The sequence below is a fragment of the Cryptomeria japonica genome, chromosome 8 (assembly GCF_030272615.1).
Source record: "Cryptomeria japonica chromosome 8, Sugi_1.0, whole genome shotgun sequence".
Taxonomy (NCBI): Eukaryota; Viridiplantae; Streptophyta; class Pinopsida; order Cupressales; family Cupressaceae; genus Cryptomeria; species Cryptomeria japonica.
The window spans coordinates 587,668,575-587,812,753 of NC_081412.1; the positions used below are offsets into that span (position 1 = coordinate 587,668,575).

Consider the following 144,179-nt stretch of genomic DNA (forward strand, 5'->3'; position numbering starts at 1 on the left):
GGTATGCGAGAGTTCCCATGTTGTTACACAACGCCTGTCACCTAAAGAAATTAAATTTTGTTTTATGCATGGCAGTGGTAGTATATGATGATCATCACTTGTCAAACAACTTGGAATGGTACATACCCATGAAAGAAATCAAGTGTATAATTCCTACAGTCACAATCGAGATCAGTCTTATAACCTTGCAAATTTAATAGCATCATATATGTAGCGTCGTAAATTGTACGCACTTGCTAGGGTGGTACAATTTCACACCTAGTTTAGCACCCGCCTTGGCGCATTTTGCATTTTGCATTGCATTTCCCCTTTAGCACTTAATTAATTAAATTAATTAGGTCTAGGGTTCTATTTTATCATCTCCCATATCATAAAGTTGGGCCCTTTTCATTAAAGCGTGCCCCTTTCATTTTATTCTTCCAATACATCATTTAATCTAAAACCCTAATTAGGTCCTATTTTGAACTTGGGGGCTTGATTTCGGGGGTCAAAACATCTCGAAATCAGTTGTAACTTCGAGATTGTCTCTAAAATCATCATATCCGACGGCCCTGAAAATTTGGTGAAAAGTTGTCGGGACCATGGCGCCCGGAGTGCACATGGTCCCTGACATTTTTCCCGAAATTTTAGGAGCGCGATCCAATCATAAAATAAAGCTTAACCCCAAGAAATTGGCGGGAGATTCAATCTCTAGGTCGGCCAAAAGTTGAAATTAAGACCTAGGGTTTCATATATAAGAGCTCTCTTTCTTCATTTGAAAGGATCGGAATTTTGGCTTTGGAGGACCTTCTATGCAGCGAAAGAGCAGATCTTTGAAGACTTCAATAACATTCAACATCCATCCATCAAGCATTCATCAATTTCATTCATTTAGGGCTTGGGAGACATTGAAGAACAATAGGAGATTACCGACTGAAGATTGGCTTGTACTCCTCCCTTGAGGGTTGGGTATGATTTCATGTTGTTTTCATGTCTTTGCATAAGCTTCAATATATCCTTTATTCATGCTTTAGATCACTTTGCATCTTGATTTAGAGCATTTACATTATCATTTACAAGCAATTAGGGTTCACTTTCTAGGTTGCTCTAGTTTGCTTTCTTGCATTTAAGGACCTTGCACACACACTAGGTCTGCACACACAATACATTTTACAATACAAATTGGCTATTCGTGGAGGTGGAAATCACCGAAGCGGGGGTTTGACTAAGGCAAAACCCTATATAGCTGCCCATACCCTTTTCAGATATAAGTGCAGGTTTCGGGACTCGGACGACGTCGCAGGTGACAGATCCGGGAAAAGCAGGTCAAGATAGCACTCCACACCAAATTGCAGAGCAAAAGACCAGGATAGGGGTGTGGGGCGCCCTGGTCCTACCAGGACAGGGGCGCTGGGCACCCTGGTCCCTGGGACAATGGTGCTGGGAACCCTGGTCCTCCTGACAGACAGCATTTTCAGCATTTTTGACAGCTTTTCCAAAGTGCAAAACAGCAATTTCCGGAGCAGTTTCAGGGGCAGAATTAGGACAGTGGTGCCCGCGCCCCCGTCCCGAACATTTTCACTCAGATTTTGACTCTGGGTACGCATTTACATTCTTGTCTTGTCCTTGTGTTTATAGCTTTCCATTGTTTAAGTTCAATTCTGCAATCTTGTCATTAGTTCATACTTGCATTTTGGGGTTAGGAATTGAACTTGCATCATTCTATCTTTCAATTACAACAAAGGAATAGAAATCCTAATAGGTAGCCCGTGGCTCTCTCTTCCACAAAAAGAAGTAGCCAATTGTGTGATACCTCTAGGCTCTTTCGTATTCCACAAGTGTGTGGTTGAAAGTGAGATTAGGGCATGTTTGCTTAGTGTCACTTTTTCTCCTACACATTTTGGTGAACCCGACGTGAATCTATCATTGCTTCCTCTTGCATTGCATTTGTTAGATCTAGATCTAGATTTAGTGTGTTTTCATTTCATTTTCATTAAAAAGAAAAAAAAAAAAAGTGTGTTTCTTTGCATTGTGTGTTTAAAATTTTATGCAATTTCAAAATGTCAGATTTTTATTTGCAAGATGTTCATATTTGTGATGATTACGAGTTAGAGGAAGCTTTAGATGAATTTTTGAAACCTAAATATACCAAACCTTCATTTTACCAAAAACTCATAAACATTGTTACTATGCCATTTCGTTGTGATGAGAAAGATAAGTCGAATGATTCCTCTCAAGGGTACATTCCTATCAGCTCTTCCACTAAATCTAGTAACATGATTGTTTTCAATGATCCCCTCTATGAAGAGATATCTCCTTTTGAATCAAAAGATAAACCTTTTAATAGATATGATCATGCTTTTGTAGCGTCCTAAAATTGCGACACTTGCAATTTCGACTGCATTTCGGTCTTCACGATGGCGACGCAACACGCAACCTGAATGGAGACCCCGAAACCTGATTATGACACTGAAAACTGCATTTTCTTGCACCCTGGCCTGAACCTCCTTTGCACCCTGCTGTCCCGGGAGGTGGGACCAGAGCGCCCAGTGCCCTGGTCCTTCAGGACCAGGGCGCCCAGCGCCCTGGTCCCCGGGCCCATTTTGGGCCCGGTCTCCTAAGGGGTCTCGGGTCTTTTTGTTTGCAAATTGGAAAATTGTATTTCCTGGTCGGCCTAAGGTCGGGAAAATTAGTCTATCAGCCCTAAATGACAAGTATATAAACTACATATTCCTCTTTCATTTGATATGATGGAAAAAGCGTGGAAATTATACTCAAGCATTCAAGCATTCAAGCATTCCTTCAAGCAATTGATCCTTCTAAGTCTCCATTCAAGGCTAAGTGTTGCATTCAAGACAAGGATTCAACCATTGAAGAGGAGATCACTTACAACATACTACTACAACATACAACATACAACATCTATACCTTCGCATATAAGGATACAAACATCCTTACAACAAGGTATTAGTACTTGTTTTACATTACAGACATTTACATTTACAGCATTGCTCATTTCTTGGTTAATTCCAAAACCGGGGTTTGACCTAAAGGCAAACCCCTAATCCCTAACACCCCTATCATCTTCGCTTTTCTGTGTGTAGGTTGCAGGTACGCGGCTGAAATTGAAGATCTGGAATCCTTGTGCAGAGACGAACAGATCCCCCTTCGTTTCGTGGATTTTTCGAAGGACCGTGGTGCTCGGGCGCCATCGTCCCGACAACTTTTGCTCAAATTTGCAGGACAGCGCCGTATCGACATTTTACTGCTAATTCCAGGTCCGCAGCTTCATCCTATATCCCTATCTCAGTTTATAAGCGAATCTTTGTCACTTTCTATGCATTCCTAGCTTAATTCTTCTATGCACATTCTTTACAAAAGAGGGTAGCCTTGTTGTCATAACCCTTGAAACACATTCAACATCCAATCTTGCATTGTGTGGGATTGGATCTTGTGGGTTTCAACCCCTCTTTTGAATGTAAAGTCTCTCCTCTAAGTGAAAACCATCAACCCTAGTGAATCTCCCTTCTCTCTCCTTGGAGTTGGAAGAGGGGAGAGCAACTAGGGTTCGATCGTGATTTTCCGCTTTACAGCTTTGTTGAATGATGCCCTTGATGCCTTTGTGTCTCCTAAAAAACACTCCCTTCATGAGGATCATTTTGTGCAAGAAGATGACATTATCCCTACATTTCCTAGTGATGGCCTTTCCTTTTCCAACAAAATTCCCACTAGAGATGATGAATTAATGATAAATTCCTACCCTTCTCCTAAAGTTGGTCTTACCCATAAGCATCCCTTAGAGAAAGAAGATGAAATAATAAGCAATTTCCTTAATTCTCTCTCCCCTAAAGATCATATTGAACATATTTTGAGGAAAGAGGATGAGTTTAACACATCTATTGATGCTCTCCCTCCTAAGGATGAGGAATTAATAAACAATGTTATCTCCTCTCCCGAAATTGACAATACTTCAAACATTCCTTTCAACAACCTCACTATTTGGGATGAACCATTAGAAGAAGGTATAGATTATTCTCTACCCCTAGCCAAAGGGGATGAAATCAAGATTGGAAACTCCCTTGATAGTTTCTCCCCTTCCTTGAATCTCAATCATTCTCCCTCTAAAAATAAAGCATCTCCCTCTCCTCAACTTGGTTCTACTCATAAGGAAACCCTAGTTCAAAGCAAAATGGTTAACATCTCTTTCAAAGATCTCCCTCTCAAAAGTGAGACTTTAGAGAGTAATGTTGATCCTTCTCCTAGAGAGTTTATTCCCCATGTAGATCCTTTGATGATAGAGGATGATATGACCTTTCCTAGTATTACTCTTCCTACTAGAACATCAATGCCTACCCCTTGTCTCTCTCCTAAAATTGATTTAATCTGTGATAAGATTTTAGTGCAAGAGAAGACTATCAATAATTCTTCCAACACTTTTGTTCATTCCTCTAAACCATCCTCAATCAATTTGATACATGTGAATGAAACACCTAACAAACCTCTCTTCACTGTCCAAGGTGCTTGTCCTTCTCAAAATTCTCAACCTTTAAATAAGCCTATCTTAGTGGTTCAAGGTGGTTATGCTAATGATTCTTTTTGCACTCCTAAGAAACCTGTTATTACTGTGCAAGGAGGTTATTCCTCTAAGAGCCCTTATGAGTATGCTAAGCAATTGACTAGAGAGAGTTATCACGCGGTTGCCCATACTTATAATACTAGAAACAATAGGCAACCTAATCCTCCTCCAGTTACCCCAACTTCACTTCCTCCTTCCCAACCTATTCTTCCCCAAGCTCCACGTATTTCACAAGTTCTTGGTAAGGAATATGATCTCATAGAACAACTTAAAGCTACCCCTGCTAAGATATCCCTTTGGGATTTGATCCAAACTTCTTCCGCTCATCATAGAATGTTACAAGATGCCTTGAAAGATTTGAATGTTCCTCCACCTAATACATCTAGTAATATAGTGTCTTTTGTTAACTCTGTGATGAATCCTAAAGCTCAAATTGTGTTTACCCAAGATGAGTTGCCTACTAGTGAAATTCAACAACAATATGATCCCTTGATGATTGTGGTTATCATAAATGACACTGCTATAAGACGAACACTGGTAGATAATGGCTCTGGCCTTAATGTGTGTAGCATTAATCTATTGCATAAGATGAATGTGGATACATCCCTTATTGAGCCTGACTCTCGTCCCATTCGAGGCATTGATAATGTGGCTAAGTCTTCATTAGGTATTATCACCTTACCCATCACAGTGGGACCTGTTACTTTGCCTACTCCTATCCATGTTATGTCAGGAAATCTAACATACAACTTGTTATTAGGGAGACCTTGGATTCACGGTATGCAAGTTGTCCCCTCTACATTGCATAGACAAGTTAAATTCATTTATAACAATAAGACATATACCTTGATAGGTGATACTAATTCTCAAGCTTGTTTGCAAACATCTACTTCCAAAGGGAGTTCTTCTAAGCCTTCCTCTTCTAGTGATGACTCGTTAAACAAGATACCTATGGATGAATCATTACCCTCTGATAATCAAAATTCTTTGGATGAGTCTGAAGTTCCTGAAGAAGATTCTTCTCAACTTGAATCTACACATGAAAAGGCTTTTGATCCTGAGAAGGTTCTCGCAGATGACGATTGGGGATCTCTTGACTTTAATCCCACCTTTGTAGGTGAGTATAGGGTTCCTCCTAGAGATTTTAAAGTTAAAAAGAAGGAAGAAACTAAAAATCAATCAATCTTACCTGAACCTATGAGAAATAATTTTGTGGCCGCTTCTCAAACTTCTTCTCCTCACACCTCTAATTATGAAGAGTTTGATTCTTTGTCTTATGAAAAACTACCTTCTCTTCCTGAAATGGTTGATCGTTATGGTCATGGTTTTCGCATTTTTGCTAAGCATGGGTATCATGGAAATGGTTGTGGCGCTCATGAACAAGGGATAAAAGTTCCTCTAGAGACTAATTTTCACAATTATGCCTTTGGACTCGGCTATAATCCCTGCAAACGTACCAAAGCATCTAAAACACCATCTCTAAATGCAAATGTGAATGCTATATTTAGTAGTGATGATGATCTCACTTCAACTAAATCATCTTCTACTTCTATCAACTCTCATTCCCCTCATAAGGAAATCTTGGCAATAAACAAATCTCTTTATGAACTCCCCTCAAATTTCTAAATCCACTTATGAATCTTTATCTCCTATTCATCATAAAGTCCTTTCCTCTAGGGATAAGGCTCTAATAAATTACACTCATCCCTCTTCTAAGATTTCTTGTGACTTTTCTTCTTCAATTTTTATCACTTTATACATGTTTTTGATCTCACTTATAGTTGAGCATTTAGCATGTCATATTCAAATACCTCATTCAATCTATCATGTCTTTAAATAACATTAATGGCTGTTATGTTGCTCATCATTATGTGACATTGGTAGCTCATTTACTGGGGGCTCATTGTCATTCATGATGGTACAATTTCAAGTGCAATCATATTTTTGAAGCAACATAATAGCCTAATTTTCTTGTTCCTAGGGGGACAAGAGTGATTTCATACATCTCTTCTTTTTATGGTTAAAATTTCCCTTTGGGGTAATAATGTGGAAATATTGATCATCTTTTCTTTAGAATCCTCTTTTCCTAGATATGGGAGAAGATGTGTATTCTCTTTCTTATCCTACCCACTTCTTATGAGGAGCATTTTACATACACTAATGTCTTGCTTGCATGAACTCATGTGAGTATGTAGTACATTTTGTTCATGTCTAAATCTCTCCCTGGAAGATTAAGTAAGTCCTTCTCATTGACCTTATCCTTGGGAGGCAATGATCTTTCCTTATTTTTATCTAAGGATCCACTTTTTTCCTATTTCGTGGATGGTGTGAACTTTATTACTTGATGTTATTCCTTGTATGCATTTGTTGTTGTTTGTTCAAGGATTCTCTCTTACAAGAGGTGTAAGTCCTTGACTACAACCTCTTTTGCACTTGGTAAAATACATCCATAATGAATTCACTCTCCCGATTGGGTTAAAAAGAGCGTCATCCTTCATTAAGAATCACTTTCACCTCGCAAAAGAAGGAAGTATTGCATTCTTATTCTCTTCTTTGTCTTATTCTAGAAGATGTTATATTTGTCTAAGATAATTCCTCTCGGGGATAGGTGTCTTTTGTACAAAGATCTCTTCTCCTCTAAGGATCTCCTTTACACATACTACAAGATATCCCTTTTCAACTATCTTATCCTTTCTTAAAGAGTGTAAAACTCTCTTGCTTGGATCTATGACATTGTTGCATTTTTGGGGTATCTTCTTTTGTGATGAAGGTAGGTATCCTTGTTCTACTTTGCTTATGACATAAACATTACACTTTTTGAGCAATGGGTCATTCTTGGAACCAGAGCACAGACTCTTAGAGTGAGATGTCTCCATTTTTCTTTTATGCAAGGTGATTATTCTCGGAACCAGAGCACAGACTCTTAGAGTGAGATGTCACGCTTTTGTACTATACATATATGGGTTGTAACATACTCGGGCATAGACTCCTATGAGGTGCTTCTAACCTCCCTTACACACACATGCACGAGGTTGAGTGGAACTAGCGGCATAAGGCTAGACTTTCTCACTCTCCTCCCTTACATGGATCACCTAGACAGACTCTAGGGGCTAGTTTTCCATGTCCTTTTTCCCATGGATCACCTAGACAAGATCTAGGGGCGAGAAGTCCATGATTTCTCTCTCATTATTCTTTTCATGGATCACCAATGTGTGTATTCATGCTTTTCTCCTTTCTTTTCTTCTCTTTGCATTTTGTTTCCATTTACATCCTTCATCTTGTGTTAGAGAACTCTCAAATCCTCACACTCTTTGTTGTGTTGGAATTGAGATTTAGTCCTCTTTCTTACCAAATGATTCTCCATTAGTTTTTGATCTCATATCAAATCTTCTTGTGAGCATTTGTCATCAATTTTCTTTAACAATTCGAAGTGGTAAACATGATACCTTGTTTCAACTCACTAAAATTAGCAAGCCGAAACAGGGGGGGGCATATAGCTACCCTCGAATTTTCATCACCTTCCTTAGTAAGCATTAGGTGATTTTGTGATCTAACGTGTGTTTTGTAGGGTGCGGTTCCTAACTGTGTACTGTAGATACCGCTGGGGGCTTCGTTCGACAGACTTATGGATATATCCTTTTTCAAATAATGTTTACTTTTCTGTACTTTAGCTTGCATATGCACGTAGTGTTCATATGACCGCTAAAGTGGGGGCTAAATGTAGCGTCGTAAATTGTACGCACTTGCTAGGGTGGTACAATTTCACACCTAGTTTAGCACCTGCCTTGGCGCATTTTGCATTTTGCATTTCATTTCCCCTTTAGCACTCAATTAATTAAATTAATTAGGTCTAGGGTTCTATTTTATCATCTCCCATATCATAAAGTTGGGCCCTTTTCATTAAAGTGTGCCCCTTTCATTTTATTCTTCCAATACATCATTTAATCTAAAACCCTAATTAGGTCCTATTTTGAACTTGGGGGCTTGATTTCGGGGGTCAAAACATCTCGAAATCAGTTGTAACTTCGAGATTGTCTCTAAAATCATCATATCCGACGGCCCTGAAAATTTGGTGAAAAGTTGTCGGGACCATGGCGCCCGGAGTGCACATGGTCCCGGACATTTTTCCCGAAATTTTAGGAGCGCGATCCAATCATAAAATAAAGCTTAACCCCAAGAAATTGGCGGGAGATTCAATCTCTAGGTCGGCCAAAAGTTGAAATTAAGACCTAGGGTTTCATATATAAGAGCTCTCTTTCTTCATTTGAAAGGATCGGAATTTTGGCTTTGGAGGACCTTCTATGCAGCGAAAGAGCAGATCTTTGAAGACTTCAATAACATTCAACATCCATCCATCAAGCATTCATCAATTTCATTCATTTAGGGCTTGGGAGACATTGAAGAACAATAGGAGATTACCGACTGAAGATTGGCTTGTACTCCTCCCTTGAGGGTTGGGTATGATTTCATGTTGTTTTCATGTCTTTGCATAAGCTTCAATATATCCTTTATTCATGCTTTAGATCACTTTGCATCTTGATTTAGAGCATTTACATTATCATTTACAAGCAATTAGGGTTTACTTTCTAGGTTGCTCTAGTTTGCTTTCTTGCATTTAAGGACCTTGCACACACACTAGGTCCGCACACACAATACATTTTACAATACAAATTGGCTATTCATGGAGGTGGAAATCACCGAAGCGGGGGTTTGACTAAGGCAAAACCCTATATAGCCGCCCATACCCTTTTCAGATATAAGTGCAGGTTTCGGGACTCGGACGACGTCGCAGGTGACAGATCCGGGAAAAGCAGGTCAAGATAGCACTCCACACCAAATTGCAGAGCAAAAGACCAAGACAGGGGCGTGGGGTGCCCTGGTCCTGCCAGGACAGGGGCGCTGGGTGCCCTGGTCCTCCTGACAGACAACATTTTCAGCATTTTTGACAGCTTTTCCAGAGTGCAAAACAGCAATTTCCGGAGCAGTTTCAGGGGCAGAATTAGGACAGTGGCGCCCGCGCCCCCGTCCCGAACATTTTCACTCAGATTTTGACTTCGGGTACACATTTACATTCTTGTCTTGTCCTTGTGTTTATAGCTTTCCATTGTTTAAGTTCAATTCTGTAATCTTGTCATTAGTTCATACTTGCATTTTGGGGTTAGGAATTGAACTTGCATCATTCTATCTTTCAATTACAACAAAGGAATAGAAATCCTAATAGGTAGCCCGTGGCTCTCTCTTCCACAAAAATAAGTAGCCAATTGTGTGATACCTCTAGGCTCTTTCGTATTCCACAAGTGTGTGGTTGAAAGTGAGATTAGGGCATGTTTGCTTAGTGTCACTTTTTCTCCTACACAATATGTTTTAGAACTTAGACAGTACTCTTAGGGTTAGGTCAAGCTCTTACACTTGCTTTTTAGCGAAGCCCCATTGTTTGTTCACTTGGAGTCTCGATGACTGATGGATTTATGTGTGTATATTGAATAGGAGGAATAGGGTTTCAAATTGAACCACAGGTGTATTACTATGACAAAAAAGGAAACATGTAGCAATATTCTTCTTGAATGTGTTTTTAATGAGCTGAGCAGATGTGGAAAATAGTATCAACAAAGCAACATGATGAGTCAAAGTACCTGCAATATGTTTTTCAAAAGGAAACAACTGGTAGGAAGAGAAAGAGGGAGAGTAACACAGATGATGTCATGTAGAATGATAGTGGTGGGTATGCAAGAGTTCCCATGTTGTTACACAACGCCTGTCACCTAAAGAAATTAAAGTTTGTTGTATGCATGGCAGTGGTAGTATATGATGATCATCACTTGTCAAACAACTTGGAATGGTACATACCCAAGAAAGAAATCAAGTGTGTAATTCCTATAGTCACAATCGAGATCATTCTTATAACCTTGAAAATTTAATAGCATCATATGTTTTAGAACTTAGGCAGTACTCTTAGGGTTAGGTCAAGCTCTTACACTTGCTTTTTAGTGAAGCCTCATTATTTGTTCGCTTGGAGTCTCATTGTATGATGTTCTATTCATAAATTTAAATTTAATATATCATTTTATTAGCCCACCATATGACCCCTTAGGTGTCATTAGAGGTCGTATTGTTTCCTAACAGCTCATATGGTGTCCTGTGACCCCTTAAGACCCCTCCTATTTCCCTCCCCCCTACTCCCCTCTCTCTCTCTCTCTCTCTCTCTCTCTCTCTCTCTCTCTCTCTCTCTCTCTCTCTCTCTCTCTCTCCCTCCCTCTACCTCTCTCCCTCTCTCTCTCTCTCTCTCTCTCTCTCTCTCTCTCTCTCTCTCTCTCCCTCCCTCTCTCCCTCTCCCTCTCCCTCTCCCTCCTTCCTTCTCTCCCTCTCTCTTCCTCCATACCCCTTCTTCTCTCCCACCCCCCTCTTCTCTCTTTATCTCTCCCTCCCTCTACCTCTCTCCCTCTCTCTCCCTCCCCCCTCTTCTCTCCCTCTCTCCCTCCCTCTACCTCTCCCTTCCCCCTCTCTTCTCTCCCTCTCTTCCTCTCTCTCCCTCTCCCCTCTCCTCTCCCTCCCTCTCCCTCTCCCCCTCTCTCTCTCCCTCTCCTCTCTCCTCTCCCTCCCTCCCCCTGTTACTACTTACTAAGTTGCCATTAGTTTTATGTCCAAAGTCATTCTATATACTCTAGTTAGTTACTACTACCGAAATATTCAGTCGGTAAGCACAGAGCAGTCAGTTATAGAAGAAAGTAGTCACAGAGCCTAGTATACACTGAGTTGTCTACTGAGTATCACTAATGTGTCTACCGAGCAGCAAAAAGGATACACTGAGTGAAACGTGTTACCAGATTCATTGAACCTAGACACACATGGGAAACGTGTTACAAGATCGAGGAACAAAGAACCGTTATCACATTGGAAATTGCACTTATAGATTTTGTATGATTTTGAGGTCATCTATCCAATGAAATATCTTGTATGGTTATTCATTTGATAAATTATGTTTGTAAGATCAAAGCAATGAACCAGATCACCGACATAAGAGATCTATTTATGAAGCATGAATTAAGGATCATATATAGGGATATATGAAGCAAGACATGTGTGATACATAAGGAAGCACTGTGTATTGTGACTGTCAGAGACACAAAGGTCACCGAGAAGGATTTCAGAGAACAGTCAAGGAACAGAGTAAACATAAGGGTTTACCCAGTTAATCTATGGGTTACCAAGGTATGCTATAAGCAAGGTAATCTCATTTTGAGCACATAGAATCTGCTATAACATTTCCAATGTGAAGTTGTAGATATTTGTAAAGATTTTATTGTAATATTTTGAGTTGTAAGAGAAACCTTTAACAGGGTAAAAGACTCTAACAAAGTCTATAAATTGAAAAGCGTTTAACAATGTGCAGCATTTAGAATAAGTGTTGTAAAATCCTTTAACAAGGTAGGTCTAATGATCTTGATACTCCTAATAGGATAAGCTATCAGAAATAGCTAAAGATGTAGCTCTAATCGAGCAACCTTTATTATTGTAGTAGTGAAGTTGTGGGTGCCATCCCCACCACAGTTTTTCCCTCTAACCAAGAGTTTTTGCGTAACCAAAATATATGTTATGGAGTGAATCATGTATGATTGTTATTTATTTGTTTTAGCATTATATTATGTTTCAGCAATATTCAATTTATGCATAACAGTAAAGTTATTGTTGAAGAAAGGATTTGAAGTACTGATTCACTCCTCCCCTCTCAATACATTAGCTTTCCATATTGGGCCTAACAATTGGTATCAGAGGTTCAATCTTGGAAAAGGGTTCAACAACCTAAGAAAAAGATCTTATCAATGGAAGGGTATAAAAAATCTTGGAGAATTGTGTATCTGCAAGAAGAGTTGGATCATGCTAATCAAGTGATTGCAGACATGCAAAGACAAATGCAAAAATCATTGAAAGTTAGAAGAAGATTATTTGATGATTTGCAGGACTCTCAAGAGCTGGTGGAACAGATTGAGACATCATCTGAGAACAGTATATCTGAAGAGATGATTGGAGAACTGAAAGAAAAAAATAAAGCACTAACTGATCAGCTAAAAGCAATGAAAAGAGGACATGACCATTTCAGCACACAGATGACTAAAAATCTTGATGCATTGAGGACAACCGAGGATAAAGTAAGAGATCTAGAAAGAGAAAAACAACAGCTTGAAGCATTAGTATCTGAAAAGAATGATGAAATCACAAGTTTGACTGGGATTCAACAAAATCTGTCAGATCAATTGGGTTATGCACATCATGAAGCAAATCTAAAAGATGATGAGAATCAAGAATTGAAACTTGAAGTATCAAGGTTGACCGATGAACTTGAAGCAGAAAAGAAATCCAAAGAAACACTGAAGAAGAGTTATGAAGCATCAAAGATGTTGGATGAGCAACTGAATACAAGAAGACCCAACAAAGATGCAGGACTCGGTTACAAAGGAAAAGACTCTACCAAGAAGGGAATCCACACTACCGAGAGAGGAGAATCATCAAAGCAAGCTAGAAACAAGAAGAACATCAAAGGAAAGAAGCCTATTTGCAACTACTATGGAAATCAAGGTCATACTGCCAACTTGTACCAAATCAGAAAAGGTAAGCAACCGAATGTCATTAGGTCTAATGGTTATTGTAACAATTGCAATAAATATGGTCACACATCTAACCAATGTAGGACAAAGTCTGCTAGTAATTATCAGAAGGCAAAATTCAAAGGGTTTTGTAAAAATTGCAATAGATATGGACATAGTACCGAGAAGTGTTGGTTTAAGAAAAAGAACTATATGTGGTCTGCACACTGAGCAAATACTAGAGGCTGCCGAACTCACATAGATCCTAACCAACAGTATTCTGCAGTACCATGGGATTACAATACAAGGATATGGTGTGAATGTTGTAGAAGATATGGACATATAAGTGTCAACTGCTTTATAAGGTTTGGAATGAACAACCGAAGATCATGGAGAAATCCTGGTATGACATGTTTTCATTGTCATAAAGTTGGACACTTGGCTAGAGATTGCAGAGATCAACCTAGAGGAGACACTAAAGAAATAAAAGGCAAATTACAGATGATTTGGAAAAAGAAGGAAATTGTGTCAAATGAAGAAAGCACCTTATCTACCGAGTTAGGTGCACCTATTCCAAATTAATCAGTGAAGGTATGAAGGGACTACATTCTCTCAAAAGTTAAATCTTAACAGTTCCTATTTTATCATGTACTTAATCCAAAATCTGCATAACTAAAGATGCATTAGGAAATTTGAAATTTTATCAAGTCTTTTGGAAGCCTGTCTAGTCAGTAAATGCAGGAAGACTGGCTACTCGGTAAAAGCACAAAAAGAAAGGTAAATTGGTTTAGTGTACCAAGTGCATTTAATATTTTCTGACCTAACTGCACGAAGCCCAACAAGGTATAATGTGTACTTAATGCACTTTGCACTGTCATTTTACACTTACCAAGTTTTCAAAGAATAGAGCAAAGTGATTCAAAGGCGATCAAACCTCCTCTGAAGAGAAATTTAAGGTATTTACATCAATCACAATGCATTGTCAAGCTAGTTTACCGATCATATCAGTTGTGAATATCTGTTTTACATTTGCTAAGTGGGAAGCGTCTATTGTTTAAAAGTTTTCAAACCCTAAGGATCTTTTGTTAGTATTTATCTGAAATCTGCAATGACACCTAAGACCCAGAAGCCCATTGTTGTTGAGAACATTGAAAAGCCCTCACTGAAATACTCTCTAACTCCCAAAGTAGCATCTGAACCGGATGATAAAATTGCATTTTCACTCATTCTGGATGGGGTTTTACTATTTGAGGATGTCAGATTCTTCACTAAGTGTCATGTTGAGGAACTAGGTCATGTTGAAATCAAGGACACATATGATGAATTGTGTACCAATGGGAAATTGGATAGCAAGTATGAACACATTAAAATCAAGGGATTGATCGAAACCCTAACCTACCCGTGAGTCTTCAAACCCCAGTGGGTCAAGTTTGTTCTAAGCAGAGTTCATGATGATTTCATGTGGTTAGAGGAGAAACCATTCAAAATCACAAGGGAAATCATTCATTTGATCACCGGTTACCCTATTTTTTATCATGCCCGAGCTCAGAAGATGATATCACAAAAGGAATTGATCACTTTAACCAGAGTTGAATCTAATTGCAGAGGACTGAAATTGAACAATGTGACAGATGCAGAGCTGAAGTTTGCAATTAGAGTCATAGGTTATTATTTCTTTCAATCGGCAAGGGAAAATAGTGTACCCTGTGTAGTAGTCGATTTAGCATATAAAATTGTGAAGAAGGGAATGAAGATTGATCTTTGTGAAGTATTGTTGAAAAACTTGTTTGAGAATCTAAACACCATAAGGAAGCCGAAGAAGAACAACTCGGCGAACACACTGAAGTTTCAATCACTTTTGGTATGCATGTTTTTCTATTTTGAGAAATTCTTTCCATCAGTCGGTAATGTAGTTTGGGAGCTACACCGACCAATCACCCATCAAATCAATGACTTCATCAAATGGCTAGGTGATAACTTTAATGATATTATGGATTATTACTTTAGCAAGTTTCAAGAAAAGATGCATAACAGGTATAGAATTCCACCCCAGTTAGTAGAGAAATACAAGGATGACATATGCTTTGAAGTAGACACCGACTACTGCTATGTTAATGTTGTGGAACCGAGAACTCAATCTTTTCCACCTATGGGTTATGAGATTGATTTTGACATCACACAACAGTAGATAGATGATTTTCGTACATTACCAAGGCATGCTACTGAGCTGAGATACGATACATATGAAGAAGTTAAAGAGAAAGTTAAGATGAGTATTGTAGTACCCAAGGCTACAAGGAAAGCAACAAAAATGATCAAGGCATTAACGGAGAAATTTGGAGAAGGCTCTTCCACCACATCTATCAAGAGCACTCTAGTCATCACTGAGGAGGAATCTGAAGCCCAAGAGGCAGCTATTACATTGAGCACCGAATTGCCTAGAGGGAAAGTTTTGAAAAGAAAGAAACAGGATACATCAAAGGTATCACCGACTCCTTCAGCAAAGCACCCAAACACAAGAGCATCTGCAGCATCACCGAATAAGAAACCAAAGAATGTTGCCACACCAAAGGTAACAAAAACTTATAAGAAATCTACTCGGAGACTCATTTTGACTAAAGAGTCTAGTGACACCGAATCTGAAGACAAAAGTAAATTTCAGATTGTTAAGAGCAAAAAGGAAGAAGTACATAGTGTTGATAACTTTTGTGCTAATTTGAAGCTATATGGTGGATTTAGAACATTTAGATATGTAAAATATGACTCCAGATCTGATGCAGAAAAGAGACAAATTGAAGAAGCCGTAATCCGCACTCTTCTGAAATTCCGATTGGTCCCATTGGAAGTAACTAATTCTCTTCCAAAAGAATTGTATTTGCATATTGATAATAAGTGGAAATATGCTATGGACTTAGAGAAACAGATGAGAGAAAGAAGTCTGGTACATCTCTTCTCAGACATGTCGGTAGATGAAATTAGTGAACATATGAAAAACTACCACACAAACTTTCTAGTCAAGCAAAGAGCCTTGAAACTAATGAATGGTCTTTATCTGGATGTAGAGAATGAGAAAAAGGAAAAATGGCAGGAAATCTTTCGAATCAAGATTACTGATGAGCAAGTTGAAGTTGAAACAGTTGATGTCACCAAGCAAGATCTTGATATCACCGAGCAAGACCCTACTGACACTATACAAATTGATGAGGATATCATGGACACCGAGGCACAAGAATAGGAAATGATAGAAGGGAATGCATATGCCAAACTGGTATCCAGTGAGTAAGTTTTGGAACAAGTTTAGCCCTATCCTCCGGTCACTCAGCCTGTTTCAACCGAGGCCCCTCAGGATACTGAACAAGGAACAGAGAATCACAAGTCTACAGAAGGAGAAGCTACTTCTCAGGCCACCAGGGAACAAACTTCTTGGTGCAGGAGAACCCTTCCAAGCTCTTCCTCCTTCTTTGTTTTGTTGGTGTTATGCTTCTTTTGAAGCCATTGTATATAAAATAAAGAGCCATGTGCTCATTGGTCATAGTTAAGATCCTAGTTGTGGTCTTAGGGTCATAAGTCAAGATTGAGATTTTCTTGAAAATAGAGGGTATGTGTGCCTTTGAGGTGTTTAGAGGTCCTTCATAGCATGTTAGTGTCCTTAGGTTGGCCCAATGTGGGTCTAGGAGTCAAGAAAAGCAACATTGGGAAAGTTGCTCAAAAGTTGCAAAAGTTGCATGACAACTTTTAAAAGTTGTCAAGCAACTTTTCCACCATGAGGTCAAAATCTTTAGGTTAGCATGGAAAACCCTAGTATGGGCACACAGACTGAGGAGAGGGTAGTATAAGTATTTACAAACCCTAAATTAATGGGTTGGATGTCAGACATTGTACGGCCCAAGCAAAGTGACCTGACTGAGATTGCAATTTTGTTGCCAGTCGGCACAAATGGAGTAAAGGAAGATTGTTAATGGATTGATTTACATGCCAAACTATGTGGAGTTTCTTCTATGGTGTAAATAATTTCATTTTGAGCAATTAGTTTAGGTTTTGTTTTGTAAGTGTGGTGTGCTTATAAATATTTTGTAAGTTGTCTTCTCACTGTCCAGTTTTGGACTGGTTTGTGCAAATAGAATCATGACTCCATTCCCCATTGTGGAACAACTATGAAACCATGGGGAATGAGAGTTCAAACCTTTTACTATACTGCAAAGCAAGCAGGGCCCTTGAAAATGTAGGGAGGCCATCAAAAGACCCAATTCTAGGCGAGACTGAACAGTGCCCGACTAGGAAGGGTTAAGTTGCAGAGGTCTTGGAGAGCAAGGTTGGTCAGAGGAGAGTGCACCCTTTGGAGGAGGTGTAGAGGAGTGTGTGAAGCACCACTAGTATGAAGAAGGAGCCTTCACCAATCCAGACAAGGTGGCTGAAACACAAACATTCACTGTGACCTAGGCAGACCCTAAAAACCCTCACAAAACCGTTAAAAACCCCAAAATTCGCCCAAGGCATTGTATGACCACCTGGAGGCCCAAAACTAGAGAAATCCTTGAGCCCTTTCCAAATGAATGGTATTCCATTTTGGGAGTTTGGGTTGTTTGTGCATCATTTTTGAGAGGGAGCCCTAAAGGATCGGGTAGGAGGCCTAATTGGTCAAAATCCTTGTAGCCCTATTTTGTAGGCAAAAACACTAAACAGTGAAATCGGTAAGGGGTTGAAGGTTGCAACTTCTTGGGGGCATATGGATGGATGTAAAACATGGTTTAAGACTTTTCCTAACCTTTTTGGGACCTAGGAAGTAGTAGGACAAGCCAAGCCCTTATCAGCCATAGTAAGGGGTTTTGAGTCTCATGAGTAGGTGAGACCTTTGGAGTAGCATTGCAACTCATTGGTGGGTGGATTGGGCAAGGTTAGGGGATTCCTCAGGCAAGGGAAGCCCTAAAGACCCTAGGGTGTGAAGAGAACACCAGGTGATCCAAGGGAAGGATCCAAGAGCATAGACTAGGCTAGTCTATCCCAAACCCCATCCCATCAAATTGGTATCAGAGCAAGTTAAAGATTTGTTGGACCGTGTATGTCTCTATATACTGGTGAATCAGTAGGGGAAAGCACAATGGTCACTAATGCAGAGCTAGATAGGGAGGTAGAAGAATAGAAGGAGAAGAATAGACTCCTTGAAGAAGCTATGAGTGAGATAAGGGATAAACTGCAGGAAGTGGTGGATCAGAGGACACAAGGACCTTGGGGAGAAGACACCAAAGATAAAGGCAAGAAAACCACAGACATAGATGACATTATACCTGAACCAGATCCCTTGTTCAATGAAGAACCATTTGTAAAAGCTATTAAGGCTTTGAACACCAAAGCTTTTGAAGGATTGCCATATTTCAGTGGAAGGATGGACATTGATACTGTCATGGAATGGATTGAGGGCATGGAAAACCACTTTGAGTGTGAGGGAGTGATATAGGCTCAAAAGGTTAAGGTTGCCAAATCAAGATTAAGGGGAGCAGCTTTGACATGGTGGAAGTACCTGCAAGAAGAGAGAGTTAGCATGGGGAAGCTACTTATTGCCAATTGGAAGGCCATGGTGAGTAAGACCAAAGAGAACTACTTACCAGAGGATTATGAAGTCCAACTTCATAAGAAGAGATAGGGATTGAAGCAAAAAGACCTTGATGTGACCTCCTACACCGAAGAATTTCAAAAGCTATGTCTTAGATCCAAAGTCCAAGAAGATGAATCTATTAAGGTGGCTAGGTATCTAAGCAACCTAAAGTGGAACATTCAAGAAGAGATAAGCCTATGGACTCCTACTACTATTCAAAAATGTCATCAGCTTGCTGTCAAGGTGGAAGAGAGGAACAAACGGAAAGGAGAGTCCAATAACAGGGGTAGAGGTAGAGGTAGAGAACAAGTGAATCGTCGAGGTGGCTACCAAAGCAAGGCAAATGAGCAGAGGAACCAAGGAGAAGCCAAGTTGACTGAACATGGAAGTGAAACCAATCTTAGAGGGGGCCATTCTAGAGGAAGAGGTGCACAAGGTGGTCCAAGTAGGGGTAGAGGTACCGGCAGAGGTAACTCCTACTTTGTAACTATGAAGTGTTACAATTGTGGATGATTGGGACACCCGGCATATAGATGCCCTGACAAGCCTACCTCATCAAACAGTGGAAAGAGGGTTGCTTATGCACATGAAGACTCTTCAAGTAGTAAGACACCTGAGGTGGACCATATTGAATCAGAGACTGGAGAAAATCTGATGTTCAATAGGGTCTTGATAAGACAACTATTCAAGAATGAACCTAAGCATAGGAGAGCATTATTTAGGGTGAGATGCAAAGTTCTTGGTAAAGTGTGCAAGGTGATAGTTGATTCAGGCTCAACTGACAACATCATATCAGAAGAGGCAGTTAAGAAATTGAAACTTACAAGGATACCCCACACTAACCCATACAAGGTGACATGGTTGAATCATGAGCAGAGTGTGCTTGTCAATGAACAGACTTGGGTAGAGTTTTCTATTGGAGGATACAAGGATAAGATCCTTTGTGATGTGTTACCTATGGATGCAAGAGCATAGACTAGGCTAGTCTATCCCAAACCCCATCCCATCACTTCTCAAGCTCCTTCTAGCACTGAAAATGTTACAACTGAGACCCCAAGCAAGGATTCACCAAAGGCTACATCAGAGGTTCAATAATTTGACAAAAGTGTTGCCTCTACCGAGAAACCTACCGAGGGTCAACAAGCCATTGTATTAATTCAACCGGTGAAAGCTAAAGAAAAGAAAATGAAAAAGCATAGTTTCAAATTAGATTTGTCAAAACCAATAGTGTTGCCGAATGTAGACATATCCAAATTAAAAGAGCAAGCACTCATTGAATTCAATGAACTATGCAAAGCCAAAGAAGAACAAGAAAAACAAATGGCTATTCAAAAGAAAAACAAATTACTTCAGAAGGTGAAAGCACTATTAATAGATATGCTACCTGAAGCTACCGTGACAACAGATGCAGCCATCCATATTCAACTAGATGAACTCCTCAATTAGATAAAGACATCTAGAGTAGACACATCTGAATATTTGAGCAAATTGAAGGACAAAGAGCTCACTGCTAAAATGATTGAAGAGGTACAGAAAGCCATTGCTATTGGCAAAGTAAAACTTGTCAAATTTATTGCTGAGTTGTCCCCTCAACTCAAGCACATTCTTTATTTATTTCAAAAACTCTATACATTCTCTTTATTCATTAAAGATATCAAAAATAAAACAGAAGTGATTGAGAAAGAGATCACCGATCTCTCAAATAAGTTGACCATTGAGCCAAATTCTATTCAGCATTTCTATACAAAGTTACAAAAGCTCATGGCTCAACAATTGGAATTTAGGAATGAAGAGCACAAAATAAGGATGGACATTATGACTCTTCAAACCTTATTCATTCCACACTTGTCCTCCGTCCAAGAGCAGATCAACAAGGCTACCACCCTATCCACTTAGCCAGAGGGAAGCACCTTAGATGGACTAATTTCACTGTTAGCTGACATTGCAACTCAGAATTCACTCATGGATAGTGTCAAGGATGCCCTCTCTGCTGCTCTCACCGATGCAAGGACAAAGTACAAATCCATTTTTGACTAGTTGCCTCCACCCAATGGTAACTAAGTTTTGATGTTTATCAAAAAGGGGGAGTATAGTATCAAAGTATCAAAGGGGGAGTGTAGTATATAGGGGGAGTATATCGAGCAAAACAAAGTATCCAAATGCACAGTTAATTTTGACAGGGGAGCAATAACCATGGAGTAGTAATCGAAGAGCAAAGAACAAGTGCAGTAAACACAGAACATTGATCACTGAGCATGCAAAATCAGAGTTTTGTATAGTATATTAATAAGGGGAGTATATCTAAATATACTATTTTATTGACAAATGTATATACTGTCTGTTTAGTCAAATTTTGTAAGTATATAGATTTTGAGTTATGACTTTGAAAGAAGTTTTGTCAAACATCTCAACTAATGTCAAATGGGGAGATTGTTACTACTTACTAAGTTGCCATTAGTTTTATGTCCAAAGTCATTCTATATACTCTAGTCGGTTACTACTACCGAAATATTCAGTCGGTAAGCACAAAGTAGTCGGTTATAGAAGAAAGTAGTCACAGAGCCTAGTATACACTGAGTTATCTACTGAGTATCACTAATGTGTCTACCAAGCAGCAAAAAGGATACACCGAGTTGATATACATCGAGTGAAACATGTTACCAGATTCATTGAACCTAGACACACATGGGAAATGTGTTACAAGATCGAGGAACAAAGAACCATTATCACATTGGAAATTGCACTTATAGATTTTGTATGATTTTGAGGTCATCTATCCAATGAAATATCTTGTATGGTTATTCATTTGATAAATCATGTTTGTAAGATTGAAGCAATGAACCAGATCACTGAGATAAGAGATCTATTTATACAACATGAATTAAGCATCAGATATAGGGATATATGAAGCAAGACATGTGTGATACATAAGGAAGCACTGTGTATTGTGACTGTTAGAGACACAGAGGTCACCAAGAAATATTTCAGAGAACAGTCAAGGAACAAAGTAAACAGAAGGGTTTATCGAGTTAATATATGGGTTACCAAGGTATGCTATAAGCAAGGTAATCTCATTTTGAGCACATAGAATCTACTATAACATTTCAAATGTGAAGTTACAGATATTTGTAAAGATTTTATTGTAATATTTTGAGTTGTAAGAGAAACCTTTAACAGGGTAAAAGACTCTAACAAAGTCTATAAATTGTAAAGCCTTTAACCAGGTGCAACATTTAGAATAAGTGTTGTAAAATCATTTAGCAAGGTAGATCTAACGATCTTGATACTCCTAATAGGGTAAGCTATCAGAAATAGCTAAACATGTAGCTCTAACCGAGCAACCTTTATTATTGCAGTAGTGAAGTTGTGGGTGCCATCCCCACCACAGTTTTTCTCTCTAACCAAGAGTTTCTGCGTAACCAAAATATATGTGTTATGGAGTGAATCATGTATGATTGTTATTTATTTGTTTTAGCATTATATTATGTTTCAGCAATATTCAGTTTATGCATAACAGTAAAGTTATTGTTGAAGAAAGGATTTGAAGTATTGATTCACCCCTCCCCTCTCAGTACATTATCTCTCTCTCTCTCTCTCTCTCTCTCTCTCTCTCTCTCTCTCTCTCTCTCTCTCTCTCTCTCTCTCTCTCTCTCTCTCTACCTTTCTCCCTCTCTCTACCTTCCCTCCCCCCTCTTCTCTCCCTCTCTCCCTCCCTCTACCTCTCCCTTCCCCCCCTCTTCTCTCCCTCTCTCCCTCTCTCTCTCTCCCTCTCCCTCCTTCCCTCTCTCCCTCTCACTTCCTCCATACCCCTTCTTCTCTCCCACCCCCCCTCTCTCTCTCTCTCTCTCTCTCTCTCTCTCTCTCTCTCTCTCTCTCTCTCTCTCTCTCTCTCTCTCTCTCTCTCTACCTTCCCTCCCCCTCTCTCTCCCTCTCCCTCTCCCTCCCTCCATACCCCTTCTTCTCTCCCACCCCCCCTCTTCTCTCCCTCTCTCCCTCCCTCTACCTCTCTCCCTCTCTCCCTCCCTCTACCTCTCTCCCTCTCTCCCTCCCTCTACCTATCTCCCTCCCCCCCCCCTCTCTCTCTCTCTCTCTCTCTCTCTCTCTCTCTCTCTCCTCTTCCTTCCTCCATACCCCTTCTTCTATCCCACCGTCCCCCCTCCTCTCTCTCTCTCTCTCTCTCTCTCTCTCTCTCTCTCTCTCTCTCTCTCTCTCTCTCTCTCTCTCTCTCTCTCTCTCTCTCTCTCTCTCTCTCTCTCTCTCTCCCTCCCTTTTCATTCACATCTTTTCTACTACCAATAGCGCGTACGAGGTACTGAAACTATTAGTTCACTACCCTACCATAACTTTTTTAAGGCAAAGGAGCGCATACACGATACTTATTACTCATAAGCACGTACGAGGTACTATTCCCATTATTCATTACCTTGCGATAACATTTTTTAGGCTTAGTAGCACGTACGCGTTCTTATCAGTCCATAATGGGAAAAAAGAATACTGTTGGGCTTGTCAACATTTTATGGTCTAATAGTGTGTATGCAGTTATTAATGTAGCGCATATGCAGTTTATAGACATAGTTTTAGTTTCCCAAGAGCCTCAACGACCTCAAAAGAAGTTTTTGAGGTCGTTGAAGGCCCCACTGGAACTGTGTCTACACTTCTATCACTATTGTATACATAGAAGTAAGTGAATTTTTTGTTTTTTCATGATTTCAAATGATTGAATTGTGATTGTTTAATAGTTTGATTCCAAAAAATAGTGATAAGATGCATATTTATGGTTATTTGTTTGTTTATGAACTTTTCTTTACATATATATCTAATATGATTCTATTTAGGTCAACTGATATCAACCATGGGAAAGAACAAGCGAGGAATGATGGAACAACGAGAGGCTCAAAAGGAAAGACAAAGGCATCGTATGAAGAAATTGCGTGACATAAGAACAATGGGAGAAGATCGCACCGGTACGGTATGACTCTCAATGTTTTGGTGCTTTGGGATGCACGACAGGGGCATTCTTAGCGTAAACCTACCCACCTGGACACGCTCATGATGTCGGTTTGTGCACACAACAAACCGAATCAATTCTAGCCAATCTTGCAACTTTTCATTGCATGCAACTGACAGTTTTTGGGGCCGGCAAAAAAATGCTACTAATTGAAAATGGCTCTGAGTCATCAAAAACTGAGATAGGCCATTGTAGAGGAGCCTCATATGACCCCACGAGATCAAACGGATCGACCATATGTGTCCTGGATTTGAAGAAATAGTCCGTCAAATTTTGACAATTTTTTGGACTCAAGGCACTTGAGAGATCCCACCAGTACGGAATGACTCTTGACGTTCTGGTGCTTTCGGATGCACGACAGGGGCATGCCTAGCATAAACCTACCCACTCGGACGCGCTCGCAATGTCAGTTTGTGCACACGATGAACCGAATCAATTCTAGCCAATCTTGCAACTTTTCATTGCATGCAACTGACAGTTTTTGGAGCAGGCAAAAAAATGCTAATAATTGAAAATGGTTTCGAGTCGTCAAAAACTGAGATAGGCCATTGTAGAGGAGCCCCACACGACCCCATGAGATCAAACAGATTGACCATATATATCATGGATTTGAAGAAACAGTCCGTCAAATTTTGACAATTTTTTGGACTCAAGGCAATTGAGAGATTGCACCGGTATGGTATGACTCTCGACATTCCGGCGCTTTGGGATGCACGACAGGGGCATGCCTAGCATAAACCTTCCCACTCGGACGCGCTCGTGATGTTGGTTTGTGCACACAATGAACAAAATTTGACCATTGCGAGAGTGTGAGGGTGCTCTCACACCAAACACATTGTTGTTTATATTCATATTGTTGATTACATATGCAAATATTCATTTAAATTTATAAAAGGGAAGCCACCAAATATAGCAAATACACAACAATGAACTAAATACAAGGAGTTTTGTAGGGTTAATTCAACATTTTAGAAATTTTATCAAATCACATTCCACGATTGCAATGTTTTATATCATATATTTTTGTTGTTTATATTCATATTGTTGATTACATATGCAAATATTCATTTAAACTTATAAAACGACAACCACAAAATACAACGAATACAAAATAATGAACTCATTACACATTTATTGGATCGAATATCAATATTTATATGTATAAAAAAAGGCATGTCTGTCAAGTCAATACAAGTATTACAAAAATGTGGCATATGCCATGTCCAAATCGATATACAATAAAAATGTAGAATATATCTACATGTATTGGTCATTCTATGACCAAAAATAACACTATATGATCCTAAACTTGTGGTGGATCATCAAAATCAAGCCTCTTCGATGCAGTACACGGCTCTGTAGATGGCTACAAAACCACAATTCAAAAGCCAAGTTAGAATTCTTTTGTAGAAAATAGTTCACAATTAACAACATAACTATGCATTTAACTTTAATTCCTTTACAATTGAAATGTAGATTACATCATCTGCTGATCTAGGAGCTAATGTCTTCGCTCTCCTCTCCTTGTCACTCTTAGGAGTTTTCTTGAAGACATACTTCAATGGATCCACATTATGGCCGTACCGCAAAGGGGTCTATTGTAAATTAAATGTACAATTAATACAATGTACTAACATAAATATATCAAAAACACTTAAAAGCTATAATATAGAGAACAATGGCGTACATGTGCCTGAGATGCTTCTCCAATGGACTGAGGATGGCTCACCATCGATGTAGAAACTGTCGCTATTACATATACAAAAAATCTTCAAAGATTAAATACAATTAATATAATGATAAGTATTGAAGGTTAAAAACAATTAATTTTACATATCAAACAAAAGTGTACCGGATCCTGAGATGCTTCTCTAGTGCAAGGAGGAGGGTTCGCCATTAACAAAATAGGTATGGATATTTCCTGTATGAAAAAAATATAAGATTATAATATATCACAAGTTCACATGTACACGTGAATATAATCATGAAATCAAGAAAATAAAGTAGAGATACATACCTCCGCCCTCTCTTGATCCGAGGGCAAATCAGGTGCATTCAACAAATCCACAAAGCTCAATGGTTGATGTACATGTAAAATGGACAAAAAACGCTAATCAATCTACAAACCCCAACTAATACTTGATTTCAACATTTTCAAACAATTGTACAACTAAAATTGTGTTCAATTACCTTCTTCCCACGTTTTGGCGTCTTCGAGGAATTCTTTTTCTTAGGACGAGCCCTAGATGCAGAGGGGATACCCTAAAAAAACAAAATTAACATGAGATATTAGTACAGATAATAAATTAAACATAATTTTAAAAATCTAAAATGAAATGACTTGCATATTCCATCAAAACAATACATAAAAATAGTTGTACAAAATATGATACCGTATAGCCTTGTAGGCCAAAATCGATCGTTGAGAGCGTAATGTCATCAATCTAGGACATTTCGTCCCTTGTCAAAACCTACAAACCAGAAATTGGACCAAGCATTAAAGATAGTTAGTATATCTTGTTTTTTTTTGAATTCAAAGTGTACTATTCTATTTTAACATGTTACAAAATTTATACCTCAGGCATCGAAGTTGCAGCTATAGTAATTGGGGGAGGTGTATGGGATACCATTGCTGCATCCTGAAATGCATATTATTTGTCTCAATTTAAGTCGATCTATAAATGAAAATTCATTTATGTAATTACAAATTTAAAGTGATTGATAAATAAAATGTTATGAATTCAAATCAACACACCTGTGTCTATGGCTCGTGGGCAAACACCATGTCCATCAACTCATCTGTCAGTGTGACATCCTCAACCATGTGAGCCTGACATCTACAACCGCAAATCGTGCACAGATGATATGAGGATCCATCTGCACCGGCTGCATCATCTATCCCTGAGCATATCCCCGAGCAACTGACACACATATGCTGGATGGGCTCTTTATCACCCTCTAATGGCTCATCATCCAATACAATAGGGTGTGCTAATGATGTCCCATGCTTAATGATGGCACCAGTCAATGTTGTGGCTGCCTGAAGAGTCTGTAGCTCCATCGACTCTTTTAGCTCTAATGGGACAGCCTGATGCACCTTGGGTTTAGGTGCTAGGGGGCGGCGACTCTCCGCGGGTAATTGCCTACAGGCTCCAGGTCTATCTTGGGCAGAGCCACCACCTCTACCATGAAACTCTCTCATGTCAAAATAGTTTGGCCGCACATTGAGCACAAACTCACAATATATTTTTCTCAAAAAATATAATGGCACCTTATAATTTTTACAAGGTGGATCATCAAAGACCATCCACCACCTCTACCAAAAAAGATTCTTCATCTGCACATTGGTACACCAATGTATGGGAAACCTCTTTGCATTAAGAGATAATGACTGACCAGTTTTGGGATCAACAAAAAGGGCACATATTTGTTGTTTAATAATATTTTTGTTTTTTACTCCATCGTATGATAGCCCATTGGCATAGAATTGATGACACCTATCCCTAAAGCTTCCCCATTTGGTAATTTCTGTGGAAACAACTATGGCACCACTAGCTAATGTTTCTAGGCTAGTGGTGAGGGATTGATGATGGTCAAGTTAAAAAGTTTTCAATTTAACAATCAGTCTATTGATTTTATACGTATTTTGTCCTAATTGATTAATTAATTCTTCCTGTGTTTCGGGTGTGCGGTCAAAAGGAGGAATTGGGGGTTGTTCTTGTGTGTTTTTAGGAGGTACATTTGGTTGTTCTTGCGGGTTTTCAGGAGGTGCATTTGGTTGTTCTTGTTCTGGATTAGAAGAATCTAGTTTTTGAAACAAAAAATGAAAAAACCTAATGAAAATTAATGAAAATAAATTCAAAATGTAAAACAAATTGCATAAACCAGAAAGAAAGACAAAAATAAACAAAAACTAACCTTGATCCATAGCTTGGAGGACAAATCTAGCACCCCATTCACGGTTTAGGAGAGGAAATGGGGAAAAAACAAAGTTAAAAACGCGCTATTCACTAGTAAATGAGACCCATATTTTTTTTAAAAACTTTTTTTACCAAGCACCGCGTACGCGGTTTTATTTGGATTATTAGCGCGTTGCGCTCATTTTCCTATGAGCAGCGCATACACACTCATTTTCCTAGGCGTAGTGCATACACACTCATTTTCCTAAAAGTAACGCGTATGTGCTACCTTTTATAGGCTCGGGAAGAACAAACCTAAGCACGTACGCGAGAATTTCAAATTATAAAACCGCATACGTGCTGCTTGTTTTTTCATGTTTTTTTTGGGTGGTGTCCACTTTTCTGACCACCATCTTTGTGCACACGCCCCCCAAAAGAATGTGGTATGTCAATTCTAGGCTATCTTTGCATAGCACACATCTCCCTAGACCCTGTATTCCAAATCTATCTGACTGATCTTCAGTGAGGATCTTCTTCTATATTGTCAACCATGTAAAGACCCCAGATTTTGGCAAGCAATGTTTGTCCCATAAAAGTTTGGTAGGCCAATCTTGTTTATCCATAGCTACCTCCTTGACTTTATACCCAGATTTTACTTTGTATGTCCCTATCTTGGACTTGCACCATTTGATAATGTCCTCTTGATCAAATGGGATTATAGTTCTACTCCTTAAAATGTAGAAAGCTCCTCCTTATGGTCTTGCAGAGCATTAATGTTCTAGAGGGAGTGATATTCCCATACAACCACACCATTCTGTATAGTTGTAGCATCATAATTGCATACCTTACTTCCACATATATGAGTGGTTTCCTCCTTGATTACCTCCAAGTTGGGGTGACTATCAATAGCCTCCATATCACCCTAGTAATCACTCTAGAATGACACACTTTGCCCATTCCTTACTTCCCAGGTGACATGTTTTGTTATGATATCCCTACATTCCAAAATATAGTTCCAAATTGTTGATACTCTCAGGGGTTCTAAGGTTGTTAGTATTTGGGTGGGATCATATGAGTCCAGATATTTGGACTTCTGAGAATTTTGACCCACCTTTGATTCCCATCAATGTATAGCTCCCATACTAGTTTAGCACCCATGGCCAAGTTCATGATGACCAATTGTCTAATTCTTGCCTGCCCAACCTCCTTAGGGAGGCAAATCTTATCCCATTTATCCAAGAGTAGCTTATGTTGTTCTCCTGTGCCACTCTAGAAGAATCTTCTTAGAATCTAAATCAACTCATCCTCAACAGCCTTAGGGAGTTTGAGACACTCCATTGAGTAAATTGGGATAGCTAAGAGCACTACCTTGATCATGAGCAATCTTTTAGTAGAAGATAACCACTTTCCTTTCCATGCCTCCATCTTGTTCTTGCAACTATTTATTAGGTTCTCCCAATATCTTATCTTGTTCATCCCCACAAATAAAGGCATCCCTAAAAAGTGGCCTGGAAAATTAGCTACCCTTAGATTCAAAATCCTTGACAAGGCTCTTTGCAAACTGGGTTGTGTATTGAGATATAATCATTTTGATTTTCTCCAATTTATGTTCTACCTTGATGCCATGCAATAATCATCTTGAAAAGTCTTTATAAATGGTTATGGCTTCCCTCCTACATGATTCTCCAAATAGGATAGTGTCATCCACAAATTGCAAATGAGTGGTAGTCTCAATCCCATTTGCAAGTGTGACTCCCTACCACCTACCTTCCCTTCTCGGAGTGGTTTTGATTTTGCCTAAGGCCTCTACCATGATGATGAATAGAAAAGGGGAGAGTGGGTGTCCCTTCTTGATGCCCCTGGTCAAGGAGAAGAAACCATTAGCCACACCATTCACTAGTATTGATAATTTGGGGGTAGAAATACAACTTCTAATCCAATTAATCTATTTCTTGTTGAGGCCAAACCTCTCTGGAACTACAATTAGAAACTACCTAGATCATCTAGGTCATAGGCTTCAAGGATATCTAATTTGAGGATCATATATGCATCTTTGGCCTTTCTCGTTGAATGAATTGTCTCGTGAGAAATTATGATACCCTCCACAATTGACCTCCCTAGCACAAAACCACTCTGCTCATCTGATATAATGGCTTTGAGAACCTTCTTTAGTCTGTTCGCAATGATTTTTGGTGACAATTTTATACACTATGTTACATAGGGCAATTGTCTTGAAATCACCCATTTCCTGGGGGGACTTCTTCTTGGGGATGAGGGCCAAGAAAACATGATTCAAAGATCCTAACATAACCATCCTTCTCCTTGATTCTTCTACAACCAAGGTCAACTCATCCCCTACTATGTCCCAAAATTTCTAAAAAAAACTAGCCAGAAACCCATCTGGGCTTGGGGCCTTGTCTAGGTTTAATTGGAAAGTGACCACCTTAACTTCTTCCTTCCCAATTTTCTATTAGAGAGCCTCATTTTTTTCAACAGTTATTATTGTGAGGATCAAATTGAGGATTCTTTCTCTCTTTTCTCTATTCTTCTGCACTTCCTTATTTAGAATGGATTCAAAAAACCTGACAGCTTAAGAACTCACCTCCTCTAAAGTTTATGTCATCATTCCATCCTCTCTTTGAATATCTACAATTTTGTTTATGCTTTGATTGGCCACCATTATCCTGTGAAAATATTTAGTATTCCTACCCTCTCCCTTAACCATGTCACCCTGGATTTTTGTCTCTAAAAGCATTCTTCCTTTTTTAACAATTCACCTAACTCCTTTAAAACTTTCTCTACTTCATAGACGTTAGTCCTCTTCCCTTCCATTATGATTTTCTCATTTAAAGTTGCCAACTAGACTTTTCAACTATTCCTTTTTCAGAGAATATGTTTTTGAAATGGGTCATGTTCCAATCTTTCAACTTAGACTTAGTATAACTCAACTTCTTGCTTATCTTGAAAAGGTTGGATTGATTGTCAAACCTAATTTCATTCCACCACTTGGCCACCAAATTTGCTAATTTGTCATCGCTTAACCACATGTTCTCAAATTTGAATGGGTTCCCTTTTGGAGGCTCATCTATTTTAATAATGAGCTACACAAGATAATGGTCAAAGCCTGTGAGTGGCAGTATTGAGGCTTCATGTATGATTGCCTATTCCTCCCAATCACTGAATAGAAGAAACCTATCAAGCCTTTCTACTATGCTCATGAAGCCACGTCTTTTATTTGTCCAAGTGAAAATCCCATTCTTGGTTATCATGTGCTTCAATTGATTATCATCAACAAAGATTTGAAAGTCACACTAAACATTTGTGATTCTCTGTAAGCCCCCTATTTTTCATGGTTATTTAGTGTTGCATTGAAATCCCCTACCACTATTCCTCTTTCTCCCCTTAGATTACCAAACCTTGTGGTAATCTTCTCCCATAGTTCCCTCTTGTCAATTGTGGGAATCGATCCTTAGATGTTTATTACAAAAAAAAGAGCATTTGTTTGCAACAGTCTGAGTCTCAAGATGATCTAATTTCTCCCATCTTCAACCACTTCTCCCTTTACTATCAAAGGATTCCACATAACTCCTAGACAACCCGAAGTACGTTTTGCTTGAACAAAATGCCCCTTCCACTACCTCCAATAATTTAGTCTCCTATCACTTTCGTCCCTACTCCATTTTGTTTCTTATAACAACCAAATATCAGTTTTTATTTTATCTACTTGGTGTCTAATTAGATGCCATTTGCTAGGGGAATTTAAGCCCATAATATTCCATGGTATGGCCTTCATTGCCCTTGGAGAAGGATAATATCCTTCCTTGATCTAAGCTTCCTTTAACCTATTACATTAGTGACCATCACCAACTTTGCCTTATTGGGTTTTTGTCCTCTTTTTTTTTTCATTTTGATATTTGGTTTTGTGATTTTTGAATGTGATCTTGCTCTAGCCCTCTTTCTTCCCCTAGTTCTCCCTCTTCCTCATCTGCAAGTTCTTCCTCTTTTGAGTCTGCCTCAATTTCACTTTCCACACCCCTAGTCGAGTCATCCTCTTCAATCGGTGTGTTGGAATCATCCTTCATCTAATCCTTTTCCACATCTCCTATCGGGTTGCTAGGATTGGTTTTTTCTTCCACTTCAAGCAAGCCCTAGTTTCCCACAGGTTCTTGATGTTGAGCTTGGTTATTGTCACCCTCAAAATTAAATGAATTTTGTGCCATTTGATCCTATGTTGTGCTCCAACCACATAATTCAGACAATGTTAGATTATGTTGAAACTCCATCATCTCTCCTATTGAATCAAACAAAGCCTATGCCTAGAAATATATCCTTGTGGCCATTACCTCTAGCTCCAATCGCTTTTGTTCACCCAATACCTCTTCTTTCCCTTGATTGGGATTTGTATTCTTTCTATCTCCTTCACTTGGGATTTGCTCATACTCATTGGCTCATTCACGTTGGTATAGAATCCACACTTTATCCTTCCATGTTCCTTGGATTTAAATTTGGGGCATAGTTTAAATTGATCCTCTCTTTTTATCTTTTGCACCCAGATTCCTATATCCGATTGGATCTCAATCTCTTGTGGTGGGGTTTGCTATAGAGTCATTCCTGCATAGATCCTAAAATAAGTCCCCCCATATCTATCGTCAAGATTCTTATTTACTGAAATGTAATTGCCCAAACTCTCTCCAATTTCCACTAGTATTTTTTCATCCCAAAATTCTGCAGGGAGATTATACAATCTAATCCACACCAGATCCTCTGGAATATCATGCTTCCAAGGATCAAAACTTGGATACCAATCGAACAAGTGCATCCCAGTTTTATCTAGATAATGAGGCCCACCATTTAGGGCATCCCATTTGTCTGAATTAGATTTAAATTCAACCAAGAAATACTCATTTGCCAATGTCCTAATCAGGATTTGATTTCGACACCAATTTTTGATAGTATGTTTTCCTCCATCCACCCCCCCATTCGATAAGAACCCCTATGTCCTCCAATCTTGCTATTGAATTTCTAATTTGACTCATATCAATTGAAACAAAGAGTTTTGGTAGATTAGGGTTATGTTCCTTACCATTCAAATCTGCATATCCATGTGATGACCCTTCATCGCTCATCAAATTATTTATTTCCCTTTCCATGGCTTGCTCGAGCAATTTTCCTCCCCTAGCTTCATGTTGAGATGCCTTTTGCTTCGTGAAATGTCAATTATGTCCACACCCTTGGAAATTTTCTTGCCGAAATCTCCCATACCTTCATTGATTATTTTCGTTATTGCTTGCTAGATTTATGTCCTAACCAAACTTCCCCTTCTTTTGATTCTCCCATTTTCGATCCTGAGCAAATTTCACATTTTTGGTCCTCCTTTCGTCTGACGTAATCACTGACTCAAATCCTTTTCCCCAATTATTCTTGGCTCCTTGTTGCCATCCCTAAGGGCCTAGCATTTGGCCATTGTTCCTTGTCGATACATGATCAACCAACCGCTGCTTTGGAGTGCACTTGTCCACCCATTGTGGGTTGTGCACCCATTACTGAGGTTGTCTGAGCCTTTCCATGTCCGACTTTGCCCGAGCTCGCAAATCTTCCAAAGGGATTTCCCGTTCCGCTTCATCTCCCCATCCATCACCAACAAGAGGAAATTTCTTATAGTTTCGGCCACCTTGCCATTTGCCATGGTGATTTTCCTTGCCTCACCTCTGCTTCTTGCCACATATTTGCTCCTTGTTGCGCCTTCCCTCCATTCCCCCCTGCTATATGATTATTATTATTCATATTAAAAAAATAATATTAGATTGAGCTATCTATTATTTATAAATAATATACATATAGTATAATAAATAAATATTTAAATATTAAATATTATAAGAATAAATATATAATAAAGGGGTTCTTTCCATAGTGTGTTGGTTAAGTGGTGATGTCGTTGTGTCTTCCTTATTTACTATGCTTGTGGTTAATATGAAAAAAGATCTCCTCTCTAATTGATTAAAACAAAAAAAAATTAATAACCAAAAGTTGACCTATAAATTCTATGACAAAAAATAATAATAGTTCCATTAGATTTTGAACTAAATATTTTATTATTATTTTAATTTATTTTTTAAATATTTATTTTAATAAATAATTATATATAAAAAATACTTATATTTACTATTTATATATAAGAATACTTACATTTACCATTTACTATATATATAGTACTACTTAGATCTACTATTTATTTACTCTTAGATATTTAGGAATATATCTAGATCTGATTTGAATGCTACACCATATTATTTTATTATTTTGAAAGAAAATCTTTTTCCTTGTTCAGATCTCAATAATGGTGAGTTAGAAAAGCTAAGTAACAAAGATCAAAGAAAACCCTTTACGTGAATAATTGAGCGCCAGGAAATGTCCGCTGCTGACTCGATGGAAACAAATGCCTCGATGTCCATAAAACAATTACAAGAAGCCACCTTAGAGGCGTTGGGGATCTCTCATGGGAGACCTGTTGCGGACGTTAGCCGTTAGCTTTCTTATGTAGCCATTGTAAGGCTACAAAAAAACATCTAGTATAAAAGCAAATCCCCCTATAATTGGGGTTGCAAGTGACCGTTCCATTTTAAATAAATAAAAAGAAGGTTTTAAGTTATAATATACTTTAATACTATATTATTTAGATGGAAATAATTAAATTTAGAATTAATAATATAATTTAAATTTGTAGGAATTTTTAATTAAATCAATAATTGGAAGTAAATTAATAGTAGTAGATGACATTTTTTAAAATGAAAGAAAATTAAAATAATAAAATAGTTAGAGGTTAAATTTTTTTTTTATTGATTATTATAGTGGTATTCATCTTTATTGATTTCTCATTCATTATGGAGGGTGTTTTTTAGGACCATATTGGGTTAGATTAAGAGAAATGATTCAAAAATTGAATATGTTTTGATAATTGTAATAACATTTTGATTTAATTAATGTTAGTAGATTTCTATAATCTATGTGATTGATATGAGTTGTTTCTGGATTCGATTGTGTGAGTGTTCTTTCATCAACGTTTTAGATCACATTCTATGATCCATAATCAATATGAGAAAGAGATCATAAGGAGAAAAAATGATATGATACAAGCTGCAGACCAACACCTCCTTATGATCTCTTTCTCATCGTGATGATGGGTCATGGAGTGTGATCCAAAACGTTGATGAAAAAACACTCACACAATTGAATCTAGAAACAACTCATATCAATTTTGATTTAATGTTCTAATATATCACTAATATTAACAATTGTGACTATAAAGTTGTTAGTGTTGATTATGAGTATTCATATTTAAATGAAACACATTTCTTATACTTAAAAAACAATAAATCACACCAATAAAACATAACTTAGTGCACAACTAAGGTTAATTTTTTTTGGAGGATCTTTGGACACCTCAACTAAAAGTATGTTGATGCGACATCATATTTGATGGTGTGACCCTAAAACCTTAGTTATAAGTAGTCGACCTCTCAAATAAAGTGTATAAAATTGAAAGTGATTTGAAATTGCCACTAAGAATTTTGAAAGGTGCAAAAGTGCTCAATTAGTGGGTCCCCTCTCTTAATGAACAACTTAAAGAAACAACAAGAATCTAGAATTTCCTTTCAAAAGATTCTTGAATAAAAATTAGAGTACAAAATAAGATTAGAAAATGTAATTAAATTTTAATTTTTTATTTGAATAACAATTTTGAATGAAAGCTACAATTTATGACTTTATAATATAATAACTTGTTGGAAGACATCATTATAAAAAATAAGAATAGAATTACGTAGATTTCCAAGTGATGGGACTATGTAAAACTAAAAAATAGATTTCTAAAACCACTTGTCTACAAATTTATTAGTTAGTAACAACATCACTTTTGTTTACCATTTTCATATACTTAAAAATATACTCCCCATATTTCCTATTTGAGCCTCCATGGGACCAGTACGTCATGATATTTAGTCAGTTTTTTTTCTTTTACAATAGCACCAAATTTGTTTTTATCTGAGATGCATAGTATATTATAATATTCTTAGAAGTAGAATGCTATGATATTTTTAACCGTACACGTGGCAAGTTTATGAAGGGTGGCTCAATCCTCCAACGCCATAACCCTCGTGATAGGCACGGTCGACTCACAGAGCTCCACCTGTCCACGTCACAAAGATATCTGCATTCTTACCCGAGAAGTCCGCTTTGACACGCTACGTAAGTAATTCAATTATTTTAATTTTTCACCTCAGTAAATCTTCTAGTTAAACCCGTCCCCAATCTACTTGCTCCGCTCGTTTCTGGTTTTTAATTATCAAATCGGCGCTGTTACAGTTTGGTTTTTACTCTTTCTTGCCACTGATTTTGCACTTCTGTCACGCCCGATCATCTGTTTTCTATGGCTGCTTTTGGACTTTTGTAGATATTTCCTGGTTTTGTCTTGTCTTTCAGTACAACAAATCTCAGCTTCGAATCGTGTGGAGTACACTTGTGTAGCGTGGTATGACTCTACGTTCTTTTCCTAATTCGAATGTCAATAAATATTTGATTCTCAGAACTCTGTTGCTGAAAATTGTTTTTGCTTTGTTATTGGCAGATTTTTTTTTGAAGAGATTTGTAGCATTTGAGCTGAAAGACACACAGTGCGCCGAATTGGAGAGAAATATTAAGCTTATTTCACTGGCAATTTCGCAAAGGTTAGAAAGGGCTTTAAGTTGCCTTACTTCGATTTTTAACGTTTTTCTGAGTGAAGATCAGGCTGCTTTTTAGTTTGATATGTTCTGTATATAGTGAATTCACTAACCGTTTTACATCATGTTTCCTTTTAGTTTGGCTTTCTTCTCCGTCTTTACTGGAATTAGCTGTTGAATTTATTTTGGATTCATTCATAATGTTTTATGGATATTACGTGTATTCCTAATTAGTTGATGTAGGATAATAAAATATTTAATCCTTTTTTTAATGTATTGGAATTATTCTCCAGTATTTGTTGAATCAGCATCGAGTATAATGCATTGAATATTTGTGCTCTGCAATGGTGGACTGGCGTGAGGATCTGGCAGTTTGTTTAGTAGAGTTACTACTTGATTTGCTGTATATGTGGGTTTATGTTGTGGTGCTGGATTTTCATTTTTTTCTAGGGATCTGAACCAGTGGGTATTGGTTTATTAAAACAAAATTCAAACTGAGTTTTTGATGGCTTGTTATACGACGTTTTCAGTCCTATAGTTTAGAGTTCTATTTTGGACCACCTTCAGGAGATAATTGTCTAAGGGCAACCAATACAGTTTTTCCCTCATTAAAACGGGTCCATAAATAGGACTCTGAACCGTAGGGCTAAAACGCTCCACAGAGTTATTCTTAAAGCGGGCCATTAAAATGTTATGAAACATTTAGCCAGTTTTGTTATTTTCAGATTGCATTATATCATGAAATCTGTTAAGGTTAACATGAAATGGCTCTTAATTTTTGATAAAATGTACAGTTCTGCAAAATATATTAAAAATCTCAGTGATCTATTTAGGGAAGTTTGTTTTGCTTCACTGCACATATTTTGCAAAAGTTATACACATCAAACAGTAAGAAAAAAAATTACTTACACTGGTGTTAATTTTTGGTCAAGTCTAAATCAAGGGCTCCATGTTAGTTCGTCATGCTCATTGTTGCTGGTAAAAAGCATGTGTTCATTGATCTGGTAAGATAGAATCGGATAATATATCTAATTTAAAATTTCTGATTATTTACTGGTTTGTGATTACGATGCAATTGGAGGATTTTTGTTTTATTGTTTATTTTTTATTAGTTGTTTGGTTGATATTAAAAATAATTCTTCATGTTCTACAGAAAATCTGCAGAGTGCAGTCTTTTTGGAGCCAGTCTGGTAGAAGTTGCATAGAACAAGGCAATGAAATCTGTTACTGAAATCAGTGGGGTTCCAAAGGAAGATCTTTCTAGCATTCCAGCTTCAGCTCATCCCACTGCTGAAGGTCCTGCAGAGGTGGCAGCTAACATAAAATATCATGCTCAGTACACCCCTCATTTTTCGCCTTTAAAATTTGAGCCCGAACAAGCATTTTATGCTACTGCTGATAGTGTTCGAGACTCTCTGATTCAGGTACAATCCTTATTCCTATTTTAGAAACATAATTTTTTTTTTTACTTTTTTTGAGTGAAATATCTACTAGCAGTCAAGTTTGAGCCATAGACTTTATTATAGTGAAAGTTATGATATGTAAATATTTGGCGTTCTTTCTATTTTATTTTATTTTCACAGTAACATGTTCTTTTCCATTTCACTCTGTAATCCATAGGTTGATTCTGCTTATATTTTTCCAGTAATAGCAATTCTACATTCCCTTAAGGCGAGTTTGCTGATCTGCACATTAAGGGTGCAGTCCCAAGGAGGACCTTCAGTAACTATTTTTATGAAACAAAGGTTCTCATGAGACAAAATGCTACAGGATTTGTTAGAAACTTTTTCTGATAAATAGGAGCGGTACTTTTTAGTTTTTAATTCTAAGGGGGCACATTTGGAGTGGGGCTACAAATTTTCCCCACCAGCTTAGAAAATTTACTGCCACCTGTCAATCATCTGGAGTTTTTAAGTTCCTGCCAATTATTTTTTTTATCATTTTATATTTATATGCTCCATTGAATTGAAGATGCAAAATAATAAAATTCATGAGACCATTGGCTTTTGTAAATTTTGGAGCTCAAACTTCTAAGCCTAAGTTACACTACCAATTTCATTGGACCACCCACTATAAAATAGTAATACTCTTAAAAATCTCAGCAGCATTCACTCAATTTTTTTAGGAAGCCCCCCTTGCAATGGACTGTATCCTAAGTGTAGTGCATATGGCGATTTCTTAATTTCATGCAGCATGAATGTCAAATATAATGTTTTTTGAGAGTAAATTCATACTAGAAACCAATGTCTATCAAGAGGTGGAATTGGTGGTGTATTTTGTTCCATTTAATTTTGTGACTAAAGTTTGTCTATCATGAATTTTTAAACCTTTCATATGGCTGTGCCATGACACAGGAATTTTCATACCTAGTACAAGCTAGACAGCTCATGTGTAGCCAAAATATGTGCCTCACCTGCATTTGCTGAGGGTCATGTTTTTCAAAATTGGTTCTTTCTGGCTTCTTGTAGATTAATAGATAGGTATATACATAGATAATAGACAGATGGTGGAGTTATTGATGTGGAACAGAGTCTCACTAAGGGAAAGGGAAGGCATGTAGATTGATAACTTGTGATTAAGAAAGCATCGCATTTTTGAGGACCAATTACTATTGTGCCGGTAACTTTGTCTTGACACCACATATACAGATTTCCTGTCCAACATTTATCCCTACTCATGGTTTCCCTTTCTAGTACTAATTCTCCCTCTGTAAATGCTTCTATAACCTAATTCAACTTTTTGAATTTAAGCTCTGTAACCTTGACATGTTTGTCAACCAAACACATCCATGGCAGCCTTTTGTTTCAATTACAAGGATTTCATGTGAAGGCTTACATTTCCTAGAGATTCTATTTTGAAGGTTTCCGTTCAAGTGTTTGATTATGTTCACAAGAAAGGTTAGGTTTTCTGATTTTTATTCTTTTAGGGAGGGCTGAAATCATCACTGTACGTGTTGTGGTCTGTGACCCATTTCTTGTGTTATTTTAAACTGATAATCATCTTTCATAGTTTACAAAGTTAAGCAATATTCTACAAACCCAAGGAATCTATCTACAGAAGCTGGTTCCTGTTTTGATTTTTCGGGTCGCTAATTTCCTTGTGACCTCTGAAGACACTTTTCTGATATTTTCTAATTCTGTTTTAAAGACAACATAAACAAAGTTAATGAAAGATCAAATCACAAAGGAGTTTTGCAGCAACAATAAAACACCTTTGACAAGCTAAGATTATTCTTCTAGAGGACAATTCCTTCACAAAGTAAAACAATGATGCTTTCAAAGCCTTGCTAATGTAGTAGTTTATTCTTTTCTATCCGGTGCATCTATTTTAAACAAATTACCCAGATTTGAATGATGTATGGATTAGAAAGGAGACAAATTCTTTAGAGGATTGGTTATCCGTGCCTAGAGAAACATCTTTGCAATCAGCTAGGCCTTTTAAGCATGGTGAGTACATCACTTAAACAATTTTGCTTTCTATGGCTGAGGACACCACCAGGAACCAGGAATCATTTACTTCATGCAAGTTTATGAGCAAGTTATGCAATGCAAGCCTACATAGACCTGGAGTTGGTAATGAATTCAGAATTTTCCTCCACACGTACCCTAGTAATAAAAGCCTTACTCCTATGGAATTGCCACTGCATTTTGTAATGCTGCATCTTTAGCAATGACTTAAATGGTGATAGTACTAAACTAAGCATGGGCTTATCTCTCATCTTGAGTTGTATTAGTCATTACTTCTTACCTGTGTGATTCCTCTATACCTGCCACAAACACATCAGTCCATGCATTAACCATGCACATAATTATACACACAACATTGGAGAGAATCATATGCACAGCAATTTACATAATCACGCATAAAGTGTTTGTGCAAGATCTAATTGTCAAATATGTACACATCTATGCCAAACTCATAATTAATAAATTAGGATTTTTTGAAAGGGGTGTTCTTGTGAGTGACATGCAAGGGTCTTAACTACATGTCAAAGGAACTGGTCATCATTTGGGACAATTTTCTGATAACACCTTGCTGGGGCATAAATTTGCAACCATAGCTCAAAATGACATGTCAAAAACTGTTGGAAGCTTAGAATGCGTAAAACAGGATGAAAGGATGCTGAATTCTGTTCATTGAAAATTGACTCCCAAAACCACTCTGAATGTCCTGAAAATTGCAAAATACAATTCTGACCCAAATTTGCTTTTAACTTTCAATGTTTTTGATCCATTTCTGCCAACCTGGCTTGCCCTCTTAATGAATTACTGCTTGGATTCCCAAGGAGGGATGCATCATCTTCCTTTGTGGGTATTTTCATTTCTTGATGCCCTTGGTTGTTTTTTATATAGGTGATTCACATGAAGGCAGAGTACTTCCATGGCAATAAATCGCTACGCACGCGTTGCTGTGTTTCTGTAAATAACACTCAATTGTAATTAATCTCTCCCTCACAGTGCAGCATATGATATATAGTGTCTTTGTTTATTATATGTCTTTTCCTTTGTTGTGATTCACTGATTTATAACACTATATGTTTCCCCCAATTTAACGTGATTCCGAGGTACAGTAGACAATGCTGAAATTGAAGTTGGTAAGGCAACTTAATTGGCCTTTTATGGATAATTAAGTGCTACTAGCTATAGTGGATAACAGTTCCTTGCTCTTCTCAGCATATCACTTTATAAGGCTGGTGTATTGAATTCATAACAAAATTAAACTAATAGATAGTGCTTTATTGTAAGTTGTAAACCACGCTTTCGTTGTTGAGTGTTAACTAAGCAGAGCAAGTTTACAATCAACTGTTGATGATTTTTTTGATCCACACAATCACTTGATGGAACCTGAACTTAATTTTTTCTTTAGTGAGTACAATCAATTTTGAAATTGAATGGAACAGAGCAACCTAATTGACCTATTAGACTGTTATGAATACCTTACTTTTTCTAGCTTTAATGGCAAGAATTCTTTTCTCTGGTTAGTAGATTGCTTTGTAAGGTTTGCCTCATTTCTTTATCAACTAATAGCTACTGTCTCTTGTACTTTGTTCAGCCAAAACACCCAATTGCACCATGACATCTGAAATTATATGGATGCTTGCCTACCTTAAGTTGAATCCAAATGTCCAGATCTTCCTTTCCTTACTCCAATACAAAGGGAATTGCAATATCACAAAGTGCAACCCATTCCTTTCCTTCGTCACATAATCAGAAGGTCCAAAGATTCAAGAACTTGGTTTTCAATGACTACTGAGAAAAGAGGATACCAAACTTAACTTTTTTGACCTTGATCTTATCAAATACAAGAATTGGGATTTTTTCTTGCTATTTGTTTCAACTTCAAGATATATGGCCACTCTCACCATGACCCTAATTAGTTGAAATAAAGGTTTTCTTAGACAAGTATCCTCATATTGAAATTAATGTTGCCTCTCTTAGACTGGTCTAAACAAGCATACTACTTTAATGATGAAAATGAGGCTTTCACACTCCATGAGTTAGAGCACTACTATTATGCTTCTGTTAAAACCATGTCTATATGATTTTTCATCAATGTTTGAGATCATAATTGGTTATTCATTAGCAGGATGAAGATAGAAAATGTGATCATGGAGTGTTATTTGAAAATTTGATGAAACATCAGATGTATGCAGTTTTTTCATTTTCCTACAAGCTTAGTATTCAAAGAACTTTAATTTTGATGGGTAGACAGCTGTAATATTTACTTTATGAATTTATTTTAAGACAAGTCTGCAATCACCATCTAATTAAGAATGAGAAAGAGAGAGTGGACAGGATCACGTGTTGCCATCAGTTCCTATAATAGCCTTAAGCACCTTGTTTGAATGTTATGCATTTGCAAACTGTAAACAGATTCCTTCTCCAATCAATGTCATCCATAAACTCGCATAAATTGCTTTATTCTCTCTCAAGTAAATAGTTGTAGAGGAGTAGTAGAAAACATAATCCTACCCACTGGTGATCTTTCCCACCACCTGGTTCTTACTTCTTATGAATAGTTTTGAACCCAGAAGTAGCTTCACTTATTTACTTTTTTTAGATGAGGACTTTATATTTGTTATCTTTTCTTTGTTAGATAAAATATGAAGTTGCTCATATGCATAGCCTATCTTGTACTGAAAAAGTGGAGTATCTACGTCCTACCATATTTCTCTCAACTCTTTTGAATGGCCTGGTCGATTAATCGTATTCAAAATAGCACCAGTCATTGTCTCTTGAATCTCTACATAAGTATGCATATCTGAAACGGTTAGCTTATAAATTTTATGTAATCCTGTCTTGGGAGACAGCTTTTGAGAAACTATTGAAAATAGATTCTTGAAAGTTCTAATATGACAGCTTTTGAGAAACTATTGAAAATAGATTCTTGAAAGTTCTAATATCTGCACAAAAAACTTCAAGCCTTTAATCCATGACAGTTTAGAAAAGGCACAACAAGAGGGGTAAATGTAGGAGATCACTGCAAGGAATAGCTATTAAAGGAGAGACCTATTCTAAGTTCATCTACCACTTATTTCAAGGGACATATAACTCTTTGGCCAATCTTTCTACGTGCTTTTGATATCTTAATGAAAGTGCCTTTTTGTGTGATTTATTTTAGACATTGTCAACTTTGTATGAGAATGAGTTGAAAATCAATGGTCTATATGCCCTTGCAATTTGATACTTTCATCATAATTTCACCTTCCCTACAATGTGAAACTCAATGGTCTATAGTACATATTCTATTGCACATGTCAGAATTTCTTTGCATGCTGATATGGCCTATGTATTGATAAGCAATAATTATAATCACAAATAAATTGATTATTCATTATAGTCTTTAGGGGAGATCCTTCATTTCATAGGCCCCCCTTCGAAGTTCAGTGGTCTTTTAGATGCCACTGAATCCTTTTTATTGTTTTTCCCATATCAAACATTTGGCGCATCAAATCTTCTAATTCTGAAAATCACGAATCTTTTTTTGTTAAGAATTCCAGAAATCTGCAAAAGGATTATTAACTTGTAATGTTTATGTCGTATGGATTTATGATTGTGATCATTAAGGATTTTGATTGTGATACTTCATTTTGTAGATATAAAAGTTATTGTTTGTACCATATGAATAAACAAATGCCATTTAGATATTGGAAATAATTAGTGATTGTTTAAATTCTTTTGCCTTCTCATTTCTTTTTGTTTGCTTTTCGTGTATGTAACTTTGTATTGTAATTAATGGAATCTACACTATAATTTGTATTCCCAAGAGGCTAGAAACAAAAAATATTGATTTAAGTTTTCAGAATGCAACTAGCAGGTCATGTTTATTGATAGATTCCATTTAATGCATGCAGAGGTGGAATGAAACCTATCTCCATTTTCACAGAGAAAACCCAAAGCAAACATATTATCTTTCTATGGAATATCTTCAAGGACGTGCACTGACAAATGCAATTGGAAACCTTGGCATTACTGATGCATATGCTGCTGCTCTCAACAAGTTGGGTCATGACCTTGAGAATATAGTAGAGCAGGTATAGTTATCTGTTAGATTTGCGATTTCAGTTTACTTGTGTCAGAAAAACATATTATGCCTAACTAGAGCATAACGACTTCAAAAGTTAATCATTTTGACATCAATTTGCAAGTGCAACACATATCGTTAATCAAGAATTAACTTTTTTGAGTTTATTGCATATTTTACACATAATTGTTTGTTAAATCTATAAATTCCTTTACCATGGACAAATACCAAACTTTTAATTCCTTCAATATGATAATCATGGCACTAAATCTTATCTTCATTTGCCATATACATTCACAGCCATTATTTGCGATGAAAGTTGAACTTCCAAGGATAACCACCAGGGTGTTTTTGCCTTCCAGACGTACTTCTAGAGTTTCTCATTTCTTATTCTAGTACTTGATCACACTTATGGTGTATACTTACTATGTGTTCTCCATATTAATGGTCCCCTCTTAAGTAGACAGCACCAGGAAACATGTAATGATAGTTTATTAATATAAAGAAATTATTCAATTGTACCCAAGTTTTAGGAAATGCAATGTACTTGTTATATGTGAATCACTTCAAGTGCATTGATAGGGAAGGACAAGAAGACCATCGGTTAAACCTAGCATGTCATAGTGCAATTGACAGATTGTGGCCTCTTCATGAGTAGCTCACTTTATGCTTTCACATTCCATTTCCAATCACATAAGGCACATAATGGCATCACTTGCATCTTGAAGCCTTGAGCAAGAGTGGAGCTTAGGCTTGACATGCAATGGTTTTTTGTGGCACATCCCTCTAGTCGTCTCTTAAGCCAAAGAGTTTGCTTGTGATTTACAAATAAACAGCATACAACCCACACGGAACAACGAAGCCATATTACTCACAAAGCCACATATACAAAGAGAAATAACTTTTTAAGTCTGTTTCCAATGAATAGACACGTAGACAAGCATGCAAGTGAGACCCTATTATTTATAACTAAAAATTGAGTGACTAAAGAGGTCAGATTTAGGGTGACATCTATACATATACATAAGATAAAAAAGCTGCACTTGAATTATACAACAGTTCAACACTATACTTCCAAGGTCTTAGGGGTACATATGATTGGGTGTATACACCAATGAAGAAGATTCATACCATCAGCATATTTCATATAATAACCTTTGACGTTATAAAAGGATTTTGAAACTGTATCTCATTGCTGCCATATCCATAAGTTTCATGGCCGTCTCCCTGGACAGGTTTATTGCTCAGATTCGTCATGCTTGTCATGTATTCGTGGACGTACCATTGTTGTGTAATCATTTTTTGTTGGGAACTATATTTAAGAAACACATCCTAGGGGAATAACCTGCAGATCACGAACATTCATTAACTCGGATGCCAAGTTTGAGGAGTATATATTTCATCAAATTCACCTATTAATTTTGATCTGATCTTAACACTTTTTGTTTTCATGACATTTGAGTGAAGTAGACCACAGCTGCAATTGCTATGGAACCCAGGAAGCTGCTTGAAATTTCATATTGATCAACCTTGTGAGTAAACCACGGCTCCGTTGGGTTTGTCATAACAATTTCAGCACCATCCATGATTAGTCCATCATCTTTCATGATTAACAGTAGCGAACTTATCCAATGTCACATAATACCATGCAATGAAACTTAAGACATAACTCATTATTCTTCTGTATGAGATTTTTTAACCAAGATTATCATATTTCAGCTTGTGTGATAAGTTTTGGCATGGGAATCAACTAATAGACAACATAGATATTTATCATCAACCTCCTTTTTTTTCACCAAAGGGAGGGGCGGCCAGCAGCTCAACAAAGAACATCAAAGCATTGCACTTCCCTATCTTCAGCAACTAACTACTCCAGCATGTGAGACTACTCCAAAGATAATTGTCCCCTATCCACAATGTTCCATCGTATTCATACTATTAGTATTTGAATCATTTACAATTGTGGTGCACACATTTGAGCAACTCATGCCTATCTAATCTCCATTTGCATAACCTAAGAAGGTAGATACAACTAAATAATTTTGAAAGAATTGCATATGAAGGGCACTATTAGAAAAGAACTTATGTATCATGCTAGTCTATGTAGCTACTACTAATTATTGCATAGAAATAGATACATGTGTTAGAATGTACTCAATAGCATCTTTGGTGAAGAATTGTTGACGTCCTTTCCCATAGGTCGAAATTAATTTCAAGAAAGACAAAATAATCTCAAATTTGAGAGACATTACTTTTCTCTGATGTTGCCGATGAACTCGTAGGACAAATTTTCAAGTTTATGCTCTTATTGGATGCTTCTTGCCACACATCATCTCAATCTGGATGCAAATTAACTAGCATGGTTCATGTTGTTTGCTCAAGTTCAATAGCAAATTAAGTGATAAATAAAAAGGCACCATTGTTATTTATTACACTCAAATACAAGCATATCTGATTATAAAAAAGTCCTTAGAGTAAAAGGGTGTCTCATTATGTCCACAATGCATTTCATATTAGACTTGGGTGTAAAAGGGTGTTCTCATTATGTCCACAATGTATTTTATATTACACTTGGGCATGTTGTATAGTGTTGAAGAACTCGTGGTATAAAAATTAAAATGATATACTATTCAAACTTCATCAATTGCTATCAAGCTTCTTGAACTATAACAAATCTGTCCCTTTTGGAGACTTTTCACCCTTAGGTAGGTTGAAATTATTTTCTTAATGAGAAAAATTGTTGGAGTCACATATTTGAACCCCATAGCCTATTAGATCATGTAAGACAACGATAAGCCTTCTGCAAGAGATTTCAGTAGATCCAAAAATACAATAATATTCATATGATATGTGTTTACCCAAAAAAAGCTTACAATTACATGTGAACTCCTTGATTAGATAGAAAAGGGGTCAGATGAGAATATATATAACCACCTTGCATTTGTGTATAGGATATGTTTCTTTGATGTGTCATGTGCACAAGACAACTATGATAAAGGTGTCACATGCACATAAGTTAGGTGTCTGAAAAGGTGAGTGCATGTGTCTGAACGACATGAGCTGAGATAAAAAAGAAAAAAGTCCTTAAGTGTGGACTTAACAAATATCAATAGGACTCTCCTAGATAGGCTAAAAGCTAATTGGTCGTATAATGTCATTATTTACAATAAAATCCTCCCTTATGTGCAATTTAGGGAGAATAGATGAATTCACTAGTACAATGATAATGGGTCTTGATCACGAGGCCATGCTAGGTACCCACATACAAATTTTTCATAAACCAACTAAAGGTGAAAACCTAATAGGATAGATCTCATATTCAAAAGAGAAAAGATCCATAAAAAAATGAACAAGTGAAGAAAGGAGGGCTTAACATGGCCCCCAAATGGCTACTTCTAGCACAAAGTACAATAAATGTTCCCTCCCATATGAAATAAAGGAGAGATCTAGGCAGCCCCCCTGCCACCACGCCCCTGCACCCACACAATAGAAAAGATGAGAAGAAAAGAACTCCATGCAAGGAAATGCTCCCTCTCAAAATTGAGATGAGAAGATAAACCATAGCCTCCCTTCAAATTACCTCCTATAGTGTTGGAAGCTATTGTCAAATTGTGACAACAGAAGACGAGGATGAAGAACAATCCAATCAAAGAAGATGATGTTGATGCAACTCCATCAAAGTTGACATCAAATATGCAGAGTAGCCAGATACTCCTCTGTCTCTCCTTGGGCGCATGTATCCCTATATCCAAAATGGATATGTATCCTTTAAGGCTTGGATACACATCAAATACTTTACCCATGCGTGCCCAAAAAACCTTGATTTTCCATTCCTGCCAAAACTATGTGATTTGATTTTTAAAAAATTTGACGTAAATCTTCAGGAATTTAATTAAAAAAAATTCATTCATACAATTTAAAAAAAAAATTGGTATAAAGAAAACCTACACCAAATGAGAAAGATATATCAAATGTTTTTCTATTTTAGCAACACAGTTTTTTGTGTTATCTTCCAATGCAACTTTACTATTTTTGCATATTGTAAATTGTTAAATCAACTTGATAATTATTTATGTAGCAATTATGTGTCTATATTGCTTTTGAAGTAATGAAAACCTTCTCTAATAACTTAGAAAATTGTGTTTTATATATGTGTATGTGTTTTTTAAGAATGTCATTTCCAGCTGTGTTCATATTGGGATCTTAAAAATTTGTCGAATCCATATCCGATACCATATACATATTTGTATCCATATGTGTGTCCATGCAAATTTGCAAATATGTAATAACCACACTATTTTGTTTTTTAGAATTTTACAACTGAAATGAACTGTAATGCAATGTCCTTACCACTTTCTAATCACCCAATTCCTGAGATGGGCAAGGTGAGAGCACACGGTGTATAGGATCACAATAACTATATAGAATGTAGCAACTTGTAAGGAAACACAGTGGCAATGCTGGCTAAACTTCACTTTGTGCTATGCCAGAACTGAAAAGAAAGCACTTCAATGCATATTCAGCAAAATTTTCAATTACAATAAGTACATACACTTCTTTCTTATTCAAGTAAGTGTGCAATTACATAACACAATCACTTCCACTTATTCAATGGTGAGTGCAATTACAGTAGCCATATCAATTTTTTTCACTTATTTGGTGGGATGAGAAAATACAACACCTATACTCATTCAGTGGTGAGCAAATACAACACTTTCACTTATTCAGTGGGGTGAGCAATACAAAACTTTCACTCATTCAATGGGATGAGCATCAGCAAATACATTAAAATGCAGGGAAGAAATCACTGGTGGTACTACCATTAGGGTATTACAAAATATCCCTGCATTACAAACCAACGAAGAGAATTTAATTATTTATGCAAGCCCCATAAATTTATTATTTGTTTTCAAATCTCAATAAATTTACCTTGTAGCTCAACATCCAACTTTAGAGAATAAATCTTCTATTTCCACATCAAATCACAAACTAAAATCTTTCAGCACAAAGGCAATTCCTGTATGAAATTGTACCAGTAAAATCATCCCCAAATCCCAAATCTTCAGCTCACCGTTGATCCCTGTTTGGAACCACTTGCCTTCTGGTAAGAATTTGGCCACATGCAGAAAATCTCAGAAAGAGAAATAATCAAAATTTAGAATGAATCCTTTTTCTCCTCAGCCTTTTTATAACCCATGCAAAACATTCTGGAATTATAAAATCACCTTTGAAATAATAAACCTTTTAATTCCCTTTAAGTGACTTATATTATTTAAATTTTATTTTTGGCCTTAGAAATTTCATTTTTAAAAATATTCAGCTTAAAAACATTAACAATTAAATTATTTTCTTTTAAAAAGGTCTGGGCTGAGAAATGGGGACAATACAATTGAACACACATTGAGATCACATTGAAAATTGCTGATTACTAAATTTGACTAAGCTTGAGAAATAATGAGATCCTCCAAAAAATAGAATTTGAATTATAATTCCTAAAGATCTGAAACCCATCTCAAACATCTTTGAACTATATACATGAAATATAACTTAAATTATAAGTAAATGCCCATATGTAAATGTCACCTAATACTTGAATGTTTATATCATGTATTGCCTGCCAATATGGTGCAGCCCCTTAAGGGAAGCATAAAAGTTTTCCTAGAAATGTAGTGTGCCATCTCTTTACTGCACACCCCCCATGTGCATGGTACAACCTAGTAGTGAAAGGCATGACTCAAAATAAGGCCCTCAGAACTTCCTTAGACTGTTCAAGCTGTAGAAAACCCTGGAAAACTCAATCCAAACAACAAGAAATCAAGATTTGGTCAGTACCAAATACAATGACCCCAATTGCTACGGCCCAAGCTGAATGTATGACTAGCATAGGAGGTTACACAAAAACTCTTCGAAACGAGCACTCATAACCTAAGTCACCAGGTTCGACCGAATTTCAACCTTGAAGTTCAAAATTCGCCGAACTTGAAACATTCTACAAAAACCCTAAAAAATCCGATTAAATTCGAATAAAAGTTTAGGGTAGCTGAAAAGCATTTTTTCCGCTTGCGTTTTAGGGTTTCGTCGAGGTTTTAATAAATAGGGCGGCCACACGGGAGTTGCTTGTCACAGGAGTTGAGGTTGCCGACCACCACGGGAGTTGCAGTCACGCCCACGGGAGTCGCCATTGCCCATGGTTGCTACCAGTCCGCCACGCCCACGGGAGTTGCCATTTCCCAGTCTGCCCACGGGAGTTGCCATTGCCCAGTCTGCCATTGCCCACGGTTGCTACCAGTTTGCCACGGCGCGACCATTGCCCGACTTGCATAGGTAGGCTTCCATGGTCCGCTTCTCATTTTTTATTTTTTTAAATTTTAGGTTGAATAATTATAATGTTTATATTTTATAATGTTTATTTATAATGTTTATTTTATAATGTTTATATTTTATAATGTTTATATTTTATAATGTTGTTTAATATTATAATTATATAATTTTTAATTTTATATTAATAGTTTTTTATTATATTGTTTAATATTATATATTTTTATTATATATTTTTAAGAGGTCATTTGTGAAATTGTTAAAACTTAAAACTTAAAAGTATTTCTATTTTGAAAGGTTGAAATAAATGTAGTGTGTTTTTTAATTTTTCTTTCCAAACATGTAGATTTTCATTTAATGGCTCCTCCCAAATCAACTTCCGAGGCATGGAAGCATGTGACCCAAAATGGAACTCACATTAAATGTAACCTATGTCAGGGAACTATAATTGGAACTTTAACAAGGCTTAGGGACCACTTCCTTGCTAATACAGGGGCTCCAAGTGGAGGTGTTCAAGCATGCATAGGTGTGACTCCAGAACTTAAAGCTATTCTAGAGAAAGAGTTGGTTGCTTCAATGGTAGGCAAAGTGAAGAAGGCACAAAAGAAACAGAGAATTGAAGGAGATATATCTAGATTCACATCTGTCATGTCTTCCTTTTCTGTGCAATCCAAACCGGTGACTGTATCAAAACAGAGTGGAACACTAAACAACTTTTGGAAACCAGTAGAGAAACAACAGGTGGATGATGCAGTTGCTGATTTGTTTTACACAAGTTCTATTCCATTCAATGTTGTGAGAAATCCTCATTTCCGTAATGCAGTTCAGAAAATTGCAGAGTTTGGCAAAGGGTACACACCCCCAGGTTCAGAGGCTATTAGGACAACTCTTGTGCAGAGGTCAAAAGATAGAGTAACTGAAAAATTAGCTGATGTCAAAGCCACTTGAAAGGAAACAGGTTGCACTATATTGAGTGATGGATGGTCAGATATGTGTCAAAGGCCATTGATTAATGTTTTGGTGTCTTGTCCTGAAGGTGTTGTGTTTTTGAAAGTCATTGACACCATGAACCACAAGAAAACTTTAGAGTATATTTTTCAAATATTAGAGGAAGCCATTCTTGAAGTAGGGGTGGAAAATGTGGTTCAAGTGGTAACTGATAGTGCAACAAATTGTGTGGGAGCTGGGAGGCTGATTGTAGAGAAGTACCCACAGATATATTGGAGCCCATGTGCAGCCCATTACCTCAATTTGTTGCTTCATGACTTGGCTAAATTCCCATAGGTAAATGAAACTATTCATAGAGGGAGAGCAATTGCAAATTTCATACAGAATCATTGTCTCACATTGAGTATTTATAGGCAGCATGCATCAAAGGAATTGTTGAGGCCTTGTGAAACAAGATTTGCTTCATATTATATCACTTTGAAAAGAGTGGTTGAAGAAAAAGAAGCTTTGAGATCTGTTATTTGTTCCAATCAGTGGGAAAGTTCAGTGCTTTCTAAAGGCCCTAAGAGGAAGAACATAGAGCAAATCATCCTAAATAGCCATTTCTGGTAAAGTGCAGCAAAAGTTTTGCTTGAATGTGAACTAATTGTTGATGTGCTTCGTATGGTTGATGGTGACACTCCTTGCCTTGGCATGCTTTATGAAAGCATGGACCGGTGTAAGGAATCTATTCAAAAAGCACTAAATAATGAAGAAGCAAAATATATGCAGATATGGAGACAGTTGATTGCAGATGGAAAATGATGCACACACCTTTACATGCAGCAGCTTGCTTTTTGGAGCCTAAGTTGTTTTCTATTGATAGAAGGGGTGATAATGAAATCATGGCAGGGCTTTACCAAGCCATTAGCAGGTATGTACCAGATCCAAAAATTGCAGCACTAATCAGAGATCAAAGTTGGCAATACAAGAGAGGAGAAGGGATGTTTGGAGGGGCAGAAGCCAAATATGACTCGCCACGTATGCCTGGATATAGATGGTGGATCGCTTATGGATCATCAGCTCCTGAACTGCAAGAGTTTTCTATTCGAATTTTGAGTCAAGGAGCAAGTTCATCAGCTTGTGAGAGGAAATGGAGTTGCTTTGACCACATCCATTCCAAAAAGAGGAACAAACTGCTGATTGGAAAATTGGGAGATCTTGTCTATGTTCGCAGCAATTTGAAATTGCTGATGAACAAATCAGAAAAGAACACTTCTTTAGAACAAACTCTTGAAGGCATAGAAATGCCAAATGCAGATGAGCCTGACTTTGCAGATGATGAACTGAGTAGTGATACAGATGATGATGATTTGGCATCCCAACCAAGTGCTCTTGATGACTTAGAGTTATTTTAAAGTTATAAAGTTTTTGACTGTTATTGTACCTTTTTGACAAAAGAACATCTTTGCAATTGTGAAAGCATATGTTTCCTATGGTTTATATTTTATAAATGTGTCATCTTTTTGTAATGATTTCAAATCTATTTATCAATGTTAAACTATTTAGGCAATTTAATAGATATATTACATATATTTATTAAAAATTTTAAAAAATTACATATGGTGAATTTAATTCGAATTTTATACATTTCAAATTTTTTCCGCATCGAACTTCATTCGAATTTCAAAGCTGTCGAACTTCGAATTCGAATTTGAACCTGGTGACTTAGCTCATAACCACAATGTTAGGAAGCCAGAATATGAATTTCAAAATACATCAGATGTATCCATCATGCACAACTCAAAACTTCAATTGTAGGCATAGTTGTGGCTTTTGTATCAAACCACCGAAACTCGCTTGGGGGTTTTTGTCCCCGAAATCAGTATTTTCAAGAGGGCTTTTGTCCTCAAGAAAATTAGAGATACATGTTCTCTCAAACGCAGAAGCAAAAATCATATCAAGTCATTAGCTCTCGAACTCCATTTATAAGAATCTGGAGGGAAAATAATAATAATCTTCCTTTTTCCTCCATAAACTCTTTTTTCAAATTAAATAATTCATTATGTGCAAAAGACCCTCTTGTGCCTAGGAACCCCCCTATAGGCACAACGTAGAACACTTTTAAATAAATAATTATACTTGGTTGCCTTTTTAATATTCTAAAAGAATAATCTTTCTTTTTCCTCTACAAACTCTTTTTTCAAATTAAATAATTCTTTATGTGCAAAAGACCACCTTGTGCCTAGGAACCCCCCTATAGGCACAACTTAAAACACTTTTAAATAAATAATTATACTTAGTTGCCTTTTTAATATTTCCTCTTGATGACAATTTAAATAACAATTACTTAATTAATTAAATAAATCAAACAAATTGCGGAAAGTATCAAAATGAGACATGAAATTTTAATCATACCAGTATGTCATTGAGGACTTAGGATGATGAACTAAAGGCAATTTGGTGACTGTCTAGAATAGCATACTTCTCCAAGTAGTTTGGAGAGCTCCCAAAAGGCTGAAATCACATTTTGAAAGCACCATGAGGCTCGACAAGATCATCTTAACTCACTGCCATGAACAATTCCACTACTTAAATAATCCTATGCTCTTTGAGAACTTAGGAGTTCTCCCTTTCTCATCAATTAGCCTACAAGAAAACTTGGAAAATAGACTAATTGTTCACAAACCAATTATGCTTGAAAAGTGGACATTACAAAATAGCATAAAAATGTCCTCAATTGTGTCTTCCAAATCTGCAATGTGGGATTCTACAAACAAGAATGATATTTATGGTAAAACTGTGTCCCAATGTGGTGAGTTTGGAAAACTGATAACAATAACCTTCTCCAAAGAATCATTGGAAGCATGAATGAATCAACATTGAATTCAAATGTAGCAACAAGTGATGAGAAAGGAGATGAGATCTCAATGCAAGTCATTGGATTACATTGTTCATCCCCAAATGATGTTGTCTCACAAAATGTTTGAGTGAAACAATATGATGATTTCGTATATGTTGGATTATAATGATCAGGTAAAGCAATACCATTATCAATGAGAAGTATTTCATTTCATTAGTTTGTCTATGAATACAATTTTCTTCTGTTTTCTTTCTTTTCACACATAAACAACATTTGCTCTTCTTCCATTTATTAGGAGGATCATGAAGAATAATCAAATGGAATGAATTTACTGTGAGGGACATGATCACATGAACAAGAGAATCAAAAGCAAAAGCACCATATTACCTCCTTGATTCAATCAAGGAGCACCCCCAAGCAAGTACAATGATTTGGAACTTTATATTTTTATATTTAGTGTATTACTAGGTGGTTATGATGTATAGTGATTACAAAGTCTCAAAATGGAGGCAAATGTTGAAAGTCCAATTTTAAAACACTATTAAGAAAAACTAACACCACCTCTACTAGTGTTTGAAAAATTGGGTAGTATAAAAAAATGTGACCCAAAAAGGAGTTTGTATGTGCTCAAACAATTTTCTGAACTTTCAAAAATGGGAACTACTTAGGGTGACCTTTGAGAACTCGTGATTTGTAAAAAAGCTGTAAACCAAAATTACAAAATGATTAAAGCATAAGGTAGGGCATGAAAAATTATTCCAAATAAAAAATTGCTTGAAAGAATCAAATTATATTATTGGGAAATAGGTTCTTGAAGTTGAGCCAAAAACATAGAATGGCCAATTGTGAGGGTTCAAATTTTAAGGATGAAAATCAATGACCTTAGCTGATGGAACATTTTATGGATGAAATGTTCCTTGACTTCAGTGACTATACCATCAACCACAAAGTAATAAATTTTTAATGATCATGTTTTTTGGAAAAACAGTATTTTCACCTCGAAAATCCAGCCTATTAGAGCCAAGAATATGCTTGATTTGTATTGAATGTTCATATAGGTAGCAATGGCAGTTGACTGACAAGTTCATGTGGAATTTTATATAATTTTAGGGTGCAATTTGCCTCAAAATTTGTACCTTAAGAAATTAATTTTGAATTTTCAGATCAAATATATTATATTTCATAATTTGCCTCTCGGACCTTTTGAGTGCATTGGTGATGTTTGCTTGGCTCAAAAATGCATTGTATGAAAGTTGTTGGCCAAAATCTCCTATTTTGAGAAGGTGCTTGCAAATTGAAGGCTTTGATATCATGTTGGGATCCCATATTTGACTCTCATAGCCCATTAGATCTTGTAAAACAATGATAAGCCTTCTATAAGAGATTTCAATAGAGCCAAAGATGCAATAATATTCATACAATATGTGTGTGCCGAGAGAAACTTACAATAACATGTTAAATCCTTGATTATATAGAAAGGGGTGAGATGAGAAGGTAGTTGTAGTCTCTAACCATCTTGTATGTGTATAGGATACATTTCCCTGATTTGTCATGTGCATAGGACAACTATGATAAAGGTGTCATGTGCACATGATTTAGTGTCACGTTTCCTTGATTTGTCATGCACATGTGTCTCAACCACATGATGTGAAACAAAATGATTTTTTTTTGGTAAATGTGGACTTAACAATTGTAAATAGGACTCTCCTAGATAGGTTAAAAGCTATCTAGTTGTATAATATCCTTATTTACACTAACAAAGTTGTTAGTGGGCTTATCATATCCCTATAAATCAAGGTATGTTGATACATGCACTTCTCAATACTATAATATGTCGTTGATTTCAACATAATGTGGGGTTGAATTGTCAATAAGAATCTCTTTTCGAAATTGGCATGTATATCAATGTCTATTTGATATGCAATGGTAATGTTTTACTTTGTGAGTTTTCTCACTTGCATTAATGTTTGTGAATAATCTGCTAACTTAGGGAAATTTTATGAGTGCCATTTGGTGTATCACAAGGATTTTTAGAGAACTAGTTAATCAACCTGTGAATAAGATCATAGAGGTTAGAATTACCAAGCAGCTCTACTCCATTATATCATAGTAAAACAATATGTAAGAGAGGGAGGGAGGTTTCAGAATACCAAAGAGAGGTAGAGGAGGGAAGAAGATAGATTTTGCAAATTATTTCAAATATATTCAAGATATTTGCGTGTAATTACCATTCCCTTGAAAATTTTATTTATAATTGAGCTAAAGAGGAAATTCTAATAGAATTTTTATAATGTGTTAATTAGTGATCAATACAAACTAATGTTTATGGGAAAAGATTATTTCAAAGAACGGTTCTCATTTAGCCAAAACCAAGAAGTGAGAACAAGAGGGGTATTATAAAGATCTCAAATAGGATGGTAAGCCTCAAGAGGATAAGTGAGAAGGAAAGAAGTCAAAAAATCCATGCACTTTTTGTCGCTACCTACTAACAAAAGTGCTAATAGTAGAGTGATTTTTCCAAGAAATTTAATAGAAAGATTCTTCCTATCAATCACAATGATTGCTTCGTTGTGGCATACATTGCTTTGCATTCTCTTACATCTAACCATAGATAGATTGTGGATTTTGGTACTTTAAAAATCCATATATCCAATAAATAGAAAAGTATGCTCAGTTAATGTGCTGTCATTTTCAATATACTCATAAATAAAAATAAAAGTACCCTTTTGGTAGGGTTACACCATATAATGTTCTTTAAAGAAGAAACCACCCCAAGGTATTATTGACGGGTGTTTTGTGACACTCTCCAACACAAAATAAAATACGCTAAGTATTATATCCTCTCTTGGATAAGAAAACTTTAAATGCTAAAGATATGATCAAATAAGGTTACCCCAAGGTTCCTATTGTCAGGTCTTGACGATGCGAGGGATAAACACAGTGAAAAATGATGTGATTTGTTGTTTACACAAAGGGACTTACACAATTGTTCAAGATTTTATCAATTCTTTCCTAAAGAAAACTTTAGCAAATTTTTGACCTCGAGACCTTCAATGACATCAGATTTTGCAATAATGATTGATGCTCTTTCAAACTAATCCTAAGAATGATTTCAAATAAAATGCAAAAGAGAGAAAAGGTTTAGAAATCTAATCTATTCTTAAGGACAATGATGATAATGGATAATGGTTTAGATAAACATGTTGGAGTTATCTTTTATTAGCTAATAATTATTTATTTAATTATTAGTCTATTATACTCCATGCTTAAGCTAAACTTAGGAATCTTAAAATTCTTTAGGGTTTTCTCCTTTAGGGTTTCGAGTATCCTCTTATAAAGATTCTCTCTTTGTACTTTCATATCAACTGTAATTATTGAATTGCATTCTTGTTGCACAATCAATATGACTCCTCTTTTTTGGATCTTTGAGTTCTGGCTTCCATAGCTTTTTTGCTTCTCTCCTTCTGTGATAGGTTTGCATGCAGGTGATCTTTGGAAGCTGTAGAGTTGATTTTTCCTCAACTCCAATATAGTATCAGAGCTCTAGATCTGCATGCCCCTGTTATTTTCATGAGAGATTTTGGGTCTTGTTCTTCAGATCTATGTTTTTGGGGGTTTGTTCAGTTGTTTTTTTCCATTTCTGGGGGTAGCTGATTTTTTTGGTATGTTTTGGTGCCAAAAGGACCTCACAGTTGGATTCAAAAGGCTGATCACATGAATTTTGATATATAATTTGCCTATTTTCGGTGACATGGGCATCTAGGACATTTTTTTTGGCACGTTTTTTCAAGGCACGGAAATCCGTACAGCTATACCTACAAATGTGTCAGAAAATTTTCGTCAAAAAAATAAAAATAAATAAATAAATAATTTTTTTTAACCCTCTATGTCCTACAAGAGGGGTTTTTTCTTTTGGCCGTAACTTGGTCATACAGAGGCACTTTTTCAAAAACTTTATATTGTCGGAAAGCTCTTTTCGAGCTCTCTTTAGATCTCGAGGTTTGAATTTTTGATTTTTCTTTTTTGATAGCGTTTTTTCTTGTCAAAGCCAGAGGTTCTTTTTTGCACTCCAGGAGACATAACTTGAGCATCCTAACTCCATTTTTTCGAAAACTTTATATCGTTGGAAAGCTTGTTCAATGTTCTTTCCATTCATATGAGTTTTTTTTCCAGATTCTTCTCCAGGTATATTTTATTCAATTTTTTGCTTTTCAGCACTCTGGTGAATATCTTGGATGTTTCAGGTCCTGGAATCTCTTTCTTTGAGTAGGATGTCTTGTCTTTGGCTGTTCTTTTTGTTTCCAGTCTTGTCTCTTCTGATCATTGTAGCATTTTATTTGTGCAAACACACTGAGATAAAGTGCCACCATGCATTGTATACTTCGGATCTTGCACATCTTGTGTCTTATTGTACATGCACTACTTATAAAGTGCCATGGGGGGGTTGATGTTTGCCCTTGTTTGCCATCTAGCTTTGTCACGTGAGTGTTCCTTTCATGACATTATCCTCATGATGCGTGTCAAGTGAGTGTTCCTTCCACGACACTGTACTTTTTTTGCACCTTCGATGTTCCTGGTTCTTCGTCATGCAGTTCTTGTTGGCCGTTCTTTTCAGTGTACCTGTCTCTCTCCCTTTTCAACATTATGGGGAGGTTTGTCCTGTTGTTCTAATGCTTCCTTGGTTCGATTGATCAACTTTTCAGGCTTTGGTGTTTCATGCCATCTGTATCTTCGAGTTCAGTTGTTTGCCTTCGTTTGCCATCTGATTCGAGTAGTGTCATTTGAGGGCACTTATGTAGATTACAGTCTTCTCTACCTAGTCATGTTCTATTTCAGTGGAGGTTCTTCAGATCAGCAGTTACTCTTCGACAGTGTTTGCAGCTATTTCATGCTTCAGTGGTGTTCTTCATTCTCTTTTTTTTGTTCTTATCTTCTGGAACACTCTTGTTTGGAGGCTTCTTAATTCTTTACTTGAGCTTTCATCTCTTCTTGGAGAGGAGTTTTGTTCCCACAAGGTTTTCTCTTTTTTCTCCATTTTACAGAGATTTTATTGTACTTGGGTACCTCATCAGGCCTAGTTGTCGAGACCCATTGTTAATTTCATGCATTTTTTACATGCTTTTTTAGTCCTTAGTTGTTTTTTAGCTACTCCTTAAGTTCATCTTAACGGGGGGTGTTGGAGTTATCTTTTATTAGCTAATAATTATTTATTTAATTATTAGTCTATTATACTCCATGCTTAAGCTAAACTTAGGAATCTTATAATTCTTTAGGGTTTTCTCCTTTAGGGTTTCGAGTATCCTCTTGTAAGGATTCTCTCTTTGTATTTTCATAACAACTGTAATTATTGAATTGCATTCTTGTTTCACAATCAATGTGACTCCTCTTTTCTAGATCAATGAATTTTGGCCTCCATAGCTATTTTGCTTCTCTCTTTTTGTGATAGGTTTGTATGTAGGTGATCTTTGGGAGCTGTAGAGTTGATTTTTCCTCAACTCCAATAAAACAAATTCCTTATGGAACTACTTTCTACTTGACCAAAGATAGCTCACAACGCCATAGAAAGAGTGCAAGCTTCAAAGGTAGTAAAAGATTTTTATATTGTAAACATCCATTCAAATACCCAATACTAGTGCAATCAAAATGAACACCCACAATGGAATTGTTGCTAAAATAAGGTTCAAACTAACCATGCAAAATAATTTTCAATCAACAAACCACAAATGATATGAACCATCAAATGTCTTATCATTTCACCATCAACTCACTACATTGTACTGCAGGAGGAAAACCAACAACTTGTACAATTCCATTTTGCATCATCTTCCTAGCTATCTTTAATGAATTGTGTCCATCGTGCCCATACAATCGTTCTTTGAACTTCTCCATATCTATATGTCCAAGGTTTGTGTCTCCAATCTTCCTCCATTGTGAAATGATCTTTGACTTTGGAAGCACCCCTTTGAAATCATTCTTCATTTGGGATTGCTTTGACATACCTCTAGTCTTACTCCTGACATCTACTCCTAAAAGAAAAAAAAACTTTGAATTACAATTGTGAATAGATTGCTAGGTTTTTAAGTGAAATGCAAGAAGATCATGATAAAAAAAATTAAAGTTCAAGACCATGCATTCCTAATTCATCTTGAAGAACTTAAAAAGAAACTTCATGTAATTCATTCTTCAAAGAAAAGTTGTGAAACACATTTTATCCTAAAACAACATCAACAATTCACAAAAAAATGCTTCACAAACCCTTCCAAACTCTGAATTTTTCTGGAAATGATGTTTCCTATAGTTTTAAAATCTGGAAATACTGAATTTGTGAAGAGATCCGCTCAAATTTGAATGTAAATCACCTTGTATTTCCTCCAAGAAATCACTTCTCCTTAAGGTTTTCAATGACAGATCATGTACTTCCTTCCTCTTTCTTTCACTACTTGCTTCAGACCTGATTTTCTTGCACAAATCCATCTCTATCTGCTGTAATTCTTTCTTTATTCTGATCCTTATTCACTGACTTCTGCTCTCAATCAGACTTGTTCTGCTTTTAAATTGTTTTGAGTGATGTGAAAATGACTCCCTTGATCTTGCATATATAGGCGCCCAAAGGCAGTTACATCTTCTTTACAAGGGTCGGCTAGGTAAGGATTTTATTCTTTTTTTATTCAAATTGCAATTTTTTTCTATTTCAATTTGGCCTTCTTCTCATGGATTATTGCATTTTAAAATTGAATTTTGGAGGGAATTTTATGCTCTTCATTTCAGGTTGCCCACCTTGCATTGTCTTTGCACTTTATCTTGGCATTTTGGAGAGAACTTATTCATTTTTCACTTCAGGTCAGTCTTGGTTTGATTTCAAATTGTTTTCACACTTCTTGTCATAGGAAAGTCAACCCTTTCATGCATAACTAACCACACTTAGCGGAAATGTCAATAATACATGCACAAACCTCTTGGCGGAAATTTTCCTTGTTCTAGAACAAAAATACTTAGTGCTTGGCAGAAATTTAGGTGTGCAAGGAACTCTTGGGCAGAAATTCTCCTTGTGCAAGAACAAAATCCAAATCCCAACTTAGTTCCGGAATAATCTTTCATTGCAAAATCGGATTTTCACTTTGAATGTTCATTCATTATTTCACCTTCTCCCTACAACCTCGTCCATTCACATTCATATTCCTTCATTTTCAAACCTCAAGTTTTGAGTTGTCGCTTTACCAAATTGGAATTCCATGATTTCCACCCTAGATGTCACTTCTACACGAGCTCATTTCATAATATTGCTGCTTAACCAAGTTCGTCTGACATTTCCGACCTTCCTTTGAACAATTACTCTTGCAGTTTTGTTCATCATGAAAGACAACTCAACTTCTTACATTTTTTCCAAGGTTGCCTTCCTTTCCTTTACTTGGAGTGCTTCTCTTCAATTTTGACCTCCTTTCGTAATTTTCATGTTTTGACCATTACCTCCATGTTTTTGCTCCTCTCATGGATTTGTCATGCTTTCCTTGGAACTATTTCACTCTCATCCTAGAATTAGTTTATTGCTCCTTGTCCTAACCTTATATTTTCCAGATTTGCTTGAGGATTATTCACTCATTCTCTCCCAAGACTTTAACTTTGTTTTGCATTGGAACACTTGCACATTCCTAATCCTAAGCAAGGAATTTCCTTAAGTTGGATGGTGAATTGCATGTTCACTCCTTATCCTAGACTTGGATTTCCTAACTCAACCTACCCATTCTTGACTCGATCATACCAACCTTTGCACTCTTACTCATTTCATGGATTGACCAATGTTTTCTTCCAGATTGTCAAGACATTGCTACCTTCTCCCAACAACTAGGAGACCAAAACTACTGACAATCTAAGCAAAACAACTAAGCTAACAATCAAAAAGAGGGGTCCCCATTGGCAATGAGGCGATGTGAAAAGGTCACAACAGGTATCTCCTTAACGTAGGTAAAATTGACTCTGATTCAACTTTTAATGATGGTTTCTGCTCCATAGATGCTTTATAATAATTGTTGTTGCTTCTCTAATTCCATTTTGGTCCATTGTCATTTGTCTTCCGATGCCATGCGCATCCATAATTTTTACTTTTCTGACTGCAAGTATACCCATAATCATCAATACTTTGGTACTACGGCACTTTACCATGCCTCTGTTAATGATTAAGTTTGATCTGGTTCATGGATTATTCTGTTTCCCAAAATATGGTGTTTGTGAAGCCTGAGTACTTGCCAAGCACACTAAGGAGAAGTTTGAGAAGGGAAAAGCATGAAGAGAAAAGTCTCATTTTCTAATTGTACATAGTGAATTTAGTTATAATCACATACAAAGCTGTATTTCAATTATCATTAAATACTTTGCAATGGTAGAATAGAATAGGAACCAAAAATCAGCTGAATCTTACAGAAATCCTTGCCTGCACATGGAGAGACAACACCACATAATGATAGACATTCTATTATATGCTTTCAGGGACTAGTGAATGTTTACATCTTCAAATTTACTAAACTTATTATCAACAGAATCACCTTTAGAGAATGCTTACTGGCATCTGAGTTTAGGTTAGTAGTTTAATGATGAATTTATGCCGTTACCAATTGCTACTAAGTGGGCTATGAATATAGTATATACTGATTCAAGTGCAATCAGAAAATAGCTCTTAAATAGTGTAAGAGACTATTACATACGTAAAACTTAAAAGTACTACCATATATGCTTAATTCAGAGCAACAGAAGAAGTTTGCATTTAAAGTTTGTTAGCATCAATTTTTGCATAATTTCTTTCTTTCTTTCTGATGCTGGTAGTGGTGCCCAAAAATTCCTCTCTTCTTTTATAAATGCCCAGCAAAGTGCAGATTTTGGAAAGAGTGAGGTTATATCCCAGGTGAAAGTCAGGTCTGTTCACATCTTCTTTATGGGCAGTGTGGTCCTCTATCTCTGCCGATGCATCTCTGCCCTATTATAACTATTATAATAGATGGGTGGGGGAGGGGGACCTGAAATCAATCCTCCCTTTGATCTACCGATGCACTGAGATCAATCCTTCCTCTGATCCATTGATGCACTTCAATCTGATGCTCTCTAATCTGGCATAGGTCATGATTCATTTTCACAAATGTGAACCAGTTCTCTATTCAACTACACTTGGTGAAAACTTATTAAATTTCCCATCTTTTTGTAATAAGGCACAAGACTTTATGTTTCTGGAATAATATTAAAGCTACAAATTATGCTTTAGATTCATTGTGATTGAGAGATTCTTTGTAATATGCTTGCCAAACTGATTTCTAACATATGAAATTTAGTGTATTAAGTTATTAAAAACTGAGGAAAAGTTTGGCTTATAAAGACTTTATAGCTATGTTTGTTGGGTCCTTAACTCTTACATATTGATTTTGTATGGTTTCTAATTAGTTTAGTTTCAATAACTGGGACCTTAAGGAACTCTGTGCCTAAATGTATCAGGGTTCTTTATTCTTGTACAAAACCCATGTTAAATTACTAATGATAGAGATTCTTCAGTGCTGCTTGTTATCGTGATAATTCAGTTGTATGATATCAAAATGCATCACATGTATGCAGGAACCAGATGCAGCATTAGGTAATGGAGGTTTGGGTAGGCTTGCATCTTGTTTTCTTGATTCAATGGCAACCTTAAACCTTCCAGCATGGGGTTATGGGTTGCGCTACAGATATGGTTTATTCAAACAAAGTATCACAGAGAAGGGCCAGCAAGAATCTGCAGAAAATTGGCTTGAGGTTTGATTTTTTATTGTTAAATTTATATTATCTAATTTTTCAGGATGCTGGCTTATGGTGTTGGAAAGTTATAATAATTTTTCTCTTTTGGCTGCATTGGAAACAGAAATTCAGTCCATGGGAGATCGTCAGGCATGATGTCGTCTATCCTGTAAGATTCTATGGCAAAGTGGAGGTTTGTGCAAGTGGAGTGTAAGTTTATATCTGTGCAACTTTTACTGTTGAAAAGTCAAATTGCTTTGTAAATTATGTAAAATCCGTAGACAGTTCCAAATTTGAGTGGAATAGCTACATCTGTTCAATTTTAAGTCAGAGTTGTACCTAAGTAAGATTATTTTTGTTTCCAACGAGAAAAAATCCAGACATTTCCTTAATTCTTACCAGTGCATACAATATTTGAGTTAATGCTCTCTATTAATGACTTTCCAAAGCCTCAAATAGAGTTCTTATCATTTTATGCACAACTCTCTTGCCTATTAAATACACCACAGATAAGGCTTGCTGTGTTCATATAAAGTTACTGGACAATTGATAGTGAGTCATTTTACTGCTGAAAAGATCACCGTATCTTTGTATTTTCAACAAATTGTTTGGCATTTGCTTTCAAGTTTGATTTGATTTGGTGCTAGATGCAGTCAATGTTATCTATGTATGCTCATTACTCCCAATATCCCAACAGGATTACTAATTTCCTACATTTTTTCTGTTGAGTCTATCATGAAAGGATCTTATTTCTTCTATTTTAATTTTTTGAGCATATGTGGTAACTAATTCTCACAATCTATTTATGATTATACAATGTGAGAAATGTGTTGGATATGAAAGCAAATAATTTATTATCTGGTCCACACATGTGTGAGCTCTGTTGTTGTGTGATATATCATGCAGAATCTTATTTAAAGAAAACTCTAATTAGGTGAGGAAGAGAAATTAAGTAGGAAGGATATTACATTGTGTTTAATTACTGTAACATGACTTCTTTAGTTCTTTGTAAATGATACCCATTAAATGACCCAGGCCCAGCATAATGAGAGCATGCATTCTTTTTTATGAACCCTGTTATGGAAACCATGCAAAAAAATATGGACACAAGCTAAGATGCCCGGTTGCATGAACTACAAAGAACCCTTTATTTGGCTGAAGCCCGAAAACTTGTGCAAGAAACTTTGGAAGATTATAAAAATAAAAAGATTCTTTCTTGCAATTTTGTAAATTAATTCTTCAACGAGGTCCCTTAACATCTGCAACATTTTACCATTAAAAAGAAAGAAAAATGGAAATTATATTGATGTACATACATGACCAAAAGTAGTTCAATGGGACTCGAGTGCAGCAGTTTACAATAGAAAGTTCTAGGAAGAGAAATCTAGAAAGGCCCCACAAAGGGGAAGAACAAAAGAAAAAAAATAGAAATTAAGGCACTACCACAAGAAACTAGTACATATACCTAAGAAGGGGGACAAGAACCCCAACGTGCAAATGTTGAGGAAAAATGAAGATCATCGAGTATCACTATCTAGACTAGAAATGGTGAAGTCACTGGTGCCATCATTGATCATTGGGAAGGGACTGATAAAAGATCTGATAATGCTCATTGAGTAGTGCCGAGGGTGGGGACGCTTAAGCAAGATACTCCTCCTAGGATCACATCTAAAATCCAAGGCTGAAATAACCCCTATTTTAGTGAAAAAGCTTGTAATATGCATCTACTCTTGTGACTAGGAGATTGGCCAAAGACAAGTAGATGTTGTTCGATGAGGAGAAGCTAAACCATGCAATTAGGAAGAAACAAGACCAGATGCATAGGAGGAACATGTTAACGCAGAAGCTGTGAGAGATGGCGTCTGACTTATGCTATCGACATCTATAAGAGAAGTAGCAATATCCAAAGGTCATTTAGGGTTGTTGGGCTCTTGGATATGTTGGAAGATGGAGGCTATCAACTTGGGGACTATGGAATCCCAAGAAACCTCATGTAAGGATTTTTGCTGAAGGGTGATGGCCTCCCAAAGATAAAGAGCCAAACATTGCTGATCTAGATCTTCTAAAGAAAGTAGACAAATTAATGTCCGAATCCTTGTAGAGATAATAATATCTCCCTTGGATCTCATAGCAATGGGTAATTTAAAGATAAAATGCTCCTCGATCTTTGCCTCTTAGAGGGAGCAAAGATGGTAGTCTACTTCGGGCAAGGAATATGATGATCTGTTCAAGGTGCAATCAATCTTGATCTGGTAGTGTTTTAAGGCAAAATTGATTCCAAGGTATTATTGGGAACCTTTGCAACTCTGAAGATGACTAATCTAATAATTTGCTGATGGAAGTCCTTTAGTGGAAAGAAAGAGAGCGTATTTGAATCTATTGACACACAAGGTTAATGAGCACTACACATGCTTGAATCTCTAAACAACAAACTTGCACAAAGTATTGAAGAACACTATTACTTCATTATTATTGTCTAAGTTGCCGATTATATATATATATATCAAGTACTTGTAATATTGTGGAATGGGGCTCAGTAGTCTACTCAGGAAACTAGGAATCAAATCCAATCCCATCAATTACATTGGAGAACAACCACACCAGCTTCCTATCCTAGCATATTTCTTTGCCTTTTTCCAAAAAGGAGAGCTTTCTATGTGAATCTGCTTTCACATCATTTGCATACACTTCTCATCAATTCACACACAATCCATACATACAACTTCTTCAACCACACTCCTTAAATATGAGATGAGAGGGAGGAGATAGGAGGACTATAGGTTTCGGGGTTCGAGGAGATGGGATACCTTGTTGTGGGCGATTTGCCCTTAGGACTAGGGTGTTGTGGGCGCCCATAGAGAATCCTTTAGCAAACAAACAATTTCACACAAGGAATAATATCGAATCATAAGCAAATATCACTTCATCAAAGGAAAAGTAGATAAAAATTGAAATGATTTCTCCTTTGCCCAAACCCTTATTTTGTAGGAACCTTTGACAAAACAAAATATTTTTTTAGATAAATTACTGATTAGGCCGACCTCCAATGGTCAAGTGTAGTCATGGGGATTAAATTCCATCGGGGAGGGGGAGTACCTGCCCCATTTCAAATTGGGGCCTGATTTTGGAGGACTAGGGAATTTTGGGGTGCCCTCCTTTTTGGGGCTATAGGCACCTATCCGACAGCAAAGCTCTACCCTAGTTTACTATGAGGGACAAACCAATTATGGTATGGTGGGCGCCCTTTTGTATTTTTATGTGGACAAAGCATGCCATTGTTGAGTGATATATATATATACACACACACATATATATGTTCAAAATTATAAACTATAAGAAGAGTGATACTCAAATCTGCAATTGCCTATAAATAGAATTTTTAAATACCTCATAATATCATATTCATAATTTGAAAAGTGATAATACTCAAGTCTCAAAATGTCATTACCAATGAACATTTAAATTACAATCGATATATAATGTTCTTATTCTTCTTCATCAGAAGCATCAAGGTGAACATTTGTTTAAACTTCATTTTAACCACAATCTATTAGATTGCCACTCAAAGAGAGATATAAATGTGTCTTCTTATAACAATATTATGTCAAATTATAGGTGCTTGTTTATAATAATTGATTTTTTCATATTAAGACATCAACATTGGATTTCTCTTCATTTTCATGTTTCCTGCAACAATTCATGCAGCTTATATCGTATATATTGTGTTGCACAATATTTTAATCCCAATAAAGATTAACACATACATTATGTGAGCAAGCTTTGGAAAACTATAATTTCTTTTTGTTCGTTTTGATTCCGTAAGTGAAGCTGTAGATTGCTTCTTATAAAAGTTAAAACATTGAATTGTAGTTGCTTATCTTACAATAATTGATTTTGTTGTCAATACGCAATTTAAGATTTTGATTACAAGTACTCTGTGCACTAATATTTGTATTGATGTTGAATCTATAGCCACAAATGGGTTGATGGGGAACAACTCCAAGCACTGGCATATGATGTTCCAATTCCTGGATATGGGACAAACAATACTATCAGTCTTCGCCTTTGGGAAGCAAAGGCTCCTGCTGAAGATTTTAACCTTAATGAATTCAATGATGGGCAGTATGAGAATGCTGCACATCTTCACTCAAAGGCTCAACAGGTGTAGAATATAGAAGATTAGCTATGCTTTATGTAATTATTATAGTCTTCTCATATATGAAACTATAGCATAATTTCAAGAATTCTGAAAAAATAGTCGTTGAAATCATAACCAAAAGTCATATCTTCAACAGCACCGAGACATCTTGAATACACCTTCAATCTTTTGACTATAAAGTAGGGATTGCATGATAAAATGCTTTGCAATGCATTTCGAATTGGAGATGATCTGTATTCCTAACTTTTAACTTTAATGGTTCTGGAAATTCACATGTTGAAGACCAGTCGACAGCTGTCTTAGGCTAGAGTCCAAAATTTCTGACTTGCTTCTACCTATTGTCATTAATATTCATCTTAAATTCTGTCTTTTTGAGATATTTTAATTTTTTCCTTTGACCCATTCCATTATGTTAAAATTTGTGGAAAAGAATGTATTTCAAATAGCAGAGAAATGTTACATGTTGAAGTGTAATGCTGTACGTTTTGACATTATTTGGCATATTGCAATTTTTTCCTATTCCTTTTCAAGGTATATTTGTTTTTCTCATTTACACTTTCATTTTCTAAATACATCACTTGCTCTTTGCAGCAAATTTCATCTTCTGCTTCCAGTAGTTTTCAACTCTGAAATCTAGTGCTAGTACACCTTTTGATCATTAATTTCATATTTGCTTTGGTGACATTTTTCCAATTCCTTAGCTCCCTCATAGCTTCCTCCTCCAAAGGATGTTTTTGGTCCAGGTTCACTTTTTGTATGTAAATGATTTATTTGATTTCTTTTTTTCCTAAAAAATAGAAGGGGTTATGCTTTGTCCAAATCAATTTTATCTTGCTAAAATTACCATTGTTTTTGGTGGATGTATTGTATGTACTAGCAATAATTTAGCAAGTGACAAGTGTGAGCAAAATGTTACATTTATGATATTTATGACGAGCAATCAACACATTAACACAATGTAATATTTCTAAGGCATGGTAATTGTAAGACCTCAACTCAGTTCACTGGTTTTTGTTACTTGTGCTATGTCCAACAAGTACCATCCCAGTTAGCTTTGCACTCTTCAGTTTTACTGAATTTTTATATGTGATCAACGAATATTGAGAATTTCAGCCAGTAAAATATTATATTCAAAGCAATTCTAGAATTTAGAACTAGATGCAACAAATTTGTCTCACCTGTATACTTGTTTCTGCCATGAATCCTCACCTTAATTCTGTTGAGATTTGGAAACTAGTTATTCTAACCAGTACAGCTTGAATAATTCAACATACCAAGCTAAGGAATAGCATGTGGCAGTTTATTAGCAGAGATTGCATAGTAGACTTCCATAGCTTGGAGGAGTGTAGTCTTAGTGTGTCCTTGTAATTTGGGCTGTAGGTTGTTTTTTTCTTCTTCTCTGAGATAAACTCTTCGTCATTAAGCATGTTGAATTGCAGCCAGTAAATATTATGTTCAAAGCAATTCCAGAATTTAGAACTAGATGCAACAAATTTGTCTCATCTGCAATCTAATGAATAGCATGCGGCAGTTTAGCAGAGATTGTATGGTAGATTTCCATAGCTTGGAGGAGTGTAGTCTTGGTGTGTCCTTGTAATTTGGGCTGTAGGCTGTCTTTCTTCTTCTCTGGTGTATACTCTTCGGCATTAAGCATGGCTAGATGTGACTTGGATTTGCATCACCATTGAATCATATTCTGTATCTGTAATTGCATGATTCAGAAGCAGAACAAATTCAATATGATTTTTTTTTTCCTAGAATAAAGTGAACTTCGGTAATAATAACAGAAATGTTTGACTGTTCATGTTGTTTGCTAATCCTTGTTTGTGATTTTTGCAGATATGTGCTGTTTTGTACCCAGGAGATGCCAAAGAGGAAGGAAAGCTTCTTCGTTTAAAGCAACAGTTTTTTCTCTGCAGTGCCTCTTTACAAGTATGATGAAAATCACCCTCTGCAAAATGGAATATTTCCTTGAATTTAAATATTGAACTTATCTGAATATAATATTCAATTTCGCCACGTTTTTGCGTCAATTAGTATGATGCTTGAAATTTAATTCTTTGCACAGTTTGAAATATGTGGTGTAGCTTTAGCTTATATTATATAACTATGCCAAATATTGTAAGAGACAATTTTTTCAAACATTCTGGAGCTTGCTCTCTCACTACGATGAGCCTAAACACAACTTGGATTACTTATCTAATTACAATTGTTCTATAAAGATCTCACTTGACTGTGAATGAACGTCCAGTTCCTGTAGTATTTTTATCTTTTTTATTGATGAGAAAGCTATGTAATAATAAATATAAGCTACTTGCTGGATGTACTTATTAGGATATTATATGAAGAAACTGTGTAATCGAGGCTGTACTGTTTTGATATTATATGAAGAAACTGTGTAATCAAGGCTGTACTGTTTTGCATTTATCAATATCAAAAGTCATTCTGACCTTATGTGTTTATAATCAGACCTTTATCTTAGAATATAGATGTGAAATATAGAATTTGTCCAAATGAATAGCCAGTGTTACGATTTGCTTGAGAAAGACCTTGTTTCAGAAAAGCTATTATTGGTTATTCTGTTTCTTGAGATGTGCAATATATTATACAAATCAGCTATAAGATGGTGAGCATTATATTTATTTTTGGAATTTGTATAAAATTATCCTTGAACATGTAGACCTGTTCAATCATATTACCTAGAGGTAGCATTCAATTTTTTGCAGTTTTCTTTCTTTTATATCAACATTTGTAACTGTTGCTATTCTCACAATAAAATATACTTTTTACTGAGTGATGATTATGTATTGTTGCCACTGATCTTATGAAGACTATGATAGATTCATCTGCTTGCAAGACCTTCCAAAGTAAAGACTGTTCAATCTTTCCTCTTTCTACATAAGAAAGATAATAGCTTTTTCATACTGTGAGAAAAAGGGCTAACAGCGAATGTTACTCTTATAATCCTTAGCAAAGCAGAGGGCACAGACAGAATTCAACACTGTTATGATAGGGCAAGGGAAAGTAGAGCCACACATTTCCAAATGTTTTCATTCATCCACAACCTTAAAGTCAAAGGGCCCTAGATGAGTAGATTCCATGAAGCAGAAAATTGATATCTTTCAGCAATCAACTTCATACAACCTCCACGACTCTTTCTTCCAAATGTTCTTCATTGCACTCTTGGCACAAAATATTGAGAAAAAGGGTAGAAGGGTAAGTGCATAAATGGGGGACAAATTAGTGGCCAACTTTGAGATTTTCAGTAAAATCAAAATGTGTATGTGCTATATAAGAAACATACAAGCCATAACACGTACACCTTATGTTAAATTTAAGCAATTAGATGTTAATCTAACCAATTAAATTATAATCAGACTGTGAATAAACAGTAATAACAATAAAGCACAAGACACAAGACACCAAATACCTTGGGAAAACCTCTCTCTTGGTGGAAAAACCCAGCATCAAAGATTCAGATCAGATCTCTTATTTATAAGCAGATTACATGAATAGTATATATCAGATTACTTATCTGATTGTAGTATCGATCTAGGGCAGATTCAAACCAAGTATATGCATCTGCAAAATATCAATCTTTAGAAGGGGCAGAATATCGACACCAATTTGCCCAGCAAGCTGCCTAATAAGTTTGCTCAATGATCAGATAAGCTCGCAGCAGTATGAAGGCTTAGGTCGCTCACCAGCTTTGCACACTAATATCCAAGTTCGCTGATTAAGTTCGCATAAGGCATATGATATATTTGCTTGATGAAAAATGATGTGTTTGAGGTATGAAATGAATCTTGTTTATATACAAGATTCATACTCATGTTTTCCCCCAAGTCCGCTAGACAAGATTGCCGCCACTTTACATAATTTTCGGAATTTGCTTTTAGCACCTAATTTGGGGCCTACATAATTTACAAGTTACAACACGTTTCATTTTGAGCCCAGCCCAATAGACATGTAATCGCTCAAATTATTACAAAATGATTAATATTTTAATTGCCACTAGGCAACATTAAAATATAATCCGAACTTAGCTATCCATTTCAACACTCCCTCTTAGCTAGGGAGGATTATAACAAGCAATCACATATTGTAATAATACATCATGGACCTCTTCATCTTACATTGCCCGTAGAGGATGAAGGGTGACCTGGAAGAAACCAACAAAACTTTCCATCTTGCATTGCCCGCAGAGGGTGGAAGAGGTCTTTCACCTCAACCTTCTCCCAGAGAAGGAAATATTGTCACCTTGCATAGCCCGCAGAGGGTGGAGGATGCAAACTAAATTGCATTACTAAGATTGAGACTCCCTCTCAATCAATGTTGTGTTCTCCACAATTCCAAGCTTCTCTCTGAAGTACTCAAACTTCACTCGAGCTAGAGGCTTGGTGAGAACATCTGAAACCTGTTCATCAATGCAGATATATTTCAACTGGATGACACCTCTTTGTGCCACATCGCGAACATAGTGATAATGAGTTTCCACATGTTTTGACCTGTCATGAAACACGGGATTATTAGACATTTTAATACAACTCTGATTATCACAGTAAATAACAGTGGATTCTCAAGGTTGTCCAAACAACCCAGCAAGAAGCTTGCGAAGCCAAACTGCTTCTCTATTTGCTACACTTGAAGTAATGTATTCAACTTCTGCAGTATTTAGTGCAACTGAGGACTATTTCCTATTGGCCCAAGAGATCATAGCTGAACCCAAGCTGAAACAGATTCCTGAAGTGTTTTTCCTGTCAGTAACACTTTCAGCCCAATCAGAATCAGAGTAGCCTTCCAAATTGATTACTGTGTTGATTGGATACTTTAGACCTTAGCCAATTGTTCCACGCAAGTATCTCAGGATGTGCTTGGCTGCCACCAACTGAACATGCTTTGGCTGGTTCATGAATTGGCTAAGTGCACTCATTGCATAGCAAATATCTGGTCTAGTGTTGACTAGATACATCAAGGATCCAATCAACTGCCTGTACTTTGAAGGATCTACAAAATCAAAGTTAGTTGTAGAAATACTCAACTTCTTCAAGTTAGTTTCCATAGGAGTAGACATAGGTTTTACAATCCATCATACCAAACCTTTTCAATATATCAATAGTATATTTACCTTCTTAGAATAATTTCATTAGGTCTTTGCCACACTTCTAACCCTAGAAAGTAATGCATTAGACCTAGATCCTTCATTTCAAATTCAGTAGCTAATTCTTTCTTACACCTAATGATGAGACTATCTTCACCGGTTAGAAATAAATCATCAACATATAAAACTAGAATTAGCATTTCACCATTAAATACTTTAAAGTAAATGTTAGGGTCGACATCATTCTTATAAAATCCTAAGCCAACTAAGTACTTATCAATTCTTTCATACCAAGCTCTAGGGGCTTGCTTGAGACCGTAGAGAGCTTTCTTCAATCTGCACACATGAGTCTCTCGATTATGAATCTCATAACCTTCAGGTTGTTCAATATAGACTTCTTCCTCAATAACACCATTAAGGAAGGCAGTCTTTACATCCATTTGATGTAATTTCCAACTTTTGGCTGCAGCAATAGCTGTAATAGTTCTAATAGAAGTATATCTAGCAACAGGAGCAAATGTTTCTTCATAATCTATGCCTTCCTTTTGAGAAAAACCACGAGCTACAAATCTAGCTTTATATTTCTCTATACTACCATCAACGACATGTTTAATTTTAAACAACCATTTGGAAGAAACAACGGACTTACCTTTAGGTCTAGGCTCAATATTCCAGACATCATTCTTGATGATGGATTGATACTCTTCGTCCATAGCTAACTTCCAAGCTTGCTGGTTCATAGCTTCTTCTGTGCTGGATGGTTCAGCCTCAATGATGTTGCACATCATTGCAACATAGTTAGAGAGATTCTGAGGTCTTTTACTTTCTCTGAAAGTGCCACTAGGAGCTGCAAACTTTTTTGCATCTTGAATTGTGTTTCTAACCCAAAGTGGTCTTTTCTTGCTAATTGCACTATCTCTAGGTCCATCAGTTGGAACCAGAGGCTCGGGAGGATCATCATGCTCAATAGGTTCAGGAGGCTCAATAGGCTCTCTCTGAATCTCAGGGTTAGAATCAATATCCATATCTTGATTATCATTGACTTCTTTATCATTATCAATAAGAGAACCTTTAGATTTCTTGAAAGCAATATTTTCTTCAAAGGTGACATTCCTACTTACCTCAATGTACCTTTGACCAGAAATGTAGATGCGAAATGCCTTGGAAGATTCACTATATCCAACAAGGATACCCTTCTTCCCGGAAGGCTCTAACTTAGTCCTCTTTTCCTTTGGCACATGAACATAGACAGGACTTCCAAAGATCCTTAGGTGGCTAATATTTGGTTTGACTCCTGTGAAAGCTTCCTCGGGAGTTATGTTCTTCAGGACACGGTGAGGACATCTATTTTGAATGTACACATCAGTCTTGGATGCTTCAGCCCATAAGAAGGTCTGCAGGTCTTGATCATGAATCATAGCTTTGGCAGCTTCAACAATGGTTCTATTCTTTCGTTCAACTACATCATTTTGTTGAGGATTGTAGGGAACGCAGAACTCCCTCTTAATTCTTGTTTCTACACAAAAGTCATTGAAGCTACTTGAGGTGTATTCACCTCCATTGTCAGATCTTAGCACTTTAATCCTTTTACTAGACATATTTTCAGCTAGATCTTTAAATTCTTTAAACCTACTTAACACTTCATCAGATTCTTTAGATTTTAGAAAGTAAATCCAAGTCTTTCTAGAAAAAATCATCTATAAATGTAACATAGTATAGAAATCCGCTAGGTGAAGGAACAAACATAGGTCCACATAGATCAAAATGAACAAGTGCTAATTTTTTCTTTAGCTCTACTTTCTCTTTTATGAAATGGACTTTTAGTGTTCTTACCTAATGCACAACCTTTGCAAGCATCATCATGAGATTGATTAAGTTTAGGCATACCTTTAACCATCCTTTCAAGTGAAGGAAGTGCCTGATAGTGAAGATGACCGAGCCTTCTATGTCATAGCTCGCTAGATCCAAGAGCTTCATGAATGAGTGCTCGAATGGGGTTAGCTGAAAGCTTATACAAACTATCATATCTATTTCCAATAACATGAGCAGATTTAATACTAGATTTCTTAGGCCATGCAAGTACTTTACCCTCAGAAAATGCTATTTGATAACCTTTATCTTCTAGAGCAGAAATAGAAATTAAATTCCTCTTAATTCCAGGTACAAATAAGATATCACTAAGATGCAAAGACATGCCAGATTCTAAATTTAAAGAAGTGCTACCAAAACCTCTTACCGAATACTGAGCATCATCACCAATTATTACATGAAGGTTGGACTTTTTCTCCATCAAGTCTGAGAGATGCTCTCGATATCCCGTGATGTGTCTAGATGCACCACTGTCGATCAACCAAGTGTTGCTATCAGTTGGCACATTGTTGGACAAGGCAGAAATGAAGAGATAGTCTTCATTATCCTCTGAGTTTGCAACTTCATTCAGGTTGGCCTCCCCTTGCATGGGCGGATTTTGACATTCTTTGGCATAATGTCCAAACTTGTCGCATCTGAAGCAACGAACACGTGAAAGATCCCTTGGCTTCTTCCTTGAATCGAAAGCAAGAGGTCTGAAGTCTCTATCTCTTTTGAAGTTGTTCTTCTTCCAATGGCCTCCCTTTCTTCTAACATGTTGAGATGCAAGCACATGTTGATCTCCTCCATGAGAGCCTTTATGCATTTCTCTGGTAGCAAGGCGTGACTCCTCCTGAATGCAATCTAACCAGAGGCGATCGAAGGAAGGGAATTCAACTCTTCCACTTATGCTTTGAATGAAGGGATCCCAAGAGTCAGGAAGACCATTGAAAGCAATCATGACAATATCCTTGTCCACAACCTCGCTTCCAATGGCGTTGAGTTGGTCCTTCAATTCTGAAATCTTCATGAAGAAGAACATGAATGAATCTCCTTTGCACATTTTGACTTGAAGAAGTTGCTGCCTCAATGTGAGTGTCCGACTGATGTTGTTGATCTCATATATCCCTTCTAGATGTTTGAACATCTCTCGGGCTATCTTCAATTTGGAGATGACTGGAACAAGATGATCTTTCACGGAATCAATAAGGAACTTTTTTTCTTTAAGAGCATTCTTCTTGAATTACTTTAGCTCTTCCGGATCCGAAGGTTCAGTTAGGTCCATATCTTCCACAAACTGTAACAGCTCTAATTCTTCAAGTGCAAGGAGGACGCTAACCTTCCATGATGTAAAATTGAGGGCACCTTCAAGTCTATCCTCTACTTTCAGACCTGTAACCATCTTGCAAAACTAAAACAACAAACTGAAAGTGAAGGGCAACTAATAATTTGATTATTTGAATGAACCTAAAGCTCTGATACCATGTTAAATTTAAGCAATCAAATGTTAATCTAACCAATTAAATTATAATCAGACTGTGAAAAAACATTAATAACAATAAAACACAAGACACCAATACCCTGGGAAAACCTCCCTCTTGGAGGAAAAAACCAGCATCAAAGATTCAGATCAGATCTCTTATTTATAAGCAGATTACATGAACAGTATATATCAGATTACTTATCTGGTTGTAGTATCAATCTAGGGCAGATTCAAACCAAGTATATGCAGTTGCAGAATATCAATCTTTAGAAGGGGCAGAATATCGACACCACTTGGAGAAGAAAATCGCTGAAGTATGAAGACACCAATTTGCCCAGCAAGCTGCCTAATAAGTTCGCTCAATGATCAGATAAGCTCGCAGCAGTATGAAGGCTTAGGTCGCTCACCAGCTTTGCACACTAATATCCAAGTTCGCTGATTAAGTTCACGTAAGGCATATGATATATTTGCTTGATGAAAAATGGTATGTTTGAAGTATGAAATGAATCTTGTATATATACAAGATTATATACAAGATTCATACTCATGTTTTCCCCCAAGTCGGCTAGACAAGATTGCTGCCACTTTACATAATTTTTGGAATTTTCTTTAAGCACCCAATTTGGGGCCTACATAATTTACAAGTTACAACATGTTTCATTTTGAGCCTATCCCAATAGACATGTAATCGCTCAAATTAGTACAATATGATTAATATTTTAATTGTCACTAGGCAACATTAAAATATAATCCGAACTTAGCTATCCATTTCAACACCTTATACCTTGGATTAGATTCAAGCCATACATGCTATATAACATGTACCCGTTTTTAATGCTTTGAATTCAAATTTTTGATGACCCCATCCATTCAGGCTTGGATTTCCAAGCCTAAGAGTTGGACATCTCTTTTGGTTCCTATTACTATTTCCGACATAAAATAGTGATTTTGAACTTAAACCTCATTTGCTTTACATGTTTTGCAATGAAATTTATGAAACCACCACCAAAACAATGAACTACTTCTGAACTTTCTAGCCATACAATTTTTTAATATTATGAATAAGATAATTTTTTTAAAATTTTCTTTAAAGAGTGTCTTCGAAATCCTCCATTACATGTGTATGAATTTTTTTGTATAAGTTTTGACTCACTTATCTAATTAAAAAAATATAGGATTGTTCTAGGCTTCATTATACACATTAAAAACTATTATATTTGCAATTAATTTTGTGCAAGTTATGTGACATGCATGCTCAATGATGCATTTTTTAAGATGCATCCACTTTGAAAAATCACAAGACAAAATCAATAAAAATTAAAAAACACAATTTGTAGTGATAGAAATAAGAACAATTTTGTGTGTGCTCAACATTTCGCCCTCTTAATTTTAACCATTTTAAGTAACTTAAAAACTAGATTGAAAGTACTACAATTCTTGTTCTTTAACATATTTAAATATTTTTTAATTTTGAGTGTACACATCTTAAATTACTTGTCCAAGTGCATAAATATTTTTTAGGGAAAAAACAAATTAGCCACTTTTGACCCCTTTCTTTGTCCTTCATATCTAGAAGATATATAATCCAATGAACTATGGAAGAACGAAGGTATGGAGCTTGAGAGAAATGCATGGCTGCATGGTTGCATGGCATACCCTTGAGTGGGTGCATTCTTTTATTTATTATTGAATGGGAAAGTTACATTGGCTGTTTTATCAGTTATTTCTTAAACATAACTAATGTGGTGTTATTAGGTTCAGAGTTACAAGACTCAGACTTGGCGCCTAGACTCAGCCAAGACTCTGCAAATTGAAAAACCCAAGAAATTCAAAGATTTTAACAATTTTAAACTTCTTTCATGCATTTTTTGATAAATAAACCTCAAAGACACAATAATCTCATCAAATAGAAACTACTTTGAACACATACACATGTTTACATTCATCGCACAAGTATAAACGCAAATTTTAGGCTTGAGTTGAAGGAAATAAGCTAAAGTAAACAACAAATTATAAATATAAATAGTGTCAAATGTCTACAAAATTCATGGAATATGAAATCCATGGCATCAAAAGTTCAATACATATATCAACATAAAAGCTAGAGTCTAGAAGTCTAAGGCTCAGAGGAGCCAATATCAGTGATCACTCAACCCCACAATCGTCCTACGTGTGTGCCTAAGATAGGTCCTGGAATGTTTTGCAGCCATGATATTTGCTTGTGTCTCAGGCACAGCCTCAGTGACATCAACATCCTTATCCACATCATCCTCGGACTCAGGGCCCTCTAATGGGTCTGCTCATGCTCTAGCCTTCTCCTCTGCCATTGCTACTGCCTCTGCCTCTCGATACACCTGATCAACCCATTCCAAGTCTTCATTGCTAAAGACAGGATCATCAACCTCAATGTTCCACTTTGCTTGTGGATCAACCTCCTCTAAAGTAATAGGAAATGTGTCAGTGCTCAAGATCTATCTATGATGGAGGAGAAGGTTGTAATGAACATACAAGATCATTCAACCTTTGCACTGCCAACCTATTGCGCTTTTTGGAGTGAATATGCTCGAACATGCTCCGATTGCGCTCACATCCTGAAGCACTACATGGGCCATGGTTGGCTCAAGATACGAACTGCAATCTTTTGTAGATTTGGCACCTTATTGCCAAACATCTCCCACCATGAATCTGAAATGAAAAAAAATAAAAATCATTTATATTCTATAACTTGAGTTTGCGATAATGGTAATAGAATCATAGATAGAAAAGTTTAAGATTTAAATTTTAAACTATGCTTTGAATAGATTTTTACCTGACATATCATTTGTGTCCGGTTTTGTTTGCATATGTCTAATGAGAATAAGTCTCCTTGTGCATTCCTAAACATCTCTATCTCACGGACTATGTGTGCTCCAACTAATGAATTAGGTGACATTCACTCTACAACTTCGTAGAGCCCACTCCACACCTCGTCATCGGCCTTGAAATTCGGGCGAAATTGGAATGTCAGATGAAGGTAGTAGGCAACTACATGTATAGACCTGTGAAGCAGATTGTGCCATCGTCGATCAATGACCTCCCATATGGGACCATACTTAGCCCGATTCCCTGAATAAATGGCTCTAATGGCCTCCTTCACCCTGTCCATGCCCTCATAAATGTAGCCCATTGCAGGCTTCTCTCCATCAGCAACTCGTAGGAGAACAACAAGAGGCTCTATGAACTGTGAAAGTGATCATAAGTTGAAACTTAAAGCTTTAAGCTTTAAGTTTTAAGTTTAACATAAACAAGTGTGAATAAAAGTAAGGAAATTAAATGGAAATGAGAACAAAAATATAATAAATAAATACCCGCACAATCTCCTTGGCCGGTTGCCAAAAGCTATGCTCATCAAATACCGAATCAACTATCTCAATCCCTGCAATGGTCTTTGCATATGATGATGCGATCCACTCCTTACTTACAAACATGCATTTCAATCCGGCCTTGGACTGAAGCAAGGCCGGACTGAAGCAAAGATTGCAATGTGATAAAATTTGTTGCAAATCAAGTAATTCTTGGACAAGCCAACTCTTTCTTATTTGTGAAATTTCTCATAAGGTTGAGGACCCCAGAATGATTATATATGCATTTACAAATATTCCTTCCAGTCTCTACACATGTTTTAATCCATGGGATTTTGCCAATATCCTCCAATGTGAGGTCAATGCAATGAGCAGCACAAGGTGGAGTGCCTCTCCATAAGAAGTTTACCTGCAGCAACATAATTTGCTGCATAATCTGTCACTATTTGCACCACATTCTCCTCACCCACGTCCTCCAACACCCCACAAAGATACTCAACATGCTTTATATTCCCTACAGCATCAATTGACTTCAAGAACACTGTGCTACCTAAGAAAGAAAAAAAGAACGATTCAATAAAATAAAAATTAAAAACTTAATCACTAAATCAATAATAAATATGCTTTACAAAATACAAAGTACAATTACCTGATGAGGAGACAGGAAAATTCAACAGTGTTCTATTTCTTCTGTCGGTCCAACCATCAGTCATGATGGTGCAACCCTTCCTCCTCCATATGTCACGTTGCTCAGCAATTTTGGCTTTAACATCAGCCACCTTTTGAGTCAAAACAGGGTCTTTTATCTCCTCATCATTAGGGGCTTTGAACCCCTGACCACAAATAGTAATGACATCTACCATAATTTGCCAGTATGGAGACCTAAAACAAATTAAATAAACGAAATAAGTATTTACTATTAACTATTAGGTTTTATTTGTAGCTTTAAAAATTAAAATAATGAATGTGGCTTACTCTTAAATTCTCAATTTCGTAAAAGAAAAAAAATTAAGACAGAGAAATCAAAATACTAATGGAATGAAACGTTGTTGTATAACCAAAAGTCTCCAATTGCAATTTTCAGCATCATGCTTCTCCTTATTCCAACCCATGCTCTCAAGTGATGGTTGGACACCTGGAGTCATGCGTGGAACAAAGAGTGAGTATAATGTGGCTTTTTTTTTTATGAATACGAGGCCCATGCTCACACTCTCACTACCACTATTTCCAGATGCAGGAAATGGAGGCCTAAGGATTTGAAGAAACCTCTCCACCAATGGCTGCCATTTCTTCCATTTGCTTCCTTTTTAATTCTTTTTTCTCTTCAAATTCCTCTAATTGAGCTTGCACTTCACGTATAGCCTTAGGGGATGCCTCAGGGGGTGTTTTTTTGCATGGTTTTGCATCATGGCATTCTATTTGTGCAATGTGATATTTCAACCGGTTAATACCTCCCCCATTATATTTTGTTTTGCAATGAATACATGTTACTTCTCTTTTGCTTGAACCGGGGATGCCATGTTTCCAAGCCTTATCTTTTCTAATTGGGGCTGCCTTTAGGGCACCACTTCCACTAGGCTGAGACATTATGTTGCAATATATTATAAATGAAAAAAATCAGCATAATGTCTCTTATTCTAAATAAGTTAAAACTAAAAAATAAATAGTAGAAAGAAAAAACAAAGCTAGGGTTTCAACTTTCATATTTTTTCCATCAATATAAAACAAAACAAAAACAAAACAAATGTACAAAAAAATGGAAATATGAAAGTAAGAAAATAAAAAAATAACAAAAAAATGTAACTTACCTCTTTAAATTTGCTAGAAACCTCTTCCAAGCCTTTCTTTAACACCTTTAAATGGTTGAATGCAAGCTAATAACTTGCACAAACAATCAACAATTGCAATCTCCTCTTCAATCTATCTGTTAGTTTGCGATTCAGTGCCAATAATTTTTTGCTCAAAACCCAATTTTTCTCTCCTCGTGTTTGCAAACAAGAAAAATGACTTTTTAGGGCAAAAGAGAAAAGATATGCACCTTTTATTGCACTTAAAACTAAGACTTTTAAAAAAAAAATTTGCTCTTTGTCATGTGTTGGCACGGCAGAGTCCAAGGCTCAGGACTCGACGAGTTTGCCGAGTCTGACAGACTTGGCGAGTCTATGCAGACCCGGCCAGACTTGGCCGATTCCAAGTCCAGGGTCCTCTAGCCTCGGCAAAGGTGACCCGCCTTGGGACTCACTGAGTTTGGGCTAGACTCTGCAAGTCTTGTAACTCTGATTAGCTTATCGACATAAGCAATAAATACTCATGTACAAAGTGTAGTCTAACATTATTTCTAGTAGTTTAATGTTATATTATGTCCAACAAGCCAAAGACAACTCCAAATTTGTCTTGAAATTTGACAAAAAGATTATGACCAAGAGGGTTAGTCTTTAGATCAACAAACTATTCTTGAGATGTGGCTGTGGAGAGAAATATCGTTAATGTTAACTAGTTGTGGAATGTAGTGATGATGAGCCTTAATGTGCTTGGTGTGAGCATGATAAACAAGTTTCTTGACTAACTTAAAAACTACTTAATTGTCATAGAAAAGGTGGAGTTGCTGTAATATGAAGAATTTGCAAATCGCCCAAAAGTTTGCTAACCAAACTACTTCACAACTAGCACTAGCATTTGCTTTGTACTTTTCTTTAGTGGAAGATAAAGCTATAGTGTGTTGAAGCTTGCTCTACCTCAAAGCAATTTCAAAAAATATAGTTGATTTTTGAGTACCAATTGGACTGCCCCAATCAAAGATTGGGTATCTTATCAAACCTGAATTCATCTATCCTTTGACAGAGAATGCTGAAGTCAAATACCTTTGACGTATTGCAACATGTATTTTATTGTTTACCAATGAAAAAGATGTTGGGCTAAAAATTAGAGAGGTAATTGACAACAAAACAAAGATCTTGTCTTTTGGATGTAAAATATATCAAATGGCTCACCAATTATCTATGGATCGACTCATTGACCAATGAATCATTATCATGGGCTGACAACTTTAGCCCTATCCCCATAAGCGTTGTGGAAGGATTATAATCAACCAAACAAAACTATTTCAAGATAGAAAATGATTCATTGCCTACAAACAACATTTCTCCCCTTGGGAAGAAATAGATCGATTGGCGATTGGAGAAGCCATTCCCATAATTTGGATGAATGGGGAATCTGAATACAAACGCGTGCCTAAAAATTGCTCAAATGTCCGCATGTCAATACTAGGTGAAACCAATCCATAATCCTGTGAAGACTGATGAAAAACAAGTTCCAAAGACAAAGAGGATGGCATAACAATAAAGATGGGGCTATCATCAAAGAGGATATGGATGTCCGCAAATGAATCCTCCAAATTAGAGATGTGAGACTCCATAAATAGGGATGAAATGCTTGATAGATGAAATATTCCCCTTAATTTTTTTCCATATTTTTTTCCACAATTACATTCAACACAACACTTGTTATGGTTAGGAAATGAAAACCAAATGCTGCTGAAAGTAACCCTCCACTTTTTGATCACCGAGAGCCCAATTTGGGAGGGTGAGATCATACAGTGTCGAGGGGATCGTTAGATGCCAATAACTGAAAATGATTACAATCTTTAGGCGGCAAGCCAACCCCTTCCGCTTATACAGTGGGATAATGAAAACAATGCAATCACTTGGTGGTAAACCAGCCAAGGACAAGCTAAAGAACTGAAGAATGCAATCACTCAACTGCTTGTTCAGCGGGAGGACTAGAAATGAAATTACAATCAACTCTACTGCTTATGCAGTGGGAGGATAGTATTAAAATATTCAAAATAGGCGGCAAAGCCAACCTCTTCCACTTATGCAGTGGGACTAAGAGCAATAATCCAATTAGATAGTTGTTAGTACTACTAACCAACTTTACAATGCACAATATGGATTACAATTTAAGGGAAATCACTATTCCAAAGATAGGCGGCAAGGCCAGCCTCTTCCACTTATGCAGTGGGACAAGAAAGAACAATAGAAACTGTTGTTAGTACTACTACCAGCATTACAATATGAATCATAGCATATAGGAGTGATGAACCAAGTGCAATAACATGACCAACAGCTGCAAATTAAACCAAGTCCTTTCTCTTCACACCAATGAACTCACACACCCCAAAACCAACTCCAAACACCAAAAACTCTAATTCTGATATACTCCCAGCATGCTCAAAACACACAGACCAGCAACACCAATTCCCACTAAAACACTCACAACTCACCCAATTCTTAACCAAATGACACGAAACTGAAAGAAAATGATCACTAGGAGGTAGGCCATCATTCTAGGACAACAAAACATGGCAAACCGACCTCAATAATTTATGCATGCATTCCAAAGCGCTCAGCCACATGGTACGACCAGCTAAGGTATGATTTTGCAAAAATAAAATCCAAAACACCATTTTAAGCTCTATAAACTTGCAAAATGAATCGCCTAAACCATAAAGAAAGATAGATGAAATACCTAGAACGAGAAGAATGACACACTGAGACCTGTGATCCAAAATCCACTTCAGCACACTCCGCGACTAACAACAACAACACACAACACTCCCAAAAATCAGAAATCTAATATGTAAATTTGCAACATTATCTTCAATCCACTCCTCTGAATGAAGAGCAGTCTATGGATCGACTAGTTGCTGTATTGCAAGCAAGAAATCAAGCTATGGCTAGGAGGTAAGCGTTCCCTGAAAATTTCACTTTGCATTTTGGCAACATTTCATTATTTAAATTCTTGGATACCAAAAACAAGAGCCCAACACTCTTATTTATAGACTTTGTGTCTCCAAATTCAAATTCACATTCCGTCCAAATGAACGCCAAACCCAAATGCACATTCACTTCACATTATTTTGAAATTACATTTCATTTCTCCTTTCTCCAAATCGACCTCCTCATAGGAGCAAATATACTTTATAAAAATGACAATAAAATCATAATGTGGCATCCAAGGTAGATAAGTGAAATATATTATAAAATTAACTTATTTTTCCATAAGGCGTCCATCTTGCCTTATTAATATTTCACTATATAAAGTATTTTTCCTCAACAATAAATCGCCCAATATATAATTAAGGAAATGACTTAGATATCAATATAACTTAAGCAGTCCCTTTAAAATAAATGGTTCAGTTATAATTTAATTCAAAACACCATTTTTCATCAAATACTGAACCTGCCAAAACAAGCTCTAGGGATATGGGGAAACAAGCTGAGAGAATTGCCCTGCTAGAAATAGTCACCGAACTGAGCTGAAGAGCCCTTGCCAAGGATAGCACCAAAAAATGCTTGGAAGACCAACTGCTCAAACTGACCTGCTGAAAATAGCCATCTGAATAGGCTCGCTGACATCCTGCTAAAAATAGAACTGCTAAAAATAGTACTTACTAAAAATAGCATATTGCTAAATAAAGTAAGTGTTTCCAAAGTGATTTTAACCACATTTTGAGTAGTCGTCGCACTTACTAAAAATAGTAAGTCTGGAAAGAGTCACCCGATGGAGATGCATGTCGAAACGTTTTGAAGCTCTCTGAAAACCCAAAAGGAATCTAGAATCCAAACTGTCAAACTCCCACATACACCCCTGGAAACACCAAAGAATCCTCCTAGAAAATAGGAAACCCTAATTTTTGCTCCCAACTAGCCTACGGGCCTCTAAAATAGGCTAACGGCCAACTAAACTAATTACTGCGGAGAAGGGGACATTACAATAGATAGGAATCCCAAGTGGCTATATCTAAAAGAAGATGAATGTCTAGCTACATTGAATAAATAGGGGCCATGGATGTAGCATACTTGTCTCATGAGCAACAAAAGATGAAGATGTGATATCAATAGGAGAGAAAGAAATAAGAGAATTCTTTCACCATTAGAATATGCAAGACCTACAATATTGTTTAGCTCTTATAAAGTATCATCATCAAATCGTATATTATCTGTATCATGAAGGGGAAAGAGAAAGTCTATAGTAGGATCATTTGGGAATGGAGAGATATGAGGGTCTCGAAAGATCTTTTGGATTTTAGTTAGTGTTCCATGCCCCCCCCCCCCCTTTTTTGCCGCGTCTTGGAGACGAAGATGTCTTCGGGCCGGGGGGATGGGGACGCGACATCCCCCGCCGTCCCGCCACCGCCACCCAAGCGTCGCTGGAGATGGGGAGACGTCTCTGTGTCTCCCCATCCTTCGAGAGACGTGCAACCGTCTCTCGAAGGATGGGAAGACGCCCAGACGTCTCCCGTCGCCCCCACGTATATGCAAAGATGAAAAACTCGGATTTTGCAATAACTCGGCAAGGCCAAAAAATTTTAAAAACTCGGGACTCGCCAAAACTCGGCAAAAAACTCGGCAAAACTCGGCAACTTTATCGAACATTTGAAAATACATTTTTTTTTATATATAATTCAAAAACACACATTTACACCAAATTTGTATAACATATATGATTTCCATGATATATAAATCAAATTTTTTTGGTAATACATAGCAACAAATGCAAGTATCATAGCATAAACCAAAAACCAAGTGCAACATATGTATAAGAGTTCAATACATATCAACGTATCATAGTGACAGTCTCATAGAGTTATAGAGTCATAGACCACAAAACAAGAACCTCTGAAATTCTGATTACATATCAAGTTCAAACTTTGGTATCAATGAAAATAAGAAATCATAAATTGCGTCTACGACTAAAGCTCAAAACAGATTGTGGCCGCTGGGTGGGTGGTGCTGAAGTAGTGGCAACATCCTCAACACTAACAGGTGCCTCTGCTGCATGATCAACCTCCTGCTCCTCCTCACGTGCTGCCACTTCCGCATCCCATTCCTCTCTTGCCCTCTCCAACTCACTCAGCTGCTCATTAGTAAGGAATGGATCCAAATCATTATCAACATCATCAGGAGAAGCAACCCATTCTGCTGCATATGGATCAATGTCATCCAAGTCAAGTGCTTCATGTGAATCTTGCCCTAGCACCTTCTTCTCATGTAATCGAATGTTGTACCGCACATAGACAAGATCATTCAAGCGTTGTTGAGTCAACCTATTGCGCTTTTTTGTGTGGATGTTCTCAAAAACACTCCAGTTGCGCTCACAACCAGAAGCACTACAAGGCTGTGATAATATGCGGATGGCAAGCTTTTGAAGATTAGGCGTTGTGGCACCATAATCTTCCCACCACAAATCTGCAAGGATACAAAATGTGATTTATAACTTGTAAAGATTTCAATAATCTTAAAGAGAGAAATAAATGGTAAAAATTAAACATATGTTTTTTTTTACCTGGTCGTAAGGTGGCTCTCCTACGTTTGCAATCAGGTGAAGAAAACAATTCCCCTAAGGCCTTCTTATAACTCTGCAACTCATCAAGTATCAGGTCTCGAAGGATCTCATCATCAACTAATCTCCGAATGCATGTGTCAAGGCCAATTCTAACCTCTGCATCTGCTCTGAAACTCGGAGAGTAAAAAAACTTGGGATTCAAGAAGTAGGCAGCAGCATGAATATGTTGGTGGAGTTGATGGTTCCACCTCCGATCAATTATGCGCCATATGGGTTCATACTTGGTCTTGTTTGACCCATACAAGTGTTGAATCGCCTCTTTGGCCTTATCCATGGCCTCATATAGATACCCCATGGAGTTATGATCCCCATCCACCATTCGTAGCACCCTCACCAACGGTTCCGACACCTAGATATAAAAAATCTAACAAAATCAGCAGATTGAAATATTAGAAAATTAAATAATAAATCATCAATTAAAGTTTCAAAACTTACATTGATGATCTCCTCCACTATCTTGGCAAAATTAGTATCAAAAATGGCAATCACAACCTTCTCTGCTTCAGGCTTTGTAGCATAAGGACTCCCCAACCATCTTTCACTCACGAACATCCGCTTCAGGTTGGGCAATGTAGCAAGTATGCTCTGCAAGGTGAGGAAATTGGTAGCAAAGCGTGTGACCCCCGACCGCACAAGATCCTTACCTTAAGTGTGCTCTCTCATAAGATTCAGGACCCATGTGTGATTGTAGATGTATTTGGTGATATTCCTTCCATCTTCAACCACTTTCTTTACCCAACTTAGTTTCCCTATGTCCTCAAGGAGCAAGTCAAGACAATGGGCAGCACAAGGGCTCCAAAATAATGTCGGATGTCTAGCCATTAGAAGTTTGCCGGCTGCGACATATGCAGCTGCATTATCAGTCACAACTTGGATGACATTCTGCACTCCCACATCCATCACCACTTCATCCAACATGTTGCACAAGGTCTCCGCATTCTTCACTTCATTGGAGGCATCAATTGATTTTAAAAATACTAACTGTCCTCCTGAAGCAACTAGAAAGTTGATGAGTGTCCTGTTCCTACCATCTGTCCATCCATCAGAAAGAATGGTGCAGCCATTCTTTTCCCAAATAGTCCTTTGCTCTTCCACTAATGCATGAGTGTTTTGGACCTCATCCTGCAATAACGGTCCACTTACCTCGTAACGGCTTGGGGATTTGAACCCCTTACCTGCCACAGTCAACGCGGTGACCAATTGGTCCCAAGATGGACTAGAAATAGCATTGAACGGAACATCGTTGTAGATAAAAAATCTAGCACACGCCACCTTGGCTTGTTGGTGAGCCTCTTTATTCCATGCAGTGCCAAGCAATCCAGGTTGTGCACCAGGAGTGTTACGTGGAATAAAGAAGTTTTCCATGTTGCTGTCCAAAGTTCCCTTTGCTCGTATCCGTGGCCCAAGGGAAGAACCATATGTGACCCCATGGAACTCAAATCTGCCCTTGGGGCTACCATTGCCTCTGCTGTTCTCTTTTTTGTTGCCTTCCTTTGATCATATGCTTCAAGCGTTGCTATTGCATCTCTCGTAGCCTCTTCAGTACATTCCGTACAGCTTGTGGTATCTCGGCATTGAATTTTTGCAAGGTGATATTTGAACCTATTAATGCCACCTTTTACAATTTTTTTGCAATGGTTGCAAAAAACATCTCCTCGTTTTGGACCTGGTCTCCCATGTTTCCAACAAGGGTCTCTCTTTTTGCCACCAACTTTAACTGTAGAAGCTGAATCCATTTTCTTTCAAAAAGATGTGGAAAAGAACCTAGCAAAAGAGAGGCAACATTTAGAGATAAATAACATTGTTACCAAAAAAAATCACAAACATCCAAAAATTACAATGACTGTATAACTGTATTTTATTTACAGTCATCTATTAATAGATGACTCTCTAAAATTAAAATTTTTAATTGGTTGTGTATTTTTTTAAGTTTTTAACTTCAAATTTAAATTTAAATGAAATACTTTAATACACATTGACATTACACAGTTGACAGTCATTTCAATTTTCAAATGACTATGAGTATTTCACAATTGACTGTGTAATACACAGTCATTAATTACAATGTACATTAATGATTAATGTATTACACAGTCATCAGTCATTTGAAAATGACTATGTATTACACAGTCATTTCAAAATTTGAAAATGACTGTGTATTACACAGTCATTAGTCATTTGAAATTTTGAAATGACTGTAATGACTGTGTATTACACAGTCATTTGAAAATGACTGTGTAATACACAGTCATTTGGAAATGACTGTGTATTACACAGTCATTTCAAATGACTGATGACTGTGTAATACACAGTCATTTGAAAATGAATGTGTATTACACAGTCATTTGAATTTGAAATGATTGTGACTGTGTAATGATGACTGTGTAATACACAGTCATTTGAAAATTTGAAATGACTGTGTATTACACAGTCATTTGAAAATTGAAATGACTGTGACTGTGTAATACACAGTCATTTGAAATGACTGTGACTGTGTAATGATGACTGTGTAATACACAGTCATTTGAAAATTTGAAATGACTGTGTATTACACAGTCATTTGAAAATTGAAATGACTATGATTGTGTAATGATGACTGTGTAATACACAGTCATTTGAAAATTTGAAATGACTGTGTATTACACAGTCATTTGAAATGACTGTGACTGTGTAATACACAATCATTTTGAAATGACTGTGTAATACACAGTCATTTCAAATTTTCAAATGACTGTGTATTACACAGTCATCATTACACAATCACAGTCATTTCAATTTTCAAATGACTGTGTAATACACAGTCATTTCAAATTTTCAAATGACTGTGTATTACACAGTCATCATTACACAGTCACAGTCATTTCAAATGACTGTGTATTACACAGTCACAGTCATTTCAATTTTCAAATGACTGTGTAATACACAGTCATTTCAAATTTTCAAATGACTGTGTATTACACAGTCATCATTACACAGTCACAGTCATTTCAAATGACTGTGTATTACACAGTCATCATTACACAGTCACAGTCATTTCAAATTCAAATGACTGTGTAATACACATTCATTTTCAAATGACTGTGTAATACACATTCATTTTCAAATGACTGTGTATTACACAGTCATCAGTCATTTGAAATGACTGTGTAATACACAGTCATTTCCAAATGACTGTGTATTACACAGTCATTTTCAAATGACAGTGTATTTGAAATGACTGTGTATTACACAGTCATTTTGAAATGACTGTGTATTACACAGTCATTTGAAATGACTGTGACTGTGTAATACACAGTCATTTTCAAATGACTGTGTATTACACAGTCATTTGAAATGACTGATGACTGTGTAATACACAGTCATTTGAAATGACTGTAAATTGTAATTACTAATGATTGTGTATTACACAGTCATTTGAAATGACTGTGACTGTGTAATACACAGTCATTTGAAATGACTAAGACTGTGTAATACACAGTCATTTTCAAATGACTGTGTATTACACAGTCTTAGTCATTCGAAATAAAACAATACAAAAAGATACCTGGTCGTGCGTGCAAATGCAAACAATACAGTCATTTTGACTGTGTAATACACAGTCATTTCAAATGACTGTGTATTACACAGTCAAAATGACTGTGTATTCGAAATAAAACAATACAAAAAGATACCTGGTCGTGCGTGCAAATGCAAACAATACAGCCATTTTGACTGTGTAATACACAGTCAAAATGACTGTGTATTCGAAATAAAACAATACAAAAAGATACCTGGTCGTGCGTGCAAATGCAAACAATACAGTCATTTTGACTGTGTAATACACAGTCATTTCAAATGACTGTGTATTACACAGTCAAAATGACTGTGTATTCGAAATAAAACAATACAAAAAGATACCTGGTCGTGCGTGCAAATGCAAACCCTATGCAAATCGCATGGCGTTTTTTGCCTTCCGGAGTCGCGCGAGCCGCGAAATGGAATAAAGACTTCGGTTTTTTTTTTGCCTACGACTTAAGTCGCGTTTTTCTCGCATTTTGTGCCGTGTTTCGGGCGGGTTTTGGCCATTAACGGCGATTATTTGCCAAAAAAATCGTGGCGAGTATATAAAAAAATCGGCCCGAGTATTTCCGCGATTAACTCGCGCAGCATTTTGGATCGCGATTACTCGCGAGTTTTTGAATTGCTCGCCGAGTTTTGCAAGTATGCGTATATGCAATGTTTAAAATTATAATTTAAAAAAAAGTGACTTTCGGGGGGCTTAAGGGGTAACCCTAATTGGACGTGGGCCAATAGAAAAATAACACCCGACGCCTTTAGAAAATAATAAAAGTATTTTTGGCCTCGCGGGGCGTTGCCCCTTGACCCCAACTTGGGGGGCGCTGCCCCCAACCCCCCGTTGAAAAATATAAGGGGAAACCGCGCCGATAGAAGTAGGGAAAATTTAACCTCCGAGTTTGATTGGGCTCCATATGACAACACAAGTAGCATTGAAGAAATCTTGGTATTTAGATTTAGTATTTCAAATTTTTTCCTATAGTCTCATTTGAAATGTAATTCTTATACTGTAATATTGTCATACATCTTTTCAAAACTAGTTTTTCAAGTACTATATGTATATGTATATGTATAACTATATCAGCACCACCACCCCGCCCCCTGCGCTGCCGTCCCCTCACCGTTCTCCTGCCGTCCCCAAACTTAGGCGCTTGGTCCCCCCGTCCTCAACACTCATGGAACACTGATTTCAGTCCAGAGTATGTGAATGTAATCAATGTTTGATAAAACACAGTGTCATGGTCAACACTAGAACAAATCAATCCTACAACATGATCAATATTATTACTCCATGCTAATTTCCTTCTAGATGTAGCTAGTTTACGTATGAGAATAAAAATAAGGAAAAAAGATTAAGCCACTTGAGATGTGTTAGGATGCCATTTTGCTAGGACTCGTTATTATCCTAATTCAAGATTATTATAGGATGAACTGGAAAAACCAATGATACCTCCTTAAACGATAAAATCAAAGACCAATAATTTCAATACACATGAATAGGCTGAAATGAAGTGATCTCATGGAAACAAAACTATTTCAAGTACCAAGATTCCTAAGTAATCAACTTGAATGCAAATATGTTACAAACTGAATAAAAGATATTTGGGGTAGATTCTAGAAAAGTGCATAGATGATTGCGAAGAGATTGTGAATACCTTTCCAATACCACAAGAACCATGAAAATTGGAGAAATAGACAACAAAGAGATATAAACTCTAAAGCCAAAAAGAATGATTTGGTTTTGGTAGGCAATAAAGCTTATCAAGAGAAAAATTTAGAAAAAATACCAGCACCATTGGAAAGTATTTAGAACCAGCTTTCTGTCAATTATTCAAATTTGAAAATTTGATACCACATGTCCAAGTTATGTCTAAAAAACTGTAAAAAAAACAAGGTAGAGCCTTGGTGGCTCCCAAATGGTTGCCTGCCAATTCCTAGGTAGCTGGATGGTGGTTGTCTTGTAGTAGAGCGACAATGTTGCTGACGGAGTAGCACGATGATGGAGATATGGTAGTAGCTGGGCTAGGATTGGACTATGTGATAGTGGTTAGTGGGCAAATATCTGAGATGACGGTTGTGAAAACTTGGTGATGGTGTATGGCTGGGGTGAGCAAAGACCTACTAGAAAAGCAAAGTTGTTGGGAAATTTTCACAACAGCTCATTGATTTAAATTGTCGACTGTCGATGACATTGAAGATGTTAGCCTCTTATTGACCTTGCCAAAAACTGTACAGCTGATGATAAATCGTATGCTGAATTTAATACAATGATCATTGCAAAAATCAGAAATCACCAAAATTTTTAGACTTGAGCAGGGATGATGTAGGGGTAGGTAGAATGTAGCATGGATTTGTATGGCCATATGGATTCATACAACTATATTAATTTTTCTTGTCAAAATCTAGAACCCACCAAAATAATGCCTTAGAGATATTTCAAATTCAGTTTCCGATGATTTGACAAATGATCGGAAGGTTTTTGGGCATTTTGAACACAACAATGATATTCATCTTGCTCCAAGATGCATTATTTGAATGTTCAAGATAGAATCACTCTAAAAAGGACAAGGAATTACAAATCTGAAGCTTTGATACCATGTTGGAGTTGATTGAACTCCCAGAGCATCCCAAAGATTGCTTACAAATAAAAAACTTTATCACACGAGAAAAGCAACTGATTTGCTATGAAGATTGAGATTTCATTAGATGCAAAATGATTATGATTACAATATATAATAAAACCCTTGTTATAAAGACAAGGATGGAACTGATGAGGATATAATTAGATCACAACATATATCCTAATCTTATGACTTGAGACAAAAAATCACATGACCCAAGTAAATTCAAGCATGCTAGTGTGATTAGAGACCTAATAATAATTAATTAGGTGATTACTTTTTTCCAGTCTAGCAATTATGTCAACCAAAAGCATAGTATATTAACCTGTGCACTTGAGATTTGGATCCTAGGTCCAATATTAAATTATTTCCCAACTATTTCGCCTTGGAATTGGACATGTTGTGTCATGTCCCAGCCTATCAACTACTTCTTATCCGCCTTCTAGCATGAACGAAAACAGAAACAAATAAAGAAAGAGAACTTGTTGATCAGAAAATTGTCTCATTTATGAGACTTAACGATTTTCTGAGGTTTTAGAACCCAGAAATTAATGTATCTAGCAAGAGGCAACCATGCTATACTTAAGCGATTGGATTAAGGATGAAATATAGCAATGGAGCGATCTTAACTATGCAGGAAATCCAATATGCAGCAATTTCATTAATGACAGTTAATGAAAGGTGCGATTAAAGTCTATGAAGAAGCATTCATGAAGGGGTGCAATTTAAAAGTTATATTGCAAAGTCAGCGATAACAAATGATAATAATAAAAGGGCAGCGATTCATTTAGTGTGAAGGTTAAGAAATGATTCAATAAGGTTAAGCAAAACATTAGTTATGAAGAATCAACTCTCTTACAATCAGTTGTAAGCATATGAAGGGTTGTGACTTCTCACCATCTATGGGAAGATATAAATATCCAATCCAAGCAACCAAGAAGGGAAGATCATGGAAGGATAATGATTTTGGGTTAGCAGATCAGATTCTCTGAAGACAATACTTGTTCACTGGCAGATTATTGCAGCTATTGTTGAAAATATCAGTTTGGTATGATGATCTTGATTATAAATTAAATACTTATTTACAATTATGATTACGTCTGAATATTACTAGAGTTAAGGCAGAAATAGGGCCTATAATATATAGATATTATAACTATTCTTATCTTATACATTATTTCAGAAATAACAAAATTTACATTGGTAATTCATGTTTATATAATAATTAACTTAATCTAATTAATTACATAATTATTCATAATCCATTTGAAGTTAGTACACTCCTAGCCCATTCCCTTAATCACTCGCTATTGCCCCTTAAGAGGATAGGTTGGTTTTGTTAGGGAGAGGTGAAGTAATTCCTCACAAGGTAGTTGAATCACAAGATGGGATATGGACGCGGTTTGAAGCCTTGAGGGAGCCTACTTGTAGATTGGTTTCCAAGCGCCCCATGACAAGTAATTCCCCATCCTCCTTAGGGTTGATTATTAGGAGAGAAGTAAGGAATTGGGGCTTAAGTATGTTAACTGTCAAATGTATTATGAATTATTAATTGTTTCTTAATTTAATCTGATTTAAATGAATAGTGATGTACGTTAATCATTGAGAATTGGTAGCCTCCTAGTCGGGGACATTACATATTGTGACATGTAAATGACCCTTTAAAAATAAGTGCAACAAGATTTAAGCTTTCAAACTCATTGTGACCTTAACCACAAACCTCCACGTCTTAAATATTGTTGTCATTGATGTCAAAGAAGAGTAGAACTTATTGATGTTGTTAAAGAAGAAAATTGTGGCCAAAACCTACTTCGAATATACAAATCAGTCCCCTTTATTCAAGGCAGGTCACATCATTCTAAGGAGATCTTTTTTTCTATTAAGAGGAAGACTTTACATTGTTTAAGGCAGCGTTGGAGTTAATCAAAAGATGGCCAACCCTCTTGGAATTCATTGGGAATTAATTCAAATAAAAAATAAGATGGATGACCCAAATGTTAAAAAAATAATTTAATATTTTTGGGGGTCTCTTTGACTTGGCCAACCCTTTTGATATGGTCATCCAACTTGGGGAAAATAAAAATAAAAATAAAATTATTATTTTGCAAGTGGCCGATCTCCTCGAGGAAGAATCGCCCCCTTCATGAAGAGGCATAATATTGTATAAATTGAAGATGAGTTTGGGGTAAGAAAGCAAACAATAAAAGCAATATCTTTATGATTTATTACAGCAGAGCAGACTTATTAGAGCAGATCTATTCTTCAAATGATCATCATCTATTGAAGATAAAATATTCAAGATGGTGAAATTTTGTTCATTTAGAGATTGGTGCCTCTCAATAGAAGTGATTGATGTCTCTTGCTAAGTCAGTGCTTAGTAGTGGGGATTGGTGTCTCTGGTGGGTTGGCACCTACAAAGATTGTAAGAGAATTTAAATCGTTGATTGGATTTGGACAGTTCATCCGAGCAGTCTCTTTTGAAAAGTATCTTCCTCGACTCTTTTGATGAAAAGGGTTTTTTTTAAAAATAGAAAGGAATACTAAATTATAAGCAAATATTAAACATTGTTGGTTTCAAAGTTCATATACCTTGGAGAAGAGATCAAATAATTAATTGCTACAACTCCGTACAAGTAATGGATTTTATTCTTGAGAAATATTTTGCAATTTTGGAAATACGAAAAATAGAATCATTTGAGAAGACTCTTTTTAAACAAACATATGGATAGATGACTGAGGCAACCAGAATAAAATATAGTGAAACCCTATGATTCCATGAATAAAAAAAATCATGTCAAAAGAAGACATGAAAATTGTGATACAGATTACAGATCTCAGATTTCACAGGAAATTCTTTTCAATTTCTTGAAAAAAAAAATACATTTGTGAATGTGCTTTATGGTTAACATTTTTTTTACTACAAATTACAAATAGAAATAAACTGAAAGAAAAGAGGAAACTATTTTAGAAAAACTTCTTAATCTTTGCATTATTGTTTCCTGAACATTGCAGGATATAATAGCGAGATTCAAAGAGAGAAGAGTTGAAAATGAACCCATTGCATGGAACGAATTTCCCAGTAAGGTTGCAGTACAAATGAATGACACACATCCAACATTATCTATTCCTGAGTTAATGCGGATTCTAATGGATGATGAATGCCTTGGATGGGATGAAGCATGGACTGTCACAACAAGGTATGCCAAAATTTTGTATGCATTTACCTTTTGTTTGTCCTGTGATTGTATTTTATGTTCGCTGGTTTAGGTTTCAATTAATCTATCTTGATATATTCCATATTAAACAGTAAAGTTTGTTACTATTATACGTTGTGATGCTCAGGACAATTGCTTACACCAATCACACAGTTCTTCCTGAAGCCTTGGAAAAATGGTCAGTAGCTCTTCTAACTAAACTGCTTCCCCGTCATATGGAGATAATAGCAGAAATCAACAAGCGTGTAAGTACCTATTATTCAAATTATGAAGGCATTTGAATTCATGTATCTGATGTTTATTTCAATGCAGTTGAGAGTGGAATTTTATATCAAGATATACGAAGCTTGGGAACTCATTTTTGTTGTGTTTTGAAGTGTAGTTTCTAGAAATGATACATTCTTCGCATCCTGATATGGAGAACAAATTCAATAATATGTGCATCCTAGATGATTCAAATCCTCAAAAACCTGTTGTGCGCATGGCAAACTTGTGCGTTGTATCGTCACATACGGTAAGAGCTTCCCACTTTAAAGTAAGTTGTTAAATTCATTTTATAATTGTAAATGATTTCTTTGACAGTTTGACCCTCATAAATATTATCTTGTGTCGTGCTTTTCTTGTCATTAGTTAATTTTTTTATCTGTTTTTATTTAGAGGTGTTTGTATGTTAAGTAATGAATATAACTCACTAATTAGAAAACACAGGTTTCAACTTATCAGAAATGCGAAAAATCAATCTTGTAAACTCCTATACTTGCTATCTAATCGTGTTTAGTTTGTTTAAGTTGATTGCCAGCAACAACTCTTGTTGCCTTAATTTTGGTTGTAGATTTTTTCCCTTTTGTTCCCTCTCCCCCATCACTAGAGAAGATATTCACTTTTTTCCATTTAGTTATGCTAAGTAAAAATGTCACGGCATGGCATTGGATTTCTTTAACCCATTTTACTTTGTTTAGTGCAAAATTATTTTACTAGATAAGCCACCTTGGGTCAGGGCCTTTCGGCAAAAATAGAAAGCAAAAGTCATAAGGCATACTAGACAATAGATCTGCCTTTCAAAACTAAACTTTTGAAGCCTGTAGAAGGTGTTTGGGATTGTTGTGAAACTGAAAAGAAAATACTAACAAGATCACTTAGCCGCCTTGAAAATTACCAAACACTTTAATGTGTAAAATTCCTTAAAAAACATATTAAAGGGGCAATAATCCCAACCTAACAAGAAGAGGGCTACTCCAAGCAATTGCAATAAGTTGAGGAATGGAGACGTAAACAATCTTACAAACCATTATTCCAAGAAGAAAACTTCCACCATAGGACAAAGGATTATAGAAAAAGCCAAAACTAACCAGTAGACGTAAACCATGCCAATCAGTCTTGCCGCTTGTGCAAATATTATTACTGTGATAAGTCAATATGCTTATTTATCATTAAAAATTAAAATATCAACAAATTGTTTTTCGTTGCAATGGTTATTTTATTTATAGTGTTTCTCTGAGAATTGGGAATGAGAGGACGTGGTTTCAGTTATGACAAACTTTTTAATAGATTTTGAGGATGGCTATTAAAATAATACAAAAAATATATATTTAATTTTAGAATACAAATATATTAAAAATTATTAATAGCGCACATTCTGTAAATAATAAAAATGTAACAAGGTTGGCCTCTTTACAGTTATTTAGGATAATGTTTTCCTATGTATAAATATTTGTTGATATAAATATACAGAAACAACAATTTAAGAAAAAGTATTTACTAGGCTTTAAAGTTTTTGCCTTTATGATGAAAACAATAGAGAAAAAAAAACAATTTGTATGCACAAAATGGTGCAGGCCACCCCAGGGAGTATTCCATTTCATCTTAGCGACACTAATAGTTTAAAGATAAGTGTGGCTGTATGTTTGGATCCTATCTATGTTACCCAGGGACGTGTCCCTGTCCCGGGGATAAGGGACTCCTAGGGGACGTCCCCATAAATTCTTCATATTGACAGTGAATTTTGACAATGAATTCTATAAGCAATTTGACTTTGACTCTCAATTTAACACAAATTTGGCATAAGAACTCTGCTAGTTCTGATATGTTAAGATTCTATAATGTATATGTGCATGCCTTATCCATGTTTTCATATGAATATCTTAATTTTCCCTATATATTTTAATTTTCCCTATTTTTATATAGCCATCACCTAGCCGTCCCCAAAATTGGCAAAAAAAATCACCATCCCAGAAACGCGTACCCCCATCCCCTACCGTCCCCGTCCTGGAAACTCGGGGTAACATAGATTTATTGTCATTTTAATAGGTGTAAATTTTTAAATGTAGCATTCGTTTCTTTAAGATACAATTTCTTAATTTCTTCCATAGGTTAGGAGATTCTGATATTAGTCAAGTTTGAATTCAGAATATCTCACCTGAAATCTTTTCTTGATTAGTCTCATTGCTGATTGTAAGCATCTTTTGGGGCACTTGTTTTGGTCGATTAAGAAGCTTATGCCTGATTCATGAAAATACAATTCAACAAAATTTCTTAGTATTGTTCAATATTTGATATTTTGATTCATGTTATTCTGACATGACATTTTGGCAACCAGGTCAATGGAGTTGCTATGTTGCATAGCAATATTCTAAAGGATGAACTGTTTCGAGATTATGTCTCGTTGTGGCCAGAGAAATTTCAGAACAAAACTAATGGTATTACCCCTCGCCGATGGCTGCGTTTTTGCAATCCTGAGCTGAGTGCAATTATCACAAAATGGCTAAAGACAGATCAATGGGTCACCAACCTTGATCTTCTTAGAGGCCTACGCCAAGTATGACATTTTGACTTGCACGCTGACATTCCTCATAGGTGTGTCTGAATCTACTAATGTAAAATAGTAAAATCTAATTAAGGTTTTTTTTTTGTCAGTTTTCAGATAACAGTGAGCTGCAAAGTGAGTGGGCCTCGGCTAAGATGGCCAACAAAATTCGCTTGGCCCAGTACATTTTTCAAGTAACAGGAGTGAAAGTTAATCCAAACAGTCTCTTTGATATTCAAATCAAACGCATCCATGAGTACAAACGTCAGTTGTTAAATATCTTGGGTGCCATATATCGGTACAAGAGATTGAAGGTAATGTGGATCATAAACAACAATTAAGACAAAGAAAAGTATTTAACATAGTTCAAAAATCAATTGTTCAGATTTCTCTCTTTTAATGGTTCATTTCATTTTCTATGAACAAAAAATATTTCTCAATTCATGAGTATTCGGATTCAGGAGATTAATTACTCATTTTAGTTGAAATGATTCCCAAGTGTATTTGTTGTGCACCTGCTATTGCAGGAGATGAGTGCAGAGGAACGAAAGAAAGTAGTGCCCCGGACTATTATGATTGGTGGGAAAGCATTTGCAACATATACCCAGGCTAAAAGGATTGTGAAGCTTGTGAATGATGTAGGAGCTGTTGTGAACAATGACCCAGCTATTGGGGATCTTTTAAAGGTTCAGTAAACTAATCATTCACGTATTATGTTTTTTCTTTGCAAAGATTTTGATATGTTATGCATTAAATGCTACTTGAGATTAAATTTGTTGTTAATCTTGTTAATATTTGTATGTTTTTTGCCCTTTTACTGATAGAAGCTATGGTATCACTTCTCTGCAGGTGGTCTTTATCCCAAACTACAACGTGTCAGTTGCAGAAATTCTAATTCCAGGAAGTGAGCTATCTCAGCATATCAGTACAGCTGGAATGGAGGCAAGTGGCACTAGCAACATGAAATTTGCATTGAATGGGTGTCTGATAATTGGTACACTTGATGGTGCAAACGTAGAAATCAGAGAAGAGATAGGCAAAGATAATTTTTTCTTGTTTGGTGCTGAAGCCCATGATGTACCAAAGCTACGAAAAGAGAGAGAACAAGGCCTGGTGAGAAACTGGATCCATGTGTAAATTTGTCATCTGAATTTTTCTTTTGTGAATCGTTGACATAACCAAGGAAATTAATCTGAATTTTGAACTTATCTTTATAAATGGTATAGGTATACAACTTGTGTAGCATCTGTAGAAATATCTGAAGCCTACTTTTTTTATATGTTAATGAAGGAGAGAAAAATTGTCTCCTAGCTGATTTCTATCTGAAAATACCTGAAGCTAATTTTTTTGGATATGCTTATATAGTTTGTTCCTGACCCTCGTTTTGAGGAGGCAAAGAATTTTGTAAAAAGCCGCGCTTTTGGTGATTATGACTACACTCCACTGCTGGACTCACTTGAAGGAAACAGCGGTTATGGGCGGGGTGATTATTTCCTTGTAGGTTATGACTTCCCAAGCTACATGGAAGCTCAATCTCGAGTTGACAATGCATACAAGTGAGTAATTTTCAAACCTAACTTCTGTCCAGTTCTAATTCTTAGCATTATTTTGTGCCAAGCCACCTGGCATGTTTCTTTTTTCTCGTGTTTTGATTTTTAATAAGAATCAGCAGCACCTGGGATTGACAAATAGTTTTCTCAAGTCATCGATGGTTGATTTAAGTGTATATACTGTATACTTTTTGTCTAAGTTGCCAATCTTGGGATGGGAATGGGGATGGGGACAAGTACAAGGGTCAGGTATGGCAAAAAGTTTTGCTTGGTCACGAGTAAAGTTTATATAAACTCATAAATTCATAGTTCACTGACAATTAAATACCTCATAATTTCCAATAAACAAAATATTTAAATACCTAATAATTTGTAAAAATGAATTGACTCGTAAATTCATAATCCACTGACTTGTCAAATGTTAATACACAGTGAAAATTACAATCAATATTCAATAATCTTCATATTGCTCTTCATCAAGAGCATCAAATCCAACTTTTGGTTCAATTTCATTTTAATAACAATGAGTTACAATGCCACTTCCACTAGCCATGTCATATGTAGATGTTGCCTTCTAGAGAGTTTTTTAGCAAGTTGTGCAACAATAATGCCTAATTCAGCACAGTCAAAGAGTTAGATTCTTATATGTCAAGAGATCCCAATAACTAGGGGGGGTTGAGAATTGAGACCTCAATTTTCACAATCTTATTACTTAAAGGTGAAATTAGGTGTTTTGCACTCTTTTGTTTATAAATAAAATAGTTTATTTTGTTTTATTTGGGCAGACCTTGTATTCCCTTTGGGTTCCTCGGGTTACGGACTTGGTTCATGCCACATGCCATTTCACAATGTTATCACTTAAGGGGAAAAGTTAGGTATTTGGCACTTTTTTGTTTATAAAAATGTTCTAAAAATTTATTATTTTTTATAAGTTGCCCTTGCGTTTACCTAGGGTTCCGCTTAGGCATCTTGGGTTCCGTGTGGGTCCTTCAAAAGGGAACTTGGGGTGCTCAAGTGGGACCTAGGTGAACCAATGGCATATTGGCCTCAAGACCAAACCCACGTGTATGGAGGGTTCTGGGAGAACCTTGTAACATAGCTTTTTGCTATAACTGCAATGGTCAGGTTGTTCATACAAAGTGCAGTCGGAGCCCTAATTAGAAAATGTATACACTACCTATGTCCTATTGACTTTGCAGCTCTTATAAACAGTTGATGCTCCCATTGTTGAGTCAGTCTTTTAATGAAGTCAAATTAGGATTTGTTATAAAATTGGAATGTACACTCTTTTGTCCTTTGGATGGTGGACTCTATCAGATGCTGTTCATAGATGGACTTTAACCAAGGCCACTTCCAAGAGAGTACATCCCTTTTACCACTAGACAACATCTTATTGACACAAAGTTCTTCCTTAATCCGTTGATCTTGCAGGTGATGGCATGGACAGATGAAGTCTTAACCAATGTCATTATAGGTTTGTTGGAGTCCTTGTTCCTAGTTTATTGTGTAGTGTATAATTATTTGTGACACTGTTGAGCTGATGAGGTGTGGGTCTAATTAGGGCCATAACATGGTATTGTAGAAATGATTGTCATCGGCATCATAATTTTTCTTGATTATGCTTTTCAAGTGCCAGCTTGAGCAGTAAAGACAGAATTATTCAACTTGTTTTACAAGTGACGAGTAGATTGCATATGAATACAACACTATCCTATATATTTCCTTAAGAGTATGTTCTTGGACCTTGCTCCCTCCTGTAGTAGTTGAACTAAACAACCTATTGCAATGATAAACATCTTAAATGAAATATTACTGATCTGCTCAGTCGAATTTCCCACACAAGAAAGTCAGGAAAAGGAAGGTCATAAAGTCATAATTGTTCTCTTTCCAAAACAAGCTTTTCCTTATTATTCAGGTATACGAGTGTCTTCTGAATGACAGAAATGGTCCTACCAAAAAATCAAATCATTTTCAATTGAGAACAATCATTTTCAATTTAGACTTAACCTGACATTTTGTTTGCCTCTTGCACGTAGGGATACCAAAAAATGGATGAAAATGTCAATCTTAAGCACTGCTGGCTCTGGTAAATTTAGCAGCGATCGAACGATCTCTGAATATGCCAAAGCAATTTGGAAGATCCAGGAGTGCAGGGTTCCTTAAATTAGAGCAAGGATGACAATCCAGATGGTCTGAAATGTCTATTCTTCTTGGGTGCAACTTAACAGAAGTTTGGAACTATCCAAAGGTGGTAGAATAAATTTTCTTACATTTTGATAGATGAGTTTGTGCTGACAAGCATGGACACGTTGAAAAGAATGCATTGTAGCCTTATTTCTTGAGAAATCTCTGTATTAGTTGGCTTTATTCTTAAATTACTAATTTCTGGTTAAAAAATAATTTGCCTATACCCATGGCACTTCTATTGTTTCTTCCTACATCCTTAGTCTGCTTGAGGTTCAGAATGTTGCAGAATAATAGTCCAAAAGAATCACGAGGGGAATTATGTCACAAAAGTGCCCCCCTTAGAAACAATTGGAATCGGATGTATTGAACTAGTGCTAATTAGTATATGTTTCTGAAATATTTCAGCCCTTAATTTATGCAATAGAAGCAAATTCTGGTGATAGCTGGTTTACAAAGGCAGGCACACTGTATGTCAACGTAACTTTATGTATTAAAGAACGTAGTTTAGTTTCTAGTTAAGAAAGCTCTCACCTCTTGTACCATAAGCTTATATTGATCTTGTATCCCATATACATTGGCTTATGGGAATGCATGCATTTGACTCTCATGCTATGCTTTATTTTGCTCTTATCTCACATGGACTGAGATTCTTGATAATCTCCAATTATTTAGTTTCAAAATTGGATATAAAACTTACCCTGAATATGAATTTAATAGGAAATAATTAGAATTTGGGAAATGAAATGCTTTTCTGTTTATGTACACTTCTTTTTTTCTTTGTCAAATTAATGATTTGTAGAATTTTATACAATGATATAAAAGAGTTGATATCATTATTGTATAGATATAACATCTGCCTTCCAAATTTACAAGTAAATTACGTAGGAAAATTTGGTCCGAAGGAAGAACAACTCTCATCAGACACAATATGTGTAAACATGTCGAAGAAAGAATATTACTGTTTTTTTGTTTACTGTTTTAATTCATTTATTCGATCTAGAATCTAAACATAATTTTAAAGCATAATAAATACTAAATGCACATTCAGATTCTTAAGTAAAGAGAGAAAAGAGGCTGTTCAGAGAACATAAAATAAGAAGACAAGGTTTGGAGAGGCTGCCATTTTCAAAGATGTCATTTAACTTTTCTTTGGTTTCAGATTGCAATGGATCAAAAGATGGTATTATAAATTTAAGTCATCTTTTATGTGTACTTTACTCATTGCTTGTGTAAGCATGATGTGAATGCAAGCAATAGCACCCCCTATTATCTGATAGTGTCTCTGCAAGCAAGCAATAGTGTCCCCCATCATGTCATCTGTGCGACTGCAGAGGTGTGTTTCAGTTGCATGGACATCTATATGACTACAGGTTTGCCTTTACAACTCTATGCTTCAACTTGTATTTGATCTATGATACATAGAGCAATGGTGGTGTTGTAGGCACCTTTGGGGGTTTATCTCAAGGAGGTTGAATTTGGAGCTTCCTCGATTGAGATGAAGCCCCGCAAAATAAATAACAGGTTGATAATGGTTGCCCTTCAAAAATGTGGTTAAGCAATGAGTTTGGACATGTTTGGGTGTGTCTAGGTACTGCCACGGTGACTATTATGTGTGTAGTTGTCACTGGGCTAGATTTACCCGTGCGGCACAGACAATCTTTTCGGTACTTGTCCATGAGATCCAAGCACTTCCAAGACTTTGGACTATGTTTGTTAGCACTCCCAAGCTCCAAAACCTGCAACCACACTTGCACAACAACGCACAATCTTGCAGAGCGAAAATCTTAACACAATGAACACAATATTGGGGCAAATAGATTGATTTATTGATATGAAGAAACGGCCCCCGACCCGGTCTACAATCAATTCCAACTATGTTTGTTGGTCACTACCTCGAGTGCTTCCCAAGCACTCGATTACAAGTTCCTGCCCTTGGATTCACGCCTACTCTTGAAACGTTGGTACGGATCGCACTGCACCTTGCCCTTGGCTGTAGCTTCTCATGTAGACTCCAAATCCACAAAGACCTTGTCTCCTTTGGAACTTGATCTGGCGCACCGCGGACTCTCTTGTGAGTTGACGATGACTTACCTAGTACACAACCCAGGCCCTCTCCCTGAATGGGGACTCCAAGTCACACTACTTTCTCTGTTGCTTCTACTCACACCACTGCTCTGCAATCACTTTGAACCCCTTTGCTGGTTGGAATGTTGTTTTGGTCCTCCTTGGATTTCTCCACCACGAACCTTCGCTTGTGGAAAGTAAAGAAGACTGTAGAAACGTTCTCTTGTGAACGACGGGGTACTCTGCTTCCCCCCATATAAGTTTTTCGTCAAATTCTCACACAACTGTAGCTTGGCACCAACCATTTGTCAATCACCACAACTTCCACCAACTGAGAATTAGATGGGGACTTACACCCCAGAAGCCTACTGACCTCCTCGAGACAACAGCCCCTTACATCCTCCCCCACCTAAAGTTGGTGACGTCCTCGACGCCGACAACACAGTCCCGGACTCGTGCTGTTGAGGCCCCCAACTTTGTTTGCACTTAGAAGGGGAGGTTGGAGTTTTGATCCAAGAACTCCAAAACCTTGGCTTCATATTTCCAGAGGTTCTCAGCCTTCTCCCAAGTTGCCTCTTCTCGGGATTGGCCCTGCCAATGAACTAAGAACTCCCTCCACCTCTTGTTTTTAAATCCTTTCTCCTTTATGGCAATCACTTCCTCCACTTCTAGTCTTGCCCTGTCCTTGACAAATGCAAGTCCTCGGGTTGGTATGTTCCTGTTGTTGTCCTCTTTATCTTGATGATACAGACAGAGTTGGTTGACATGGAAAACATTGTGAACTCTAAGATGAGCTGACAACTTCAACTTATATGCAACTTTCCCAATTTGCTCTGTGATTGTGAATGGTCCATCAAATCTGCAACCAAGTGTTGCACTCAACCCCTTGGGTGGTTTAAACTGAACTAGGTCCATCCTGAGAAAGACCTTGCCATCAACTTTGAACTCCGCATTGCTCCTCCCGAAGTCTGTATAATGCTTCATTCTTTTTGCGGCCTTGATCAAGTTATGCCTTGCATGATTCACTCAATCTTGCCACTCCTTCAATCTATCCTTTGGATTTGGACAGTGTTGGTATTATGGATGTGTTGCATTGGTTTTGTCATTGATGTCAACACTTATCAGCATTTATCTTTCTGGAGATCTTTGGTTATGTTCACCGGCATGTTCAATGACTTATGCATAGTCACCGGTATCTGGTTCACCAACAAGTTATATTATTCACCAACACTTATCTTTCTGGAGATCTTCGGTTATGTTCACCGACATGTTCAATGACTTATGCACAATCATCGGTATCTGGGTCACCGACAGGTTATATTGTTCACCAGCATCACCGACACTTATCTTTCTGGAGATCTTTGGTTATGTTCACCGACATGTTCAATGACTTATGCACAGTCACCGGTATTTGGTTCACCGACAGGTTATATTGTTCACCGACATTGAGGATGACTTGTTATCATCTAGAAATTACTTGGTTATGTCGAAGACATGGTTTGGACACTTGTTTTGGTGATTTGGTTATTGCTCTAATTGAGATGCTATATTTGTTGTTTACCAACAAATTGGTCTAGGTTATGGACCGGCATGCGTTATCTATTCCAGATCAGCACGACACGTTATGGAGATGATTTATTGGTTGGTTATTATTGGAAATGCATTGAGCCGACATGATGCATCACATATTGATTCATTTGTACTTGATTTAATTGTAATATTCTTAGTAAGTCGACCTACACATTTGGTCTTAGGTTTTGGTATATATGTGAGATCTCAATTGTGAGATTGATATATAGGATAGGAGATGACATAAGGTATTATAAGGTTGTGATATTCAGTATATGCGAATATAAGCAGAGCTACTCACGCAGACATCGTTTGAAGATTCAAGTTAGGTTTGAAGAAGACAATTAGAGCTTAACCGGTATTGAATCCAGCATTGGAGATGCTACTTTGAGCAGTACATTATCATTGGATTTAATCATTCAATTGTAGTCAGTGTGACTCTCATTTTGTGATTGAGCAGTGAGCTCTAGGCAGTTGGCCTTTCTGCATGTGCAGACCCCATTTGTACACACATACTATCTGCAGTAGTATCATCTGATTGTGGGTAAGGTTTCCCACCATGGTTTTTCCCCTTACAGGGTTTCCACGTACAAATATCTATGTTATGTGTTGTGGATGTTATTTCTCTTTATGTTCCATGCATTAAGCTTCACCGGTATTGTTATTAACTGTTAAACTGTCAATCGGTATTAAGTTTGGTTTACTGGTATTATGCATCAAGTTTGATTAAGTTATATTTGGGTTGAAATTAATTGACAACTGATTCACCCCCCTACCACTCTCAGTTGCCTCCGGGTCCTAGCAGACAGTCCCCAACATATCCATTCAACATTGTATGAGGAGTCAGTGGATGATGCCCTGTAGCCAATTCAAAAGGTGAATATTGACTCGATGCACTCTTCTGCATGTTGTAACTAAACTGCGTTGGGTCCAACAACTTAGGCCAATTGGATTGGTCTGACCAAACAAAGTGCCTGAGATAGTCCTCCAGAATCCCATTGATCCTCTCAGTCTATCCATTTGTCTCTGGGTGATGACTCGTCAACATGAGCAACTTTGTCCCAATTAACTTGAACATCTCCTTCTAGAAGTTGTTGGTAAAGCGAGCATCCCTATCACTAATGATACTCAACGAAGCGCCCCAATACTTCACAACATTCCTGAAGAAGTAGTCGACAACGTCCTCGGCTCTGCATGGTGCATTGCACGGTACAAATATGACATACTTCGAGAACCAGTCAACCACGACCATGATGCTACTGTACTCGTCCACTTCCGACAACCCTGTGATGAAGTCCATACTCACGCTTACCCATGGTCTCACTGGTACGGGTAAGGGCTGCAACAATCCTCCTTGAGGCTTTGTTACCGCCTTGTCTTATTGACAAATGAGACAACTCCTAACATACTCATCCACATCCTTCCTCATATTATGCTAGTAGAAGCCTCTCTCAACCAATGCAAGGGTTCTCTCCTGCCCACAGGCTGTCGTGACATTCGTTGAGAATTTCCCTCCTCACATTCTTCCACTTTAGGAGGTAAACTCGATCCTGGGTGAACAACAACAATCCATCCCTATAGTGAACTTTCGAGTCTTACCCTCCTTTGCCTATTTCTACAGCTCCATTGCCTGAAGATCCATCAGATAACCCTCATTGATGGACTCTAATGCCTCGTTAGATAGTTCCACTCGGCTAGCCTCGAGTTGCGCCTCCTGGTCCCCTTCAATAGCAGCTAACTGTCCCTTTCTTCTTAGAGCATCCGCTACAACATTCTTCTTTCTTGGGTTGTAGAGGATCTCAAAATCAAACTCTGCCAAGAACTCTTGCCACCTGGCTTGCTTTGGAGTCAACTTCACATGAGTCTTGAAATAAGTTGAGGAAACATTGTTTGTCTTCACCACAAACTGTGTCCCCAAGAGATAGTGCCTCCAAGTTCGAAGACAATGAATGATCCCAATCATTTCCTTCTCATGGGCAGGGTAATTCCTCTCCATATCCTTCAACTTTCTTGTCTCGTAAGCCACTGGATGTCCATCTTGCATCAACACCCCTCCAACTACAAAGTCTGAAGCATCACTTTGAACCTTGAATAGCCTTGTGAAATTAGGCAATGCCAACACTAGCGCTGATGTGAGTCTCTCCTTGAGTGTCTTAAAGGTTTTCTGACACTTGTCTGACCACTTCCACTTCCGGTCCTTCTTTAGAAGTTCTGTTAAGGGCACAACACATTTGGAAAACCCTTCACCAAACCTCCCCTGTAATTTGCCAGACCAAGAAATGACATCACCTCATGTACATTCTGCAAGGGTTCCCAATCTCGGATAGCTCTCAGCTTCTCTGGATCTAGACGAATGAATCCTTTCACAATGATATGCCCCAAGAAGTGCACCTCTTCTTGAGCACACACACATTTTTCCTTCTTAACAAAGAGCTTATGCTTCCGGAGCAACTGAAATACCTTTGCCAAGTTTTGCTTGTGCTCCTCCATGTTCTTGTTGTAAACTAGTATATCATCCAAATACACCACCACAGACTTATCCAACTGAGGTTGGTACGCATCATTCATGAGTGTGTAAAATATTTCTGGTGCATTGCATAGCCCGAATGGCATCACCATGAACTCGTATGACCCATACTTGGTCACACATGCAACCTTCTCTTCGTCTCCCGTTGCAATCCTCACTTAATAGTAGCTTTGCTTAAGATCAAGTTTGTTGAAGACCTTTGCCCTAGACAAGCGGTCAAAACAGTCATCAATAAGAGGTAGGGGATAGTTGTTCTCGATGGTTTACTTGTTTAGGGCCTTGAAGTCGATACATAACCTCAATGTTCCATCTTTCTTCTTCTCAAACAACACGGGTGCCCCATATGAAGAGCAGGATGGTTTGATGTAAACCGCCTCAAGCAGCTCCTCTAACTGCCTCTTCAGTTCTACCATCTTTGGACCAGATAACCTGTACGGAGCCTGTGCGGGTGGCTTCGCCCCTGGTACCATTTCTATCTTGTGATCTACAATTCTTCTTGTTGGGAGTTGAGTGGGTAGCTTGAGTGGCATTGTGTCCTCAAACTCCAAAATGACTTCCTCTACTTCAGGTGGAATGGGTGTCTCCTGCACATCCTCTAGTTCATCCCAACCGCCAAGTAGCGCTGCTAGAAACATCAATTCCTTGTCATGCTTCTTCGCCACCTTTTTCATTCCTAATGTCGAAACCATCCGAGCCTTCCCAGATTGTCGCCTCTCTATCATCTTCACCATGCATGTCTGCTTAGGATCCAAAAACAACGAATCCAGGTGAGGAATTATCGCAACCTTGCCGATCTTCAATAATTCTTGACCCAATATCAACTCAAAATCATCCATCTCGATCATTGTTAGATCCATGTGACCCTGCCACGAGCCGACTTTTAGTGGTATGTTCCAGACTATACCATGTATCTTCTTGAATGGGGAATTCACCGCCTTGAAAGAGCATGCATCTGCCTGCACCTTCAACCCTAGATCCCGAGCTCCCCCGGTTGAGATAGTTGTGAGTAGCTCCTGAATCCACCATAACCACTATGTACTTCCCACTCATATGGGCCTCCACATAACACAACTTGTTTTGGATCTCAGGTTCAACAGCCATGGCCTCAAGCTGCTCAGTGGCGCTAACTGCAGTTAAACGCTGGATCACACCCATCGATGCAATCTAACCATCTTGGTCTGCTTCCATCTGTGTAGAGTTCAACCTCTCTCATTGCAGACATTCTTTCGCCCAATGTTTTGAGCAACCACAAATGAAGCATCCACGCCCTCTCCTATCATTCTTTGACTCGACGTCTTTCAAAACTTTGCTATTTAAGGACTTTCCTGTCCCACTTTGTTTACTGCTTGAAAAATCCACATTCCCCTTAGACTTTCCTTCATCCTTGGGTTGGAACTATTTCTTGTCCTTCCTTGGGGGGTGGGATCCACTTGTAGCACCATGTGCCTTCGGCAGATCTTTGTAGTCAACAAGTTGATCTGCGAATGAAATGGCCTCTTCGACATTTGGGACCTTCAGCTTTTGGAGCTCATTCTGAGCCCATAGAGCCAGACCTTTCAAGAAGTGATATAACTTAAGATCTTGGTCCATATTTGGAAATTCCAATATAAGAACCCAGAAAGCTTTGATGTAATCTCTGATCATCCCTATTTGCTTCAAATCTGCAAGTTGTTTGAAGGAGGTCCAACCTGCATTCTCTGGATTGAACTGCTCCTCGAGTGGTTCCTCCAACTCTTCCCATGTGTCTACCTTGACTACCGGTCTACCAGCCTCCATATCTTGAAGTCTGGCCCTCCACCAAATCTTAGTTGCTCCAATGAGGAATCCTGTGACCGTCTCCACTTTTTCTACGTCCCTCAATCGCCTCATGGATTTCAGGTACCTTCCCATGTCAAAGAAGAAATTCTCCATCACCTTGTCATCTCGGTCACCCTCATACTTTTCAGGTGGTGACACCCTTGGTCCCTTGGCAATCCGTGCTTGAGAGACACAACTTTTGACAAATTCGATCTCTAGGAGTGCCTTCTTCAACTCATCTTCAAGCCTTGCTCTCTCTATCTATTCCTGACCATACAGAAGCTGGAGATCCTTGATATCTCCTTCAGCTAAGTCCAATCGTCCTTCTGCAGCTTCTATGCGCTTCGGTAGAACCGCGTCTTTCGAAGACTCTGAACAGTTGTCTAGGTCATTAAGCCTATCCTTAGTCTTTATGGTCACATTCCTTTCATTTACATGACCACGGGGTGAGCCCTGCTCTCCTTCTGACCCTGTCAGCATCCACGCCCCTTGCCATGACTGTTGAAAAAATGAACTCACTTAGCGTGCTAACTTGGAGGTATCAAAACCTTGTGCTCTGATACCAACTTTCACGGGGCTAGATTTACCCGTGCAGCACCGACAATCTTTTCGGTACTTGTCTGTGAGATCCAAGTACTACCAAGACTTTGGACTACGCCTGCTAGCACTCCCAAGCTCCAAAACCTGCACACATTCTTGCAGAACAACGCACAATCTTGCACAACGAAAATCTTTACACAATGAACACAATACTAAGGCAAATAGATAGCTTTATTGATATGAAGAAATGGCCCTTGACCTGGTCTACAATCAATTCCAACTATGTTGTTGGTCACTACCCCGAGTGCTTTCCAAGCACTCGATTACAAGTTCTCGCCCCTAGATTCACACCTACTCTTGAAACACTAGTACTGATCACACTACACCTTGCCCCTGGTTGTGGCTTCTCACGTAGACGCCAAATCTACAAAGACCTTGTCTCCTTTGGAACTCGATCTGGCGCACCACAGACTCTCTCGTGAGCCGACGATGACTTACCCAGTACGCGACCCAAGCCCCCTCCCTGACGGGAACTCCAAGTCACACTGATTTCTCTGTTGCGTCTACTCACACCATTGCTCTGCAATCACTATGAACCCCTTTACTCGCTGAAATGTCATTTTTGTCCTCCTTGGATTTCTCCACCATGAACCTTCGCCTTTAGAAAGTAAAGCACACTGTATAAACGTTCTCTTGTGAACGGTGGGGTACTCTGCTTCCCCCTATATAAGTTTTTCGTCTAGTTCTCACACAACTGTAGCTTGGCACCAACCGTTTGTCAGTCACCACAACTTCCACCTGCTGAGAATCGGATGGGGACTTACACCCCAGAAGCCTACTGACCTCCTCGAGACAACAGTCCCTTACATCCTCCCCCACCTAAAATAGGTGACGTCCTCGATGCCGACAACACAGTTCCGAACTCGTGTTGTTGAGGCCCCCAACTTTGTTTACACTTAGAAGGGGAGGTTGGTGTTCTGATCCAAGAACTCCAAAACCTTGGCTTCATATTTCCAGTGGTTCTCAGCCTTCTCCCAAGTTGCCTCTTCTCAGGACTAGCCCTGCCAATGAACTAACACCCTCCACCTCCTGTTTCCAAATCCTCTCTCCTTTGCAACAATCACTTCCTCCACTTCTAGTCCCAGCCTATCCTTGACAAATATAGGTCCTCGGGTTGGTATGTTCCTGTTGTTGTCCTCTTTATTTTGATGATACAGACGGAGTTGGTTGACATGGAAAACATTGTGAACTCTAAGATGAGCGGGAAACTTCAGCTTATATGCAACTTTCCCAATCCACTCTATGATTGTGAATGGTCCATCAAATTTGCGACCAAGTGTTGCACTCAACCCCTTGGGTGGTTTAAACAGAACTAGGTCCATCTTGAGAAAGATCTTGTCACCAACTTTGAACTCCACATTGCTCCTCCCTGAGTCTACATAATGCTTCATTCTTTCTGTGGCCTTGATCAAGTTATGGCTTGCATGATCCACTCGATCTTGCCACTCCTTCAATCTATCCTTTGCATCTGGACAGTCCCTGACATATCCACTCTACACTCTATGAGGAGTCATTGGTTGTTGCCCTGTAGCCGATTCAAAAGGTGAATACTGACTCTTCTGCACTCTTCTACATGTAACTAAATTGCATTGGGTCCAACAACATAGGCCAGTTGGATTGGTTTGACCAAACAATGTACCTGAGATAGTCTTCCAGAATCCCCTTGATCCTCTCGGTCTATCCATCTGCCTCCGGGTGATGACTCGTCAACATGATCAACTTTGTCCCAATTAACTTGAACATCTCCTTCCAGAAGTAGTCGGTAAAGCAAGCATCCCTATCACTAATGATACTCAGCGAAACACCCCCATACTTCACAACATTCCTAAAGAAGTAGTCGGCAACGTCCTCGGCTCTGCACAGTACAAATACAACATACTTTGAGAACCTGTCAACCACGACCATGATGCTATTGTACCGTCCACTTCCGGCAACCTTGTGATGAAGTCCATACTCATGCTTGCCCATGGTCTCATTGGTACGGGTAAGGGTTGTAACAATCCTCTCAGAGGCTTTGTTACCGCCTTGTCTTGTTGACAAATGAGATAATTCCTGACATACTCATCAACATCCTTCCTCACATTCTACCAGTAGAAGCCTCTCTCAACCAATGCAAGGATTCTCTTTTGTCTTGGATGGCCTGCCCACAGGCTATCGTGACATTCCTTGAGAACTTCCCTCCTCACATTCTTTCACTTCGGGAGGTAAACTCGATCCTGGGTGAACAACAACAATCCATCCCTAATATTGAACTTATGAGTCTTACCCTCCTTTGTCTGTTTGTACATCTTTCCTATCTGACGATCCATCAAATAACCCTCCTTGATGGACTCCAACACCTCGTTAGATAGTTCCACTCGGCTAGCCCCGAGTCATGCCTTCTAGTTCCCTTCAATAGCAACTAACTGTCCCTTCCTGCTTACAGAATCCGTTACAACATTCTTCTTTCCTGGGTTGTAGAGGATCTCAATATCAAACTCTGCCAAGAACTCCTGCCACCTGGCTTGCTTTGGAGTCAACTTCGCCCGAGTCTTGAAATAAATTGAGGAAACATTGTATGTCTTCACCACAAACTGCGTATTCAAGAGATAGTGCCTCCAAGTTCAAAGACAATGAATGATCCCAGTCATTTCCTTCTCATGGGCAAGGTAATTCCTCTCCCTATCCTCCAACTTTCTCGACTCGTAAGCCACTGGATGTCCATCTTGCATTAACACCCCTCCAACTGCAAAGTCCAAAGCATCGCTTTGAACCTCGAATGGCCTGGTGAAATCAGGCAATGCCAACATTGGCGCCGATGTGAGTCTCTCCTTGAGTGCCTCAAAGGTTGTCTGACACTTTTCTGACCACTTCCACTTCCGGTCCTTCTTTAGAAGTTCTGTTAAGGGCGCAACACATTTGGAAAACCCTTGAACAAACCTCCTATAGTAATTCGCTAGACCAAGAAACGACCTCACTTCATGTACATTCTGCAAGGGTTCCAAATTCCGGATTGCTCTCAGCTTCTCTGGATCTGGACGAATGAATTCTTTCCCAATGATACGCCCCAAGAAGTCCACATCTTCCTGAGAAAACATACATTTTTCCTTTTTGACAAAGAGCTTGTGCTCTCGGAGCAACTGAAATACCTCTGCCAAGTGTTGCTTGTGCTCCTCCATGTTCTTGTTGTAAACTAGTATATCATCCAAATACACCACCATAGACTTATCCATCAAAGGTTGAAACACATCGGTCATGAGTGTGCAAAATGTTGTTGGTGCAATGCATAGCCCGAATGGCATCACCATGAGCTCGTATGACCCATACCAAGTCACACATGCAACCTTCTCTTCGTCTCCCACTACAATCCTCACTTGATAGTAGCCTTGTGAGATAGCTCTCACTATGGTTTTTCCCTCATTGGGTTTTCCTAGTATAAAATTTTGGTGTTCTTGTGTTGATTGTTGTGTTGCATACTTTACTTTCAATCTTTCTTTCTACAAATCTGATTTAATGTTAAATCTACAACTGGAATGGTTTAAGTAAATGCTGATTCACCCCTCCCCCCTCTCAACATTCTGATGTAGCTTAAGATCAAGTTTGTTGAAGAACTTTTCCCCAGACAAGCGATCAAAACAGTCAGCAATGAGAGGTAAGGGATACTTGTTCTTGATGGTTAACTTATTTAGGGCCCTGAAGTCGATACATAACCTCAATGTTCCATCTTTCTTCATCTGAAACAACACGGGCGCCCCATACGGAGAACGAGATGGGTTGATGTAACCCATCTCAAGCAGCTCCTCTAACTGCCTCTTCAGTTCTACCATCTTTGGACCAGACAACCTGTATGAAGCTTGTGCGGGTGGCTTCGCCCCTTGTGCCATTTATATCTTGTGATCTACAGTTCTTCTCGTTGGGAGTTGAGCAGGTAGCTTGAGTGGCATCGTGTCCTCAAACTCCAAAATGACTTCCTCTATTTCAAGTGGAATGGGTGTCTCCTGCACATCCTCTAGTTCATCCCAACTGCCAAGTAGCGCTGCTAGAAACATCGGTTCCTTGTCATGCTTCTTAGCCGCCTTTTTCATTCCTTTTGCTGAAACCATCGAAGCCTTCTCAGATTGTTGCCTCTCTGTCATCTTCACCATGCATGTTTTCTTAGGATCCAAAAACACCAACGAATCTAGGTGAGGAATTATCGCATCCTTGTCGATCTTCAAGAATTCCTTACCCAATATCAACTCAAAAACATCCATCTCGATCACTCATAGATCCATGCGACCCTGCCACGATTCGATTTTCAATGGTATATCCCGGACTATACCATGTATCTTCTTGAATGGGGAATTCACCACCTTGAAAGAGCATGCATCTTCCTACACCTTCAACCCCAGATCTCGAGCTCTCCCGGCTGAGGTAATGTTGTGAGTGGCTCTTGAATCCACCATAGCCAATGTGTACTTCCCACTCATTTGGGCCTCCACATAACACAACTTGTTTCAGTTCTGAGGTTTGGCAGTCGTGGCCTCAACTTGCTCAGTGGCGTTGACTGCACTCAAACCCATCACTGCAATTTGACCATGTTGGTTTGCTGCCATCTGTGTAGATTTCAACCTCTGTCGCTTGGACGTTCTCTCGCCCAATGTTTTGAGCCACCACAAATGAAGCATCCATGCCCTCTCTTATCATTCTTTGACTCGACATCTTTTGAACCCTTACTTGAACCTTTTCTATTTGAGGACTTTCCCTTCCCACTCTGTTTACTACTTGAAGAATCCCCCTTCTCCTTAGACTTTCCTTCATCCTTGGGTTGGAACTGTTTCTTGTGCATCCTTGGGGAGTGGGATCCACTTGTAGCACCCTGTGCCTTCAACAGATCTTTGTAGTCAACCAGCCGATCCACGACTAAAATGGCCTCTTCGACATTTGGGACCTTCAGCTTTTGGAGCTCATTCTGAGCCCACAGAACCAGACCTTTCAAGAAGTGATATAATTTAAGATCTTGGTCCATATTTGGAAATTCCAACATAAGAACCCGGAAAGCTTTGATGTAATCTCTGATCTTCCCTGTTTGCTTTAGGTCTGGAAGTTGTTTGAAGGAGGTCCAACCTGCATTTACTGGCTTGAAATGCTCCTTGAGTGCATCCTGCAACTCTTCCCATGTTTTTACCTTGACTACGGGCCTACCAGCCTCCATATCCTGAAGTCTGACCCTCCACCAAAGCTTAGCTGCTCCAGTGAGGAATCCTGTGGCCGTCTCCACTTTTTCTTCATATGCCAATCCCCTCATCGATTTTAGGTACCTTCCCATGTCAAAGAAGAAATTCTCCATCACCTTGTCATCTCGGTCACCCTCATACTTTTCAGGTGGTGACACCCTTGGTCCCTTGGCAATCCCTGCTTGAGAAACACAACTTTTGACAAATTCGATCTCTAGGAGTGCCTTCTTCAACTCTTCTTCGAGTCTTTCTCTCTCTATCTGTTCCTGACCATACAAAACTTGGAGATCCTTGATATCTCCTTCAGCTAAGTCCAATCGTCCTTCTGGAGTTTCTATGCACTTCGGTAGAACCGCGTCTTCCAAAGACTCGAAACAGTTGTCTAGGTTATTAAGCCTGTCCTGAGTCTTTAAGGTGGCATTCCTTTTGTTTACATGCCATGGGGTGAGCCCTGCTCTCCTTCTAAGTCTCTGTTAGCATCCCCGCCCCTTGCCATGACTGTTGAAAAACTGAACTCACTTAGTGTGCTAGCTTGGGGGTATCAAAACCTTGTGCTCTGATACCAACTGTCACGGGGCTAGATTTAACCATGCGGCACCGACAATCTTTCTGGTACTTGTCCGTGAGATCTGAGCACTTCCAAGACTTTAGACTATGCCTGTTAGAACTCCCAAGCTCCAAAACCTGAACACACACTTGGACAACAACGCACAATCTTGCACAGCGGAAATATTTACACACACAATACTGGGGCAAATAGATAGCTTTATTGATATGAAGAAATGAACCCCGACCCAGTCTACAATCAATTCCTACTATGTTGTTGGTCACTACCCCGAGTGCTTCCCAAGCACCCGTTTACAAGTTCCTATCGTTGGATTCACACCTACTCTTGAAACACTAGTACCAATCACACTGCACCTCGCCGTTGGTTGTAGCTTCTCACGTAGACTCTAAATCCACAAAGACCCTGTCTCCTTCAGAACTCGATCTGGCACACCACAAACTCTCTCGTGAGCCGACGATGACCCCTCCTTAAATGGGGACTCCAAGTCACATTGCTTTCTTTGCTGCTTCTACACACACCACTGCTTTGCAATCACTTTGAACCTCCTTGCTCGTTGGAATGTTGTTTTGGTCCTCCTTGGATTTCTCCACAATGAACCTTCACCTTTAGAAAGTAAAGCACACTGTAGAAACGTTCTCTTGTGAACGACGGGGTACTCTGCTTACCCCTATATAAGTTTTTCGTCCAGTTCTCACACAACTGTAGCTTGGCACCAACCGTTTGTCCATCACCACAACTTCCACCTACTGAGAATCGGATGGGGACTTACACCCCAGAAGCCTACTGACCTCCTCGAGACAACAACTCCTTACAATAGTGACTATGTTGTCCTTCCCTAAGGTTGTGTTTGACAATGTCTTTATGTTGGCTATGTATGGATTCTGCTACCTCTTATATCCCTCTTTTTGTAATATATACCCCTGATTTTTTTTTTAAATGTTTGCAAGCGTTGAAGCCAATATAAACTGTTTTGCTAGTGTTTGTGTTTTAGGTTTCATCTACCATTTAAGAGAATACATCGAACACATTTGCATTCAAAGGACTAAATACCAATATGCTTAAATAATAAGTTCACCATAAAATATTTTAATACAATACATAGAATCTAAAACTAATGCAATACAATATGCAGACCTGAAAATATTACATGTATGAAGACCTCAAGGAATAAACAACATTTCCATAAGCTTTATATGATTATCCCAAAGCACCAAAATCTGAAGGCTCCTTCAAAACACACTCCAAAATGCCTTCCAAAACCAGTAGCTTCTTCTCCAACCCTAAATGCCTGAGCTACGATTAATTTTAAACACCAAAATGTAGATTTAAATCCTCTAACGGCTCCAATGTGCCAAGAGGAGTGAGGCTCTCCTCCGTAGAGAGGCGATTTCATGCTAAAAATCAATCCTTCACCAAACATTACATATGACACATGGAAATGGGGTGCCTAGCTGCAGGAAATCCATTGGTTCAATATACAGAATTATGTAAATTACACTAAAAGAGATACAAGGAAAAATGTAATTCCTCGTCTATGAAGGTAGTATAGCCTACCTTAAGAAATTGCTCAAAAGTCAAAACACACCAAACTCGAACAACACTACCAAAAAGAGCTAAACACACCTAAAAAAATGAATACCCACATCAAATTTATTCATAAATCTTATATCATCTTTCTTCATCATCTTCCAACTATTACAAGACAAATAACTTAAAAATTCAAATTTAAGCTACAACCAGCCAGGGTGGATATTGTACCACCTAAACCAGCATTGAAGAGGGTTTTCATCCTCATCAATCACCAAGAAAACTTTCAAAGTTCATTCCAACAACATTTCATGACGTGTGCCAAAACAAAATGAAAGAATGAGAGCCAAAACTTTAATTTATAGAGTTGAAGGAAAAAGTTAGGGAAACACAAATTTGAAATATACAATTTTCTCTCAAAAACTCTCAATATAGCTTTGAAAAATCACTTTTTTTTACCCCTTTGCCTAGATGTCCACTTTTGAGGCCAATTTATGAAAAACATTTATCACTTAATTTATAAATTGAAAGTCGCTTTTTTGGTCTCTTAGTGAAAATTATAAAATATCATTCTCATCACCTTAGAAACTTCACCAAGGCACTAAAATCGAAAACACACTTCACACAAAAATGAAGAGAGAACTAAAATTGAGACGTAGTGCCCAAAACAGTACATACTAAAAATAGCATATTCCAAAAATAGAAAGGCCATCGAAACACACTAAAATCATAGGCTTGAGCTCTCCACAGAACATTGAGACCCCTAACCAACTCTACTTAGGCTACGAGAACCCCAAGAATAGGTTAACAAGAAGCTAAATTAACTAGTTGTGAGAAGGGGAACCAAATCTTCTTAGGATTCGAGAACCCCAAAAATAGGTTAATGCGTAGCCAAATTAATTAGTTGTGAGAAGAGGACATTACAGTCCTCCCTCCCCAAGATTGCTTGTCCTCAAACAATTACAAGTCTAGATGCTATAATATCTATTCACTCTCCCTATTGCATCCCCCACTGGTAAGTTTTTCCACCTCATCAAGTACTCTTTGATAGCTCTCTTCCAAATATTATGCTCCCTAAAATCAATCACTACCTTTGGAATTAAATCAATTTACCTCCATCATCCAACAAAGGCAACTTTGTAAAAGGAATTACAAGTGTCTCTTTGAAGAGTGATACGTGGTAAATGTTATGCACCTTGTTACTCTCAGGTAGCTCAAGTTCATAAGCCACCTCCCAATCCTCTTGGTGACTCGAAATAACCTATTGACCCACTCTTCTTAAGAATGGATTGTCTTAAGGTGTCAATCTCAAGTAGACCATGTCTCTTACCTCAAATACATGCTCAATAAAATGTTAATCAGCATACATTTTCTATTGATTTTGAGCATTTTGTATGTTATCTCTCAAAGATCTAATGATATCTTGACTCTCATGTAATATATTTTTGGCTCTAGGAACTTTGTTATCTTCAAAAAGCAAATCAATGAACCTAAGAGCTTCATAGCCATATAATGTCATAAAAGGAGACATCTTGATAGTCATATCATTGGTGGACTTGTAACAATACTCCCCCAAATGCCATTGCTTAACCCACACCTTCTACTATCCTAAAACATAATTGCATAGGTATCCTTCCACCCATTTGTAGACAATCTCAGTTAGTCCATCTATTTGGGGGTGGTATCTAGTGTTAGGAGTCAACTTTGTTCCACATAAACAACTCTTGTCAAAACAAGCTCATAAACTTGTCGTCCATGTCACTAATGATGTTCTTTAGTGTCTCAGATTCTAAAAACCTCTCTGGAAAACAAATCTGCAACTTGTACTATTGTAAATCCACTTGAAATGACATAAAAATGAGCAAACTTAGTCAATTTTTCTAGTACCATATAAATGTAATCCTTCCCTTGTACCATAGGAAGTCTTACAATAAAATTCATTAAGATTGTTTCTTATTTTTTAGTGTCCATGGGTGGGAGCTACAATAGACCAACAACGTGAGTTGTTCATTTTTGTTTTGTTGGCAGATTTGGCACTCACAAGCATACTTGATAATTTCATCTTTCATCCCTTTCCATGAGAATATCTTACAAATCTACCTGTATGTCTTATAAAACCCAGGGTGACCAATCATAGGATTGTCTTGAAATGTTTTTAGAGCCTTCAGTTTAAGCTTAGATTCAAGAACTAGCAACAATCTCTCCTTGTAAAATATGAGATCATCCCTTACCTTGTTTGTCATCCTACAATGAACCATCCAAAGTGCTATTTGCAAGGGTGTTTTGAGGACATTCAACATGAATTTTCTCTTTCCAATCTATTGCTATCTCTATAAGAAAGCACAAATGTGGCCTTCTTGACAATACAACAATCACCACATTTATTTTTCATGTCAAAATTATAGGTTTGGAGTTTGCCAACCCATTTTTGTTGCCTATCATTAAGATCCTTTTGATTTAAAAATTATTTGAGGCTATTATGATCAGTTTTCACTATAAACTTCCCTCTAATAAGATACTATCTAAATTTAGCCAATTCATGTATAATTGCTAACATCTCCTTATCATATATGGAGTAGCTCCTCTCACCTCCTCTCAACTTCCTACTCTCATATGTAATTGGGTGTTTTTTTTTGCATAAGGACATCCCTAAAACCTTCACCTGAAACATTATATTCGAGCTCAAATGGTTTAAAAAAACATGGAATGGATAAACAAGACATGTGCTCATCAAGTGCTTGAAGTGATCAAAAGATTTTTGTGTTGATTTAGACCAATTAAAGGTTTCTCTTTAGTCAAATTTGTGAGTGGGGTAGCCAACTGTGAGAATCCTTTGACAAAACTCTTGTAGAAACCACAGCCTGAAAAACCACTTAAACTAGGTAAGATTAGTGAGTGGAGGTTAATCAAGTATAGCTTGGATTTTTTCAAGTTCTACACTAACTCCCTTAGAGTTCATTATGTGCTCACGATAAACTGACTTTGTTATTCCAAACTCAAATTTTGACTCCTTAGCAATTAATGACTTGCCCTAAAGGATGCCTAAAACCTCATCTAAATGCCTCCAGTGTTCTTCCAATGACATGCTCAAAATAAGTATGCCATCAAAGAAAATCAATGCAAACTTACATAATTGCTTACTAAAGATCCTGTTCATACAAGACTCAAAGGTAACAAGTGCATAATTGGTTAAATCAAAAGACATGACAAGAAACTTGAAGTGGCCAAAATGACATCTAAAGGTTGTTTTCTCAATGTCTCACTAACCCGGATTTAATGGTATCCAGATCTTAAGTCTATTTTGGAAAAATATACTGCTTTATGTAGCTCATCTATCTGTGGGATTGGGTCCCTATTCTTAATAGTTTCTTTTCCAAAACTTTGTAATCCATGCACATATGCATGATTCCATCCCTCTTCACCAACACAACTAAAGAAGAAAATGGACTCTTACCTTTTCAGATGTGCCCCATCTCCAAAACCTCCTTAATTGCCTTCCCAATCTCATCATTGTGCCTCTTAGAATGTCTTAATAGCATGGTAGTAAGAGGTTTGATCCCTTCCTCTAACTTAACCACATGTTCAATGCATCTATCAAGAGGCCTACTTGGAGGAATTCTACTAAAAATCTTGCTTGCTTGGATAAAAAAGCTTGAATATCAAGATGATATTATGTATACTCCATTTTTTGTGATTGTAGGCATGATTATGCATTGTTTTGCCCACTCTATGTGGTCATGTCTAAAAAGTCTCTTCATGCATTTGAAAGAAATTATCCTTTGATTTGAATTTCAACTCCATGGTCTAAAAATTGAGTCTAATCTTTCCAAGGGAATGCAACCATTGTGTACTGAACACCACATCAATGTCACCAATGCTAACCACATAGAAATCATCTTTGACTTCATAGTTTTCCAACTATGGACTCATTTGAGAAATCATCCTCATTAGTAAACCCATTTGCAAACATCACCCTAAAACCATCCACATCCTCTATCTTAAGCCATCTACGTGCCTTGTATCTATCAATGCTACCATGCATTGCCCTCCTAAGACTCCTCAAATTCAGAAGGATTCATTCTTTTGGAAACTATTGAGTTGGGCAAGTGCACCCTCACTTTCCTCCTCCTTTTTTGACTCATTTGATGACTTTTCTTCCTCCTTTTCTTTAGAATCAGATGTTGGTCTAATTGATCAACTACCAATTCATCTATTGAATAATAACACATTAATGACTTGGGTTCAAGGTTCTTTCCAAGTGAACTATAAGTTTTTCTTCCTTGAGTCATTTAAGTTCTTGTATCAAGTTTTGTAATTTTCTTGGGCTAAGTAGAATATTTTGAAAAAATTTCTTTGTCCTTTCTTTGAAAACTCTTGGACTGAAATTTGGATTTAGGAGCAGCCCACTCCATGCTCCTTGTTTTCTTCATAGCTTCCTACAAAAATGGAGGATCAAAATCCTTAATCCATTTCTTGGAAGGCTTCATAAGTCCTTCACTAAAAAGGACTACCAATCTTCACTTTGTAATCCTAGAAACCATCACTAATAACCTTTGAAAATCTATTATGTAAGCCTCCATTGAACTATAATACTTTAAGTACGCCAACTCCATAAAATGCAACTCAAGGTTTTTTTATCAAATATCTCAATGAGAATATTAGTAAACTCATCATATGTAGTGATGGATCTATGACCCAAAGTGATAACTCCATGGTACCACCACTCATTGTGACCCAAAGTGTAGAGTGGCAAATTTAATTGCCTCATCCTCAACCAATGGTCTAAGAACCAAACAATTTCCCAACTTTTTAACCCATGCTCTAGCTATCCATTTGTCACTATCATCAAAATGAGAAAGTGTAACCTTTCTTAAACCATATTGTAGGTCTCTCTATACTGATGATCCTCTATGATCAACTCTTCCTCCTCTCCTCTTCTTCTTTTGTTCCAAGAACTCATCAAAAGACAAAAGATTTTTTATCACGTCAAGAAAGGTGTCATAGTTTGCAAAGACATTTTGCAGCTCATCCACCAAAGGTAGTGGAGTCTCACGAGCAACCTATAATGCATATCTCTAAATGAAAGAGGGTTGAAAAGGCCTAGGTATTGTACTTGACCATGGTACTGTAGGTTTCCTCTCATTGTTACCTTGCTGATTAGTAGAATTATTTTCCCCACTATATGTTTGGTTTCCTTGTAAGTTGTTTCAATTTGGACCCTATGTGCTCTTCTAATTGTTGTGTGAATCATTTTGTGTCATTTGTGGTACACTCTTTATTGATTTTGTCTAATAGTTTTGACATAATATCCATCATTATATCAATTTTTTTCTCAATCTTGGAGTTACAAATAACTAAATCAGCTCTTCCTTTAGCTATTTTTGTCATGTTTCTCATAGTGATCTCACTGTATATGGGAGGGTCCTAATGTATCTTGAGGATATTTGAAACAGTCTCTTTTTTTGGAGCTTGTGGGGCCTTCCAAAGAGTTCTCATTTGTTCCTTGTTAAGATACCTCTATTCTCTTTCACTCAAAAGGATATAAAACTCAATAATATTTTTGATTAGGGGAAAATAGGTTTTGAAGGATCCTGAAACCCTTTACATCAGAGAATCAAAAGATAGTCATCAAAGTCCATCATAAAAGCAAGATACAACAACCACAAAAAGGATAGTTGGACGAAAACAGAAAGCCAACAGTAGAAAAGACACAACACGGAGAGAGCTACAACCAAAAGAGCAGAGACTACCTCAAATGACAACAAGCAGCTCCACCAAAGACAGGCCCAGGAAATCCAACCCAAACAACCAACAAGAAGTGCCCTCAAGATTTACAATTGGCCTTGTGGGAGCGAAGAGTTATATCAAAAGGCTTGGACATCTTTGAATGCTTCCCCTTAATAGGAATCCACCCTTCTTCAAATTTAACAACTACAGTTGACTAGTCCGAAGGGCCCAACACCAATCTTACTAGATTGGGAGAAAGAGCGTCACACGATGGAGCAACTATCGTCGTGGACACAGGACTGCAACCAATAGATGGGGCAAAAGTTGTGTCAGCGCATGATGAAGCAGCCAACGGGGTAAGAGACGATAAACCATTTTCAGAAGAGGGGACAACAACATCCTATATCACAACATCATTAATCTCATAAACATCCTTAGTGTCAACCGAAGAATCATTCATCATCTTTAAAGAAACCGAGCTAGCGAACGTAGAAACCCCAGCAACCAATGACTCTTTAGAAGAGTCCAACAGTTTCCTAACTGTATAATGTCGATGTGACGCCCCCGACCACCATGAGGCCACATAATTTTCTTCTCAAGCCCACAATTCCTAGGCACATAGCCAGTTTTGAAGCATCTACGACACTTGAAAGCAATACCTTCGTAATCCAAAGTTTGGACCCAGCTGCCATAAGAGGAATTAAAGGCGATTTCAGTTGGCAGTCCCATAGAAACATCTAGCTCAACCAAAATACGAGCAAAAGTAGTATGATATAGCCCATAGGAGTCATTATCCACCATAATGCATCTCCCAATGGCATCATCGATCTCCTCAAAGAGAGAATCAACCCACAAGTGGAGAGGAAGGTTAGGAAGCCTGCTCTGAAAGGGGGTTAAAATCAAAGTGCCAAGGTTTGGCCAAGAGCGACATGTTATCTTTCTCATAGAAAAAGCTTTCACATAGGATTTTTCTTCTATCTTCAGCATTATCAAATTTAGAAATAAAGAAACCTTTAGCCATAGGGTAAATGTGAACTGTACCATAAATGATGGGGTTCCAATGCTGGGAAATCCATTTATGCAACTTCGGGAGGCTAGACTAGATACCTTTGAATCTGTAGATAGCACTGTGCTCCGTAAAAACCCTCACATTGTTCTCTATTTCCTGTTCAGACTCCTTATTCACATTAACATATATGGTATATATGGTGCAGGAGACAGGGATAAACCCTCTTCCAACCCTTCTGCGTGAAGATGAAGGGGGACCCTGTAAAGAATTCGAGCAGAGTCTGGGCGGGGCCCCCCAGGATGGACCATCAACAGTCGCTCCAACAGTGTCGGTCGAGATATCAACAACAATAGGGGAGCATCCAGCTCCATCTGTGCCGGCTGGGAGATCATCAGCCGCAGGTCAGCGACCAAGGAAACGTTCATGGGAGCAGGCGGGAGATTGTCGCTGGTTCAAAATCTCCATCGCGCGGGAGTTTTTTTGCTATGAGAAGATGTTGCTTGGTAGTAATAATAAAACTCAATAATGTTGATGAACAAGGGTTAGTAGGAATAACTTGGCTCTGATGCCACTATAATATATACCCCTGTTTTGTTTTTGAAGATGTTTGCAAGTTTTGAAGCTAATGTAATTTGGTTTGCTAATTGTTTGTTTTTTAGATTTCATCTACCATTTAAAATCATACATTGAATACATTTCCATTGAAAGGATTGAATACCAATATGCTTAAATCATAAGTTAACTATAAAATATATAACATAATACATAGAATCAAAAAATGATGAAATTCAATAGGCAGGCCGAAAAATATGACATATATGAAGACCTCAAAGCATGAACATCAGTTTGGCAAGCTTCATATGACTATCCCAAAGCACTAAAATTTGAAATCTTCTTCAAAATTCTTTCCAAAATGCCTTCCAAATATAATAGCTTCTTCTCCAAGCCCAAATGCCTCAGCTAGGATGAATTTTAAACACCAAAATGTAGCTTTAAACCATATTAACAGCTCTCATATGCCAAGAAGAGTTAAGTGCTCCTCCTTAGAGGGGCGATTTCATGCTAAAAATCAATCCTTCACCAAACATTGCATATGACACATGGAAATGGGGTACTTAACTGCAAAAAAATCCATTAAGTTTCAATATACAAAACAATACAAATTTCACCCATATATATATAAAAAAAAGTATAATTCCATGTGTCCTTGAAAATGGTATGGCCAACATTGAATTTTTTTTTGAAACACACCAAACTTGAACAACACTTTTAAAAAGAGCTAAACACACTAAAAATTGAATACCCACATCACAATACTTCATAAATCTTCATCATCTTCAAACCCATATCACCAAAATACAAGCCAAAAATAGTAAAAACTCAAACGGTAAGCTAATACCAGCTAGGGTGGATATTGCACCAACACCACTAAAACCGACACAATAGAAGAGTGTTTTTGTCCTCAATAATCATCAAGAGAACGCTTTGAGTTCATTCCAACAACATTCCTTATAATTACAAAAATAGAATGAATGAATGAATTAGAGCCAAAACTCAAATTTATGGAGTTGGAGGGAAAGGAAGGGCATCACAAATGTGAAATATTTTATTTTTCCTATAAAACTTTCAATATAACTTTAAAAATGACCTAAGTTCCCCCTTGCCTAGGTGTGCACTTTTGAGGCCACTTTATAAAAATATTTGTCGCTTAAGTAAAATTATATAATAGTTTTCCCATCACCTTAGAAACTTTACCAAGGAACTAAAATTGAGAACACTTCACACATAAGTGAAGAGAGAACTGAAACTGAGACCACGTGCTCAAAATGCCCAAATATGACAAAGTGTTGGAAACTCATGTAGATCAACCTAAATGAAGTCATCCAACAGAAACAAAAAGTTTCTACAAGCCAAAACAAACAATTAATCATTCATAATGTGAAAACACAAAAAAATTAATAAAATATACCTAGGGTAAAATATAGACAAAGTGCATAGATAGATGTGAAGAGATCCAAGAGACCTTTCCAATGTCAAAAGAAGCACACAAATTGGAGGAAATGGTAAAAAAGATATAAGCTTGAGAGCAAAAACACCATGTCTAACTTCAATAGGTGATAAAATGTAGTAGTAGATAAATCTTAAAAAATACCAACACCATCAAATCAAGCCCAAAACCAACTTTTGGATGATATCTTGTTTTCCCAATTTCGACGTTGTACGCAAAAGTTATAGCAAAAAGAAAATGTGATAAATTTAGCTATTCAATAACTAATAGATTGGGCCCTCCTAATCTAATTTCTACAAAAGTCGCTCATTATATGAAAAACACAATAGATACCCAAAAGCATTTGGGGGCTATAACAATACCCATAAATTCTTTCTCTAAACAAATTGTAGAGAAAAGTTACGACTAAATCTTGTTCTTTTCCCTTTTTATGTTAATTTTTTCTTTTTTTTCCCCTTTTAATTTTTCTCACAAAATTTGATGATTTTTGACAAACTAAGAGTGACCCAGTAATTGATTTTCACCAGGATAAACTATTTTGTAGGTGCTCAAAATACCTTCTAGATCCAAAAAAAAAAAATAGACATGAAATTTTGTAATGCTCTTGAAAATCTAAACCCTTAAAGATCGAGAAGGGGTTTGTTAAATCCATGTTCTAATACCATGTTGAAGCGACAAAAGCCTATAAGATCAAACAACAAACAAGAAGACCTTCCACAAATGAGATCAAGAAGAAAAGAATTGCTATATTCCTCAAAGCAAAGATGACAAAATGATTACAAATGAATGAAATAATGCTTATAAAAGCATAAAGATGTAACCCTAGATGCAAAACCCTAAACAAATATTAAATTAGTTGGAGCCAAGTGTCACAATCATAATGAACGAGACAAATTAAGCTATTATTAGCCTAATCTAATAAAAGGTTAAAAACACCTAATTTTAGCTTAAGTATATAAAGTGATAAAGACCTAATTATAATTAATTAGTTTATGTCCTAATTATTGCAACACTAGGTTGGTGTAAAAGCAAACAAATTCATCAAAAATGATAAAAATCCTTTTTACATAAATCTGGGAAAATTAAATAAATTTAAACAATTAAGCACAATACTTAGATGAAATTAGAGTTGGGTTGATAAACTAAACTATTATTTAAATGTAATGGATAGGTAAAATTAGCTTCATAAATAAAAATGAAGAATTAATATTGATGTTGCACGAAATCTAGTTGTTAAGGTACAAAAAAATAATATTCATTGTCTAATGAATGTCTTGGTTTTTGTACAATCTTAGAAATCTATCTAGGTCAAATATGACCTAATGTGTGGAAATAAGTTATAACTTGTAGGAATGACTTGATCGAAAGTGGTAGTAGATATTACTTTGCCTTCACCTTCCTTGTATATGACTTTATCAAGGAGGTTTTTGTAAACACCATAGGGGAGATTGCCAAATCATTAAGGTCAAGTTCTTATGGATCAACCCCCTAATCAAACCAACTTTATAGTTTAATGGCTTGCATTTTTATGATGCAAATATGTTCTTTTAATCTCTAAACCTAATAAATTCCTAAAGTGAATCCTCCTTGCTCTATCATGTTCTCCTAGGAAATTAATTGTACAAATGAATGCATTTAAATACTAAGATATACCATCTAGTCATGCAAATGTATTTCAAGCCAACTTATAATAGCTAGTAAGAAAGGATGGGAGTGAAAATTTGAATTTTAAAATTTAAATTTTAAAATTTAAATTCTAAAATTTGGGTTCAATCCCAAGCCACCAAGGATGGATTTCAAATTTTACACAAAATACTAAATTGTTAGTTTTGATGTGTAGGACAAATATGTCGAAATGAGCATAAGATATGATAATAAATACCATGTAAATGGTAAATGTTAAATGTATGGATATATGTAAATAAAGATGGAATAAGGTTGAATGTATGAAAATAAGTGTAAATGGATGTGGCATCAATAAGAATAAGCACAAAGAACTTCAAAAATGCACCACTTATAGATATTTAATTGTTTTAAATCATTTCATTATAATACATTTGAAATTATTTAGAAATTGACACCATAAATATATGTCACCATTATAATTATATTAACTTATCTCAAAATCTTTTAAATATAATATCTATAATAATTACGCTAATAGGCATATTACAATGGTAGAATGAATTATTATTATATTATCATGTCATTATATTTTTATTTTATATTTGTTCTTATCATTATCCTTGAGAAAAAAATGGAATTTATGTAGAACACTTTCAATCCCCTATGCTCCCATTGTAATACGATAATACGATAAACATAATTAAAATAATAATCATATCTTAATAATAATTTAATATTAGTTACAATAATATAATATAATAATAATTTAATATTCATTATAATATAATAATAAGTGTCATGAAATATTTGTTGCAATTCTTAATTATTATAATTTTGAATTATTATTATTTTAATTATCTTTTTGTAATATTAATTATAACTCTCACTTCAATAAAATAATATTAATAATTATAATATAATATAAACATTATAGTGATAATATACATTTTTCTTACAAATATATTCTTAATTTTATTATATAATAATTATAATTATAATAAAAATATTAAACTTAATTATATTTATGTAATATTAATTATTATTTTATTATTTTTTAAGGCAAGTTCCTACCAATATGGGGGTAGGGCCCTTTCATTAAAAACTGGAAAAGTTACATCCATCGAAGGATTACAGTAAGCCCTTCACTTAACATATTAACCCTCACTAACTAAGGGCCAGAGAGCAAGTCTCTGTTATGACTAATAAAATTAGTAAAGGGAGTCCTATCATAATCCAACACAACTTCCCTAAAAACTTCTAGAGCCTTGTCCATAAGTTGCCCTTTGGCTATTACTTCAGCATTGAAAACACCTGCAATCAAACCTGTCATTGGCGTGCTATGAATACCTAGTAAAGAAATGAATACAACCTCCTAATATTTTTCCTTCATCCATTTCTAAACTAGCCTGGAGGCCTTGTCTCCTCTCCCCGCAGCTTCCATGAATATCTTAAATAAGTGTTGGAAAACCTCCTCATCGTGCCTCTGTCGATCCTGTAGAAACTCTTCTCCCAACACACTCTTAATGGCTCGCAGGAGGTACTCTTCATCCAACTTAAATATCCTCTTGATCTACTCATCGATCGATTCCTTCAAGAAAATGCAAGTGATCCCAAAACACGCATTCAATAGCATGGGGATGACTCACCGAACCAGTAACAAGCTTTTCCTCTCTATCGAATACATAGGCCTGAGAGTTCTAGAGACTTCCTTCCTATCATCCATTCCAAGAGCATCGCCATCCCCAAGGAGCAAATCAAATCCTGACAGAATCTAACCACAACCCCTCATCTGGTAAAGACTCCTGGGTTGGCGTAGTCGTTCTCCTCAAATCCCAGAACAACACCCGAGATGCATTTGCAAATTAACACTTCTTCCTTCTGAACCAAATAAAATCTTATCCCACGTCTTTTCTTAAAATATCAGTCAGTGTGGTAGGAACCTCCTGCTCTGACCAATTGTTTTCTTTATAATCAGATTTAATTCTCATGTTCACCATCAAATTGGTCACCTTGTTATCCTCCCTATATATATGGGACATTGTAAATGAATCAAGTTCATCTAATAATTTCCTAATAATCACAACCCATTTCTTTATCTTCCAATTGTTAATTTCATTTTTGTTTATTGCATTGATGCAGATCAAGGAAAAAGCCACACACTGTGCATCCTCATTCCTAATAACGCAACCTGCCCCTACAATCCCTGAGTTACCTTGAGAAGCACCATCGATGTTCAATTTATACCATCCTTTATCCGGGGTAGATCACTTAACATCCCTCCTTTTCAATCCTTTGTTTAGTTCCACACATGCAGGTGGCTTTAACCTTTTCCATTTCCTTTGTAATGCCTCATCCCAAGAGTTGAAATACCACAACTTCTTTTGTCTCTGATTAGAGTTGGTCACCTCACACATAGCCTCCTCAATCTTGGAGATAAGCACTTCAACTTCCATTTCTTTCTCCTGGAATATATGTCTGTTCCTCTCCTCCTAGATATGCCAAACCAAAAATGAAGGAGCAAAAGTCCAAACATCACTCCATGTGTTCCTACCCCCTGCTTCGGCCAACTACTCAAAAAATACTTAAAGGATTCTTGCCTGACATAATAACATTCTATGGATCCTAGTAGCCAGTCGCAACATACTTGAGTGTATGGGCACCAATACAAAATATGGTTCGCAGACTCTTTGTGAGCTTTGCACAATGGACATCGAGTGGGGCCTTGAATGCCAATTTTAGCCAACCTGTCTCCAATTAGAATTTGACCGTGTGTAAAGCCACCCACAAGAAGGCTCTTGCCTTGGGAAGTACAAACTTATTCCAGCATAATTTCCTGGGCCACCTCGTATCTAAATTATATATTTTGAATTCTATATCCCAACTTAACAGAGTAATTTCTTGACTTAGTCGTTGTCCATATGATCTCATCTACTTCATTAGTTAACTTGATCGCCCTACTCCTAAGGATGTTCCTAATGGTATCGATAACATCATTTGGCATGACAGAGGAGTGAAAAACTTTCCATGAATCTTGCACTTCATTTGGTTTCTTGTTAACATAATTTGATACCAATGTACCATACCTATCTTCTATTTCCAAAATCCAATTCGAATTATCAATGAAATTGAGAAGAGCTTCCTCCCCATTCCACGAATCTCTCTAGAATTTCGCTAACCTTCCATTGCCAACCTTCCAAGAGATGTGCTCCATAATCAGTGGCCTACTTTCACACATGAATTTCCATATGGTAGATCCTCCTCTCAGATTGGCAATGGCTAGCATATGGGACAAAGAATCCACATCTAAGAATTTCCTTCATAACATTTTTTGTCCATAGCTTATCAGGCTCTTGGCAAACTTTCCAAACCAATTTGGCTCCTAGAGCCCTGTTCTGTTTGGCTATCGATATGAAAGAAACCCCTCCTTCTTTTTGTCTACAAGTCATGTCCCATCCAATTAACAGAATTTTCCTGCCTTCCCCCGATCCTTCCCATAAAATTCTCCTCATAATACCTTCAATCAACCTCGTCGCCTTAGTTGGAATTTGAAACATGACATTATATAAATTGGAATTTCCAACAACACTGATTTAATCAATTGAATACGCCCTGCTAGTGAAAGCCGTCGATTTTTCCAAGATTCCACCTTTTGTCTACATCTATTGATAACTTCCCCCCAAAAATGTAGTTCTGCAGTCTCCCACCAAAAGAGGGCCCTCGAGGTTTTTCATTGACAATTTATTGTAGGAAATTCCCAAAATGTTTGTGATTCTCCTTTGCCAATAAAGGTTGGTATTAAGAAAAAATATTTTTGATTTTTCCAGATTAATCTTTTGCCCTAAGACTTTCTCATATTGCTTTAAAGTTGATTTAATTATGTCTTCTTCCTTGACCGACACTTCTCCAAACAAAATTGTATCGTCCACAAATTGAGAGTGTGTGATAGTAATATCCTCTACCACCATAATCCCTTTCCAACTACCCCTTCCTGAGTTTACATAAACACCTACCAAGAGCTTTGACCATAGTCACAAAAAGAAATAGGTAAATTGGATCCCCTTGGTGAATGCCATTGGAAGAAGAAGAAAATCCATAGGGACTTCCATTAACAATGATTGAATACCTCGATGTGGAAATACTCCAATTTATCATTTTGATCCAGTCTTCTACAAAACTGAATTTCCCCAAAATTTTCCAACAAAAAGCCCCACTCAACCCTATCATACGTCTTGTTGATATCCAACTTTATGATCATGCCTCTACACCTACTCATGCCTCTACACCTACTCTTTTGAATCAAATGAGTCATTTCAGTTTCTATTATAATAATTTCACTGATCTCCCTCCCTGGTACAAATTCATTTTGTTCTACTAAAATAATCTTGTCCAAATTTTTTTTGAATATGTTTGCCATTGTTTTCATGATAATCTTATAAATAGTGTTACATGAAGAGATTAGTTTGAAATCACTAAACTTTGTGCAAGCTTTCTTATTCAAGATCAAGGTAGTCATGGTATTATTCATGTCTTTAACAAACATTTTTTTCTTTCGGAAGTCTTTTGCCACCTTCCACACATCCTTTCCGATGAAGTTCCAACATTGCTGGTAGAATTTAGCCAGAAAGCCATCCGGACTAGAAGATTTTATTCGGATTAAATTCAAAGGTGGCCTTTTTTAATTATTCTAAAGAAATTTCCTCCAGTAACATTTTATTATCTTCCACATCTATGGATCACCTCCAATATATTGGCATCCTCAATATCAACATTAAGATTATTTCCAATAAGAATATTTTGGAAAAAATACATAGCTTCAGCCTGTATATCTTTTTCCACTACAATAATATTTACATCCTTGTTCATTATATTATCAATTCTATTCCTATCTCTTCTACTCTTGATCGAAACATGAAAAAATTTGATATTCAAATCACCGTCCAAGAACCAGTTCTCTCTCACTTTTTCTTTCCAATAAATTTCTTCTCTAGTTAAAATTTCAAATAAATAACCCTTCAAATCTTTCTCTTGAAGAAAATCATCCTTTTTCATACCCCACCTAATCACCTTCTCATTAAGAGAATCTAATTATGCTTCTATCATGACTTTCTCAATAAAAATGTTTTTGAAATTTTCCTTGTTCTAGTTTTTTAATTTATGTTTAACCTACTTTAATTGCTTCGTAAAACAAAAAGAGGGCGTACCACTGGAGGTATCGTTCTCCAACCACCATTCCTCTAGCCTTTTCAAGATCAAGGAATCATGTCACCACATCAATGAAAATTTGAAAGCGCTAACCTTTGGTTTCTCTGATCACTTGATACCCAACATAATCAGATAATGATCCGAAGTAGAGAAGGGAAGTATAATGAATTCGCAACAGATGACATCCGTCATCCATTCTAGTCCCACTAGGAATCTATCTAACCTTTCAACAATCCTTGTAAATCCTTCTCTACGATTAGTCCACGTAAACTCCCCATTTTTTGGAATGTAATCAATTACCTCCAATTCTGAGATGAAAACCTGAAAGTCTCTCATTGCTTTAAAGTTATTTCCGATCAAATTGCCCTTTTTCTCTGAAGGGTCTAGCATCGCATAGAAGTCTCCCCCGAGAATAACATTTCCTTGCACAATATTTTTAAATTGCTAACAATTGATTGCCAAGTAACAAACTTGTCTTATGTTTTAATAGGGCCATAGACATAAAAAAAAAAAAAAAAATCCAAATCCTCTATTTTAAATACTACCTTACAAAACATCCAATTGCTTAATGAATCAATCCACGACATGTCCACTCTATCCTAGTTCCACAACACCCCGAGGCCCCCGAATGACCTTGTGCATCCAAGAAGAGTCCTTTCCAAATCTTTCTTTCTTTTAAGAATATTCCTCCATTCTTTGATGAAATTTTTGTCTCTTGAAATAAGAATACATCTGCCATAATTTTGGACATACAATGCTTTACTAAGCGCCTTTTGTTAGGGGTCGACAAACCCCTAACATTCCAAGAGGGGATCTTCATTAACCTCCAAGGGAGTTCTTTGGTCCCTTGGATCTTGATAAGAACTTTTTAATGCTCATAAATCTTTTCTCCATCACCTCTTCCTCTTTCCTCTGTTTATTAGTTTTTCTACCTCTACTTTTACCAGTCTTTTGGAAATAAGACGTTGCCGATTGACTAATGAATCGTGGGTCAATATTTCCAAGGTCTTCATTACATAACTCCTCCTCTTCTGATCCCCACTCAACATTCGATTCCTCATTTCCTCCTATCAATCCATACTTCCCTTTCTCTTCAAACTATTATCCTCCTTAGATGAGGATGGCTTAATTGATTTATCTTCATTTTTCTCTGGTGTTACTCTCGTAGCCTCATAACTAACTTTGTTCTCCATCACATTTTCATTCAGCATAGTCCCCTTCAATGACTCTTTTGAACCTTCCTTTTCCAGAGTATTGTCTTCCTTGAAATCTCCTCTTCTGTTTGTTTAGGAATCCATCTTTTGGTTACAGGCATTCTATTCACCTTATTACATTTATCCTCCTAATGATCCCTACCCCTACAATTTAAACAATGTTTTTCTTCTTCTTCTTCTTCAATTCTTTGAAACCATCTCTTCCCATTTGAAACCATGTTGATTTCTTCTAGGAATTCCTTGATTGTTGCGATATATGGTTTTGTGTGATATGGATTAAAAATAGGATGCCATTTTTTCATGTAGACGGAGCAACCCATACAATGCCAAAGTCCTCCCTGCAAAACCATTTCTCTATTCTCCACGTTCTTAAATATAACCACACATTTTTTGGGGGGTAAAAATTTAATATTAAAATCCGTTTGTCGGGCTTGCAATGCCCAGTTCCAAATGCAATTTCTATCTCGTTTAGGACCAATGATTCTACATATAATTGCTAAATGCTCCATGAGATCATTGTCCAAAGATATCTCCTCAGTGACATCCACCAACATATTTTTCTCCTTTCCATCTGCCTCCTCCTTGCACTCTTCTTCACCTACAACTGCAAATCTCTCGATTCCTTCCTCCATTCCATAATAATATTAGTTATAATAATTATATAAATTTTAAACGTATTATAATTATGTAATATTAATTATAATCGATCTTAATAAAATAACTATTAATAATTCTAAAATTATATAATATAAACAATAAAGCGAAAATAAGTATTTTAATGTCTATATGAAAATATTTATATTTATGATTAAATGCCATAAAATTATATTGTATATATATATATTAAAATGATTAAAAGAAAATTATGATTTCCAAAAAGTATTAATAAGAAATAAAATGATTTTAAAAAAACACTATATAAAAATATAATTATAAAAGATATGTTTATTTTTTTAATAGAAACATTTGTTGTGTAATAGTTTAATTATTTATTTTTATTTAATTTAATTTTAATGGTGTGAATTAAAGCCCTAATTTTATTACTTATATTTCAAAAATAAACAAAATTTATTAAAATTTATATATATTTATTAAGAAAAATTACTTTATTTAAAAAAATAAAAATAAAATATTTAAAATAGACGTTTGTTTTTTAAATAAAAAATCTTTAAAAAACTTATAAACTCTATCATAATATTTTCTACTCTAAGTACTAAATAATTAATTTTAAAAAAATAAAAATTATGCCAAGCGAGGTATTATACTCATGGATGGATGTAAAAACCTCCGTCAATAAAAACCAAAGTCATTTAAGTTGATGTGCATTTGGAAGTCAACAAATTTTTTAATTAAAAAAAAAACATTACCTATATTAGCCAATTGCATAATATGGAACAAAAACTTTATTATTAAATACATGTCAATGCATAAAGAGGAAACTGGAGTTTTCTTTCAACACATATGAAAGTATTGAGCATGTAGTAGTTAAAGGAAACACATATGCAAGTATTGAGAATGCAATAGTTAAAGGAAAAGATTGTAGTGAATGTAAAATCCTTCGTCAATAAAAACCAAAGCCATTTAAGTTGACATGCATTTGGATGTCGACAAATTTGTCAATTAAAAAAAAACATCACCTATACTAAGCCAATTGCATAATATGGAACCAAAACTTTATTATTAAATACATGTCAATGCATAAAAAGGAAATTGGAGTTTTCTTTCAACACATATGAAAGTATTGAGCGTGCAAAAGATTGTAGTAGAGGAAACTGGAGTTTTCTTTCAATGTATATGCAAGTATTGAGCATGCACTAGTTAAAGGAAAAGATTGTAGTAGAGGAAACTGGAGTTTTCTTTCAATGTATATGCAAGTATTGAGCATGTTGTAGTTAAAGGAAAAGATTGTAGTTTTTATGGAGCTAAACATAAAATTTGTCAATTAAAAAAATATATTATCTATATTATTTATATATTTTTTATATGGAATATTTATTTAAAAAATTATAAAAATAAATTTAATGTCATTTAAATTGATGTACATTTAGACATCAACAAATTTGTCAATAAAAAAAACATTATCTATATTATTTAAATTATTTTATTTAAAAATCAAATTTTGCTTTAAAATTGGTTGTACAATATTATCATATTTTAAAAAAATTACTAATCAAAACGTAATATAAAATTAAAAATAATAATTGAAAATAAATAAATTTATTAATTAGATTTTATAATTTTAAATGCAATTTTGTTTCCCTCTTTTAAGAAAGGAAAAAGCATTTAATTTCTTTTATTATTATGAGATTATTGGTTTTACAATATTATCATATTTAAAAAACTTATAAATTAGATTTTATAAGAAAAATTATTTAATTTTAAAAGTACACTTTTAAATATGAAAAAAAAACTTATAAATTAGATTTTATAATTTAAAAATTTCTTTTATTATTAGGAAATTATTGGTTTTACAATATTATCATATTTAAAAAAATTACTAATCAAAATATAATATAAATTAAAAATAATAATTGAATCAAAAACTTATAAAATAGATTTTATAAGAAAAAACATTTAATTTTAAAAGTTTTAAATTTTTATTTTTTAATAAGTCAAAGTTTTTAAAGAATAACTTAATGGATGTCCATGGCTATAAAGCCAAAAATGATTTTTACTAATCAAAATATAATATAAAATTAAAAAATAATAATTGAAAACAAAATTATAAATTAAATTTTATAAGAAAAAACATATAATTCTACAAGTAAACTTTTAAAGTTTTTAGACTTTTTTTTAATGCATGTGGATGGCTATAAAGCCAAAAACGATTTTAATAAGATAATGAAATTATCTTGTTAAAACAATTATTAGCTCAAAAAAAATTATAAATTAAATTTATAAGAAAAAACATTTAAAGTTTTTTTAAACTCTTTTTTTTTTTTTTTAAAGTCAGTTTTTGCTATGTCAAGCCCCCCCTAATTAATCGTAATTAATTCATTCAACCCCCTCCTAAAATTCTATTAAAAATTAATGAATGAGAATAAAGATGTTTTTATATTTTCAATTCTATGATGTTCATAAAATTTAATTACTTAAATAAATTAAAATTATGTCAAAAGTATCTTTGCATATTTATAAATATCAATATGGTAATAAAATTATTTTATTTTTTAAATATTATCTATTTGTTGCCTTTATATTCAATTCTCAATTCTATAATATTACTATTATTTAATTACTTAAAATAAATTGCAATATTATAAAAAAAATTAAACCTTAAACCTAAACCAAATTGACCTCTATCCTAACACAAATAAAATAAACCTTAACCAAAAACTAAATTGAACCCTATAAATAAATAAAAAAGTAATTAATAAGAATAAAAATGTTTCTATACTTTCAATTCTATGATTTTTCTAAAATTTAAGTACTCAAATAAAATAAGATTATGTCAAAAGTATTTTTTTCATATTTATAAATATTAATATGGTAACAAAATTGTTATTTTTAAATATCTATTAGTTGTCTTTACATTCAATTCTATGATGTTTTTTATAATTTAATTACTAAAAATGAATTAAGATTATATTAAAATTATTTTTCCATATCTATAAATATGAATGTAGTTGGAAAATAATTATTTAAAAAAAAAAAATATTTTTTCTTCCTATTATATATAATCATTTATGAGTTCTCTGAAAGTGAAGAGATTAATATGATAAGCAAAGAATGTGAGCAAACATATCTATATCTTTTCATGACCAATAAAAATACTTTAATACTAAGGCTTAGCCTATGATCAAGGATGGTGAAATTTCTTGATCTTTGCATATGCATAATATAGTCTATTATTAAAAAAATTGAGCATGAAAATTCTTAAAAATATTATTCATAAACTATCATGTAATTATTATAAAATTATTTAAAATTTAATTAGGTGATAACTTTTTGAATCAATTTTTCAAATCACGCTATAATTTATAAAAAAAAGAAAGAAAAATAGACCAAGAAGTCCCTTGAAATATTGTTACCCTAAACCAAATTAAACCCAAATCCAAACTAAGTCGATATTTAACTCTAACACTAAACCAAATTGAGCCCTAACCTAAAACAATTTTAATTGTGGACCTAACCCTTAGTTGAGCTCTAATCCTAATCTTAATTAAGTATTAAACCTAACTAAATTTTAACCCTGACCATGAACCAAAATCTACCATCAACCTAAAACCAAACTGAATTGAACCTTAGCCCTATACCTAACTAAACAATAAATCAAATTTAACCCCAACCCTAACCCTTATTTTAATCAACTCAATTGAATCCTAACACAAAAACACTTTGAACCTTAATCCTATACCAAATTGAACTATAACCCTAACACTATACCGAATTGAACCCTAACATTAAACCAAATGGAACTCTACACCAAATTATGTTCAAAATCAAATTCAAACATAACAATACCAAATCGAGCCCAAACCCTATATCAAATTAAACCCAAATCTTTAAGTCATGGAGAATCTTATTCAAGATATAGAAATAATCAACCTTGAAAACCAAATTAAACATTAAACTATATTGAACCCTAACCTTAATCCTAAATCAAATAGATACTAAACTAGATTGAACCCTAACCTTAACACGTAACCTAATTGAACCTTAATCCTAAACCTTGAATTGAGCCTTATCTAACCCTATTTTAATAATTGTTTAATTAAATAACAACCCTAATTAGTGTATTATCAAGTGATCCCATTTATAATTAATATGCCTTCATTACATAATCTTAAACTAATAAGATCTAATTCATCATAAATCTTAAACCATAACTCTAACACCAAACAAAATTGTCCTCCAATACTAAACCAAATTGAATCTTAACTCTAAACCCAAACCTAAATTGCACTCTTACACTTATTAAATTTTAATGCAAATTAAACACTAACCTCAAACTTAACTGAACATTAAGTTGAACTATAAAGCTAAATCTTAAAGCCATCATCATCAAGCTTATCTACTCTAAGGTTTAGAGTATTTGGCTTCTACTCCCATGTTGGATGAATTTTTAGAGTCATTGTTAGATTCAAATAAGTAATATTAAATAAAAAAATAAATCATGTTATAAATGAAATGATAGAATATTTAGTTTTGTATTTGATATGAATAAATCATGGATTAATATTGATTAATTATTATAATCAAATATATAATATAATTAGAATAGTAATAAAAATAGCATAAAGCATACTAATTAATGGATTAAAATTGATTAATTATTCGTATGAAAGCAATGTTTTACTAGATTCTATTGCTATGTCATAGATTTTATTACATTCAATTTCTTACATAATGTATATCTATCATGTAAATAAGGTTTCAATGTCTTATCAATTGATTAATGAATTATGTGTTGGCAATTGACACTCAATTGGTTGGTTTCAATATGTTGTCATTGATAGAAACATGACAAATTGTTCCAGCTTCATATTTGAGTTCAGATGTGTACCGACAAGCACATCACAGACATTTCACCGACATCGACACCGGCACCAAGAGGTTGGATAGATTTCTTTGGTTACTGGCAATGCAAGCCGACATGGTTTAGAATCAGATTATCGGTATTGGAGGCCGACATCTTTTGGATCTGACATCGACAATTGTTTTTTATATTCATGTTTTATGTCATCTAGTCGACATGTATATTCATATTGTAAATATCTTTGTAAGTAGACATAAGGCATGATAAATTATAAAGGGTATATAGGTCAGTTGATTAGATCATTTTGAGATATCATAGGAAAGTGTGTAAGAATATGGAATGCAAAGGAGATGCGAAACATATGAGAGATATCATGTATGTGAGGATATTTATGTAAGGGGTATTCCAGTAAGGGTTTAGGGTTTCAGACCCAAACCGACAGAGCTTAACTGGAACTTTATTCAGGCATAGAAGATGTTATCTTTGTAGTTCAATCATTTCTCCAGATTGTAGTCTAGATTTGTATGTAGTCAGTGAGGCTCCTTTTGTGAATGAGCAGTGTGCTCTAGGTTGTAAGCCTTCCTGCAAGTGCAGGCCCCTATATTTTGTAATATCTCTTCATATGGCCAATGAATTGATATTGTGGGTCACAAATCTCACCGTGATTTTTTCTCTTTGAGGTTTTCCACGTATAATATTGTGTGTTATGGTATTCATTTATGTGATTGGCTTATTGGTTGCTTTACTTCTTTCAATTTTATATGTATCGGTATACCGGTTGGTGTATGCATGTTTTAATAAGGTTAAAATTGATTATTCTGGTAGAACACTGATTCACCCCCACCCCCCCTCCTCTTAGTGTTCTTCGATTCCAACAATTGGTATCAAAGCCTTGTACCTTGGAGGAAGTTTAACAACTTGAGGAAGATCCTGAATCCGGAATCCATGGATATGAGTTTGGAAAAGCAACTTGGAGTGGCACTTGAAGATTATGATGTTGGAAGGATGAAGAACTTGAAGCTACAAGATGAATTGAATTCTGCTCAGGAATTCATTCTTGTCCTACATGAGAGGTTGTCATTTGTTCAAGCTAGGAGGAAGGAACTTTTTCAAAATTAGGATGATGAAGAGAAAGATGCAATTAAGGAACAGTGTTAGAAGCTAAGTCAGGAGAACATGGTCATGAGAAATGAAATGCAAGCTATAACTATGACAATGTCTAAGGAGATTGAAGACCAGAAGAAAAAGGAAGAAAATCTTGTTGTATCTTTGAAGAACAAATTTGAAGAATGTGGTAGGTTGGTTCATGAGAATGATATGTTGAGAACTGATTTAGTACAATCCCAGAGTAATGAACAAGAGCTTGAGAGACAAATGATAATTCTGAGAGATGATCTGACTATTGCAAGTGAGTATAAAGAAAAATTCAAGATTAGTTTAGCACAGCTAGATGAGTTGAAGAGACAAAGGCAGAATGGAGATTCCAGTGAACTTGGATTTGAACAAGGATAGAGTTCTGGTACTGCAAATGAAGATCAAAACCACAAGGCACCGGTAAGGTAGTTTAATGCTTATAAATTTAATGGTAGATGCTTTGTTTGTAATAAATTTGGTCACATGGCTAGGCAATGTAGAAATAGAGAAAATCAGAACCCCGATTCTACTCCCGGTCAATGTTCTAAATGCAATAAGAATGGTCATAAGACAAAAGATTGCAGAATGAATGTTAAATGTTATGCATGTGGAAAATTTGGACATGTGGCTAATCAGTGCAGGTTTAGCAATTATATCGGTTTTAGCAAAGCAATTCAAAAGAACAATGTTACTTGTTATGCATGTAATGAGGTTGGACATACTAAATTATGTAGAAGTAGAAATCCACTGGTTGGTAATGGAAGATCAAATGAGAAAGGGAAAAAAAATGTTAATGAAATCCGACAAGATCATACCTAGAGATGGGTCAGGAAGTCAGAAGATCAATTTGCAGATGGGAATGCTCCAGTTACTCAACTGACAGAGGAGGTTGCTCCTGCACTGGCAAGAAGCTCAACCGGTAACTAAGGCAGATGCCTTAGGGGTAGGCAAAATTCATGAAGATGTTGCATATGCCTTGGGAAGAGGTTCTGGAATATGTTCCAGACATTGTATACGTTTATTCGGCATGGAGATGTTTAACCAAGATCTGATATCTTTCATCGGAAGTCATTTATATCAATGACTGATTAGGGTTTTTCTTGGAGGATAAAGGTCAAATTCACTTCATTTCTGATCACTTTGCATTTAGATCTGTAGTCACATAAATCTGTCCATTTTAAATTAAACGAATATTTCATATTTATTTGATTAAAAATCCACTAGCCACCAATTAATTAAATTAATATTTAATTAATTCATCCCCAAACATTCTTCTATTAATTAAATAAATTATTCAATTTATTTTAATTAATTCATTAAATCAAATTCCCATCAATTAAATAAATAAAATCTATTTATTTAATTAAATCCCCCTATTCCTCTTTTAAATAAATTAAATAAAACATTTATTTAAATCATTATCTCCACCCCAATAGCGCTCATTCTGAACAAAAGCGCTACAACCACATCAATAGCGCTCACAAAGCCCTACAATAGCGCTACAAAAACCAAAGCGCTAAAACCTCTATACAATAGCGCTATTAAAAATCAATAGCGCTCAATTGACCCTACCGTAGCGCTAATTTATCAAAAGCGCTCAAACTTGCTTGCAAAAGCGCTAAATTCATACAAAAGCGCTACAACTAGCCTACAAAAGCGCTATTGCGGCACAACAGCGCTAATTTATGGAGCAAAAGCGCTAAAAACATAGTTCCAGCGCTCTTGCTCCGACTTGACTTGGACTTAGCTAAAAACATACCAAAAATGCATAAAAAGTGGGTTTTCGAATTTGCGTACCACTGGTCCATAGTCGGCTGGGCGCTGGTACCGGCGGACTCGCTCAAATCTGTGCTCGGTGATCGGAAACGGCATCATCGCTCCTCGTTGCTCCTCCAAATGTCACTGTCAGAGCTCTAGTTTTCAA

General features: G+C 36.5%; 2 protein-coding genes across 4 annotated transcripts; both read left to right on the forward strand.

Annotated features, from left to right (window-relative positions):
* Window positions 1–35,935: 35,935 nt before the first annotated feature.
* On the forward strand, window positions 35,936–103,449 carry LOC131054675 (alpha-glucan phosphorylase, H isozyme). 3 transcript variants are annotated; one of them, XM_057989231.2, is made up of 17 exons: window positions 35,940–36,164; window positions 36,261–36,360; window positions 37,508–37,778; window positions 43,709–43,888; window positions 63,581–63,757; window positions 63,864–63,949; window positions 67,712–67,901; window positions 69,738–69,830; window positions 96,267–96,451; window positions 96,597–96,714; window positions 96,852–96,983; window positions 99,066–99,284; window positions 99,383–99,586; window positions 99,800–99,958; window positions 100,122–100,385; window positions 100,638–100,828; window positions 102,859–103,449. In XM_057989231.2, exons 3-17 carry the CDS (start codon window positions 37,569–37,571, stop codon window positions 102,983–102,985), a joined length of 2,535 nt encoding a protein of 844 aa, XP_057845214.2. In that variant the 5' UTR covers window positions 35,940–36,164; window positions 36,261–36,360; window positions 37,508–37,568; the 3' UTR covers window positions 102,986–103,449. The 3 variants fall into 3 exon arrangements, with proteins under 3 accessions (XP_057845216.2, XP_057845214.2, XP_057845215.2); XM_057989233.2 differs by lacking the exon at window positions 100,638–100,828 and having other exon boundaries at window positions 35,936–36,164; XM_057989232.2 differs by lacking the exon at window positions 43,709–43,888.
* On the forward strand, window positions 48,022–52,632 carry LOC131857282 (uncharacterized). Its single transcript, XM_059209550.1, has 2 exons — window positions 48,022–50,202; window positions 50,543–52,632. The coding sequence occupies exon 2, from the start codon at window positions 51,918–51,920 to the stop codon at window positions 52,539–52,541; it is 624 nt and encodes a 207-aa protein (XP_059065533.1). The 5' UTR covers window positions 48,022–50,202; window positions 50,543–51,917; the 3' UTR covers window positions 52,542–52,632.
* Window positions 103,450–144,179: the final 40,730 nt, after the last annotated feature.

Excerpts from the sequence above, each read along its gene's own strand:
- LOC131857282 (XM_059209550.1), top strand. The coding sequence starts at position 51,918 with ATGGAGACAGTTGATTGCAGATGGAAAATGATGCACACACCTTTACAT.
- LOC131054675 (XM_057989231.2), top strand. The coding sequence starts at position 37,569 with ATGAAATCTGTTACTGAAATCAGTGGGGTTCCAAAGGAAGATCTTTCT. Across the intron at positions 63,950-67,711 it reads GAGGTTTGTGCAAGTGGAGT|CCACAAATGGGTTGATGGGG; the intron begins GTAAGTTTATAT and ends TTGAATCTATAG. Across the intron at positions 96,452-96,596 it reads GCATGGACTGTCACAACAAG|GACAATTGCTTACACCAATC; the intron begins GTATGCCAAAAT and ends TGTGATGCTCAG.